The sequence below is a fragment of the Spea bombifrons genome, chromosome 1, assembly GCF_027358695.1.
Source record: "Spea bombifrons isolate aSpeBom1 chromosome 1, aSpeBom1.2.pri, whole genome shotgun sequence".
Lineage (NCBI taxonomy): Eukaryota > Metazoa > Chordata > Amphibia > Anura > Pelobatidae > Spea > Spea bombifrons.
Window position 1 is genome coordinate 15,678,298 of NC_071087.1, and position 144,179 is coordinate 15,822,476.

The window sequence follows — 144,179 nt, forward strand, 5'->3', positions numbered from 1 at the left end:
TGCTTGAGGCAAAGATGGCACAGACAAGATGTTTGGGTGCCACATGTTGATTCTGAGGTTGGGGGGGGGCTTTTCCCCAGGTGCTAATTTGAGCCTTTTAATACTCTTGGTTCCTGGGATTTCACCCCTGTGCATTACCGGCCTTCCTGCCTAGCCCCTGAATATGACGTCCTAAGGGTGCACCGGGTGTAAATTTACTATGGAGGCATTGTCCAGCATATTGTTAGCAGCTGGCTAGGGAGCTCAACAATCTTTCTTTTTATTGGTCCATTGAACAGAGGAGCTATAAGGAAAGAGTGATTGGCTCCCTGTTATGCGACAGAGAGGTTGCCCTCCCTTTACCTGTAACTTCTGACCAGAATACACCACAGGGGAGGGAGGTGAGAGTGTGCCCCATAATGTGTGTGTGCATGGTGTTAGGGGCTGCCGGATAGTGTTGTAAGGGGGGGGGTGGAGAAGCTATTGGATATTCTTGTATGGAGAGAAAGGAAAAAAAACTAAAGAAGAGGGAGACCCAAGGATGATGAAAGAGAAGAAGAAAATAATCATGCCATTTCATAGGCACAAAATCTATATATATATATATATATATATTATATACATAAACATTTGATAATTATACAGACTTATGTTGCTTTTACCCCTCTGTGCCTTTATTTTTCAGTTTGCACGTTTTACTGGAGGTAGTGGTCTTTATAGTAGGGGATGCTTCACAGACTCTTTATCCCTGGATGCGAGCAGGGATCAGAAAAAAAGCACAGTAGCATACATGTACATACATACACAGCCATGTGTCATGTTTTGGTAAGTTAGTAAAAGTGAATAACTGGAGGAATTTCCTCTTAGTAATTACTTAGTGGTGAAATGCTACATAAATACCCTGCAGGTAAACCCAGGATTCAAGTCAGTCAAGTCATTAAAATCTGAACAAAACTCAGTGTTTAAATAAATGATACTCTTTGCTAGCAATTTTGTTTTCTTTATCGAAACATAACAGAAAGCCAGTTCAACACCGACATTGGCCTCCAAGAGAAAGTGGTCATTAAGCAATTTAATGATGCAGATTATATACATGTGATTTAGAAATCAAAGGTTGTGAAAGCTTAGGCCCTTAGTCACTAGAAACGTCTGTCCTATTTTGAACCAGCCGCTGCTTCCACACAATAAAGACATGACACCAAGGGGCCCCAGTCACAGCTTTATCAATCCATTTCATATTGGTCAGGATCTAATGCCAAACCAATAACGACCCCCGACATGCAGATACAACCATTAACCATGCGTTCTCATTCTGAGAGGTGTCATCAACAGCTAGTAGGACTTTACTCTAGTCATTAAGGCAGACCTACCTTCTTCTACAACCAAGGTGCAGCATAACAAGCACAACGAGACAAAGCACAATAACATTACAGGTACACTGGAAGAGTGGTTATTGGAAGCAGGCTGCTCTTCACACTGATGTTCTCCAAAGAGGGTGAATCACATGGTTCCCAAACATCATAACCTCCATTGATGAAATGTTCCAGCATTAACCACCAGACCACCAAATGACATTGAGTGACCAGTAGTCATGACTTCCTTTCCTGATTGGTCCAGTGATCTTATCACCATAACAACCGATAAATTATATGACTGCTGAATGGACCATTTTCATACATTGCTATGGTGCTAAGACCACTTTTAGAACCAAAATAACTTTCTTTACATAATTTGTGTTATACCTGTTCCATAACTATATTGCAGCAATTATGTACATTAAAGAGAATTATACAGAATTATCCAACAAAGGAATAAATACATGGTAAATAACCATGGTAATTGCATGGTTCACGAGGAAGGCACATTCTTCATTTAATAAATTATTTTGCTTCAAACATAATGTGTTTTTTTTTTAAAGTTTTTCTTGAGCTTTGTGGTATTTCTGAACTAAATAAATGTCAAGGTGATGTTCATAGAGCAGAAGTACAAACCGTATAATAGAACAATTATCAAATAAAATAATAGTGAAACATTCCGATGGATGTAGTCATAAGCCGACCAAACAGAAGCCATTGATGCGTTACGCTCACCGATTATTGTCTTTGTACTGTACGCAAAGTAACTCTCTAAATATCCCAAGGCTAAGGAAAAAGTATGAATGAAGCAGTGAAGTTACATTGGGTGTTAAATCTGCAGTTATAACATTGTGACATTCTCCAGGAAAAGGGAAATAAATACAAAGACAAATCTGTATAGCTCAATCTTTCAGAAACCCATGTCTTTGTGTTTTTGATGGTGGAAACTAAAGAGAAAAAAGACGTTCTTACATTGGCATTTATCTATGTGCTTCATAACCAATCCCGTGTATACAAGTAAATATCGCACCGAGGGGTAACCTGCTTTTCAATTACACGCTGGAGAACCTTCTAGAATTTATCTACGAGTTTAAATCTTCTACAGCCACAGTGGCTCTATTGTCACAAAATGTTATCTGATCTGAATTTAAGCTACTTCTTAGTCACTGTATAAACGATATTTCTTCTTTTGGGGGATTTTTTATCTGCATTTATGTCTCTAGAGTTATGATTCGTTTTAGTATCTGCCTAGATTTACATTTACACATATATTTTGGCGCTACCCAAGACTACAAAACTAGTTTAGAACTAAGCTTCTTAGAAGAATTCGTTGAGCTCCTTTAATAGTCATAGTCATATATGTATTTAACTATTGGTGTTTGTCAGGGGACACCTTTTTTCCCGTGGAGAACTGCGCCAACATAGGCACAGAATACATCACTGCTGAGGGTTGGCATCCTGAGCTTAGAACCATCAGCAAATAAATAAAAATAGAACGCACATCATATTATGGGATTGAGTTACCAAAAGGTGTAAAATAATTTCATTTATAAAGCATGATACTTTTTTGGCTCTTTAGTCCCTATCACATGGTGAAATTATACGCACCACAGTGAATCCGGCACCTGATGGATGCCTCGGTCGCACTGTGGGTTGAGTAACCCACCATAACAAACATTCTGATGGAGATGACTATTGAAATGCAAGATAAATGACATTACAAAGTAAGATTCAAACAGGTCTTTTAATATGTTGGTTCCTTATTTTTTATTCTTAACCCAAAGGCATAAATGGCAATTGGATTTTAAGATTACAATGTATAAGAAAACTGTCAGGGAGTGATTTTCATATGCCAAGGATCTCACAACTCCAATAATTGGCAAAAACACTTCCAATATCTTGCCCCGCTATCTAGGAATTAAAAGGTTAATTGTGTCCAATTAATAATATCACAATTGTCAGACATTTTCCATCACTGTACAAAACGTGTTGTTTTTCTAACTTTAAGTGAGTATTTCATGGCCAAATATAGTAATTGTTTGCAGTAAAGGTTGAGTACCTTCATTTTATGTCCTGTCATCAAAACCCCACAGCGTGGGTATAAGTATTGCCCATAAACTATTTGTAGATATAACTCATCACAGACATGTTCTGGGTCATGGGTCACAGGTAACAGCTATAAAGCCGTGGATGGTACATTATATACTTTGCTTCTACTAAGTCTTCGCTGGTCAATGTGCTTTGGCACTTTACTAAAGCCTATTTTGGCTTTATTGTTAATGTACATCCAAAAATAACCATCCACCCATCTAGTCTGCCCACTTTCCCTGCTCTAAAGACTCAGACGTTAATCAGTCCTTGGTCTCATCTTAGATTCAGGAACCATATGTCTATCCCATGCTGATGATACAAGGGGCTCTGCGACCCTAACCCAATGTACACACAACACAAGGCATGGATTTCAGTCCCCCTGCCAGAGGAGCTAAATTGTTTTACGTCACCAGCAGCCATACTGTGTGACAGAGATCGGTACTATATGAGAAATGAAGTGTATTTTCATGGCAGGGAAAATGTTATTAATATATAGGTCATTTTATATACACATATAGAAAAATACACAGATGGACCACACTGGGGGGGGGAGGGGTTGGTTGTTTTGTGGTTAATCATTTGGAATGTATTTGTAGAAGAGCATTTCTTTAGGTCACAGAATAGTATCCCAGATTATATTTTGTATATTGTATTTTGTTTCACCTGATCTTACCTCTATGGGTTAATTCCTTGGGAGGGAAGAAACTGATATCTTTTTCATACGGTGTTCTTATCAGACGCCCTTAACTCAATTATCTAGGTGGGTCAACCATGAGAGGAGGGCAGCCAAGAGGCCTGAGATTTAAGATAGACAGCCCTGTATATGTGAAATAAACTATGTTCTGTAGATTGTAAGCTTGTGAGCCGGGCTTTGTTTACCTTATTTTTCGATTTGTCTCAGTTCTGTCAATTCTAGTTTTATCGTACATTTTATATTTATTGTAAGAAGCGCTGCGGAAATTGTTAATTCTATATAAATAAAAGATACTAATAATAATAACCTCCAGAAATGGTTATCTTTCCACATTACTAATGCAGTACATTGGTGGGGAATTTAAATATCCATGACTGATTAAGGTCTAGGTCTTTACATCAGGGAACACGGGCAGACTAGATGAGCTGGATAGTTCTCATCTGCAGTTAAATTAAAGGTTTTTCAGTGCAGTATAAGCACATCCCAAACAGTGGGGAGATAATTATCTGTAGTAATTATTCAATCTACTACGTAAGAAGTGAATTCATTTACACCAAAATGTTTCTTTTTACATAGGGATTTCCTGATCTTCTTCTCTTTATACCTGATATTCTTCCCTTGGTTGAAGTCAGAGGTAGCACCAAAAAAATAAAAAAATAAATGAAAGCACCTGCAGGTAGTTCCAGACTGATGTGAAGAGCAAATGGAAATATGTAGTTTTATTGATGACCACAATCAGTGTATTTCGGATAGTTGTCATTTAGATTGTACAGTCTTATCTATTTATATGAGTTTTTTTTCTAAAAGCTTCAATGGAAAAGGGGAATTCAGTCGTTGTGACTATGTTGGGCTGGTATATGTATGGGAAAAGTCTTCCAGGATAATTTTACCAATCTGACTCTAGAATTACAGCATAATTTACAAAGGATTAATCACCTGATGAATGCAACAAAAGAAGTATGGGTCAACCCAAAGAAGTGCAGGAACAAAGTGGATATTGGATGCTTACTTCAGTGCTTGAGTGTTAGTCCTATGAGACTAGGCTATGGCAGACCATTGTTCATAATAATTTGGTTCCCCATGATAAGAAATTACACAAGTAAAAGCATAAACCAAAATATTCAATCCTTTAAGCACATTTATTCGATGAAAAAAAAGAAGAAAATACAAATGTTTAGGGGTAGTACACAGTACTGAAAATTTACAGCCAGGAACAAATCCCAACTCAAGACTAAAATGGCCATCATTGTAAATAGTGGAATGTTAGAACATCACACTGGTAACACGTAACCATATTTATCCTTTTTTGAATCAAAATTTAAATAAAGCATTACAAAAGCCAAAAGCATCTTTATATATAACCACATTTTGTAATTTTGCATTTTACAAAATAAAGTTCTTAGCAACTTTTACTCTGCACCATAGAGAGGAAGAAGTTGCACAAGGAGCTCCAGGATGACCCGCAGTACTCCTCGGCTATTCTTTTCTTTTCAGCTGTGTCTTCGTCCTCTAAACATTCTTTCTTGGCTTCAGTCACAGTGCCTGGTTTTGGTGGGTTTACATCTCTCTGACTGTTGCCTTTATCCTCGGGGACAATCATACTGGAGATGATGTAACGCATGTGTGCCTCCTGTGGTCCTTTCTTACAGTCTTTGGATTTCAGAACAGCTTTAGGATCCTGGCAAATGTTCTTCTGCTTTCTTAAAGCTCTAGCAATCTGCTTCCAATAGGATTTTTGATTTTCAGCATATTTAGGGCAAGATGATGGGTTTCCAGCAAATGTGCATGAAAATGTAGATTCTCCTTTAGTGCACTGTACATTTAAATGCACCGTCTCCGTACCGGTTACTGACCAAATGCAGTCTGCTTTTTCTTTGCTCACAAACTTGCCTTGAAGCGAGCCTTTTTGTCCTTTAGATTTGCTGTCCTTATTATCTGGGCTAGTTCTAGCTTGTTTTCCTTCTTTAGCTGCACCTTTCTGTCTTTGTTTTCCAGTTCCATCCTTCTCTCTTTTTCCTTCTGTTTCTTTGTTGCCCTCCACCAAAAGCATTTGGCACAAAAGCAGAGCTACCACGCTCAAGTATGCTACACACTTCAACTTCATCTTCGTTGCTTTTATTTCTGCAACTGGAATAGAACCATGAAAAACATGGACATCAATACATTTCATTGGTGGACAATTTCATGTCAATTATCCAGAATTATAACTCATATATGTAACTTATCCAGAATATCCTTTACTGTGTCTCAAAAAATGCATTAGACATTTAAGAATTAAAAATAAAATTTACAAAAAAATATACTTCTGTTTTATAAATAAATCCAAAATGTAATATTTGGAACTTTGTACAAAATTAGTTGAAAAGGAAGTAAGAACGCCTACCTTGTTACAATGAATTTTATGTATTGGGATTCCCTCTGATCTCTTCCAGTGCAGCGTGTTTAATCACATGTGTTACTACTTGTAAACTAAAGGTATTTATAAAGTGTCGAAGACACACCTATATGTCATCAGAAAAGGTTACGACACAACCTGTTGAATTTTTGGTCCCATGCACGACTCCTCGCCACACCTCCACTGGATGTAGGCCAGCGCTCCAGATCACTTTGTTCACAGCTATAATCAAAGCAGCTATTCAGGGAGAGTATCTGTTGATGTGGTACTTGACAACCTGCATTGTTGTATTTCCTCTTACCTCTATTGTGGCTGTTGTTAGGAATTCCTTCCTTTTTTTGTGTGTTGTTAAGTTCATCCTCGTAACACTTCTCCATAACATAAAACATCCGACATTCAGAATATGCAGAAGAACAGGTTTTGCTAGCATATGGGGTACAGTGGGCATAGGTAACCTTTGTGGAGGGTCACAAAGCCAGAAAATCTCAGTGGTACATGTTAAAAGAGTTTATGTTACAAAAAAAATGTTATGTTAAAAAATTTCTTATTTTTGTGTAATAAGTGCATGTTTGTTCAATGCAATATATATATATATATATATATATATATATATCGGTGTATATTCCGGTGTATATGGAATGCTATATATAGACATTAGCAGTAATGGTATATATAGACATTAGAAGTAATGTTTGTGGGGTTTTTTGTTCATGTTAAAACCTGATGAAGAATTGCCTGCCATTCTTTACTTTTTCCTCCCACTCACAGCTATTAGAATATCCTGTTTCACGAGAAGTATAATTCCTAGAAATAAAAGGAACTATATTACAAAGCATACGTACCACCTCCCATGCACGCAAAGGAGCTATGCTAAATGTTACTAGATTTAACATGTGGGTCCACTCAAAATATGTGGATAAACAACCCATCTTCACCTATTTTATGTCTCAATCCCTAGAGTTAGGATATTGGCTGTTAGATAACACTTAATTTTTGTGTTGCCAGCTATATGTAAATTGTCAAAACCAGCAAGTTTTCATTGGTTGTCATGGTGCCCCTACCTGAAAATAGGCCCAGTCAGTGGCCGGCAGGGCCGTCTTTAACGCAGGGCAAAAGAGGCATCTACCCTTTGAGCCCGCAGCAACTGTGGTGGCCGCGCTGTGCAAGCAATGTCTCTTCAACCGCCAAGGGGATGCAGGAATCCAGTGGAGTCATGCCACGTATGTCACATGACCCTGCTGCGTGTCTGCTTCACCTGGGCGGTAAAACAGAAGTTGCTCGCACAGAATGCAAGGAACACAGAAGGAAGCTGCAGGCCCGTACAGAAGTCTGTGAGCAGCACAGACATCTGCAGTTAAGGTATAGGGGGTGGGGGAGGCTGTATGAATGAGTATGTTACATTCAGTGAATGAATGAGTAAATGAATGAGTATCTTTTAAGGAGTGTGGCTGATCCTGTCCTGGTGTGTGTTTGGGTGTTGATGTAGCAGAGCCTGTCTTATGGTGTGTGTTTTGGTGTCGGTGTGGCAGAGCCTGTCCTGGGGTGTGTGTGTGTCGGTGTGGCAGAGCCTGTCCTGGTGTGTGTGTTTGGGTGTTGGTGTGGCAGAGCCTGTCCTGGTGTGTGTGTGTATGTGTGTTTGGGTGTTTGTGTGGCAGAGCGTGTGCTGGTGTGTGTGTTTGGGTGTTGGTGTGGCAGAACCTGGCCTGATGTGTGTGTGTATGTGTTTGGGCGTCAGTGTGGCAGAGCCTGTCCCGGTTTGTGTGTGTGTGTGTTTGGGTGTCTGTGTGGCAGAGCCTGTCCTGGTGTGTGTATGTTTGGGTATCGGTGTGGCAGATCCTGTACTGGTGTGTGTCTGGGTGTCGGTGTGGCAGAGCCTGTCCTGGTTTGTGCGTGTTTGGGTGTCGTTGTGGCAGAGCCTTTCCTGGGATGTGTGTTTGGGTGTCGGTGTGGCAGAGTCTGTGCTGGGGTGTGTGTTTGGGTGTCGGTGTGGCAGAGCCTGTCCTGGGGTGTGTGTGTTTGGATGTCGGTGTGGCAGAGCCTTTCCTGGGGTGTGTGTTTGGGTGTCGGTGTGACAGAGCCTGTCCTGGGGTGTGTGTTTGGGTGTTGGTGTGGCAGAGCTTGTCCTGGTGTGTGTGTGTTTGGGTGTCGGTGTGGCAGAGCCTGTGCTGGTGTGTGTGAACTATTTAATTTTTACTTATCCAGAGATAAAACACTCTCCTGGATTTGTAGTCACTTCAGCGGACAAAACTTTCTAGGCGCAGAAATCAGTGAGAGGAAAAGTAAAGATTTTGTGTTATTTACTCTGGAAATTTTATTAAATTGTGGCTTTAGGGTCCCGTGTATGAAGACTTTTGTTAGTGTATTGATGTATTCCCAATCCCATCACATACGATTCTATTTTATACTATCTGCCTAGCACTGATATTCTCTTTATCCAGTACACATGGTTGCCAAGGAGTTAATATTCTGTCTATTTGATTTGTCCTATAAGCACTTCCTGTTTGAAATGTGAGGATAGTGTATGGATATCTTCTATCTACTCATACCCAGCAAACAGTCCAAATAGGAAAATAGGGACATCAGCCGGAGCAATATGATGTCATATCTAGGCACTCAGCAGCGCAGAATATGATGACACTGTATAAATCAAGAGATAGTAATATGATACTTACTGGCCCAAGTTTACTTCAGTTTTTACTTTAATGATAATAATTCAATAGTTGGAACTGGATGGTCACTTAGCTCTTGGGGTTTTATAGAATTCTAGGAAATCATCTGAAACATGCACGAGCAGCTGGAAAAATATATGTTCAAACGAATGGGGGCACCTGACCATCACACCTACTGTATATGAACTTGTGGTACATCCCATTCCAAAACTGTGGACATTAATATGGATTTGTCACCCTTTTGAGGCTATAATAGCCCCCGCTTTTCTGGGAAGGTTCTCCACAATACTTTGGAGTTTGGGAATTTGTGCCCATTCCGCCAAAAGAGCGTTTGTGAGATCAGGGACTGATGTTGAGCGAGATGGCCTGCCTTGCAATCAGCATTCCAGTTCATCCTAAATGTGTTCAAAGTCAGTGTTCTGTGGAGGGCACTCAAGTTCCTCCACACCAAATCCTTGCTTTGTGCACAATCATGGTGGAACAAGAGAGGGCCTTCCTAAAAATGCTGCCACAAAGTTGGAAGCATACAACAGCTTTCTAAAATGTATTTTTATGCTGTTAACTTTAACTTTACTTGTCACTGGAACTAAAGGACCCACACCCTGAAAAATAGCCCCCGATACCATTATCCTGCCCCCACAAAACTTTACAGTAGGCACTGTGCATTATGAGTAGGTAGCATTATTCTGGCATTTGCCAAACCAAGATTTGTTCATTAGACGTCCAGGCCATGAAGCCGCGGTCATCACAGCTCTTCCATGGAAACCCATTTGATGAAAGTCCAGACGCAAAGTACTTGTGCTGATGTTGCTTCCAGAGGCAGTTTGAAATTCTGTAGTGAGTGATGACACAGGGAACAGGCCATTCTTACAAGGTGGCTGCTTCAGCACTCGTCAGCCCAGGTCTGTGAGTGTATGTGGTCTACCACTTCATGGTTGACAAGTATTTTTTTTTATATTGAAGCCATTAGGTTCAGTGGCTCCACTGTGAAGAAAAATAAAAAGTGTTCCAGGTGCCAAAGTGCCAAAAGGCCAAGGCGGTCACCAGGTCCCCTTCTTCTTTTCCTGTGAGACCGCACTCCCTGAGGGCCCTTTCCTTCTCTCTCCAGAGGACTATGCAAGGGGAAGGACCACTGGAATCATATTAGAGGGAGGGGGCGTCCCAAAGGCTAACTATTTCCTCCCTCACCAGAAAACTGATACCTTTCTAGGGAACCTGGTTCCACCATGGCATTTTAAGTGTACAATACAAATTCTGGTGCTCAAATACGTTCCTTGTATTAATAAAATAAAAATGTCAATGAAAAACTTTTAAAAAATCACACAAAAAACATTGAAAAATAAAAAGTGCTTGAAGGGTCCAGAGTGATCAGTGCGCTTATCAACATGTTCAAAAAACATAAAAAGTGATATGCTAACGTCACCAAACCAAATACGTGCCCAAATATGTGCTGATCACGTGCCCTGGCTGTACCATAGCTCAGGAGGCTCTGAAAAACCTCAGGGCTCCAAGCTATCCAACCTCAAGGCCAGGTCCAGGACCAAGCTTTTTCTTTCTTACAGGTACTCACTTGATCTTAGCGATGAGCTGTTGTTATTTCTAAACGGTTCCACTTCACAATAATATAATTTACAGTGGACCAGGGCAGAACTAGCAGGGCATAAGTTTCTTGAACTGGTTATGGCAAAGGTGGCATCCTATGACGTGTTTAAAGTCACTGAGCTCTTCAGTATGACCCATTCTGCTGCCAATGTTTATCAATGGAGATGGCTGTCTATGTGCTTGATTTTATACACCTGTTAGCAATGGGTGTTGCTGAAACACCTAAACTCAGGAGCTGTGTCCACTTAGTGTTGGTCATATAGTATAGGTGGATCCAATTGTCACTCTGGCTATCGAAAATTTCCATGAACTAGAGCCCCTTATAGTGAACTCTACAGCCCCATTGTACCAGGCTGAAGAGTTGACTTTGTACCAAGTTCTTCCAGGTGCCATAAAATCAATTTTATTGTAAATTCAAATATCGTACTTCATTTAAATTCAAAGGGCTCTTGCATAGTTGTGACCTCAATATCATATTCTACGCTGTGTGTTTTCTATAATATATCGGCAGTTTATAGCCCACCTGCCGGCGCCATCTGGTGGATTAAATCTTATTGTGAACGCATTACCGAGCTCCGTGAAATGAGTGTTTTTTTATTTATAGATTTAGAAAAAAATGATTGTAAACATGGGAAACTATTATTATTATTTATATCTTAATTGCATATTCTAGTAATGGAAATCTAAAATGTTTTGTTGGAAAATTTGCTTTAGTGCCTGAATTTTCATCTTCAGATGCTGGATGTGATGTGGTACATTTGCAATAATAAAGATGCATCTTCCAGGATGTTGACCTCTTTTAAGGGCCACAATAGATCGCCTTCATCATCTGGGGTCGCACAACCCAAAAGGGGGGCAGCCAAAATGCTGAATCTTCTTGGCCTGGAACCACTGGAGTGGAACCACTGGAGTCTTAAAGGGGAAGCAGGGGCCCAAACAAATGCTCCCCACCCTCCCAACAAAAGCAATTTTTGGGGGTATCTGCCTTCACCGTGGCCATTTTTCTTTTATGTAATAATAAAAATAAAGTGACTACATATAAGGTGTGAAAATAAAAATAAATAAAAATGTGAGGGCAAAAAGACAGAGAAAAGAAGTGAAATGTCACTAGCGTTCCAAAATAAAAAAAGTGCCACATGTCCAGACCCCGGAGTTTGTCTGGGGGCTTCATAGGACCTCAGGCTTCAAGCCTTCCCAGCCTGAAGGCAAGGAGATCAAGTTTTTCCCTCTCTTCCTAAATTAATATGTAACTCTTTAACTCTTTAACTCTTTAAAAAATAGACTGCTGTACTGAAAAGTTAAACCATTTAAACAATGGGCTTTGACTGCAATTATAAGTTTACCGGATAAAGCCACAGCCTACCAACACATCAAAGAAATGCTTATCAGAGTATTTTGTCCCTGTGCGATATGCAGAAAAGTTGAATGACTCCTGTAGTAAAAGCCCTTTTCTGAAATGTTGATAGAAAAGTTTAATCACGTGAGAGTCAAGTCCATGTGAACTCCTGACAAGCTGCCGCTGAGTCAAAAAAAAGCCACTGTAACAAGTAGCACAGTTGGGAGTAGATGTGACTTATATCAACAGGATCAAGTCCATTCTTCCCTTAATAATTATTAATTAAGAATTATAAAAGGACCTGATCCTGCCAATATGCCACATCTACTTCCAACTGTGCTACTTGTTATTGTAGCTTATTTAAAATTTGATATACTACTCAAGTTGGTGTGTTTGGCTATAGACTCTGGCACTAGTGGCTCATTGACAAGCTAGCCTGAGTCACATTTTGCCTCTACGTAGCATTGTATCAAGATAAAGTGACTCCAACGTCGGTATTCTAATTAAAAGTATGGTTACTTACCATCTTACATCTGCCAATTTGGACAAGAACAATACAATAATTTGTGTGTCATTAGCATATCTGGAAACTTTTGGCCTCCGGCTACCCGGAGCCTTCCCTTGCGGGACGCGGCCATAACTGAACATTGACGTCGGTGGGAGTTCCCACTGACGGCGGGGGCGTTCCCGCCGATGTCAGTGGGAAACACCCCCATTTAAAGAAAAATGGGCAGGGAGGGGCATGTCAAGACCCCGCTCTTGTGACCCGAAGGATTCGGGTCTTGACCTGGAGAACCCGAGAAGCAGTGCCAGGTACGGTCATTAGTTACAACAAATTGTGTTTGTTCATTATTGTAACTTAGATGAAGATCATATTTTAAGACTAATTGATAGATGCACTGTATGGACATCCGGCACTGATGATGAGAGGGCCTGACTCGCAGATTAGCACCTATTTTACCAATCCATAGCTAATATGGGATAAAGTTTTTTAAATGTAAGATACAAAATAATTCTAGTTGCTAATCAATTTCACTTTTTTACATTTTTTTTTTATTGTTGTGATAAAATTTGTGAAAGTATATAAAAAAAATTTAAAAAGTAATTATTTATAGCAATGGCTTTTTTAACAATCAGAAAAATAACATAAAAGCAATCACATTACTATATAATTAATGCTAAGAATTTACAATGTACAGAAGCATGTATGTTTTATATATATACTTGAGATTCCACGTTTGCACAGTTGAAGTTCTGCATATTCTGTGTACAGGGATTCTGAAGGAAGCGCTGTTAAGATTTCTAAAATAACAGCCGGAACTGTATTATTTACAAAGACAGCCCCACTGACCAAAAAAGGAACAAAATCATTCCTCACGCATGTGATGTCATCATCGTCTGGAGCTCTCCCTCTGCAAGACAAAATGACATGGAAAAATTGTGAATTTTCAGTTTATTTTCTCACAACTGGCTGGTCTTGTCATAAACTAAAAAGCCAGTAGAAGCTAAACTACCCATTAAAATGTTTCCAGATTCCCCTGATGCGAATCGAAACTGAAATACAACTCTTACGCACATATATTTAAAACCCCATACTATCATAATATTTCTGTTACATGAAAATAAAACCTTTTTTCCTGTTGCCATGGTAGCAAGGACTCATGTGAGGCTTCTTGCTCCAATGCTGAATACCTGTCTTTTTATTATTGTGAACACTGCTGATCGAACTACACAATTCTCTTCAATATAGAGGACGCCATTGTGGTCAATTCTGTACATGAGGCTTCCCACTTTGAAGAAGATGGCTGCCATTCAGTTGACAAGAAAGTGGAAGAGATTGTCAGAAACTACATGACTTAAACCAGTAACCCGGAACATGGAAGATCTTTCACCCACCATGTCGCCAACAGGAGGATCTGGTCCCTGACATTCCAATCTCCCCCATGTTCCCGTCAAGTTTGTATCGGGTTCCTGACAGGGGCCTTAATAAGTTGGGTTGCTCCCAGCCTTCTTTACTAGAACATTGTCTTGGTCTGTGCACATTTGGCACACACTAAAAGGGTTAAAGTAATTTCTGATATATAATCCATCTTTAAGAAGGGTTCTGTTGATATCCCATGGCATACTGACCCCTGAAAATAGAGATATCTAGTCACCCTACTGCTTGTCTTGATTGCAAAATTAACTAAAACCGTAAACAATTTTCTGGATGACTCAATCTGAATAAGTGCACTGACCTCAATGTTTGAAGTGTTGATGTAGCTTTGGGGCTGCCCTAGGCCCAACCTAGGGAAGTGCCCCAGCCGCCTCCCTTCCCATGGTCATTGTCTCAACTATAAGCTTGGAAGGACCCCCTGGACCTGCCGCACTAGTTCTAGGCCATTATACATCACTGCTCATGACTGGAATCCTAGGTAGCCATGTAAGTTCTTAAAAGGTACACCTACTCTGGTCTCTAAATATAAGTATTGCATAAGCAACTTCAGGAGAGAGAGACCCAATGTAGAATGTGGTGGATCAATGGCCCCCAAACTACCAGATTCCTTTCATTGTAAGATGAGAAGTAATTCAAGGTTTAAAAATTGCTACCCATTCTTTAACTTAAACAAAAACATAATGGGTTGAGGTGTGGTACAGGTAGGGGGGGGGACTAAGGTAGGAGCATACTCCAACATCAAGTGGAGCTGATTCAGCCTGATTTATAGATGCAAGCAGTGGAAGTCTCAATTTCCGATTCCAATTAAAAATCAATGTCTGTCTGTGTTTGTGTGCAGCCATGCCTTAGCAGGGGGCCCAGATAAGTGATGTGGCATGATAGCATGAGATGGGTAGCCATCAAACACTTTAGACATATTGGAAGAACAGACAGGAGTATTTTTTTAAATGCCATGAACATGAAGATGTATTTATACATTGGAGCTTTTGAAGGCTGCCCCCCCAGGGCCCCTCTGCTACTAGGAGAGGTTGGAGGGGTAGCCATGCATGGGGTAGGACTAGACCCCAAATATGCAAAGGGGGCAGGGGCCATACACCATGTACCTTACATGCATCTCCAAATAGTCTCTTAACTGCACTCTTCCCTTTGCCCAAAACTTGTGTCTCTTTTCGACCATTCTTCCCACTATGGAATTCCCTGTACTATTCTGTCAGACCATCCCATACTTACTATGACTTGAAACACTCGATAAAAACTCACCTGGTTAGAGATGCTATATGTCCCCCTTATCCCCACAAAAACCCATCAGTGCTCCACACGTTCATGTCCTCAATTGCCTTTTTCTTCTTTGATACCAGTACGCCATAACAAGTAATCTTGTTGGTGGTTTTGTATATTGTGAATTTTATTATTATTGTCACTTAAAAAATACTTTACAAATAATGCTCTCCTACAAAATCGTATTCTCACGTGCCCTTCCAAACCAGAGTTTTTTGTTTCACTTCAAAGAATAATTTCATGCTTTACCAACATTTACGAAAAAAGATGACTGATATTACTTATATCTAGAATTTAGCAAAAATGTTAAAACAATGTAATGTATTTTTTAGGATGTCATTGTTGTGAGGCTTTATGATCCCTTTAAAGCTTTAGCTCCCAGTGTAGCATTGACTGCACAGATTTATATACAGTGAAATGCATTAGGATCCATGACTTTTTAATTAAAATGTTTCCTATAACTGTTAAAACCAATTCTAATCCCCACAAAAGGTGTTGTCCATGGTCAAAAATATGAACATTTGGTAACATCAGCTTTTTGATGATTCCATCTTTGTATAAAAGTATTCAGATTCCCAATGTTTTAAATTTTAATATAATGTTACATTCACTTATTAGAATAAAGTGAACAGCAAACTTTCATGCTTGAAGGATATCCTTCAATAAGCACCTGTGTAAATTAATGTGTTTTTAGACCAATTATGGGGCCCCTGGTGCTAGTGTGTAGTAAGGTGGAGGGTAATACTGGAAGAGTCAAAGGGCCTCAAATACCTGCCCCTATCTGCTGATTGACTGTTTGATGGGGTTGTTTAATGTAATTGAAGGGTCTACCCAGTGTTTCACACCTGTATTTAAAAATAAACACCCCTGTCCGATGACACCCCAACGCTGTGAAATATATGTCCATATATTGCCCGGCAAATTGTACTCTTTATCCAAGCCACACCAAATTAAGGCAATACACCCAGTTTTCTGTAGACACCAAGAAAGTATAATGAAGCAATTTGACACGTTACCTTTAATTCATAAATATTTCCACCATATAGGAGCAGAATTTCTGGAAAAACCATGAGCAGTGTTCCTTAGCAACCTTCATGGCTTTAGGGTTCTCTTCATCTTCTTCTTTGCTCTTTGTAGGTGCGGGTTTCTTGGTGTCAGATGGTTGGCTTGGATCTGCCGGCTTGAACTGGGATTGGGAGGGGGCCCTTGGGCACAAGCTGTTCTTTATCAGTGGAGCTGAACATGGTTTGCTCATCTTCTTCAGATCTTGGCTTAGTTGGTTCCAAAAAGCACTACGATCCTTGTTATAAGCTCTGCAGTAAGAAGGTTTTCCTGTAAACTCACAGGAATATGTGTCGTCTCCACTTTTGCATTCGATTTTTAGCCTGATTTCACCTTGACCACTGGTTTGCATGACGCAAGCTTCCTTGTCTTTGTTCTGAAAGGGTATCTCTTGTTCTGTATCAGGCCCCTGTGCCAACGTGCCAACACAGAAAACCAGAATTGGCAAGGAGATAATAGCAAGCTTCATGTTTGTTGACAATGGTAGAAACAAATCCTCAAAGCTGGAGTAAGAACCTGATCAGTGTGATGCGCTTAGCCCAAGAGATAGAGACAAAGTGGAAGCTCTCTTTAAAAGGGGAAGAGAAATAACAGCTTGTCTGCAGCTGGAATGTGCCTGTAATGTATAGCTTAAAGCAATGTTTAATGACCTAATACGATCGCACGGGACAGCAACAAGACACTTCTTGTTAAAATATGGAAAAACTTAAATAACCGATGGATCTATGGTTCCCATAGATGTAGCCTTAATAGCTCTTGCTGAGCATGTCACCGCATTGAGATATATCAGGGGTCTCCAAACTTTTCAGTACGAGGGCCACATTATAAATTTTTTACATTTTCACAGGCCGACGAAAAATAATACGTTTTATAAATGGATCCATAAAGGGAGGCAGGAACGAAGCAGGGTCACGTAACGTGAGGAGTTATGGTCGCAGCAAGAGTCGACCGGGCACCCTGGAGTGACAAGCTCGGTTGCAATTGTGGAGGGCAGGATGTGGCCCATAGGCCATGGTTTGGAGACTGATATATTTTTGCCATTTGTTTTTCATGCAATTACAAAGGCCCCCCCTTATAACTGTCTCCTTTATCAGTGTGATATATGGCACTACATGTCAAATCTGGTGTTTGACTCTATGCTTTCTAGCAGCCAAGCTGTTCTAACCGGTCTCGAAGTTCCAAGAATAAAGTCGTACATTATTTGCTACGCTCCTGGAGCTGCTCTGTGTTTATAATACAATGAATTACAGAAACAGGGCACAGAGATTCATGAGAAGCTCATAGTGATCTATGCCAAACTAAGAACTCAACTGGGTTCCAACTGAACGGAAGGGAGTAAGCCTTTTATTACAGAACAGCGTTTATACCTCTAGCTTTGATACGGTGGCAGGCATTTTATACTATGGCTTTGCTACCAGAAAATTCTCTGATAAAAGTTATGTAGTAGAGAAGAATGGGAACCCCTAACTAAATCCACCTATTCGGATCACATGGTCGTTATAACCTATACATGAGAAGTTAGTCATTAAAACAAGCATTTGTCCATTTATCTGAACAACATAGAACTAGAATGTTTGAAAGGACAATACCTATGTTTTAAGCTATTACTATAGCTAAGATTGGGTTTTGCTCCTCAAACCAGCCATTTGCTAACCAACGTAAGAACACTGTTGTACCTCAGTCTAGGCCGTTTGGAGAAAAGTTATGGTTTCCACTACCTGATTTCTCTACTCTCTGCTGAGTGGCTGAGCTGGCCCTGCATAATGCACAGTTCAATCAGGGGTTATACGGTTAGTCTCATTAACTTTATCTTTGATGGTTTTTCTTTTAGGTTTCAAACATCTCTATAAGGACTGCTAATATCTAACAAAATGTAGATTTTCATACAAAGTAGTGGATTTTGCCTTGAAAATAAAACACGAGACAAAACTTTAAAAATTAATTTATTGGATCAGGAAATAATTAAATTGACATTAAAACTAGAAACTTCTATTAAGTTTACAAATCCAAATATTTATTTAGAGATCATTGTATTTGTTAAAATTTAACATACAATAAGAGGCCACCTGGGCATCTACTTTTTTTCTTTACAGAATACAATATTTAAAGCTGGGGAAGTTTGTGTGACATAGAAACCTCATAACCTCTAGGTTTGGGGTCCTCAGGTATAGCCAGAAGAATCACTTGGGTCTGCAAATCCAGAATGTGAGTATGCCTGGGATCATGGCCCAGCGCAGCCGACTCATCTATCCCTAATGACAACTCAAATATAGCTCTTTGGGATTCTTAATGTACATTATATGGATAAAAGTATTGGGATACACCTCTTAATTATTGAATTCAGGTGTTTCTGTCAGACTATTGCCACAGGTATATAAAATCAAGCACCTAGCCACGCAGTCTGCATATGCTAGATATTCAACGGTCAACTGTAAGTGGTATTATTGGAAAGTGGAAGCGTTTAGGAACAGCAGATGCAAGACCACGTAAAGTCACAGAGCGGATCACTGAGTGCTGAGGCGCATGGTGTGTAAAAGTTCGCAATGCTCTGCCGATTCCATAGCCAAAGAGTTCCAAACTTTCACACTGGCAAGAATATCATGGCAATAATATAATGCGCGGCGGGAGCTTCATGGAATGGGTTTTCATGGCCGAGCAGCTGTATGCAAGCCTCACATCACCAAGTACAACACCAATTGTGGAATTGAATGGTGTAAAGCACGCCGCCACTGGACTCTTAGCAGTGGAAACGTGTTCTGTGGTGGAGTGAGAAATCTGACTTTTCTGACTGGCAGTCTGATTGGCGAGTCTGGGTTTGGCAGATGCCAGGAGAATATATGGCCAAAACCCGCACTGGATAAATATTACCTGCACCTGACACCATGCCTTGAAGTCAGCAGGCTATATGAAGTGCCGTCGTAAAAATAGAACAAGGGTGAAAGTGGTTAGGCTAACACTTTGGCCACACGCATTAAATACTCTGACACACACGATAACTCTTCATTTTCCGGCATTACATTTCTTCACAACCTGTTAAACAATGGGTTTTATTCAATAAAGTGGAGGTTGTGGTTTTCAACTCAAGGAAAACGCCGGCAAATTCTCTGCAACGAGGGATAGTATAGGATAGGATGGCTCTGCATAATATATTTCAATCAACGAGGGGACTTTCTAGAAATCTCACTGATTTAAAGAAAAATTTCAATAAGTCTATCAAAGTTATTCTCGGATCAGAAGGTCATCAAGGTTGTTCCTTAAAAAAATTAAAATGAAGTCAACTAAATAAAAATGCTAACTCAACACTCAATGAGCTGACCCTGAGACTCTTCACATATTAACCTTTTAATAACCCACATGAAGATTCTATGTAGTGACTAGCCAAATGGCTCTATTAACGGTCCAACAAAGCAATTAGAGAATACCCTACGATGTACTAGATTTCTTGGGTATCCTGAGAAATAAGATTTTACTGAAAGTGGCAGTGGATATGGAGGGGATCTTAAGGTCATCATGATGTTGTATGTCTCCTTGTTATGTGATTAAAGGTCTTTGGAGTTCACTTGTTACCCTTGCTGATCTAGAAACATACAAATCCTGCAGGACACAGACATCAATCCTACAATTTTCAACAAATCTAAAATTCCTTTTAAACTAGGAAAATTGCCCATACTGTATTTTTTTAGCCCATGTTAATTTTTTCTTTCCCCGATTAATATGATGCCTTAAGCAGTTATGTTGCTGGAGAATAATGATTGTTAACTTTCAAACCCATACATCAAATAAAGGGATTAGCTCGGTATTTTTTTATTTTTTTTTATTAAACCATATTTAATATGCTGGCTAGAAATGCAAACTCAAAATGCTTGTAGGAGCTGCTATTTTAAGTAATAATTCTATTTATAGGATGTGTGTAACTAATATCAAAATAAATAGTCAATATAATACAAAAGTTCTTGTTACAAAAACTAGGACTAGTGTAAACACTTGTAACTGACTCCCCCCTTCGTTTTGCTATTCACATTTTTTTTCTTGGCAGTGAAAACTTTCAATATAATTCATTTTATATGTATAAAATTTACTTTATATAGTCAAATCTTTGTAAAATTAACCCAGTGGTCCTTGTGTCCATTGAAGTGAAATGGTCCAACGTGGATGGAATGAGTAAATTCCGTCAAGTATTTATAGATGCTCGGCGCTAATGTTCCAGCTGCCCAACTTGGTCTGCAGAAACTGCACACTAAAGGAGTGTTTTTCATCTGTGAAAAAGAACAGAAAAAAAATCTGACTTTTGGAAACCACATGTTCAATCATTCTATTTAATAAATGTGCATGAGACAAAAGTGGTTTTGCAGCGTTGTTTTCAAGGGCCACATTCAGATATTCCCACCAACGTAAACCAACCAGTCTTTGACGTTGCCTTCTAGTCTACAAACACATTCGTTATACTAAATCTTCACTAATTGTCATCTATCTTTTAGGAGAGAATGTTTCAGTAACAGATGTAGACCAAGTACACCTGTTTATTAGGGACAGACACAATTTTGTGGAGTAGTTATACTGACTGGCTGTTACCTAACTGAAGACTTAGTGAGTCCTCATCTGTAAAAATACGGAGCTATTCCTGAACCCAAAAATAAGTGTACGGAGCAACAATCAGAAAATAAAACTTGCTTGGCCACTGACCATTAGTAGAAAAGCTGACACTTGATATAGCAGAAAAAAACATATCACACAATGAAAAATCAGAGTACTATAATTATATAACATTACATGTATGAGTTACAAATATCCATAATTACATGAACATGAGGACATGCCATTATGGCGGCAACCTTTAAAGGCTAAAAATGCCATCCATGCCTAAAACTAACTTTTGATGTTGATGTTTTCCAAAGACAGTTACTGTATATATATATTAAAATGTCTTACCTTTATCTCCAGTGTCTTCTACCACTGCTCAACAGCACTGCAGTTAAAAGAAAAAAACATATTAGTACTTGCCTTATATTGCCAGGAACTCACAGCATCAGCACAATTACTTAATGTTTTAATCACAATGAAGAACTCTCATTGATGGGTCGCACATTGAGATTGTTAGGGGTTTTGGTAACACCAATGAAGACTGTATATCCCATTATAACATGGGATACATCCGCACAAAAGGGTTACATTTAAGATATCTGATTTTAAGAGTAGGCTACCTAGAGCTCTCCTTCTTCTGGGGCAGTGGCTTTGTGGCAGGGGTGGCTAGCTGTGCCTAGGAGCAGGGCTAGCTCTGGATGTAGCCAAAACCCACTCCGCTGCTTGGATAGATGATTATCTGACCTTTGGGTCATACACAGAGAGCTCCATGATATGCTGACTTATTTCTGCAAAACCATGTTTTTAGTGGTAGTAAGGTAATTTAGCAAATTAAACTCAAATTGAAAAATATAGCACATTTTATATGATTTCTATACATTTTTTAATAATATGAAAATATCAGGGGTTTAAAAACTGAGGATAACAGTTACAAATTGATTGGTTAGTATCATATTGTCCCATGGTTAAAATGATAAAATAAAAGAAGAAAGAGTTAGAAAACATGATTTGGATGGGCCACAGTTATTCTCAACAATCTTTGTGATTAGGAAGTATAAATTCCAAGTGATCAAAGCTGTCTATTCATAAAAATTTGGCTTTTGGTATCAACATCCGGAGAATGTTGTTCTGTGGAATAGGGGAAGTACTTTTTCATATACATTTGTTATTTGATTACTCACTTTTATACACTTACTATATCCTTATATTGATGGTACTGGTACCCTTATCACTTCTCTTTAACACGTTTATTGGTAAAAATGTACACTGCATTTCTATAGTGCCAGCTACAGATTCTGTAGCGCTGTTACCATCAGTGGGATAATTTAAAGTCACACACAATAACAAACTGGAACAAAAGGAGAAGAGGGCCCTGCTCTTGTGAGCTTACAATCTAGTCGGTGGTAGATGGGAAAGTGAAGCAATAGAAGCCTGCTCGGATGGGCATGAGTTGACAGGTTCCAGATGTTCTGTTGAGGTTGTTGGTCATTAAGATGGCTTCATTAGGATGATGGGTGAGAGTGTTAGGAGGAAAGGCTGTACGCTTCTCGAAAAAGGTGGGTTTTCAGAGAGCTTTTGAAAGTCATGTCTGAATGAGTCTGATGGAATGGGGTATATAACGGGTGAAATCCTGAATGCAGGGGTGGGAAGAGGTAATGACGGTAGACAGTAGAGAGATGCAAGTCATGAAAGGAACAAAGAGGGCGGTTAGGGGTGTATTTGGATAGGATGGTGGAGACATAGTGGGGTGCAGAGTTGTTAAGGGCTCTGTAGGGTCAGAAGTTTAAATTTTTTTCTGGATGATATGGGGAGAAAATGGAGTGATTGGCACAGAAAAACAGCAGATGAGGATCAGTGACAGAAAAAGATTCATCTAGCTGCAGTGTTGCGGATGGATTAGAGCGGCGATAGGACAGGGGAGACCAGTTAGTAGGGAGTTGCAATAGTCCAGACGGGATATCACAAGGGAGTGTATTAATATTTTTGTTGTTTCTTTATAAGAAATTGGGTGGATTTAAGGGATGTTTTTCAGATGAAGAGCTGCAGGATTTGGTGATACACCGGATGTGAGGGATGAAGGAGAGACCAGATTCAAGCGTGACACCAAGGCAGCGAACCAGGTCTGTCGGTTGGAAGGTGGAGTTGTCAACCGTGAAAAATATTTCATGAATTGTGGACAGAGCTGATGGCAGGATTACCATAAGATCAGTCTTGGAGTGTTGAGCTTTATGTAATGGGACGTCATCTATGATACAATTTCTGAAAGATAGTCGGTGACTTGAGTTTGAAGAGAGGGTGAAAGGTCAGGAGAGGAAATAGAGATTAGGGCTTCATCTGCGTATTGGTGGCACTCGATGCCAAAGGAGGATATCAGTTGTCCGATGGAAGAGGTGTAGATGGAGAATAGTAGAGGCCCAAGAACTGAGCCCTGAGGGACACCAACAGATAGCGGTAGGAAAGTGGAGCATGTTCCAGTGAATAAGACACTAAAAGTACGATGCCATGATGCCATGAGCATGGAGGGTTTGTAGGAGGAGGGGTGGTCAACTGTGCCAAAGGCTGCAGAGAGGTCCAAGAGAATAAGTATTGAGAAGTGACTTTTGTTTTAGCTGCGAGGAGGTCATTAGTAAGTTTAGTGAGTGCCGTCTCGGTTGAATGCTGTGGATGGAAACTGGATTGTAGAGGGTCAAGCATAGAGTTCGAAGAGAGGAAATAAGTTAATGGTTATAAGTTAGTTAATTGATTGTAAGTTAAAATGTATACTGCAATAAAAAGATACAGTATATATGGATTTCATAAGCAAAATAACTAATAATGGATGAGGTGACAGGAAAAGAAGGTCACAATTACAACTGAATTTAATCTCCAAAAAACATACTAGAACTATATAATTGTGTAGTGACTAAAAATATATGGATATGCCCAGGGCCGGCCAAAGACTTAACGCCGCCTGGGGCGAAGTTTAAAATGCCGCCCCCCCCGCCGACGCCGGGGGGGGGGCGGCATTTTAAACTTCACCGACGCCCCCCCCCGCGGTGCTTACCTTTAAAGAGTCCTGCGGCGAGTCTCCCTGCTCTGCCACGGTGCCGGCTTGTAATGCTGAGCGCCGGAAATTGACGTCACTTCCGGCGCTCTGCATTACAAGCCGGCACCGGGACCGAACAGGGAGACTCGCCGCAGAGGAGAGAGAGAGAGGGGCGCCGAGCGGGTAAGCGAAAACCACTCGGTGCCCCTCTCTCTCTCCTCCGCTTCAAAAAAAAAAAAAAAAGCGCTTGGGGCGGCAAAGTGCCGCCCCTTCTAAAGTGCCGCCTGGGGCAATTGCCCCAGTCTGCCCCATTATAGGGCCGGCCCTGGATATGCCAAACTCAGAGCGACCGTGGACTTTGATTCAGATTGTTGAGAATAAAAATGGATTTGTTACACCATGCGATGTGGGTTAGATGAAGTTACCAGGGGCAGAATTAATGTTTCTAGACATATACCATGAGAAAAGGTTTCTGAGACTATTCATTGACCCCCCAACACATTGCAGACTGTGTCAGTGCATACAATTCGGCTGCACTCATGATTTGTGTACATATTTAACCTGGATGTTTAAGTAAGTCAATGGTATGCGGTTTGATCAAAACATGTAACCAGCTCCTCGCTTTGACTGTCTTGCCCCTGATTACTTAGAACACAGTAAAAAGTATTTTGCGGGAGAGAAAGTGGAGAGAGGATTAAGAGACAATGAACAGTAACTATACCTTCACACTCTCAAACCACTGGGAGAGCTCATCAATCATCTGGTGGCGGGGCTGAGGCGCGAGGGAATCTATTCAGTGTGTCATATGAAGATATGCTATTCATGCAGAAAAGCCACAGCCATGTTAAAAAAACCAAAGGATTTTGACTAAGTCCTTGATGACAAATTCTGGAACTGTATGCGGTTAGTCACTGGCTTTCGTGTACACAGAATGGAATCTACACATTACAGGAAAAGTTACGGGTGCTTACTAAAAAAAAATCTATGTATCGCTGCAAAGTGCATCACTGAATAATGTGATAATGTATTTTACCACTCAATTACTAATTTGATAAATTAGCAAATACAGTTGTACGAAAACATGACCATATGGCACATGATTCAATGACCCATCAACGTTTGCTTAAAATGGAGATTTCACTCTAAAATCATACTTAGAACTTATTAAACGCTCCAAAAAAATATCGGTAACTGCTCAAAAGCACCCACACGTCTTATTTCACATCTAAACTACTGTGCAGTTAAGAAATAAAAGTGCATAAACGACATTAGCACAGACTGCTGCCACAGCAGAAGCTCATTACAGCCAATGTGGTGTTTGTTGAGGTTTCTTTTGATGTCTTTTCACCTGCATTAAGTAAATATTTTCTTGCCGCTAATAAACAACCAAAATTTGCGTGCCAAATATTGGTATCTGAAGCTGGAGCACTTCTGAAGGATGCATCACTGGGTGAATTATGTATGTTCTTTCTCCACTTTTTTGTTTTGTTTTTGAATATGGTTGATATGGCGTTGGGTCATGAATATTTACGACTTAATAATATAGTGTTCTCTATTTAATGACTGGTATGCTGTACCAGTAACTGAGTAATTAAGGTATTTCCATTCCTGGATTCAATTGTTATCTAGGACACAGCCAGGGTATTGAATTGCAAACCCATTTTCAACCACCATTGACACTGATTAAGGTTTAGACAAGTCCTAATGTTATAGGTTCCTTGGTATGTTCTCAGGACTATATCTCTCTAGCTAAAACATGTCACAATGTAACTATTCCTCCACTCTATTTTCCTCCATTCCAATGGTGACTACGGGAGCAAGTTAATGAGAAACTCACACAAATCAATATATACTCTAAATGTTTTTGGTTTTTTTTGCAAAAATACTATATTACAGCATGCAAAAAAGGGGGAAAATCTGATGAAAATATAAAAACACACCATTTGTGAAGAATGTCATGCATTACAACAAAGCATGCATCAAAGGAATCTTTATATATCTTATCAGAAAGGTGAATCATGCGTTATACACAATAGATTACCTTGTTATAACAGGATTGTGAATACCGTACACACACTTACTATGATAACCATTATTACCATTTTCCATACTGTAACAAATCAATGAAACAAAATATATGTATATTAACATGTGATGATCAAAGGTTACAGAATGGTTTCAAATGAGTTTGAAAGAACTATATGGGTATATATATATATATATATATATATATATATATAGTATATACAGCCTAACAGAGTTGGTTTCATGCAATAACAAAACTTAATATTTTATCAAAAATGAAAATTGGTAATACGATGATCTAAAAATCATGCATATCGTTGGAAAACTTGTGTGTCATGATTTTATTACAGTGATGCCAATAAGCACTTATTGACAGTAATCGGAAAAATTGCCAAGATCAAAAAGAGTCTAAAAAAAAATTAGATATAAAAAGTCTTACTTTTTCATGGGGACAGTCTCAATGCTACAAGATACAAAAACAAAAGGGAAATTACTTCGATGTATTAAATGATCACATTTAAATTAGTGTGTGGTTGTTAGGATTGTCCTGTGCTTAATCACATTTAACTCATTGCCTACATCCGAAGTACCCTGGGGACAAAGTGCTCCAGTAGCACCAGTGGGTATTAATTTCCCCCCAGTGTAGATTGTCACAATGAATGGAAACACAGAGAGATGGATTACGATGGAAAAGAAGATACAGCGAGCCTTAAAATAATAACAATGAAAATACTAGAAATGTGTTTACAAGTTCAATGGTAAAAACAGTTATCATAGCGTGAAATGCCATATTCCCGAGACAGAACTACTGCAGGTGAGAAAGGAATAATAGTTAGGAAGTCATCCTGGAACCGTTCATACACAAGCGAGTTTAGACGTTGTGTTATTTTTAGGTTGCATTAAGCATAGTTGTAAACTTAGTTCAGATACTTTTGTGTGGTTAGAAATGTTAATGCGGTCAACGGAAGGCTCTCCAGCTGTGTATGGTGCAACTTTTAATAGTGCAGGGACTATATTTTCTACAACAATACCTTAAAAAATATCTAAAAAAACATGTCAACCGGGGTCAACTTGTCAGGCCTCATGGGGAAGATGTATAATTTATATATATACTCCTTAATCTTCTAGTTTGTGTATTGTCCATACTTTCAGCTTCTCCAAATGTTAGAGAATAGGTGACTTCATAGAGATATACATTTTATTTATTGTATTTTACTTTCACAAGTTGTCAGATAGAGCAAGAGCGTACGCCATGATATGGGGTTTTTTATGGGTACTTACTCATCGTAAACATCTTCTGTGTCCATTCTGCGGTAGAATTTTGCCAACTTTATAGCAAAAATGATGCCAGGGATTAAAAATACCGTTGCGCCTCCTAAGCCAAACCAGAAAGAATTCTATGGGGAGAAAAGAATACAAATCTTTTATAGAGACATTTGTGACACTATAAAAAGATCAAGCCTTTTCTATTCCTTGCCTGTCGGAGCCATTTCTCTTGACTTTAAATACACAGAATTTTTTAACTATTTATTAAATTGGTGTGTAGAACGAGAAGTTGTTTCTTACCACGGAATCTATTACGTAGCTGCATAAAAACACATCTACTGCAGTGTCAACGACGTTGGCGATGGGCTTACATCCCGCCACATCGAAGGCTACCTGTAGAGACAGATGACAGAGAAGAAATAATACTTCACTAATTGCTAATGGCCAAATACCTTAATATGTACATTAGTAAAGTTCCTGTAATGGGAACGCTTTTGATGATCGGAGTCTTCGCGGTATGCAGCTTACTGGTGATGACTGTCAAGGATTTCTGTAAACTGCGTAAGGATCACTCAGTGTGAATGAAATGCGCCTGGGGGTAACCAGTAACATTTTATACATAAAATCAAAGCTGCCGAATGACCCTGTCTTATCTTTTTAGCAGGAAGAATACACTGAGGTTTCTCTTGTTTTCAAGTATGTCCTGGAGAAAAATAGATATCACTATGCCGCTACTAAAATTCAGAAAATATGATGATATATGTAAGAAAGGAGTCGATAAGAAACGTTTTAATTGATTGACTTTTGTGGCTGTGACATGGTTGTCACAGCATTAAATATAAGAGTCCTCCATATCTTTAGTCTCTGCTTGCTTCAATATGCCATTATTATGACTACCTTCCCGCTGTATATGGCTGTGAAATCAGTTAGGAGACGCAAGATAATGTTAGACCAATTCTAAATATCCATTTGAATGCAATCACAAAATAGAATGTGTCATGATTTTATTTGTGTATTTCCTTGAAAATTGTGTATTTTCCATTGCAAAATAAGGATCCTTTCCGTCAGGTTTTCTAAGGAAACTAAACACTGGTTTCACACAACTACACATAGTAATTTCATCAAGCAGCAGATAGTAGAGCTCCTCTGTGTCTCCCAGCGGTCTATACAGTACATGGCACCAATGTGAAGAACCACTTTGTTACCAAATTCTAAAGTTACCCAAACTGTGGCTTGGTTCTTGTTATTACTTTGTATAAGATTAACATTTAAGCTATGTCTTGCATAAAGGGCAGTCCCCTCCCGTTCTACCATCTCTATACTTTATATATAAAATATATATATACCCCTACTACAGTCTATTGCATGCTACAGTCTGTTAGTGTATATAGTCCTTAGAAATATAAGTTCAGTTACTTACAGCTTCCTTCACCCAATGAATGTATTGAAAAAAGTAGTTGATGACGGTGTTCATGAACTTTTTAAACTCCTGAAAGTAAGGGAAATGCCAAAAGTTATAGATACTTACTAAGCGCAAACTTTGTATAAATAGCACTTGGATCTGATGCATTACCTGCTTTATAACGAAGGAAGCGTTATTGTTGATTAGCAACTGCGCATTATCGATAGATGCAATCACATCGAACACCTTTTCCTGGAAGACAAAGCGAACGTAAGTTTCATTAGGAAATATAACGATCACGATTTAAAGCGTGTTATAAGCCATGTATAAACAGTGCCAGGTATAATACCCTGACTATTGTATGATCTAACAACCCCATTGCTCTGTGAGAGTGTAATATATGGACCAATATGGTTGGTGGACTCAAGTACAATTTATAACCCATAAGTGGCACTAATGGGTATCAATCATACCCCTCCCCCCAACTTTAAGATGGCGGCCTGCAGAGTATGTGATACAAGCCTCCCTACTCTTACACAATATATAATAAAACCAATTACAGTCACTCGAAAGCTATCTAATTTAATGCATGACAGGAGTCTTTAGGTTCATCTGCATTAACTGTGGCCGACATACATCTGTATATGTCCAGGATAAATATTTCTTTTATTACAGGTTTTTTTTTTGAAGGTGCACTTTATAGTACTTTATACTTTTTGTTCCATCGTAGTGACTATCTGCATCTCTTCTGCTGTTATATACAAAACCCCTCAAACAATTCATAATGTGTTAACAGTTATATACTAATTCTAAAAAACACATGAAAACTGCAAAATTATATTTTCTACATACCTCAATATCAAATGATGTTGTTTGTAGTAATTTAATACTCTGATTTAATGTGACCTGGAAAATAACATTTAATTTAAAATATGGCAGAAAATACGACTATGAATCGCATTAATAGTATAAATTAGAATTATAAATTCCAGCATTCATTTTTCATTTTACTGAAGATTAAATATACAGCACATTTATCCGTAAGGAAAGGAAATACAATCTTTGAATCTTAAACAATGTACATGGTATTATGAGAAACTTGGTATAGACCTTCACCAGTGGAGATGGAAAGGGGGAGAAAGAAAAAAAAGAGAAAAAAGAAGAAAACTGCTTTAAACACCAACTAGAGCCGTTCCCAATGCGCAATAGAAATTGTACCATGAAATACTTGTGGTGTAAGCGCTAGAAGAAACTAAAATTACAATTACAATAATGTCTAGCAATAAGTACAGTTTTTACTTCATACATAAACATGATATGAGTGTAAGCACACTTTCATTGTTGTAAAAGCCCTGACGCGTTTCACCAAAAAGGCTTCTTCAGGGGTTTATGACAAAAGAAAGCAAGTAATAGCTATAGTGAGGGTCAAAATTGGTACGAAGATTCTACAGTCAAAAGACTCTCTGCTATTACGGAGTCCTCTGCTGTTTTGGCGTCCTTAGGTTTATGCACCAAGGAATCCCCTGATTGGCTGAGATTATTTTGATAACGGGATTCAGCAATACGGTCAACATGAGAAAATAGATGCTGATCTCTAAAGCTATTCTGCTAGTGAGACAGTAAACACTGCTGCTAGTAAAGGACTTAATCTCACTAGAAATACATTATCATGTATTTTTTATAAATATATACGTTTATGTATAAAGTAAAAACTATATGTATATAGATGGGCACTCACATAAACTCATATGTGTAAGTAAAGCTAGATTGTGCACCTCTGATCAAAATCCAAATCTAAAGGGGTTAAAGTATAAAGTAGACCATGCAGAATAAGTAATCAGGTGCAGTCATATCAATCTCAAATGCTATTCATTAAAAGAGTCATAGCACACTCATAAGGTAAATGACAAATGACATCACAAGTAAGGAGGGTGCCGAAGACAAACATTGCTGCTTACCCTAGCTTTAACATATTTCTTGAAGGGCGCGTAAAAAGAGATAAGAAAAAGGACATGGAAAGTCATAATACACAAAGATTCTGTGTCATCCTCATATTGAACGAGCAATCCATTTCAATACAGAGCACACTCTATGACTACCACAGAATTAACTAAAATTGTGTATTTTACAATAGTTTAAACACATATTTACACTACCATTTAATATCTGACATGGTCATTAGAGTAATCTCCTATAACTAACTGTTCTATCGAGTCTAATCGCTGTACAGACTTGTAGATGACATTTAATTTCACCACCACTGAAGGGCCAACCCTGGAGAAGTTCTTCTGCACGAAAGGGCTATGATGGCCCCGCATAATGCATAGTTAAAGCAGTGCACAGTTACATTTAAACTTTAAAACAATATTTAAAAGGAGCATTCTATTGCTTCCTATTCTACCATACTCCCAGACTGTTGCTAGTAGCCAACTTATTTCCCATTGTACAGCGCTATGGAATTTGATGGCGCTATATAAAACAATAAATAATAATAATAATCCATCAAGTTAGGGCCCCAGACTATATCATCCACATGCATGACTGATTACCATTGACTGCTCCAGAGGGACAACTTGTTGAATATGGATCGTCCGTATGCTGTTTGCGTGTCCCTTTAATGCATTTCCTAAGGCTCCTTTTGGCTACGGGGAAATAAAGAATAAGATTTATGTAACATGCAATGTATACACTCAGTATGTGTGGCAATTATAGAAGCACAAGAATAGGTAGACAAGATGCAGACTTCCAGCAGAGTTCTGGATCTCAGACACTCAAAAAGCTTATGTTTTCTGGAGATTGTTCTAAAACCTCAACTAGACCCCAGGATTGTTGTTGACACAAATTCAGCCGTTATGCCCAAAATGCCTCAAAAACAGATCTAGGAGAGTAAACACAGAATTTCATGGCAAAGAATCATTTGGTCCATAAAGTTTGTCATCATTTGTCCTGCTGTAAAGACTCAAATCTTAATCTTTCCTTAGTCTCGTCCAAGATTCATGATAGCCATATGCCTATACCATGCATATTTTAACTATTATATTAAATAATGGCCTACATGTAGGGAATTTGCAATGAGCGGGACTTCAACTGAACTAAAGTAGAAACTAACACGTCATCCATTTTAACCAACACTGCTATGCGATTACAAAATAATACAATAGCCATATAACCATATCAAGGAAAGCCTTTGGGTTTGACCAAGAGTCTCTGTGCGAAGTACTGCTTCCCGAGGTCTCCGGATCACCTTCCTCCCTCTCTGGTAGGGAAGTGACATCTGGCCGTACCCGCTCCCCACCCATTTTACCTCTTACTACTCCCTAATTTAAGGTCATCCGGGGCTAGCCCCCCCAACCCCACCACAAAGCCACTTCCCCAGAGGAATCCAAAAAGAAAAGATATCTAAGAGATTGAATCGGAATTATATGTATGAGTGCCTAGAATATAATTAGACCAAGGAGACCATATGTCATTGTAATCAGCGAGAATTTGATTCAACAAATAAAAATATTTTTCCATATTCGCCTGATCCGTTATTTGATCTATTATCTCTTTCCATGTGGGAGCTTCATCTTTCCTCCAGGCTCTAGCCAAGCATATTTTTATAGATAGTAAGATGTTAGCTGCCAGTAGTTTACGTGCACTACTTGAAGAGGGTAGGGCAAGTGGAAAAGCCAGGTATAAGAATGGACGGAAAGGTTACATTTAAATGTGTATGAGAGAAGCCTGGAAGTTTCCAGCTTGATATTTTCCAATTTGCAATATGCCCACCAAATATGAAATTGAGTCCCCTCCTCATAACCACATCTCCAACATAAGTTGGAGTTTAAATTAGAAAATGTACTTAAACGAGATGGAACTAAATACCATCGGTGTAGCAATTTAAAAAACATCTCCTGAATATTAATTGAATGCACCGCCGTCCTAACTTGTGACCACATGTCAGCCCAGCTTTCCATTGGAAATGAAATCTCACAGTCCCTTTGCCATTTTTCTACAGAAAGAGGTAGTATATCATTTTTTAATGTGTCGAGATAAGATGATATCCTGGAAATTAATTTGTTTTTTTTTGTAATGTTTATTAATGATTAAATCCAATTCTGAGGGTGGGTGGACTATCTGGGAATTCAGAAAACCTCTTAATCTAAAATAAGAAAAAAGTTAATTATCAGGAAGTGTAAATCTAGACTGTAAATCTGAAAAGCTGAGAAGTGAATCGTTCAGTTTTAAATCTCCGAGTGTCAAAATGTTATTTGAGGTCCAATTTGTTAAATCAATGTTCTGCATATAATATTTAAGGACCTTCAAAAGGAGTGAAAACTGTAAATTCCGCATCTGTGCCTTCTAATGTTCTAAACTTATGACTTGTTTTTATTGCATCCAGTATAATTGGATTCATAAAGTTTAATTGTTTTGAAGTAGAGGGACTAAGCCATGAAAGATTGAATAAATCATGCTCATTTGCCTGAATACGTTCACATCGTAACCAACCTAAAGTTTGTATCCTTTTTAATATCCCAATATAACCCATGTGTGAACATTACAGCTTCATGTAGCATTCTGATGTCTGGAAAACCTAAACCCTGACTAATTCTTGATTTTCCCGATTTCCAGACAAAGGAGAGAAACAATTTAGAAAATGTATCTAAAACACAACCTGAAACTCGGAGAGGTATTGTCCTGAAATGATATAAAAATTTGGGGATCAAGTAAGATTTTACCATATTAACTCTACCAAGCCAAGATAGCTCTATTAATTTACATTTTTCTATTTGAGACACAAGATTATTCAACAAAGTTTCATAATTAAGAGAGACTAATTTTTTTAAAATTAAACATTAATCTGATCCCCAGATAGTCCACCGACTCATTCGAACAATCAAAATGATAATACTCAGCAAGGTAAGTCTTTTGTGAATATTGAATCTATCTATCTATGCAGCAAGTCAAATTATTCCTTGAAATGGCTCAGGTATACTTATTTCTGCACTCTGTCTGGATTTATGTGAATGACCACCAGATTTTTCCTGCATAGTCACATAAGGCACCTAGAACACGACCTAGCTAGAATTTCCACCATGATTTTTTGTATTGGCATATACTAGCCGTGGGGGAACTAGGCTTAGGGCAAGACTTTCCCCCTGGGTGGCCGCGTAATTGGCCGGTAAACGAAATCAGAGATCATCGTGTATCCAGCCCAGTTACTTAATTGTCTGCATGTGTGAGAGTATGATCAATATACAATAACTGTCCATGAATTCCAAATCCTGAGGCTAAGACTCATAATGCATTATAAATAAATAAGAATTATTAATATTAACGTATAATAGAAAGAAGCTTACCAACATATCAGCATTTTCTTCCAATTCATTAGCAAATGCCAAAAGATCTACTTTGGTGCTAGTCTTGCTCATCTATAAAAAAAAAAAACAAAACAAAAAAAAAAACATTTCATGTACTTAATGCCTGTGCTACGATTGTAAAAACTATATACAAGTATGTCTCTCTCTCTCTCTATATATATATTATAAATTATGTATGATGCATGGGTTTCACATTAATGGTATATATTTTTCTGGTTAAACACATAGGCCTTATTTTTAACCCTTTTAGCGCATAGTGCTAAACGTGAAGCGATATGCAGAACATTCCCTTGGTTTTTGCAGAAACGGCACCTAATAACCCTTTAGACATAAACTACAGGAATCCTAACTCAGTGATACAATTATTTTACTCTCAGACGAGATGCTCTGGTTTTCTCATTCCACAAATGAGGTAGATCTGTTTCTAAATACGACACAAGCAATGAGGTCATATTTTTCGCAAATTAACCTTTTTAAGTACATTGGTTTACATATCAACTGAAGAAATATAGGCATATCGAGAGATGTAAATCCTTTATCACTTACCTCTGTTAAGAAAGCATCAAAGTCTATTTCATTAATCCCAGTGGCACTGAATTCCTCTAAATTTTGTTTTCCTTTTTTATCCAGCAAGACTATGTTACTCAAATTTAGGTTCACCATATCAATTTTATCAGTTACATCATCAACGTACTGCGAAAAAAACAATAGACGTGCGTCAAATTTTCCATGGTAATAACATAACAGCGTCTTATATTAACCTTTGCGCCAAACTCCAATATCCTAAGCAATATCCATTATATTTGTGCAAGAATACTTGTTGTATAATTTTCATATATGTATGGTTTGCTTAATTGTTTTCTTAAGGGTTAAAAATAAAGTTTATTGTCACTTTAATACACTTTATTTAATACAAAGGGGTCTGACAAGAAGAGAATAGACAGACTAAGACAAACCGATACATTAGGTGGAGAGAGCCCGGCTTGCAAATTCTAGTCTTACCATGCTGATGTTCAAAAATTCATTTAGATTAAATAAATGATCCATCTGAAGTGCAGTAAAAATGCCTTTGTTGTCCTTGCAATCACTACAAAAATAAATGAAACAAACAGTACATGATAAAGTCATATTTAAGGGTCAATTACATTTTGTCCTGTTGCAAGTAAATTGAGCCTTACATCGCCATCTACAGAAAGGGTAACAAGGGTATAGGTGGCACTCTTTCACCTTTGCTATATAGACAATGAGAATTATCTTGCTTTAAAGAGTAAAAATTATCAAATATATATGATAGGACAGTGCTGCACATGTGTATAACAGATAATGAATGCGCTATACAGGCTTTCATACCTATATACTTTTTCAAAGGTGAGGTTAACATCTGCATTCTGATAGAGGACACCAGCCAGGTAGTTTTTCCACTGTGAATTTAACTGATAAGGGGAATCCAATACCTAAAGAATAACACAAAATCTGTGATAAATGTAATTGTGTGTCATATCAATTCCAAAATAATTCAATTTTGTTTCATGTATACAGTACGGTACAGATAAACCGGTTGCCAGTTGGCAATCTTAAAATGTATTGCTATTGACAACGTATCTCCTTCAGACAGAAGTGGGAACTTTCATACTTTTATTGCAGAGAGAAGCTTATTGGATTCGTACATTCGATACGGTGGCTTCCCAAGGACTGAATGAAGTGCGACTGAGTTGTTTTTTTAAATCCGTGTAAAAAATTTATGCTTTGCCTTAATATGGAGAAAAGGTGTATTTTTGCTATAATATAAAAAACAGGTATGTTTTTTAGTGTATTATGTGATGATATTTTGCCTGATATATACATATGTGCTTGTACACTATTACATGATATAAATATTTATTAGCAGATTGACACTTTAAATTTCCCACATATATGTTACCATGGAAATCATTTGCCTGACATCACTTCCTATTTAGATTTGGTTATGCACACACGTGATTAATTAGACTCAGGTGAGAATGCTTAAGATATAGACACATACATACATATACACACATATACACACACTCAACCATGCAAACATTTGGGGTCACTTAGCTGTTTTCATGGAAAATTTCTAGCTGTAACATAATTGAAAACAATCAATTAGTCTTTTAAACTAACGGTCATTGGGACACAGGAGTGATGACGGGCCTCTGTACACCTGTGAAGATATTCCATTAAAAATCAGCTGTTTCCAGCTACAATAGTCATTTATGACGTTAACACCCTCTGCGCTGGATTTCTGATTTATTACATGTTATTTTAACGGACAAAATTTGCTTTTCTTTCATAAACAAGGACAATTCTAAGCGACCCTAAACTTTTGAACAGTAGTTTACATATTAGTTTTGATGCATAATGAATATCTGTTTCTCTTGAAACCCTCGTGTAGGTATTAGTGAACGTCTCACTAGTTTTCTCATCAGCATACCCCAAAAAATTAAATTAATATAGAAATCTGCCATATCTGTATTAGGAAATATACAAATCTGCCATAATACATTAAGTTTAAACGTAATGCTTAAAAAATGCATACTTCCTGTATTTTGTGTTCATGAAAACGACACATTCCAAGTGGGCTGTTTATGCCTCGGGCTTCCTGGGGATAGGGGTGTCACGGATCTCAATCTTCCAGACACGCTAGGGCACGATAAACTATGCAGCGCAGTATGGCCTAAGAGCATCACCAAATAGGATTTTACCCTAAAGGGCTATCTCTGGATGGATTATAGTCATTCAGAATTTTTGTTTTCTGTATTTACAAGAGGTAAACCGTAGGGCAAAAATTTAGCAATTTTAAAAATGTAAGGCTGCTCACCCAGGACTGTGACGAATTAAAACCTTTCGAGTTTTTATATAACATGCAATACAAAGGGCTTTGATATAGCTCTAAAATATTTATCTCCTCCCATGAGTCTGAAGTATGTTAGTAATTTAATATGGACCGTAAATTCTCATCCGGATGAATAGAAGGTAAGTCCAGACAGGCTCTCGATAGGATGACTATCACATTAAAAGCACAACGAATCAAACTATATTAAGTATATGTAATATAATCATAATAAAAGTATGATATATATTCTTATAATTAAACCAGATAGAGTCTATGTAGAATGGTATCAACATTGTCTTGTTTCGCTCATGTGGATAAAGACCCAAGCATTCAGTCCTTGATAGATTTCTTTAACAGTTTCCAATATTATTCTCTCCCTTAGTGATTTTCGGCGATGAAGCCGAATTCCTGATCACTTTTTAAATAAATAAAGATATTGCTTTTCTCTTAATATGTGGCGCTAAACCAGAAGGAACGGTAACCTGAGATATAATAGTAAATGATATAGGCTTAAATCGCCTGCATTCCAGAATGAGCCTTGAGCAATTGTCAACCATGTCTGCTGAATGTTCTTTAGTTTATTTAACCTTCACATCCAGCTCTTATAATGTTTTACGACTACTTTTCAATTGACTGTTTGCGATTTTGCATTATTTCCTGCAAGCCTTGGGCTTACATAGAAAGAATAACAAAAACTCTAGAATAGGAAAACTGGCCAACAGGCCCTATAGTCCTAGTAATGCTTCCTGCTCTGTGATAGTATCTGGTGTATCTCCGACCTTTGTATTACCGAACTGTTCACCCATTGGAATGAGGGCTTCCTGGGTTTCTAATTAGTGTCATTGTAGCTCTTATACCCGTGTAAACCCCAAAAAATTATTTTCCTAGATCCAAACCACATATCTGTCCTACATCTTAAAACTGACACAAATGTGGTTGGATTCATCATGGGCCCAGTATCCCCCTGTTTAAAAAAATTCAAAAACAGTATGCTTCCTTTATACCAAATGGTTGGCTTTGAACTGAATATGCGATAACTGTGTTCAAAAATAAAATGCAACTTTAAGTCACTGCTGGTAATTAATCTATCAGGAGAGGACTGACAAACTTCAGCTAGGAGAGGAAACCCAACACAGTAGTCTTGGATAATGCACATTCAGCAAAAAAAGACTGCCTGGAATACCAAAGAAGCAAAGAAAGAATCCAGTCATTATGCAAATACATATTCTTTAAACATTCTAAAAGTTGCTGCAGAAGCCTAAAACCTTTAAATCGAAGCAGCCTTGGGGTGCATTGCTCCCGTGCCCCGCTGTGCCACCCCAGTAACTTACATTTACTAATGGAAAGCGTTTGGATGTGTTATAAGCTTTTAAATCTTTTATAAGCGCAAGTGATTGAGGATTTTCAGGTGGCTACACACTCACCTTAAACAGCGACCTGTCTTGGAAGGGCTCGCACACCAGCTTTTCTACATTCCCTCCAGCAAGGAAGGTAATGACCACAATCAGCATGAGTATCCAGGAGAAAATGAAGCTAAATCCAACCCCGCTGTAACATAAAAACAATACTTAAACTGTATATATATTATAAAGTCATATTCTGTTGAATCAAGTATTTAAAAACCCCTTTAATGAAATGGAAAAGCAAGTAAACATACAGAAGTATAATCTGGTCTCTGCCCATTGTTCTATCCGTGACCCGCAGATGTACACAATGACCACGTACAACTCAACAAGTGCTGCACATAAGGGAGCTCTCTAATTCAACACAATGGACGGGGCAGATGGCCAGCATAGTCTTTGGATGGATAAAAGCAGTCGAAATTTGTGTGACAGAGATCATACAAATAAAATTTAAGATTTTCCAACTACGAGGAGAGGACCGGCAACCTTCAGCTAGGGGAGGAAGCCCAACAAAATATAGCCTAGGAAAGCAGACGACACGCTGTTATATAGTCTTGGCTAATGCACATTCACCAAAAGAGACTGTTAGGAAAAACAAAGAAAAGGGCCATAAGGAGCATTTTTTGTTACCCTATTTGCTCTGAGGAATAAATCCATCTACATAAGCCATAAATCAAAATCATTAATAAAAATGAAAGACAGAACGGAAAATCAAATAAGGCACTTTAAAGGTACGGCCTCTAAATATGTTATATATTAGATCTAAAGATATTGGGCATGCCAAAACGTGTAAAAGTGGTATGTGAAGAAGGATACCTACGAGCAGACAGACTATCTTACACATATGAGATATTTAACACCATACATGCCAGACGGAATGCTGGGTATTGCTTTTAAAGTGCTGTATAGGTGGAGCCCTGCGGCAATAGAGTCCAATAGAGTCAAACAGGCGCCTCCAATTTAATAGATACTTATTCAACATAACAAAACGCTGGCACTTATATAAAGAAAACATTATTTTATAGACTCCAGGGGACCCTGCCCAAACCATATGAATTTGTTACATCTACTCCTTCGCCCCAGAATTTGGCTCCGGAGGTAAGTTATATCACGTGCCAAGAAATCTACTTGGCCAAACAAACCTCCTGCACAGAAAATAGCTGGGTGGAGAGCAAAGGGGCAAATGCATGTGGTGGATTTACAACGTAAATTTAAAGGGACCTCTCAGCTGTCATATGTGCTGGACGGCCTCCACTATCGCGAGGACATCTAAGGAAAGCGAAGGCATGGAAATCAGCATCTTTTTGCTTCTCAACAAAGTTGATCCCTTAAGGGAGATGTCTGCCGGATACCTCATAATGGGGAATTTCTTTCTCACGCTTTTCAGTGGAGCCACGTTCCATTAATTAGCTGACTGAAGGCCTGAATACCTGCATTTATACAGCCAAAAGGCAAACACAAAAAGAAATACTGTATCAAGATGGCAGCAGGTGATATTCACCATAAAGCTGAGCACCATCTCTCTGAACAAACTACAGCAAGTCCCCCAGAATTTCTGAGCTGAAACAAGGGAAAGTTTTGAGAATTATTAAAATGTGGCAAATACTGTTTATTAATTGGTTTTGGAAGCATTATCTTCTTTCATTATGATGCACAGCGCCCAGTTGGCCATTCGTCAACACATACAAAGTAATGATTGTCTTCTACTGCCTTTAACATAAAATTCGTCAACAACCAAAACTTCTACCACATGGCGAGAACCAATATCAATGTCTTTATATATTAATTGTTCACATGAAACACGGTGACAAGGTTAAAAAAAAAAAAAAAAAAAAGAAAGTCTTAATGGTGGGTTTAGATCTTGATAATCTCAAAACTGAAAAATACTCACGCCATAAGGAAGTTCCCGCCGGTGTTGGAGATACAGCCTCGGGTGGTCGGAGAAGAATGCTGATCGTAGCCGCAGGAACCACAGAGCAAACCCAGGTAGTAGAAGACAACAATGAGGGCCACCATACAGCAGAGGACGAGAGATCCCAACCACCTAAAAAGAGAAATTACACTCACTTACATTAATCAACTAGGCATTTCATACGTATCAATCAATAATCACATGTATCAGTCATAATACAGACTTGTGCAACACCGAAATATACTGTATATCACTTGGGTAATTCGTGAATTAAATGTAACATGATTTTTTGGTGCAGAAATGTTTGTAAATGCAGATTCCCTGGCTAGGATGATTTTATACACCTGTGGCAATGGGTCTGTTTGAAACACCTGAATTCAATAATTAAGAGGTGTGTCCCAATTCTTTTGTTCATATAGTGTATATTATATATATTAAAGGGTTATATTATTGCATTTTCTCTCAATAATGTAGAGATTGTTTAATACACTTAAATGTTTTTAAGGAATCTAGCATTTTTGGGGTTTTTTTTGTACTTATCCTGGTTGGCCTGTAGGGTTACTTCGATTGATTGGTTACTTGTTTTGTGTACACCTTTACAAATCAATTAATCAACATTTAAAGGTCTATAGGGAAGCCGTTCTGACAGATAGATGCCACGTACAGTTTTTAATTATTATGCGCTTGGTTTCAAAAGAACAGCACTTTTGGCCACCCATATACGCTGTGCAATGAAATAAAAAACAAGCTGTCGTACATTAATAAAATATTTTAAAATAACCATAATCTAAAATATCAACACAATAGAAATTCACTGTTATATATATATACGCACACACACTGCACATCCTTTTGGCGATTAGGGGGTTAAAGTCATCAAATGGAGAACTTATTATGATAATTTCTGGATCATCAGCACTTTAGATGACTGCGATGGTAAATAAATATAACTGAACACCTTCAGGTTGAAAATCTTTTCATCAACATTCAGATGTTAAGGATTAATGTATTTTTTCACAAAAGACCCCCAGGGACAGTCGCATCTGTTACCTGGGAAGATCTATTTCTTGGCAAATAGTTTTGTGCACAGAATTTAGAGAGGAAGCAGAAAAGATGTTTTACAAATCTTATATATTTTTTTTCTGTGCATTTTTCCCACCTGCTTAATCGCATTGGAAAAGAAGCCGGACCTTGGAAGCCCAAAATATTTCTAAGACTGCCCCAAGGTGACAAAGATTTCGGGGACCACAGTCTGATGCCATTAATGGGCAGAGGAGATGGCTTGGGCTAGTATGTTGCTCCTAAAAGGGTGTGTATAGAAGATTATTTGCCATTGCCTTTCATGATCGCCCTTGGATTGATTTATGGCATATTAAGCCATGATTGTGTTTCCTGAGGGTCACAAATATCTTAAGAAAGCTAAGCAATGGGATGCTAGATTGGTCCGAGTTAATTAACAATAGATGTGTAGCATCGGTTACTTATTACATTCATTTAACAACGTCCACATCACATAAATTATCTGTGACTCATTATTAATCACTAGGTGGGGAAAGTATAATGCCACTCAGATTGGCTTTATGCCTTTGGTTAAATTGATGTTGAAAACCGCTGTGGTACTCTGCAGAAGTGGCCAAAATCGTGAAAGACAAGAAGTTAGCCTTTAGTAGATACAAAAATACCCAAAGCGAGGAAGATAGACAGATCTATAAAATTAGGCAGAAAGAGGCAAAGAAAGTTATAAAAACTGCCAAATCACAGGCAGAAGAGCGAATTGCCCTATCAGTAAAAAATGGAGATAAAACATTTTTTAGATATATAAATGAGAAAAGGAAAGTTAAACAAGGATTAGTTAGACTAAAAACAAAAGGAATATATGTAGAAGAGGATAAAGGTTTAGCTGACTGTCTCAATGAATATTTCTGTTCAGTTTTTACAGATGAGAATTATGGAATGGGACCTCAGTTGGGAAAAAAGACTGAATCATTTGAAATATGTGAGTTTATCGAGGCGGAGGTTTTACTTCAGTTGTCTAAGGTAAAGACAAATAAGTCGATGGGGCCTGATGGGATACACCCCAAGTTATTAAAAGAGCTTGGGGGTGTACTAGCAAAACCGTTAACTGATATATTTAACGAATCATTGGTAACGGGAGTTGTCCCTGGGGATTGGAAAGTAGCGAATGTTGTGCCTATACACAAAAAAGGCAGTAGGGAGGAGTCGGGCAACTACAGGCCAGTTAGTCTTACATCTGTAGTGGGAAAATTAATGGAAACAATGTTAAAGGAAAGGATTGTTGAACATCTGAAGTCACATGGCTTTCAAGATCAAAAACAACATGGGTTTTCCTCAGGAAGATCTTGCCAAACAAATCTTATTGATTTTTTTGATTGGGTGACTAAAGTAATTGATCAAGGTGGTGCAGTAGACATTGCGTATCTGGATTTCAGTAAGGCCTTTGACTCTGTCCCACATAGACGACTTATAAATAAACTGCAATCTCTGGGTTTAGATCCCAATGTTGTTGAATGGATTAAGGAGTGGCTGAGTGACAGAAAACAGAGGGTTGTAGTCAATGGCGTATATTCAGAACAAGGTCTTGTTACCAGTGGGATACCTCAGGGATCTGTACTTGGACCCATTCTCTTTAATATTTTCATTAGTGATATTGCAGATGGTGTTGATGGAAAGGTATGTTTATTTGCCGACGACACAAAAATTTGCAACAGGGTTGATGTTCCTGGAGGAAGAAGCCAAATGGCAAACGATCTAGGTAAGCTGGAAAAATGGTCAGAGCTGTGGCAATTGGCATTTAACGTGGATAAATGCAAAGTAATGCACCTGGGGCATAAAAACCCAAGGGCAGAGTATAGACTATTTGGTACTGTCCTAACCTCAACGTGTGAGGAAAGGGATTTAGGGGTAATTATTTCTGAGGATTTAAAGGTAGGTAGACAATGCAGTAGAGCAGCAGGTAATGCTAGCAGAATGCTTGGTTGTATAGCGAGAGGTATTAGCAGTAGGAAGAGGGAAGTGCTCATGCCGCTGTACAGAGCACTGGTGAGACCTCACTTGGAGTATTGTGTACAGTACTGGAGACCATATCTCCAGAAGGATATAGATATGTTGGAGAAAGTGCAGAGAAGGGCTACTAAAATGGTTTATGGATTACAAAATAAACCTTACCAGGACAGGTTAAAGGATCTTAACCTATATAGCCTGGAAAAAAGACGGGACAGGGGGGATATGATAGAAACATTTAAATACTTAAAGGGAATCAACAAAGTAAAGGAAGAAAGTTTATTTAAAAGAAGAAATAAAACCGCAACAAGAGGACACAAGCATAAACTAGAGGGGCAAAGGTTTAATGGTAACATCAGAAAATATTACTTTACGGAAAGGGTAGTGGACGCATGGAATAGCCTCCCAGTGGAAGTGGTAGATGTTAATACAGTAAAGTCATTTAAGCAAGCATGGGATAGGCATAATGCCAAGCTAGATATAGGATAAGGGCAAGTACTAAAGGAGAGTACTCAGAGGTTGGGCAGACTGGATGGGCCTTCTGGCTCTTATCTGCCGTCACTTTCTATGTTTCTATGTATTAGCCTCTTCCACTTCTGACGGGAGGCTGCTCCATTAATCTACCAGTAAAAAAACCAAAACACTTGCAATCTATTATACTTGTTAGTCAATAAAGATATCTCGGACCAATCAAATCTGCTCTTTTTTCTTTCTACAACCAACAGGTACAACGGTATAACATGATAAACCAACGAATCCATTATATCCAACCTCTCACCTTAATTTCAGCGATATACATTGAAATGGGCATTTTATACACATACCTGTAGAAATCATATTGTTCGACCACTGGGTAATATTCCCGGATGTACGTCTCACCGCGAGCCAGATACAATGTCAAGTTGGAAATAATATGAAGCACGGGGATCATTTTGGAATAGTTGGAGATATTCGAGCCGATGGAATCCAAAACATTTCTTACATCTAAAATTTTTAAAAAAATGAGATAAATAGGATAAAGCAGAATTTTGTTTTTTTAAATGCGTGTTATTTGATTGGATAAATACACAAATGGGCCATGGAAATGGACGAAATGATTTACAGAGTGAACAGAACCATCACAGCGCACTTCACAATGAAAATAGTTTAATGAGCGGAGATTCAAGCCAGAAATTTCTTTTCATGAAGCACAACTGTGGCAAACATCTGGCACTGAATGGGTGCTTTTCTCACAAGCCATGGGCTGCCGATCTAGGAATTTAAAGTATTTTTTTTTTCTTATTGATGTTTGCCTTTGGGATTAATTTTTACTCTTGTGATGTGAAGCTGGAACTTGAAAGAGTCAAGAAATGTCCTTGATTTTGGAAGAAAAGCAAATGTTTTTGGCTATTAAAATAACATAAAATGGATCGGAAATACAGTGTAGATGTTGTTTATGTTGTAAATGACTATAGCAGGCCCTTTATCACTCCTGTGTATCAATGGCACATTGTGTTCGCTAATCTAAAAACTAAGTTTAAAAGGCTATTTGATCGTTAGAAAACCCTTTTATAATTATGCTTTAGCTAGAAATTGTATTGTTTTCCATGAAATCAGCCAAGTGACCCCAAACTTTTGAATGATAGTGCAGGGCCGTAGGAAGGGTGAGAGCCACTCACCTCGGGCGCAGCTGCGAGAGGACGCACAGCTGTCCAATCAGCAGCTGCACGACTGGTTGGGGAGATCACAATCCCCCTCTAACAGCCCAACATTAGGGAGTGCGAGGTATTTGATGCAGAGCGCTGGGATATCACGTTGTACCTTGCTCTCTGCATCAATAACCGGTGCATTGTGATGAGGGAGCACTAAAGCGGAGGCCTGGAGTGACAGACCTCGTGCTTCAAAAAGTGAATGAAAGGTGGAGGATGGAAGGTGAGAAAGGTACGAGATGGGGAGAAAGGGGTGTAAGGGCAGTGTATGTGTGTATATATGTGTGTGTTTGTAAGCGCGTGTGTTTGTGTGTATGGGCTGGTGTGTATGAGCGGTGTAGGTATTTGTGTGTTTGTAAGATGGTGTGTGTATGTGCATATGTGTGTGTAAAGGTAGGGGTGTATAAGGGCAGTGTATGTGTATATGCGTGTTTATGGGCAGGTGTGTGTAAAGACAGTGTGTATGTGTGTATGTATGTATGTATGTATGTATGTATGTATGTGTACATATATGTATATATATATATATATATATATATATATATATATATATATATATTGAACCTAATTCATTCAGTTTAAAAACATTAAATCTAAGTTGAGCTATCACATCATCATATAATTACTTAACATAAACAAGGACCAGGTCAAAATCGGGAATGCAAGCACCCAAATCTTAATAAAATGAGCCAACTGATGCTTTGTAGAATAAGTTATTGTCGGACACTCAAGTGAAGAAAGTTCTGGCTTGGAAGAAGGGAACATGTTGCCTCCTCTGATCTACAGAGAAGGTCAGAGAAGGTTTCTTCTCTTGAAGCACTTACAAGGAATGGCTGGATTCCAAACCAGTTCCAAATTTATCCAGATATTGAGAAAGAAAACATCTCATTAGTTACATACAATGAAAAACACATTTTATGCATTTTTGAGACTCCCTGCCTTCATTCATTTCAGAAAATTATAGATAAAATAAACTGGGATATACTGCACTGGACCCTGGATTTTGAAGACATGAAATACTCTTTAGGGAAAATATTGATCTGAGCTGTACTTTAACTGAACCTGTTGCATCACAAGAAGGCTATGAGTTAAACAGTGTTTGTCATGGATACTTTATAGTACTTAGGACATAGCAGCGCATGAAGACCCTTTGCCGTATTTTTTTATTGACATTGTTAACAAATTTGAATACAATTTAGCATTTTAAACAGCCATGGAGAGAAGGAAAGAAACAGTCAGATAACTAGATATGTTAAAACAAATTGCAAAGTTCACAGATGACAGTGTTTCATGAAACTCACCTTCCTCAACATTTCGGGTCTGGTTCTGCACCATTTCTGGTGTGTTATTAAATGCTGCATAGCCCTGGACAGATAGAGGAAGAGACAACTGAATTGACGGATGTTGAGTTAATGTCATCATATGACGATGAAACTAGATTTCTTCATTAAATTATTACATTATTAATTATTGCTAACCCCCCACATGTATGATTGAGCCCTGGCGTGAGCTGTGCCACTGGCACACTAACCTATTGCTCAAGAAGGGGCCAAGAAGCTCTGCAGAGCATTTCGCATGAAAATATCAGCCCAACAGAGAATAACATAATAAATCGTCTGTGCTTACTGTACCTTCTGAACAAGGCTGCTAAGGTCAGTTCTGAGAACGTCATTTAATTTTCCAAGATATCGGTTAAGATTTGGTAGCTGCCAAAAGTAGAATACAATAAAAAATGTGTTATTACATATTTAAGCCAATATGCAGAAGAAGTACTGGTAAAACACACATACAGTATGGCATAGACTGGCAGTGCAAAATCATTGTGTATTTCTCACCGCATGGAAGTTTGCGTGGATTTTCAGCTGATCTAGCGAATTCTTTATGTTATTGCATGGTATCATCGCCACGTTGGCTGAGCACGCGGCATCACTTAAGGTGCTGTTCAGCTGCATCCTGGCGTCTGTCAGGTTTGCGTTCAGCTTGTCAGTTGCTTCTTGCAGCACTTCGATGGCCACACTAACGTTTTCCAAAGCTTCCTTGGTCTCTTTAATTGCTGAGGACACAATTATAAGATTGTTATGAACCACACGCAACGTAGGAAGGTAAGAATATCAGCCTTATCCCTTCTACGTCTGCTCAGAACCACATTGCAAGGACAGCTTGTCCTAGTAAACAGTTTTAGGTTGTGTTGGAGGAAGATGACAAATTATCTTGTGGCATTAATTATGCGGTATCAGGGGGCATCTCAGCTGCTGGAAGACACAATTGCTTTCTCTAAGGAGAATAAATCTATGCACTAAGGAGGGAGTCTGACGTTTTACATTTAAACTCCCTGATATAGAGCATTATTCAGGACAAATTGAGAACAAACTAAGGTGAGGTTCTCCTGTAAGGGAAGGTCCAGGAGTTTACTCTTGTTAAACCTTACTGATATCAGAGAGTTGAAATATTCAGGCATCCCGAAAGCACCATTTTTAGTGACTAGAACCAAAAACGCTGGATTAATTATAAGAAATATTTCTAAGTATAATAAATTCCCCTACTGGATCAAAGGATCGACAGATCAAAGGACCAACACAGACATTTCAACTGAAATATACAGTTTATATACAGTGATTTGTGCCCTCATCTGTGTGCTCTCAATTACATTTTACTGTGTTTCTGCTCACTTTAATTCGAAACCATTTGCAGAACAATCAGACATGAACCAGGCGACCAAGGAATTAGCAGGAACAGACCACTAAATGCTATGGTCATAAGACTTTGCTAACTATACAACAAAATTATTTTCATAGCTATATCCTAATTACTCTAAAATAACCTAACAATGATGCAGTAGTTGAGTCTAGACCAAAACCCACAAAAACTGCTACTAAAAAAAAATAACATGAATTTTCATAACACACAGAATCCCCAAAAATAGATTTGAAAGACTACACAAGACCTCAAAAGACAAAGCAAGGCACGAAAAGCAAGTCTGACCCACAGACGTTCCTACCAGCTGAGATGATCGCACCTGAAAATGGCTGAATACCACGTTCCTCTGATAACTGTACATTTTTTTACATTTGTACTTTTTATTAAAGCTTTGGGGATTATTGTAATTTACATAGATTATCAAGGAGTCTACAAAAGCAACAGATGAAACATCCATTACTTTGTTTCCATCATCTCCCAATTATCTTGCTTATAGTATTATTTTATTAGCATTCGAGTTCAGAAGTAATTTGGGCAACCCCTTATAACCTGGTCATGGCAGAAATGCACATCTATGGTAAATAACCTTTAAAACTTGTGAAGTACTTTGGTATCATCCATTCAGATATTGATGAATTAAATTAACAAAACAAAATAAGGTTAGTAGTTTTTGGGTCGCAATGACCTATTTCACTATTGCCATCTTTCTATGTCAGGTTGGAGAATGTTTTATTCTTTTATTTTCATGGTCGTGTTTTCCATTTCTTTTCTTTAATTGAGTTACACTTGTTATGGTTGGTGGAATCTCCCTCTACCAGAGTTGACAGCAAGGCCAGATCTGTGAGAATATATGCCATGTTGTCCTATTGGTATTTACAGGTTGAATGGACTTTCTGGTGGTCCAGCAATCAGTGGGATGCTTGGTGACACCCTTTGTCAGGGTCGCTAAAATGCCTATTACATACCAAAACATATGTTCCCTTTCAGGGGCGTAACTAGAATCCTCAGGGCCCCGGTGCGAGAATCTGTTAAGCACCCCCCCAACCCATCTATCCCTTTCTCACTATCTACCCTCTCCTTTCCTACCCCCTCTTCTCACTATCTCCTCTCTCCCTCTCTACCCCCCCTTCTCACGATCTACCCTCTCCCACCCTACCCCCCCCTCGCGATCTACCCACTCCCTCCCTACCCCCCTTTGTAGGTCACTTACCGTCAACTGCTGTGTTGGGAACGTGAGGCGTGTGTCTGGGGTGCCGGCGCTTCACTGCTGAGCGCCGGCATATGACGTCATATGCCGGCGCTCAGCGTGAAGCGCCGGCACCCGAGACAAACGCCTCACGCTCCCAACACTGCACTCTGGGCAGCGCTGAGGCAGGTGGCGGCGGCGGCGGCAGCGGCGGGGAGCAGAGGATTCCTGGATTTCTGTCAGTCAGGGGGGCCCAAGAGGTGCCAAGCGGTCGTTTTCAGCAACCTCTCGGCACCCCTTGGGCCCCCCTGACTGGCAGAACTCCAGGGCCCGGTCGCAGTCGCGACCCCTGCAACCCCGGTAGTTCCGCCACGGTTCCCTTTACCAGTGGAGGTGTACGTAGCATGACCAGGAGTATATGTCCTTGTATCAGTGTTTAGCTAATACCCCTTCCACCTGAGCTTGATAGGCACTTACACAATAATACAACTATGCTAAGATGGAGATGCACAATATAGACAAACACAACTAGACAGACAAGTGTCTAAGCACTTCACACCACAGGACTATTTAAACTGATTTACCTTTAATAGCCCTTTCCACTTTGACTTCAAGAACAAACAAACAAACAAAAAAAACACGATGACAATGTCACGAATGAGTCGATACAAATCAGGTGTAGCAATGTTTACGGCACAACAACAAACATCAACCAAAAAGATCGGCATGAAAATACATGGAACACAGCATTTTTAATAGGATTATATCACAGAGAAACAGACTCACTGACTGGGCTAGACTCTATCACCTAGACATAAAGTCCTAATCAGTGGAGTTCTAAAATGGTGATGGCCATAGACTCTGGTTCTTAAGTTGGAAGAGTTGAGAAGTTACACACAAATCCTAAAGGTTTGATTCTGTAAATAGGTTAATTCACTAAGGGGAGAGTTTATAAGAAAGTCATGATTTCAGCTTTATCACTTTACCATATATTACGAAGGGCCACCACCAAAAAGGTTCTTCAGTAAGAAGGGCTGAGCTGGCCCTGTATATTGAAGACATCTCAACAATTTAACTATACATTATATAGGGCCAGCCAAGCTTTTCCTGCAGCACAAGCTCATAGGGATTGGCCCTTCATAATTCAGTAAATGTGTATACAACATACCCAGCAAAGTCTCATCAGAACCTGATAATGAAAATAATCACATTAATACCCATATGGATGGATGGATAAAACCTGGCGGCAGTGAAATAAACTATAGTTCCAGGATGGCTATAGGTATAGTGTTTATTTGATGGCTTTCTTTCACCGACAGAAGACGTCAGACAGGTTCAAGCTTTTTCTGATGTCTTCAACACAATTTTTAATATATGGTGCTTTTCAATCTGCTTTGCTGAACGTAAAACTTAGAACTAAACGAGGCATTAGAGACATCATCCGAATACCCAAACCCTTCCCTGAAATAATTATTCTACTGGCCAATTCATATGTTCCAGGGAATGATTACCTGTCATGTGTATGTATAATTTTATTTATAACAACTTAGTTCTTTTTCAAAAGTAATAAATGCTGCCATATGATAGGTAGTCTACAGACCGTTTGATTGGGGTATTATTATTATATATTGTATATATACAATAGGTATGAATGCATTAGGAAAAAAGGTCCCTGCACCGTGGAGCTTACAGTCTCAATAACGGGACATAAAATGGGACTGATATGCACGGATATGCCACAAGAACTTGGAAATCTGTTAAGCTTTTTTGCTTAATTTGGTAGGAGGGCCTTTAATCGGATTTTTATGTATCATCGACTATTATCACACACGTCGAAATGCTGTCCAGACTACCTATTTTAGATGGAAGACTTCGGTCTTTGGACACAACTGGGATGTAGGCCTGTCCACCTTACATTAAACTTCAGATTTTGATGACATTCAACAGGTTGGTCTGCAAAACTTTGCAAATAATTGGATTTCACTTAATAATCGCTGTTAACATTTGTAAGGAGAAAAGATGGAGCTGCTTATCGCATACAGTATGGCATATGAGGTGTGCCAACACTGAGTCTTGTGAACTCTGGTATGTCCAGCAAGCATTGTGGACCTCTAGATAAGAGGCACATGAGAGGAAGAAAGTGGGATTGAGAGATTTGGGTTCTAAAGAGGGACTATCCCTTCTAAAGAGGGACACTTAGCATGTATGCTAGATTGCCCGGTTGTGCCAGGCACTTTTCAACCATGCCAAATAAAAGGATTTTAATGAGATGGTCAGCGCCTAACAATCCGAACAAAAAGCAAAGGTTTTTCAACGTTATGAAAAACTTTGGTGCGTTCTTCTATTTTGTAGATTTTGTAAATTATTTATGCAAATATAACACAGATAAAGAACTACATTCCAGGTTGCTACTCTTTGAAGACTAATAGCCGACATATTTCCGCAGGAATTTCAGAAAAAATGGATAAAATCAGACATTTTTTTGCCAAGAGACATCTTGATCATTGCAGCTCTTTATGTGCTGAATCCCTCTGGCAAAACCCTTATGAAAGACACCTGTCTCTGCAGCATCTGCAGTATTAATCAGCTATGCCGGGGTAACCCTTTCAACGCCATAGGAGGGTGCAAAACGTATTGCCCTCTGACCCTTTAAGTGGCCTAAAGGGACACTCTAGTGCCTGCCTGCAGTTTGATGACATCATACACAAACAGCTGTAAGTATCCTTTGAAAGGCACTGAAGTTGTGCAGACGTTTCTGTACATACAAAACAAGACATCCAACAAGACAGGTGAGCAAAGACAAAGTCACAAAAAGAGACAGAGACACACAAATATAACAAAAAACACAACACACTCACAGGTGGGACACACTGACCGCCAAAAAAGCCCATTCAAAAAATATATGATGATGTTAAAAAGTGCCGATGATTGACTGCCTGACCACTAACCCTTTAACTCACAAAACACAACTGGTTCTTACCATATAAAAAAATCACTATTTCCCAATTAAACTATTGTATATGAGCATTTCTTATGTTCATTCACAGACAGTAGGTTGTTTACTTCTGTCAATAATTCATTCACTTTATACTACACATTCTACAGAACAGGAGAGATATCACAGCTAACACCCCTGCAACATCTCGTTTTTTTGGCACATTAGTGCAGGGTTGTTAAATACAATATTCTGTAGAATAACCACACTTGTGTTATCAAATCTTGCAAACAATATCGGTTGTACCACTGAATGCCCAAATCCCACAAGGAAATAATGCCGTATTAAGTAAAATTCTGTTTCATTCATAACTTCAGAGGTAATGTCTGTAGTCTTGTTGCACTATAACAAGACTTCAAATGTATTTTCAGCTTTGTAACATCTTAGTTGTTTCCAGTAAGTGGACAGTAATGACTATTGGAAGTCAGTGCTTTATAGCCGGCCAACAAACCTGCTATAGGTCACTAGTCAAGACTCAAGCTCCATTCTAAGTGTTACGGAAGTGTAATGTCACTGGGATTTTAATAAAGACAGCACCATTTTAGTATTCAATATAAAAGTCACAAACATATTGATTTTAACCAAAACATGGGGAAAAAAGAGGGACAAAGGCTGTCATTTACCTCCAGCCATATTAAGAACAGCATCAAAAGCCGGCCGCACGTCTTTGCTCAGCTGCTCGTGTACACGTTCACCAAGCAGTGGCGAGATATCTGGAATAGGAAAAAGATCATTATTATTATTGGATCAGGATCTTCCGATCTCCTAATCAGCCCATGGTCGCCATTGGAGTGGCGCAGCTCAGCTGGATATTACACGAAAACTGAGACGAGACATTTGGGAGCTATGAAAAGAGAAGGAAGGACATTAAAATATCAGAGAGGAGGACTGGAGCCCTCACTCCTCCTCAGTGAAAATCATGAAATAGCACATAGGGTGTGGGGGTGTATTATCACGCCATGCTCTCGCTCACCTCTTACGCTCTGCCCAGCGATCAGCAGGGCGTAAACCAAGACCCACTGATTGTAAAAAGGCAGTATCATGGGAGATACCCCATTAGATAGCTAGAGGGAATACATATCTAAATCTTCCCCTTGAATTTATTTGTCATAGATTTAAAAACTAAATACACATTCGGTAAATTATTTTGCTGGTGATGTCTCTTTTAAGCCATCCTCTCTTGGTGATTCTTTGCGTTGCCCACTTACTGTTAAGCTCAGAAAGCGCTTTGTCCTTTGTAACGTTAAACTTGCTCAGTATGTAGTCGATTTGCTAAAATGAAGTGAAAAGTGACAATGTTCATAATATGTTATCGGAACATTGAAACATACATGACCACGATATACTTAGACAAAAAGAAACAAAGCAATACAACATTCTTTAAGAAAACAATATTATGCATTCTTTCTATTCAAGCCGTCTCTTTCCACCTTAAATAAATGTTGCTGTATATTCTGATATTGGGACGGGATTGAGCATTCATATTTTCTTATAAAATTAATATTGGCTCGAATATAGGCCGCACTTTTTTCCCCCACTTTAAGTCTTTAAAGTGGGGGTGCGGCCTATATTCGGGGTCTAGCGCCCGACGCCCGGGACATGCAGTCCCGGGAGCCGGGCAGGCAGCGGGGTTAGGATACAGATCCCCCGCAGCGGTGCAGGGGACCTGCATCCTACTCCCCGTTACGCTCAGACAGCCTCCCCTGCCAGCACTTCCCACGGGGGGGGGGTGCCGGCACGGGAGGTTGTCTAAGCGCATCGTGCGGACCGTCCGCACGATGCGTTTTACCTCTGCCCACCCCCGACTTACCGGAGCAGAATCCCGGGTGTCTTGCGGGGCCGGCGGCGGACATCAACGCAATACGCGTATACAACTTCCGGTGCCGGCACCGGAAGTTGTATACGCGTATTGCGTAGATGTCCGCCGCCGGCACCGCAAGACACCCGGGAGTCTGCTCCGGTAAGTCGGGGGTGGGGGGGCAGAGGAGGACAGTGGCAGCATATCTGGGGGGGGGGAAAGTGGCAGCATATCTCGGGGGGGAGGAGGAGGACAGTGGCAGCATATCTCGGGGGGAGGAGGAGGAGGACAGTGGCAGCATATCTCGGGGGGGGAGGAGGACAGTGGCAGCATATCTTGTGGGGGGGCAGAGTGGCAGCATGTTTTTTTGGTGCTTTTTAAAGAAAAAAACTTTTTCTTTAAAAAAGCACCAAACTTTTAGGGTGCGGCCTATATACGGGGGCGGCCTATATCCGAGCCTATACGGTATATTATAACGAAATATATAGTTTTGCCTTAATTTGAGGTTAAAATATTTGCAACCCTTGACTCAATAGCTCTTCTAGTTTCTGTTTGTGTTCTTCTATGAAGTGCATGTGATAGTGGAACATTAATGGAACTTCATAGAGGGATTCATTAGGCACTATGCACGCTCTCTTTTTTTCCCACTCGCAAGCGGTTCCATTGCTGAGCGCCGTACACTCACATGATACGCACCACCGGCCTGTTCCTAGGAAGTGTTTCATGAGTTCTTGTAAGACCCCCATGTATGCACACAAGGGGCTCCCATTGATTTTAATAGGAGCACTTTCCTGCCAACAAAAGCTCTTGGTTGTTTAGCAGCCATAATTCCTGCACATTGTGGAATAAGGAGGGGGCTTCAGATGGTGAGTGACAGTGAACTGTCCCATTAAGGTTCATGTATATTTTAAACAATTGTGATTTAATCTGCAGTTTCTCATGACTAGTATATTATCAGAAAAGGAAATGAATTAAGAGAAACATCTCCTTTGCCCGTCCTTCTGAACCCAAGCAGATTCAGTATTAGATTAGCAAATGGTCCTATTTTATACAACTTTTTACATGATTAGCAACGGAAATCCTGCAGTTCATTTGGAGCTCTTGAAAAACATACGAAGATTTCTGTATTACAAACTTCTTCCTCTAAAAGCCTCAACTTTAAAACTAACAAACATGATATATCATTTAGTGACATCTACTGGAAATACTGCTAACAGCAACAAACATCAGTCTGAATGGCTTAGGATGCATTAAATATTTAAACGTGATCTACTTAACATTAAAGATTTATTTATTTTATAAATTGTCACCTTGGTTAGGTCTGGCCCATTTATAACACATTTAATTCAAAGACAATCATCTCCAATTATTCATATTCATCCCAGTCACTATATAATATCAAATAAACAGAATACGCCATACCATGGGAGTATCGTTTAACAAGGCTCTTAAGTCTTTAAAGTTGCTGTGTACGAGTTTTCTTGATCCCCGTATCTGGTTGGTAAGATTCTGATTTGCAGCGTAAGCACACAGAACTCCCACACTACAAATAATAAATAACGTCATTAACAGCAGAATACATACAACACAACCTACAGAATAATACATACAAATAAGCCGCAGAATAGGTGCCGTAGAATACAATCATAAAGAATGGGGGATCATCTTAATTCACACATGAACTAAATATTTACATGATGCCCAAAATTAAATTATGCAGCCAGGAGAGATCCCCCCATGTTCCCAACCAGCCCATGAATCTCGCTGTCCCTCCATACAGTGAGACAGTATGGAGGGACAGCCACACTGTGCCCCAAAATACAGACTGTCCTGCTTAAACACAGGCGAGATGGGTGTCCAATGGCATGATACATTTGATTGTTTGATTAAGGGTATTTACAAGTTTAGGAGTAGCCGCATTAATAGCACCCGGTGCCAAGGTGTATATGCATTCTAAGAAAAAATGGAGACCAACCTACTACTCAACTACCTTTTGGTTATCAGCTAGTTAAGAGTTTTTATATTTGAAGAGAGAGCATGAGGGCTTTGAGACATATGCAAAAAATATCCATATAAAAATGTTCCGCTTTACTTTTTTAGCACTGCACTTATCAGAGGGCAGTGTGACACCCATTGTTAGCGCCCAAAACTAGAGAGCCAAGACGATGTCATTTTAATAATTTTTGTAATGATTTTTATTTTGAGAAGTATTTTTTTATAGAATTCTAAAATATAAATTAAAAATAAGAAGAGGACAGTTTATCTTCTTCCATCTCTACCTTCTATATAGAGCAGGGGCGTCCAACATGCGGCCCACGGGAGACCTGGAGGGTCGGCAGCCAGGGCAACCAATCTTACGCGGGCCACACCTCGAGTGCAGGTAAGGGGGTAGGGAGGGTGTTTGAATGAGTATGCGTGATGAGGGAATGAATCTGTGAACGAATGAGTATATGAATGAATGAGTGTGTGTGATAGCATGGATGTGTAAGTGCTGGAACCTAGGCATGATGGGACTGTGCTTGCAATCACACTCCTATCATGCCAAGTCAGCCAGTACATGCTGAAACCTAGCTAGCTGTCCCCCTTGTGTATTGATGCTGCCAGCAGTATGGGGTCTGCACATCACTTACAGCCACCCTGTACCAGCATGTACTGGCTGACTTGGCATGATAGGAGTGTGATTGCTAACATATTGCTAATTTTTTTTTGTTTTTATTATTATTTTATTATTATTTTTAAAGGTGGGGGGGTCATTTTCGGTTTTGGCTAAGTGAACCGTGAATGTTTTGGTGGATCCCTAAAATAAATAGAACTATTTCATTTTTAATTATCCTGAATCCTGAATTTGTAGTCACAAAACTTTCTAGGCCCAGAAATCAGTGAGAGGAAAAGTAAAGGTTTTGTGTTATTTACTTTATTTTAATCTGCATATTTTATCAAAGGCCATATTTTCTCACAGTGAAAAATGAGTGCGGCCCTCGCACGTACACAATTCTGATGAAGTGACCCACTGCAGAAAAAACTTGGACGCCCCTGATATAGAGCATAGTAGCATGTGACGTGTCAGGAGAAGGGCAGGTACATGTCGGTAGTGGAAAAGCTGAGGGAGACACAGAGTCAGAGGTAGACCGGCCAAGAGGGGTGCCAGAGAATTGAGTAAAAATTGCTAAGAGAGGAAAATTAAAAGCTAAGAATGTGTTTTAGGGGTGTCATTGTATTCATCGGCACATATTCTAGTTAAAACAGAAGATAGCAAAGCCGTTTTAAAGTTATTATAGCAGACAAATTGGGGTTTATAGTATGTTTTCTCACTAGAGAAAAATAACGGAAGCGCATGAAAACACTGGCCATATTTATAAAAAGAAGTTCTAGAGAAGGAACGTTGCTTTATATGTTGGCTCCGCTGCATTTAGAACTTTGCCCCAGAATTGCATTTTTATAAAGATGACCTAATATATTAACATCAAAATCTTAATTTCAGCAAATAAAAAAAACCAAGCATTTATTAGCCATGGTAATAAACCAGAAGAGGCTTGCAGTACTTGCCTTATTACCAACGACGAAACAAAAAGGAACGTTGCAAAGCAGCCCCTCTGACAGTCTGCGTTTTTCTTATGCCTCTGGTGCATTTCCCCGCCGCAGTTATCGCAGCAGCGACACATGCAGAAGCAAAGGCCTACCAGGGGCATCAGCACAAAGAACAGCAGCCCCACCGCCGCCGCGATAATGAAGCCAATCTCATACCGGATCGTCTACAATGCAAAGAAAAAAAAAAAAAATCACACCTTTTAAATTCATTTTTAGTCAGAATATTGAATTTGAATGCAAAGCGCCATGGGAAATGTGTTACGTTTCTTTAATTATTAAAAGGTGCAGAATTTAACACTTTCATAATGAAATTCATTCATAGTACTGGTGAATTCCTGAATCATTCCTAGAAATAGTCCTTTAATAATGTAACATTTTTTTTTACAGGAATGCTTAAATATCTTTCGACGTATAAAATTGAAATTGAAAAGGCCTTCTGAAACATGTTTTTTGGGGATTTAACCGTTCACAGGAAAGAATTCTGACACAAGTCTTCTTGCTCTGGGCTCAACTGCTAAGCCCAGAAGATGCCCTCAAGTCACTTAAGTCATAACCAAGGGATAATTTGGGGGCAACTGGAGCTTTCTATGAATATTTGACTTGGTCAGTGTAATATCTATAATAAATACCTACAATATTATTAAGGACATTCAGGTGGGGAGCTACAATATAAGCTGATTAAGAAGCTACAGTAATTAGGGTCCTTCGTTGGTCTAAGAGGTCTTTAAGAGGATCAATGGAAGAGGTCTAAATAACCGTTAAACAAGGCCCTCGAATACTTGAAAAAAGTAAAGCAAGATTTTTAAAATTGATTTATTGTGGTAATTATTGTTCCCCATAACACGTTTGGTTTTAGACCATCACTCATATCTGGTTTTACAGTCAGTTGAGCAAAAAAATGTTTATATAAAAACTATATTTTAGCACACAAAGTTAATTTAGCAAAATCACATAATAATACATATGTAATGTTCACAGAGATCTATTCACACATCTTGGACTAGTTTAAAACCTTGGGTATCAGAAGTTAAAACCATAATAAACAGTAATAACAATCTGATGAAGATAGATTACCTGGAGTGTAAGGACAACATTTTCTGGCTGTGGAAGGCATGTAAATAAAGACGCAGTATGTACAAAGAGTTAATAATAGTAAAAAGAAAGCGACATAGTAACAAAAAGAACGGCAGACAATTGAAAAGATACACAACACAGCTTAAAATATATAAATATATAAACAATCGTATGTTTAGTTTCTGTTCTCAAGCAAGTTAACAAATAAAGTTTGAAAAGTGGTGTTATCACCATAGCAACCAAGCGTGTTACTTATTTGGTGCACTTATCAAACTTATCAAACTTGGTGCACAAATAACTCTCTATAAACTTTATTGTATCAAAGTTTAGGAAAGGGCATTACTTCAGAAACAACAGCAGGAGAGATGAAGACGTACAAGAAGACCAGGAGGAAAGGAAGGATGGGAGAAGAATGAATTGAAACAAGAAAAGGTAGCGTTGGGAAGGGGGGGCATTGCCTTTTGACTGCGTGTCCAGTGCTGCAGAAGACCTCAATCATTTTTATACCACAGTTGATCAACCAAGAGAGATCCTCTGACCGACACAATCGGCCCATGGTCAACACTGCAAAGTTTGACCGTGCTGAATAATCAGGACGGTTGGGAGGTATGGCATCAAGAACTATCACAAAATCCAAAATAACATTGCCATAATATTTTTATTAAAATACCCATGGGGACATGATTTATACTTTCATTCTAATATGTAGTTCCACATACAATGATTTCAAACATCATTAAATACTATTAATTATATGTTAATAATTCTGGCATATGCACTACTACGTCTTAATTCCTTCACAAATGCCACTTTGTACTGTTGGCGTAATTGTTTGTTGTGCTATATTTTCCTTTGCAGAAGTAGAAGCATTTTAAGGCTCACCTTTTGATAATCACTCCGTGTGTCACCGAGCTTCTGCTGGGCAATTTTCTTCACAAGTTCTGAAGAGAAACATAAAATGAAGATTTGAATCACACAACCAGAGTAAAATACATCCTTTCATTGACCGTTATCAGAATGGAGAGTGTTCTAAATCTACATCCTCCAGCGTTTTACATGGACTGCTGATCCGAAGCTTATGCTGGGTGCCGGACGCTATTATTTCAGTGATATTACAGAACCTTTTGGATTGTCTGTAACCAAGTACTCATATCGTGAAGTTTGAGATTTTAGGCAGAGAGGTAGAGGTCACTATGATCCCAACCACAGATTGAAAATATAATCTGTATGCATCTATTCTAATTTACATATATATTTGTACATATCATAACTGGAAACTTCCCAGGGAATGCTACCCAGAGCTCTCGCTCTTCTGGGGGAATGGCATCGTGATAAAGCAGGGGTAGCCATGCAAGGGGTAGGGGCTACCTGAGCTCCTCAGAAAAAGTAGAAAGTAACCAGAGACCCAGGGAAGCAGCTCTTCACCCGGAGACTCCAGGTCCAACCCAGAGCGTTCCCAGTTATGGCACACAAGATCCTGAGTATCCTCGATACAAGGTATTCTACATATCTATACATTTCTTCCCTATACAGATCTACAATAATATCATTTTAGCCATGGGAAAAAAATAAGATGGCCCTTTTATTGGCTAGCTGCGCTACCTTGGAGTACAATCATCTAATGCTATTTATGTTTCTTTGTCAGGAATCTTATTTTTCTTTATAAGACCTTAGGAGACCTAGAGATAATTTCTAAGTAGGCTGAATACCTGCCACTCTAATCCAGTTAGCCAATTATGGTATATGGTATGGTAATATGGTAATATAATTGTTCCTTCTAATCTCACTTGAGAAATAATAGAGTTTATTTGCACTATGCATTGGCATATATTAAGAAATTGATAAAGCATGTCCCTTTGGTCAGGGAACGTAACACTAATCAATCAGATACCTACCCCAACAGTTCCAAAAAGTTCACTTTTTCATTTTTTATGTGTTGGGCTAACCATATCGGCGATATAAATAATAATAGTTATCAATAGTTAGGAAGTCTACCTACTGCAAAAAAATGACAACTGCTACTTTATGCGTTTAAAGGGGATCTGTCACTAACTTTTAGCACAACCAAATTGATCTACCGACACTAGCAATAGCATATGCATTTTATCTGTAAATCTGTATATTTCATTTGGAGATATTTAGTTTAAAGGTCCCCTTTGTGGAGATCCGTCTCTCATTGTGACACAGACAGCGTTATCTAATAGATTACCTGTCCTGAAGTTCTCTCCCTTCTCCTCACCCAACCCTTCCAAAGGCTGTCTGAACTAATCAACTACAATCAGCAACTTAACATGATATATATATATATATATATATATATATATATATATATATAATATAATATATTATTAAAAATAAATAATCATGCAGATCCTGACAAGGTGGAAAAGGTTCTGACACGATGTATCTTTGTCTCATTCTTTAACATCACAAGAACCTGGCATTTTTACAGGGGTTTACGTCTTATGCTCACAATAACAATGACACCTTACAGTAACACACGCTAACATTCTACACTCATGTACACACATGCTAATACCATACACTAACACACATACACTATATGCTGACATACACACTCATGCTAATGACATACTGCAACATGCACCCTTTTTACCGTGTACCTGTAAGAAAGCCTGGGGTGCCGGATTCATAGTGGTAACCCTGGACAGTTTTTACCCCGTGACCTGGCGCCCTTGAGCCCTGATATATACACTCACTCCTACATCCTCATCCATACAGTAAATCCATGCACAGACAGGACTTGTAGTTTCTGGAGGCCACACAATCCTCTTAGCAGCTCTGTTCTGCAGGTCACTCAGATGATTAGAATAGTAAAAGTCTCAAAATCATACCATTATATTCTCCGTGCAGGTAATGTCCTTTCTAGTTCTCATTAGCAGTCAGTTTACCTGCCCTATACATTTGAATATACCAATCTGACCATAAGGTTCTAGCAGAATGTCAGGGTTAATTTCCCATTTTACCACGTTGTCCTTCTTATCTTGGGAAGTATGCAAGGCATGACCAGCGGGATATAGCAATGTAGTGGGACCACTACACACAAAACCATGTATACAAAAAATGTATTATAGGAATCAAAACCTCAGCACAAAACAAATACAAACCAGATTATGTGGCTGTAAACCAGCAGAAACATACCTAGTTTCCCAGGTGTGCACAAGACACTAGCAGGACACCAGAGCGAAAGAAAGGGGAAACTATTAAGGAACACGAGTAAATGGTGTTTGGTTATGGGAAGATGGGAAGATGGAGTTAGGATATATATTTAGGGATTTTGGAAGGGGCAGGTTAAGAGTGGGTTAACCAAAGAAAGAGAACACATCGAGGAAAGAAATAAAAGGAACCCCTTGGACAACAAATCCCTGGCTCCTTTTTGGCCAATATGCATCCCTGGGGAAAGCTATGTGTTTTTTTAAGTAATTTCCCTATACACATCAGACAGAAGTATATAATTCATGTCAAACAGATATTTTATTCATAAAGCCAGGTAAAACACTTAAACTGTGTAAAACCCCAAGGCATATCCTTACCAGATGGTGTCCTGGAAACCTGCTGATACCCTTAACTGCCAGCTTGACACACAGAATATTGTTATCTTCACACCGGCTGCCCTTGAAACTTTATTTTACATAGGTTTAAAGAAGGTAAAAGGGTTTCAGATTCATGCCCGTGTTTTCTTCAACACTATTGAATGGTAGAGTCTCATCGAGCTCTTGGACACATTTCACATTGCCTTGAGAACTGAGCACTTGGCTTAGTTTATGCCAAAGATTGTTAATGAGTGCTATCTGATTGCGCAATCATTTGAAATTATACTATTTGAGGGTTATCTTTACCTTCAAGGGATCAGATCTGGGAGACCATATCTATTTTTTTATTCTATACCAACAAAACATTGGGCCAAATGTTTAAGAGAATGTGTGTCCTTTGCCGAGCCATTGGTTGTGAGATCTACTGGATAAAGGGGACAATGCTGTCCAACGTGCAATTCAGAGAAGGATTATTATTGATACTTCTACGAACATAAGCTTGGTTCCACTAGACAATGTATATGAGTAAAGTTATTCTTGGAGCCCTGGGGTGTATAAAGGCAAACAGTGTTTGTGACAAGGCTTGTGGAAGTCATCAATTGAAATATCCACCAGCCTGCTGTGTGTCCTCTGCTATGCAGTGAATTATTTTATAATAATAATTATAAATGATTATTTTCAGTATAGGTGTTCTGAGCTAGATGTTGAGAAATTAGCTTTTCACGTATCTCACTTAATTCCCTATATATCCCACCCCTAAACGTTAAATATTTTGGTTAGCATATCTGTGCGTAGGTCTGGCTGATCAATTTGAAATTTACTTTGCCAGGGTAAACAAAAATAGAAAAGAAAATAAAACTGACTTTTTCACGACGAAAAAATACCATAAAATTCTGGATATTGGTTCATGATAGGTTATAAACTATTTGAATTGTTTTGTAACATCTCATAGGTGTCAATTTAGAGACAACATAAAAACAGCTCCATTATGGAAGTGGTTCAAGAGCACATCACCCTTAAAGGGACAGCACTTTCTAAAAATGAAAAGATCTAAGGTTACATTTAAATAGTACGTGGTCCGAGGCAGTGCATGTATTTCATTATAACTGTTGACACTAAAAAGTGTCTTTCCTGTAAGTATTCACTCAGCCATGAAGGACTATTTGCCCTCAGTGTATTACATATTGTAATGTATGCACAGTTTAGAAATTCTGTGAGCATAATAAAAGGAAACTTTAAAACCTCAGAGTGCTTTGTGTGTATTTTGCATTTGGATTCCATTGATCGGTTTAAAAATGAGTGTTTATTTAACACAAATGAATAACATTCACAAAATGAATGAATTCTGCTTAAAAGCAACTGGATAGGTACAATTGGGTCAACATGTGCATGTCTTCTTATCATCTGATACAATGTGGCTCAGTTGTCTATTTTTATGTATAAATATATAAAGTGTCGCGACACTTTATATATTCATTTATTTATTTTTTGGGTATAGGGGGTATACCTTTAGTGCTCGCAGCATCCACTTATTTTTTTGAGTAGTATTTACATTTTTTTGGAGCTATATATACTTGTATACTTTAGCGCTTGATCACTATATAAATTATCTGTAGTCTATTTTTATGTAACTAATGCAAAAATACAAACTGTATCCACTTTTTTCACCATATTGTTTAAAAGTATTTAAAAATTGTTTAAATGGTACAAACAAATCATGGAATAAACAAAAGGGTCATATGCAAAGAATACATGTATATAACAATGTACTAATGGCACACACCAGTATCCCAGGGTACCCCTTGAACAATAAATGCTAATGAAAATAGTACTCTGATGTGCATTAATTCAACCTAATATATACATACACTATATGGACAACTGACCATTACACCAACAAGGACTTTTATGTCACATTCTAAATAAATAGACATGAAGATGTAATTGGTCCCCCCTTTGCAGCTATAACAGCTTCCACTCTACTGGGAAGGCTTTCCACAAGATTTCTTGTGGGATTTATTGCCCATTCATCCGGTAGAGCAGTTGTGAGGTCAGGCATTGATATTGGATGAGAAGGCCTGGCTCATAGTCTCCATTTCAGTTCATCCCAAGGTCAGGGCTCTGTGCAGGCCAGGAAAGTTCTTCCACACCAGACTCATCCAACTATGTCTTTATGCAGCTTGCTTGTGCACTGGGCCACAGTCATGCTGGAACAGAAAAGGGCCTTCCTCAAAATGTTCACACAAAGTTGGAAGCATAGCATTGCCTAAAATGTCTTTGTATGCTGTAGCATCAACATTTCTCTTTACTGAAACTAAGGGACCGAGCCCAAACCATGAAAAACAGCCCCAGACCATTATCCTTTCTCCACCAAAGTTTGCAGAAGGCATTATACATTCCATTAGGTAAGCTTGTGAGCAGGGCTCTCTCCACCTAATGTATCGGTTTGTCTTAGTCCGTCAATTCTTGTCTTGTGAAACCCCTTAAATATATGTATTGTATTAATCGCTGCATAAATTGCTGGTGCTATATAAATAAAAGATAATAATAATAATTAGGTAGCATTCTTCAGACATCTGCTAAATCAGGATTTGTCCATCAGACTTCCAGATGATGAAACTTGATTGATCACTCCAGAGAACATGTTTCCAATGCTCCAGAGTCCAGCGGCATTGTGCTTTACACCACTCTAGCCGACACTTGGTATAGCACACAGTGATCTTCGGCTTGTGTACAGCTGCTCAGCCATGGAAACTCATTTAATGAAGCTCCTGACACACAGTGCTTGTGCTGATATTGCTTACAGAGGCAGTTTGGAAGTTTGTAGTGAGAGATGCCACAGAGGACAGGACGTTTTTACGCACTACACTCTTCAGCACTTGGCAGCCCCACTCCGTGAGTGTGTGTTGTCTAACAGTTTGTGTCTGAGCTGTTGCTACTACTAGACATTTCCACTTCACAATAGTAGGAATTACAGTGGACTGGGGCAGATATAGCAGGGCAGAAATTTCACAAACCGACTTGTGGCAAAGGTTACATCCTATGACATGTTTGGAGTCACTGAGCTCTTCAGTAAGACCAATTCTACTGCCAATGTTTGTCTATGGAGATGGCGGTCTTTGTGTTTGATTTTATACCCTTGTTAGCAATGGGTGTGGCTGAAACAAAATTCAGTAATTAGGAGGGGTGTCCCAATACACTCACACTCTCTCTCTCTCATATATATATATATATATATATATATATATATATATATATATATATATCTTACCTCAGGGAGAAGCTGCTACGTCAGAGCTGCAGCTCCCTCCTCCTCCATGGTCCAACGTCATGCCAATGATTGCCCAATTAGTAGCAGGGAAGCAATCAACGGGAGCGCTTTCCGTGCAAGCAAACAAGCCAGTGCTGAAGTTGGCTAGCAGTAAATATTGCATGTGCCAAAAAAAATAAATGAAGGGTGGGGTAAGGGACAAATGCATTTGGGGGACCTGCAGAATCCCCTCTATAATTTACGAGGGGTATAATTTAAAGGGACCTTTAAAGCCATTTAGGACTAGTTATGATTCATCCTACATTCAATAATTTAGTACAGATCAGTTAATCTTAACATGATTCATTTTCCTGCTCAGTGCACACACTGTTATACTGGCTGATTATTGCTGAACCATGCCGTATATTACATGTTTTACTCGTTTAATGATTCCCTGAGTGTCTAATAGAGCTGACAGAGCTATTTTGTTTTAAATCGGCTGGGAGGAGTTATAGACAGTTAATCTCCCAAACAGGGAGTCTATAAATCCGGTGAACCTTGATTATCCATTGAAATTCCCCGTCGTCAGACGGACTAATTATGTGTGCCTGGGGAACATATTTTGTCTGTTGCTTTGTCTGGTGTAATCCTAAATGTAGAGAGAACGGATTTGCAGCGATTACAGTTTTCCGTAATAAAACAGACAACTGTTGCAACATTTTAAAGACTAATATCATAATGTTTAATACCCGGTTAAAACTCTTTCTTAACTACAATAATTGTGTATGAAGAAATAACCCATTTTAAAAAACTAAAAAGAACAAAAAGTGACACATTTGTTATAAAGTGGTAAATAAGTAGTGTAAGCACCATGAAAGCCAAAGGAATGCCTCTGCTGACTGCTAGATTTTCATTCTGGGTCCAAATTGTGCGTTATTCATAAACGAGCAGTCCGGTCCACTTTTGCATGGACTACAATGCATTTTACTGCACGCAAGCTGAAGCTTCTGTAGTTACTGGAATTAGAAAATGAGACATCTGTCTCATTTAAAGGGATGCCCAAGCCATCGTATTCACTTTAATGTATAGGGTAGTTGAGTGATTAATGATTCATCAGAATCCACCCATATGCGTTATATGCCACTTCCCCACTCCCAGCTCTTTGGCTTGGAGGAGATACATTGGAACAAACACACCTCCTGATTACCAGTGACTTTGTGTCATATACTCAATGGCTCAAGTGAGATCTCCAAGTGTTGTAATGAGATCAACTGTGCGCATGCACAGAAACTGCTCCCACTGATTTCTGGCAGTCAAAACTGGCATGAAACAGGAACAGTGGAGAGCACCCTGGAGCTGCAGCTTCTTGCAAAGGTATTTGTTTTTGTTATTTTTGCTGCTAAATGATGAGTGTTAAGAGTACTTTAATATGCATTCTTCATTGGTGGGGCTTAGTAGCAGTCTCAGTGAAGCTGCAGCCATTTGCATGTATGCTAGCAAAACACCACTGTTCAGATAACATACATGTGACTGTCTGCTCGGACTCCCGTTGATTTCAATGGAAGGATAGCTCCCTTTCACTATAACGGGAAGTCAGTTGTGTATGTGCAGTTAAATGCACCGGAGTCTATGAAAAACAGACTCTAATATGCATGATTTAACATGAAAATAAGACTTAAGTGCTCCTTTAACATCCAAAGTCATGGTGACAACATCTCCAAAAAAACAAACAAACATTATTTTAATGAAATCCTGGAATAAAACAATATGTATAAGCAAATAGTGCACACTGACACGATCTTGAGGGTGTAGGGAAGGGACATTGTATTAAAACAGGAGTATGGCCAGTGTGATAGAAAGGACACCTCAAGCAAGAAGTACATGTAGTTACCCCAGGTGTAGCAATTCATCACTCCAAATACTTTGTGAGCCACACACCATCAACAGATACCCTGAATATTTATTATTATTATTATTATTATTATTATCATAACTGGATATACAATTCTGGTGTGCTAAGGGAGAAAAGCTAATACAGTATGTCCCCTATTAGGTTTTAAAATTGCTTTATAGACAGACAGGAAGAAACTGTGCAGAGCGTAAGCTAAAATTGTCAATTATAGAGACAAAGGTACGAGTATTTGGCGCACAGACAGAAATGGTAGGTCTACCATAAACATCCCCACTTAATAGACAACAATTTGGGACTTTGTTAGACTTTTATTAATGGTAGTGAATCAGTTACTTCTTTGATCTGGTTGTTCTTTACTTCTGTATGGTTCAGTTGCTTTGCAAGGTCATTGAAAGGCTTTTGTATTAATGGCATGATATTCGTTATTTTTCCACTTTGGGGATCTAATTCTGTCCCTGGGGCTGATAAAGCATCAATGTGGAACCACAATGAGAAAATAAAAACAGAAACTAAAACATGCAAGCATGAGATATATTGTTTTCTATTTAGCACAATAATTTATGTATAGTTGTGTGAACAAGAAAGTACACTCTCTTTGAATTCTTTGATTTTACATATCAGGACGTAACAGCAATCATCTCTTCCTTAGCACGTCTAAAAATTAGGTAAATACAACCTCAGATGAATAGTAACACATGACATATTACACCGCCTCATGATGTAACAAAAATAAAGCCAAAATGGAGAAGCATTGAAGACAGTTGCCAATCTTCCCAGGAGTGGGTGACCCAGCAAATTTACTCCGAGGTCAGAGGTCATGCTCGGAGAAATTGCAAAAAGAACCAAGAGGTACAATCTCAGACTCTACAGGCTTCAGTCAGCATCTTAAATGTTTTAAGTTCATTACAGTACAGAAAAAGAAGGGTTGCCAGGAGAAAGCATCTTCTCTCTAAAAAGAACATGGCAGCAAGGCTTAGTTTAGCAAAGTTGCATTTGAACAAACCACAATACTTCTGGAACAATGTCCTTTGGACTGACAAGACCAAAGTGGAGAAGTTTGTCCATCATGCACAACAACACGTGTGGTGAGAACCAAACAGCAGATTAGCACAAACACCTCATACCAACTGTCAAGCATGGTGCTGGAGGGGTTATGATGTGGGCTTGTTTTGCAGTCACAGGACTGGGAACCTTGCAATCATCGAGTCGACCATGAACATGCTAAAGCTAAAGCTTGGCTAAAATTGGGTCATGCAATAGGACAATGATCACAAGCAGGGGTGGAATGAGTCTATCCAGGGCCCCGGGCAACAAAAGGTCATGGGCCCCCTGAGTTCAAGTCCCCCTTCCTTAACCACAACATGACCATACCCTTCTTGGTTAAGCAAGTCCCTTGTGGTTACGCCTACTTGTATCTATTTTTTAGTACTTGTAGTAATAATAATAATAAAATAACTTATAAACAGTGTAAACAATTTAAAATTTTGCTTTTCACTCATCTTTCACACAAATTATTATTAAATATATATTAAATAACATTGACAGCAACTGAAAAATACAAGTAATTCTAATCATAAATATAACTATAAAAATATAAAAGTACCGTATTTGCTCGATTATAAGACGACCCCGATTATAAGACGACCCCCCAAAATCAAAATATTAATTTAGGAAAAAAACAAAAAGCCTGAATATAAGACGACCCTATAGGAAAAAAGTTTTACCAGTAAATATTAATTCATGTAAATTATTTTTTCATGTTTAATAAAAGCTATGATTGAGAAAAATATATTTTTTAAATTTCCTTTTATTTGCCAACCTGCCTCGCCCCAGTTATGCCACTCTGCCCCCAGAAATGCTTTATACCCCCCTATTTGCGACTCTGCCCCATGATATGCCTTATACCCCTATATGCCACTCTGGCATATAGGGGGTTAAAAGGCATATCATGGGGCTGAGTGGCATATAGGGGGTTAAAATGCATTTCTGGAGGTATATAGGCATATCATGGGGCTGAGTGGCATATAGGGGGTTAAAATGCATTTCTGGAGGTCCAGAAATGCATTTTAACCTCCTATATGCCACTCAGCCCCATGATATGCCTTTTGACCCAGCATGTACTGGCTGCCTTGGCTTGATAGGAGTGTGATTGCTGTTAGCAGTTTGATATAGATATATATATATATATATATCTTTATCAAACTGCTAACAGCAATCACACTCCTATCAAGCCAAGGCAGCCAGTACATGCTGGAACCTGGGGATGATAGTAGTGGGATTACAGCCTCCCTATGCCATGCTACAACCCCCACCCCCCTTACACATCCATGCTATCACACACAAACACATTTAAATACTCATTCATTCCATTAATCACACATACTTCACACATTAAACACACATTAATCACACATACTTACCCAAAAACCCTCCCCCACCCCCTTACCTGAACTGCAGATCTCTCACTCGAAGACTTCTGCAGGGGACCGGCTGTACCAGCAACTTCTCTGGCCCCGCCCCCAGAGGAGGGAGGGGGAGATAGAGCTCTGTGAGGACGCTGCAAGCTTCCTGTCCTCCTGCTTCTAACAGAAGAGACGCTGCTCGCGACCGGTAAGCAGCATGGCCCCAGCAGACATTTTTTGGGGGGTCTGAGAAGACGACCCCGATTATAAGACGAGGGGTATTTTTCAGAGCATTTGCTCTGGAAAAAACCTCGTCTTATAATCGAGCAAATACGGTATATCTATTTACTATGACATAACTGCCATCACCATATATCGAGCCAGATATTAATGCTGTACCGCCGCCAATGTCTGCTAAGGAACAGATGATTGTTATTATGTCCTTATATGTAAAACCATAGAATTCAAAGACTGTGTACTTTCTTTTTCACACGACTGTATGTAGAAAAATACTGTCCTGCTTAAAGTCCGGTTAAGATTTCCCTGAACGCCCGTTAATTTAAATAGGAGCACGTTCCTGACACTCATTGGCTGCTTCAATCAACGTCAACAATCTTTGGACATAACCCATTACCAGGCCACCGATAAAGCAAGAGTGAGAGCATGTCTTTTCCAATACATAATGAATTATATGAAAATGTATACCTTTTGCGTTTTAAATCAGTGTTTCTTAGAATGATGCTCACGGGGGGGGCAGCATGGGCTATAGTGGGCCCTGACTGTTGTGTGGAGGAGGGGTAGGCTTTTTTGGCGGGAATTTCAGGGGTGGAGTTGGGGAAAGATTATATAAGTGGCTGCTTTCCCGGGCTCAGGAACCATTCTTGTGGTTAGCTTACCTGGATGCGTGGCCCACCCTCCCTCCCTTTTTCTTTTGTTCGTTTGTTTGTGTCGTTTTGTCACAGTCTGTGGGGCGGCAGCTTGCCAGGTATCCAGGGGGTTAATGTGGTGGTAAGTGAATGGTTGGTAACATCTGGTGGGAGGTTCTTGGCTGTCAGTGCTGGGAACCTCAGGTCAGGGTGGGGGCATCTGGGTATGTCCCTTCCTTAAGTGGTATTTGGTTATGGTACCTGGATTACTTGGCAAGCTTGGTGTGTTCATTGTGTTTATTGTATATATTTACATATTTGTGTTTTGAGTCATTGTCCTTGTTAATGCACCTATGTTTATTGTTTCAGGTTTTGGCGTGACAATGACTCTAATAAATAAAATTGGCTGTGGCCTTTTCTTATCCATATTCTATGGTGTGTGTGGTGTCATTATTGGGGTTAATGGGGAGTTTAGCCCAGCCTGGAAAATCGAAGCTACAACAGTCAATGTTTTATAATTTATGCAGAAAAAAATCACGCCGTCTACACTTAACCGAGATTCTAAACGGCATTTCATAACACATTAAACACAGAGGGTTTCAACACCTGAAACGTCAAACCATTTCACCATGATAGACAAACAAACGGGGCCAATTTTCCACTGTGACGTTTTTTTTGGATTAAACAGACATTATTTTCTATTTAATCCTAAAAAATAGCCTAAAAATTCCCAACACATGGTGGCTCTTGAATAACAACACCCTGGCTGATTGCTGAGTATACAAAGAAGGTTGACCGGACATAACCTGATTAGATCAGGGCTTCCACAGCCTATTAATAGGGAGCTTAACTTCAAACCGGCTGTTGTGCTTGATGCAGGCTAAAGATTTATACAACCAGATTGCACATATCTTCCTTAGCTGTTCAACAAAATTAATAACAGTAATAAATAATAATAATCATAACAAAATATGATGATTCATCATGATGACTCACATTGCTTGGTTTTAATATTTTATTGCATAATTACTATTTCAAAACAAACAATCTCATTGTCAACTATGATGCACACTATATATATATATATATATATATATATATATATATATATATATATATATATATATATACACACACACACACATACATACACCGGTGTGTCGGTGTGTCGGTGTGTGTATATATATGTATATGTATATGTGTATATATATATATATATATATATATATATATATATATATATATATATATATATATACACACATATACATATACATATATATACACACACACACACACACACCGACACACCGGTGTATGTATGTATGTGTGTGTATATATATATATATATATATAAATAAACACTATAGAAAAATTAGTGTAAAGGGTAGTATTGAAATATCACTTAATTTACATGTAAAGGTTGTTGCTTTTTAAAATTCTATATAAAAATACATTAGAAATATGTTGGCTAAAGATTTCTTTTAAAATGTTTCTATGGATATGCCCCTGATTATGGCACTGAGTTGGTCGCAGCTATCATTAACGCTATTTATAATTATTATTAATTATATGCTTTGAACACATAAAAATTTGGAGCAATGTACTCTGTTTTATTTCAGCGCTAGCAATAAGTATTAATTCTACAACCTCAGCTACAAGATTTAAAACAATTACTGAAACACAACATTTTCACATTTCACATGATTAAAGAAAAAAGTATAAGCGTGTATAAGTTATTTACTTATTTGAAAGTCTGTTCATTTTAAATACAAATTTTAGCTCCTAAATCGGCCCATTTGTTTTTATAAAAAATGTAATTTTAAAATAAATTCATAATAATCATAAATAGAGATCAAATATGTTGTTTTTTGTTTATGGGGGAGCTTTTGCAGGTGGGGGATCTGTCACGACACAATATCTGATCCCTGAATCAAAGCAGGGATCGGACTGATTTTAAGTGCATAGTAGCAAGCTGATCCGAGTACAGATCAGCTGCCGGCATGCAGACACTTTTTTTTTTCATTGTTGTCTTGAAAACCATGCGCTTCGTAAAGCAGGGAACAGAGATTTAAGATTATGTCTACGAAAAGACGCCGACTGGTCATGGACTGATCAGTAATAGAAAAATCTCACAAGAGTGGGATTGCAGCTATGTGCCATTAGCGTGCTATATGACTGAACAACCAGTATCACCAGTTATACGGATCTTATGAACATGGCTAAACAATAATGTTAACTTCTCCAAGTAACCATTATTACTTCCGCAACATTTATATATACCTTGGATGGTAATCAAAGTCAACCAACGTGGAGGCACGCCAATAGCTGATACATTTCTTCTAAACTAATGTTAAGCGTAGCATTTCTTGGAGCACCAAACAAAACATTGCTTTAGCGGTAAAGCATTAGAAGGAAATGTAATCAGAGTTTATGACCGATTCTAATGAACACCCATAAATAAACACCCATCTTTCTGTTTGCTTCATAACCTTACATGAGCCAAACAGCAACCCCTCATCAGCTCATTAAAAGTGGCCGGGCAAATAAAAAGGGGACCTCTCTATATTGGGATGTGGTACAGGAGAGGAGACAAGACATTGTCTTCTACACAAAGAAGAAGTTGGACCTCTTATTGGAAGACAATATGATCCAATTAAACCGCCCCCCCAAAAAAACACATTCTGTACCAAACAATGAGTGCATGTGGTCTAGAATATAAAGAATCTAGAAAGCCTAAATTGGATTTAAGGAACTAGAATGGACTAAGGTCGACCTTAGAGTGCAGAGATCTTACTGGTGAAATCTACGCTATATGTTATATGCACATTAATATTCCGTAGGGTAGAAGATTTATCTTTTATAGCAAACTAGATAAACCAATATCTTGCCAGCCCAGGACCCGGGGCGCAAATTCTGCTGAATGCTTCGATTCATTTGCAAGACGACGTACATAATAACAGACGAGAGATAGAGATAGAGATAGAGATAGATGCATCACGATTGTCATTGCTTTGAGGGATGAATGCACACGCTATAGTTTAGGGCTCACATGGATGAACTGGCATGTAATAGTCCATCATTCTGTGCACAATCATCTAAATGCTACATCTGGCAGGTAGCGAGCCGTGCGCTCTCTTGTGCCCAGCCAGAAACAAAAAGGTTTTGGAAATAAACTATTATTTCAAGGCTCCCATGATTCACATGTTTAGGGAATTAACACTTGTTGAATTACTACGGTGGTTAAACAGAAATGACTATTATGTATTCCAGAGACTTCGGACACGCCATTAACATGCTTACCGTGTTATTAAACACAGCGGTGGAGCAATTTTATATGTCCACGGCTAGATGTAGAGATATAACTCGGATAAACATTCTCAAATAATAGTGAATTTGTCAGCGGCACACGTCAAGTGATAGAATTAGTAATTCAGTCAGCAGATGTGGTTATCCTACCATAAAAGTAAAACCAGTAATAGATATGTGATACCTGCTTAACCCCTTAAGGACAATGGGCGATCCCTAAACCCATTGAAAACAATGCATTTTGAGCCCGTACATGTACGGGCTTTGTCATTAAGGGGTTAAAGATAAAAAAATTATTGTGCTTCCATTTAGATGTAATGTAAGGAAGTTTTACTTTACTGAGAGGGTAGTAGACGTGTGGAACAGCCTTCCATTAGAGGTGGTAGAGGCTGATTTAGTCAGACCTGGGAACTTCTGAGCTCCGGCTACCCGGAGCCTTCCATTGCAGTACGCGGCCAGGACGGTCCCGTGACGCTGCTGGGCGGTCCCCGTGATGTTGTGGGTGTTCCCGATGACGTCGTTGGGCGTTACTGTGAAAATCCCAGGGAAACACTCCCATCTAAAGGGGAAATGGGTGGGGAGTGGGAGGTGTCAAGACCCCGCTCCCGCGACCCGGAGGATTCGGGTGAACCCGGAGAGATCCCAGCTATGGATATAGTCAGGGGATTTAAACATGCATGAGATAGGGCTTTGGGTTAAAACACAGCGCAGTCCCACTAATTTAGCTCCTGGTAAGCGATATAGCCATGAAAAATTAGACAGGACTCACCAACTTGGGGTACTTTGACGTAGTGGTGGGCTACATGGTATATGGCCCCATAGTGTGACGGAATCCCCGTAGTGTGACGGACAGGCATAACGCTATTCTATCTAAGACGAGCCCAAGGACTGATTAAAGGCAGAGTCTCTAAATCAGGAAACTAGATGGCCCAAATGGCTCTTATCTCCCGTCAAACTCCATGTTTCTACATTAAACGCACTCGGCATTATATTCACATAGATTTCAGACCTCGTGAATACAGAGGAGTTCTTTCCAACCCAAACATGATTTTTTTTATTGCTATTCTTATTTGAGAGAAAGTTTCAAACAAGCTACTGATCTGCAGTTAATATCCTGCTGACAAGTAAATATGGGATTAATATTTTTTTTACAGAGATTGCCTGATGCTCGGTTTCCATGGGAACTGAAACGATTCCAGAGCCACATTGATTGTGATGAAGCTGTAAGGCGAACAGAAGCTCAGGCTTGTCCCCTCGACAAAATAACCTAGTGGGTAATATATAGAACAGATTCCAGGGCCGCTATAACTAATATTATTATGATTATTAATAATAATAATAATATCAATGTACCTACATTGCTTAACCATTTCAGTGCTGGGGGGGATCCCCCTTAGCTAACCCATTGTTTCAGCTCTAGTCAGTTCTAGTTTGGTCAGACCCTTTGTATTTTAATAAGTGCTGCGTATTTTATTGTATTTATATAATAATAATAATAAATAAATATACGCTGTGAGTTTTGCATTCTATTAGAGGAGATCACATTTTCAGCAGTTGTGAGTATTTCAGGGCAGGACTGAGGCGATTTAGTGCAAACAGCCAAGTCAAACTAGTGTAAAACGCCAGCTGTTGGCATGTAAAATTTTGAGGGCCCGTGGACTAGGTTGCTGGTGATAATGGTGGGGTGTTCACCTACGACAGCTCCCTTCCCCCTTTGGTTGACCCTCCGGGACCTCACTGACTACCATGCACTGGATGCCTAGGTTCGAGGAGGTCCTGTGACGGTATTCAGGTACCGAGAGGCAGAGAGTACAGTAAGCGTAGCCGGGTGAAACGCGTTAACAGCCAAGACATCAGAGCCGGGGGGGAAATAATTTAGTCTGGCAACGTAACAAAGCCAAAGTCACACACCAGGAATCAAAACACCAAAAGTAGTTTCAGCAAGGGTGGCTCCTTAATTGGGAGCCAAGTAGTCAAAGTGTAAATATAAAGGATCTCTGTGTCACCAAGAGACACGAGGACCCAACAGGGCCAATTGTAGTCGAAAATAAAGCAGCATTTTGCAGTTTTTCAGGAACACATGGCTTGCATATGGGGTGCAGGAAGCCATTTGCGGCATCCATATGTACGCTATTATGTCGCAAACTATGTTGTGTGAGACGCAACAGACCTTCAGGGCGCTTCCAGGTCGCCAGGGATAGCTTCATAGGTAAGTACTCATGTGAAACAGTAAGGTAAGATATATATATATAGGCACTGCTTTTTTGCACCTTCTATGCTGTGCATTTGCACAGATGTTTTAGCACCCTGTGGAGTTATAGTATCAGGGTTCATTCCCAGATACACAGTTCCATTTGTGTAATGATAAGGATACCTGGGAACTTCTGAGCTCTAGCTACCCGGAGCCTTTCCTTGCAGGACGCGCCCAGGACTGCCCACTGACGTCGGTGGGCGTCACCCCCATTTAAAGGGAAAATGGGAGGGGTGTGTCAAGACCCCGCTCCCACGACCCGGAGGATTCGGGTCTTGATCCGGAGAAGAGCTGCTTCACTCGGAGCTCTCCAGGTCAAACCCGGAAAAGTTCCCAAGTATGATTACATGGTTTTGTTAGTTTGACCGTAAGTGACCTTTACCTGTATCAAACACCATCAGGGTGTATACACACACACATACACCATATTTGCTCTAATATAAGACAAATTTTTTCAGAGCAAAGTCCGCTGCTGCCCAACACTTCCGCCGGGGCTTCTATGACAGAGCGCCAGCGTGACATGACCTTCTGGTTCTCCATCATAGAAGCCCAGGCAGAAGTGCCGAGTAGCAGCAGAGGTTGTCTACGCACATCGCACAGATGTACACCAACTGTCCCCACTAGACACCAGGGTGTCTGGAGCATGGAGGGCAAGTCAGGGGGCCAGAGTGGCATTTAGGGGGTATAAGGCATATATTAGAGTCAGAGTGGCAAGCTGGGGGGGAACATGTGCATAACTGGGGGGCAAGTTGGAAAATAAAAGGAAATAAAAACAAGAAATGCATTTTTCCTCAAAGTTTTTATTAAATTTAAAAAAAAAATAGTTTACATGTGAATTAATATTTACTAGTAAAGCTTTTTTCCTATAGGGTAGTCTTATATTCAGGCTTTTTCTTTTTTTCCTAAATATTCACATTTGGGGGGGTTGTCTTATATTTGAGCAAATATGGTATAATTACTTACATACTTGACCTCTTATTAAGAAAGAATAATACTGGACTGACTAATGGGAGCTTCCTTTTAAGCAAGAGGGAGACAAAGTACTTTTGAGAGACAAGGTGTGGGTTAGACAGAAATGAAAAGCTGTAATTGTGTAAATAACGCATGTAAATGTATACTGGTAAGTACTAATAACAGCAAGTGGCCCCTGGGGCAAAGATCTGACATATATGGCCACTTGGATCACAAATCCATCCAAAAATATCCTTGATAGTAATTCATACATCAAAGGATGAGCAAAAAAAATACATTAAAAGAAATCATGATGCGTAATGTGTCACGGAACGAGGAATTTAAAAAATATATATAAATTAGAGAACTGTTATTACAAATGTAATGGGACAGACATATGGTGGCAAAAGGATTAAATGGATTACCTAATTAAATCTAATGACTCAAATCTCCAATCCACACATCCAGGCTGTCTTACTGCAGAGCCGAGAATTGTCATTTTTACATCTGGTGTAGTTGCAAACAGAAAATCCAGAATCGCATTTAACGCATTTACATATCATCCACTATAACAAGCTACGAACACAAATTAAAAAATGCACCAGAACAACAATTATAGAAAATTGTCAATTTGTAAACCTTTTACTGTCCAGAGGCTCAAATAACCTCATTGTTTATCTTGGTTTTTTTTAATTGGCTTCTTTAAAATACCTAAAAAGGTTGAAAGAAAAATTCTATACCTAAACGAGTAATTGTTTAAATCAATTAGATGGGAGGGACAGTCCATTAACAGCTAGAAGAGCCATAAGAATGGATTCTCTCCAAAAATCTCCTCTCAAGAAACCAAATCAATGCAAGGGGTATAACCCCAACCCCAGCAAAACATAAGAACTAATCCAACCTTCCTGAGATGACATGAGAAGCAACGGGTCAACACTCTAGACCGATCAATACAAATGGAACGACACATTATACCGGTCAGGAAGCATAGAGATATCGTTCAAATGTCTGCTCTTGCTCAGTTGAATCCCAGTAATTATCATTAACTTACACGAACCAACTGGTTTTTGTTAAATTGAATCCATCAAATAATTTCTCCTGGCCTCGAAAAAATATGTTGACCTACTTGTGGCATAATTGTCAATGTGAACTTCAACAAAACTTCTAATTATCTGCCAAATTAATTCCACTGCATTGAACTTTTCCCCCCAAGACACTCATCTTTTCATGAATGAGATCATGCTCAATTCGACAAATTGAATTTTGTACTAGATTTTGTCTTTACAAGAAATAAAAAAACTATAATTGTATATATACACACAGACACACACACACACACACTAAATACAGCTTTGATACCAATAAGCAAAATACTGTATTCAATAATGATGTAATCTTTGTCAAAATTGAAGTTCTGTTTATTGTTGCGAGTGCCAAAATTAAATGGGTACTCAACTAGCGATATAAAACAGACTATATATATTTAGTTACATCATGCCACCGTTGTGAAAGGACAAGTTGAAACTATTTTCGACGCAATTAAAATAAGGGATCACATCCAGATTGCCAACACTTTAATATATATAATGATAATAGTTTAGGTTTCACAGATTTCACCGATTATTTGGAAAATTATTGTGTAATATGTATATTTATGTATCGAAAGTTTAAAGGTAAGATATAAAGTATACTCCAACTAAAAAGTGTAACTACCGCAAACCGTTACGCCTAAAATAAGTTTTATTACAGGGGGGTTCTTACCTTGAGGGAATCTGTTAGGCTGTACTACGTACAGGAATCCTTGGACTATCTGGAATAATAACCCGATAGCTCCCGGTTCATGGTATGCCACTGTATCGTAGCTTCCAGTTGGTACAAATCCAAAATCCAAGGGTTCTGCAGCGCTATTGAAGGGAACTGGTTGCTCAGACACTGTACTTCCACAAAGTAGCAAGGACAGAAGGTACAGTTTGATAGCCATGTGTCTGCTGTGTCTAGAACATGAGTTCCTGGCTAGTTAGGAGATCCTTTGAGGCAAGCGAGATCTGTGCTTCACTTGTCGTTGGTGACGTGAAGAGGAAAGCAGCAGATGCCTCCAGCTCAGTGGCTGATCTCCTGAATGGATGCTCTCTCTCTTAGGTAGGGTGGGACTTAACTGGTTCTTAAACAGAGATCTGTGAAAAACAAGGAAGGCAGAGTGATTCTTATCCGATATAAGGAAACCGTTTTAAACATATTTGCAAAAGAAAATAATAATAATAATTCATGCCTGATCAGAATACATCATCTGCTTATTAAACCAAGTCCTGCGTCTGGCTACACATGGGTACTTCCCAGCTATCTTTCCTAAGGCTCTGCCGCATGTAACTTAATGTGGAAACTTGAAAGGGCAGAGCCAGATAGAGAGAGGACAATGTCAGAAAAGAATGTGTAAGAATTTGAAAGGGACAATAATGTGCAGCCACTGTCCTAGGGCACCTGGAGGGGGGGGCAAGAGGGGGCGCTTGCCACCGCCCCCCCCTGGAAATTTTAAGAAGCCCACTGGAGCAGCAGCAGGGGAGGGAGAAACAGTAGGTTGTTTAGATTGAGTTAATAAGACATAGAGGCAGAAAAAAACATGTTAGTCAGCACCCCTCTGCTGTCACAATGGTTTAGTCTGCTCTCTTCCTCTAGCTGGTCTCCTCCCCAGTCCCTGCCTGGGCAGAGACGCCGTTTGCAGGCAGCAGACACGAGGTAGTTTTATTTCAAACATGTATTGCAGCTAGGGAAACTACCAAGTGTCATATTTTGATTCCAAGCCTTTATGGCCCTTTTTTACTCCCCTCTTTTTGTGAAATACCTCAGAATGCTGAACTACACAACATTAACTATTCTTAACTGCAACTCCTATAATGTTGAGCCAGCAATAGTAGGAACAGAAGCTGGTAACTGTAGATTGGGCTTTTTTTTTGGGGGGAGACTATGATTAGTCTTCAGTACAAACAGTAACTTTGGTTAAATGCATCTGCAATAATATTTAGCCGGCATATTGCTGCCTGGACATCATGGGAATTGTAGTTATATATATATATATATATATATATATATATATATATATATATATATATATATATATATATATATATATATATATATATATATATATATATATATATATATATATATATATATATATATATATATATATATATGGCCCACTTTACCCACTAGCTGCAGCTCCCATGGCATACAGTCAGCCATCACTGGCTGGGCACCATAGGAATTGTAGACTGGGGTCGTTGTGGCTAATCTTTACCACCCCAGCTATTGTAAAGTCCTCATGCTGTGCAGGTACATGCTGGACTGTAGCTACTACTACCATGGTCATATCATTTTACCTATTAATGTAAGTAACTTTTGCCTCTAACCAGGAAACCCCTTACCTGAGCCAACAACGGTAGGCAATGGGGATAAGGTACGGAGGTATACCCGAGGACTACGGTATACACACTATATGCATTATATTGGGCAAACACAGGTCAGCGGTCCAGCATGAGGAGCCGAGATGCTCCTTCAATATTAAGCCTTTAAAGACATTTCACTGCATGAACTATGCGTTAAGCAGCCTGCTCTTCTGGCTCTTCCCCTTAATACATTCCCATTACATTAATTAGATGATTAAATGTTCCATCTTACACTTTGGTGAACAAACCCAAATGTATCTACTGAGCCAACAGCCACGTCGGCACCGTTTAGCCGCGCCACGTTCTGTGTATACAGATATTCAGTGCTTTTCACCTTGAAAGTCTTACATCTTTCATTTATGAGCCTGTTGGCTTTCAGTTTATCATTGCACTCCAGCTGAATTCCTTTACTTAACAGAATGCTTTACAGTTCAGTTTCACCCGCAACGAACGATCATTCTAAAAAATGAAATGCTATTTTACGATGCGCGCTCAACCGGCTAAAACTAAATTGCTCGGAACAAATAATTCTCAGGAATAATGATCTACCTAGACGTGGAGCTCAACATAATTCGTGAATTTGTAATGGGGGGGTTGAGTTTATACATTGCTATAGATTTTTTTGATGGTTCCTGGCCTCACCCCAGTTGTCTATTAGGCGGTATTATTCAGTTCCACCATTATATACCTTTCAAATCTTTTTTATGGCTCAACAATTACAAGTTGCGCACCCACCATTGCCTCTTTTAGATTTGTTTTGAACAACGGACTTGTTAAGAGAGGGTGGGTGACCAGCCGGTTACTTGATTGTAAATCTAAAGGGAAATGTCCCGATAAACAGATATCCTATATGTCCGTCCAGAACCAAAGACCAGCCCTGATTCTGGAATACCGTAGTCAAGTATAACCCATGGAAAACCGTACAGGTTACTACCTTTTCTTTAAGGTGTGGTAGATTATGGTACGTTAAGTTGCGTTGGCACTGGTTGTAACCAAGAGATTCTCCAGTCGATGGAGTCATGGAAATGCGAACACAGCTCTGAAATTCCCAGGATCGTGTCCCCCGCGGAGATTTATTCACTTAACTGTGACTGGAAAGCGAGATGAAAAATCCATCTCACCGACCATATATTGTGAAGGAATCAAAATCAGGTCCGTTCCGCTGCCCTAGAATCTCCATGGAGTCTCACCCAAACCAAACGCAAACAGGAAGCTGGAGACCTCCACGGGAGCCGAGAAAGAATCCGCGTCCACAATATACGTTAATTACTCGTAGATAACTGCTGCTAATTACTAAAGACTACTAGTTACCAGACATTATCGTCATGAGGGACACACTTGAACGGTCGGGCAGCAATGCCCCTGCGCCCATTTCCACTTCCGGGAGTGAGGGCTGGGACCGTCGAGCCTAGCCCAGGCCCCACAAGCCTTGGTTATAGCTTTTGCAGTTGGTAACCTTCAAGAAACTTCACGGATTAAAAAGCTACCTGAGGTCGGTCCTTCATAATAGAGTTTATTTACCAAAGGGAGAATTGGCAGGAAAGTTTGAAGTGGTTTCAACCACGGTGACCGCATCAACCATGTTTTCCAGGACACATATAATAGCCCAAAGAAAATGCTGCCCTGCAGTACGGGGGATGTATAGACTCATGGAAGGGAACTAATTAGATATACATCCCCCGTACTGCAGGGCAGTGTTTTATCTGGGCTGGTCAGCAATATGTAAAGCTATATATGTCCTGGAAAACATGGCCGACGCGGTCACCCTAGTTCCAACAACCTGTATTCACAATTCATTGGGAAGGGCTAATCTTGCTCTGCATAATATATAATTTAACGGGTCAGGAGACTGAAGACATGTCACCTGCTATAACTACGCAATGCATTATACAGGGCCGTCCAGGTTCCTTACGCGGCAGGACACAGGAGCTCACCGAAGTCACACATCTTTCCTGCAAGCTCTCCTTCCAGCTCCTGCTTTAGTGAATAAACCCCAGTGCAAAATGGGAGCGGGAATTAAGGATTGTGCGTGCATCCGCGTGCATCCCACTCCAGGACACATACATCTCCACATCATAAAATAATTATTTCATTCTATACATTTGCAAGATAATTATTATACTCTATAGGTGAAATGTTTTCGCCTTTAAATCTTATATGATGATACGTGGAGCGATCGGGTGAAATGATTCCGTCTGATTACCACGGCTCCTGGGGAACGGCTCCAGCCAGGTGTTCAAATTATTGACCAATATGAGCGAATCTAATCTGGTGCTAACATTAACAACTCATAAAGTCTACAAACTCAGATTTATCGGAGAATATACCGCAAGAACTGGGATTTTCAGTAAACCGTGAGCGTTTTCTTTTTTAAATTGTCCTATTCCAGCTCTAATAAGTCACTTTTTTCCTCCTTTTTAACCCTTTGTACTCTGCGGACTATACAAGTTACTGGCGGTGAGCAAAGCCGCGCATGGCTACCTGTCGGCAAACAAAGGTTAAACAAGGGCTCAAAGAACAAACGGGCCATTGATTCGGAGCTTCCAGCGCAGGGCTGGACCCGGGTCAGAAGACACGGAGTAATATTCTCAATTACATATCTGCCTCGGCGGCAGCCCACCGTTAAAGCTCCCTCGGTATGTGGATTAGGATCCATGAATGGGCAGCAGCCGCTGGCTTTTAAACCCAATTAGTGGATGTAATCACTGGGCATGAATCAATGTTAACCAAATGTGCTTCTGATCCTAACAAGGTTAACCCGTGTATGTCCACAAGAAGACCCCTATTACTCTCGGCCAGCCAGGGTGGAGGATAATCATCATGATTCCCCTTTAGTAAGTGTAGGGCATTCATCCAAACTGACCTGCTGGGACACACTTAGTAGACATGGGTCTGGGATCATCAACAAAATTGCAGCCTCTACTAGCCCATCTGTTATAGACTGAAACTCCCATTAGCCTTAGCCCCAAGCTGCAGACCCCCTGCACACATGATCACCATCACTGACCTCAATTGATCGAAAGCAGAAACATGCAGTGAGAATAAGGCTCAGGAATCGGATTACCTGTAGATCCAGACACTGCACGCACTGGGATGGGAAGGCAGGGATGCAGGCTGCAGCAGCCAGTGTTTGCAGTGATTGCCCTCAATGGGATGATCCCTGCAGCTCCGCTACTGCTCTGGGAGCTCGTGTGCCGGCTGCCTGCTTGTCTCCTGCAGCATCCTCGCTCCTGCAGCCCAATGACTGTCCTGCTCACAGGAGGAGCACACCCGCTATGAATTATTCATCATCCGGGGTTCCGCAGCTCGCAGTGATAGGAGGGCATTGCCATCCGTCCCACTCTGTTATGCATGAACATGTTCAGGGAGCAGTCAGGCTGGATTTAAATCAACCCCCAGAGAGAGGTGGCTTTGGCAGCAGACAGAGGAGAACTTCAAGGGCATAGAGTGAGCCTGTAAAGTTTGGCCAACCTGTTTTATTTGGTGGGGGGTATATTGGACCCAAAAGAGATCTGGGTACAAAATGCATTTTAGGGGGGAGGACAAAAAAACCCTGTTACTTTTAAATCTATTATATATCTATTATTGAATCTATTATATATCTATTATTAAATCTATTATATATCTATTATTAAATCTATTATATATCTATTATTAAATCTATTATATATCTATTATTGAATCTATTATATATATACTATTAGACATACTATTACCCAAAGGGGGGGCATTGTAGGGAGAATTGTATTTGGGGATATCATGCCGCAGAATCGCTTCATATGCGGTTCCAGGAGTTCATCTAAGTTCCTTAGTGTCCTTATTTCTTTAAATAAAAAACATACACTTGGAGGGAAGATAAAGGGGTACACTTGCCCCCCACCGGGTGATTTGCCCACAGCCGCAGTGGTCCACTATGTGACGCTAGAGATAGTGGGGCAATCTAGAATATTAAAAATAACAGGGATGGGGGTGAAATGAGCAGCTAATAATCTTCTTTTACTTTAAGTATTCAATATAGTCATTATTATTCTTTATTGTTTTATATAGCGCCATCATATTCCGTAGCGCTGTACAATGGGATCTAATAGTATGATATACTCGATTATGATAAATACTCCCCGCACTCCTATATCCAGTGTTATATTATCTATAGTAACCCCCACTTTTATCTGCAGGTTTTAAATCCAGCTTGGCATTCTGGACTAGAGTGATGGGATTTAGAATGCAGCAACACGGAGAAAACAATAGATTTCTTGTGGCAAATACATGGGGAGAAAAAAAGAGAGAAAGTAAATGGCTTTGTAGATGCCGATAGGCGATTGAGAGAGCCGAGAGAGCCGTTTGGGCTTACTTGGCCGCAGTGTGAGATGTGAGCGGATGTCACCGGTGCAGAAGATTAGCTTTGAAGTGTATTTTCCAACCTGTGTTGTTCATAATAGGAAGAGGATATTACAGAAGGAGAGCTCGGCTGGTACATCAAAGAAGGGGATTACCCGGGGAGGAACGGCTGGTTCACCGGCAGCAGAAAGCGAGGGGTCCGCGTTATACATGGAGGCTGGTTAGTGGTAAAGAATGGCCGCGACATCAATAATGTGAAAGGCGGGTGTGCTAAAAATAAAAAAAGCTACATCATTGATGGGGGTTGCAGCGACGAGCAGTTAAATTAATGATGGTTAAACATCTGCGGAGAATGGTTAATATTAAATCAGCAGCCTGCCTTATCCATTATTTAATAAATCAAAGGCGCAGGTCGGTGATAATAAGGAACACACATCGGAACTGCGACTCAAGGCAAACTCAACGGGGGGTTTCATTTCTGGTGTCTTTCAAAAAATAGCATTTCTTTTCATACGCATTCGTAATGGAAAAGGCCGTATTTTGGACGGTACGCCCCACTTTTTGCCTATACTTTCCCCAGATAGGGAAGTGTGCGTAGATGTAATGTAAGGAAGTTTTACTTTTTTGAAAGGGTGGTAGATACATGGAACAGCCTCCCATCAGAAGTGGTAGAGGCTAATACAGTAATGCATGGGATAGGTATAAAGCTATCTTGAATCTAAGACAGGATCGAGTACAGATTACATCAGATGAGCAGAACGGTTGTTTATCTGTCGTCAAATTCTATGTTTCTATTGCTGAATTATACAGCGTGTGCCAAATATATTTCATCCCAACACGTTTGGTGACACCACATTGTGACCTTGCTTCTCCTCTGCTACAGAAGCGTGAAAGGAGATGTTGTACACTAACCTGGTCCCCAGGCTTTAATAGGTTAATAAGGCCCTACATTAAATCCTAGCGTGTAGGAACTATGAGCTCCGATGTAGCCGGAGGGTAATCAATTGGAACTTCCATAGATAAGGTGGAGAACAAGTACATTGTATTGAGTTATCTGCGAGCCGAAGTCCTCATAACTTCTACATCAATAACTAAACGAGTTATATTCTAAAAAAGAATCGAAAAAGAATAAAACAATTTTATTAGTCTTTCAAAACTATAAAGTAGGTTGTCCCCTATAACGTTCTATATATAATGCTATATATACTGGATGTGTAGTTCTCCATGAGTAACCGGGATGGATCTCTTATCCTATATTGACATATTGACTGTTTTATAGGAATTGTCTATTGTAGGGAATTTTTAAACATGTTACAGGGCCTGTTCTGTCGGCATTTCTGATTAATGGATAGACAGCAGACTGATTAACTTTCTGGATCTTTTATTGGAATTAGCAGAAAAAAAGACAGCTTTGTCACAAGAAAGATGCTGAGGTGGCAAAAAAAATCTAGAAACACCATATGGTCGAAAGGAATTTGCCTGATCAGTCACAGTCCCACGGAATTTCCTCCCCTGAAGATCTGATCCGATAGTGGGTCTCAACAACCTTCAGGGATTCTTGTTATCTGACAACCAAGATGGCCTCGGAGGGCCTTTAATAGCCACTCCCGGAGATCACTGGAACGGACTTCTCTAAATGTTTTATAACACCAAAAAGATTTTAAAACGGGAAGTTGGTTTCTCATCTAAAAAGTAGAAGATTCTTGGACCAGATCATACGCTGACAATCAACTCCTTCTTCACCCTGTGGCTCCCACCTCATAATGCAATGCTGAAGAAGTTGTTGGGACAGGTACTTTGTGGTCATGATAGTCCCATGTTGTCCACAAAAGAAAATTATTCCTTTTTCTGGAGCAGCCATCAAGAAGATTGTCCATATAAGCAAGATATTCAATATCTTCTACTGAAACCCACCATGCTTCTGATGTTTTTTTTTATTAGATGCAATTATTTATAAACTATCATCCAAAAGAAGTCTTTATATCTGAGCTCTGACTATTAGTCATTGTCACAGTACAGATTTAATCCTCCGTACCGTCCACTAATACCCTGGAGAGGCAGAACACAGCGGGGACAACCATGAATGACCACACAGCCCACCCAGCTCTATCAATGGGACTTTTTATCTGCACCTGAGATACTTTAGTTATCTGATTTCCCAAACAAAGCCCTTAGTAATAGCGGAAACACGAGTAATCCTGGGCGTGCTTTACCCGGCCATTTTAATGTCTTGGTTGCAGTGCTAGAAACATTGATCTGAACGCTCATATGATGCCTCCAGCCTTATCTATGCCAAGCACATGTCCATAGATCATCATCATCCTCGTAGATTTCATGGGTTATTACATTTGGGCCGTTAGAAAGCTGTGTAAAGATAAATTAGGATTACTAATCAGTGATCCCGTCCATTAGCCATCTCTCTTTACTTTCTACACAGCGGCCATCATACTACGTTAATGCCGGATATGAAATGTTACTCTGTCTTGCCACCGTATCATAGTATTGGAAATATCACTTTGCTAACAAAGAACATCCTTATAAATCGGTGAAGTCCTTATTGCTCTACATAGCGCCTTCAAACTCTTTAGTGTGATGGTTCCATCGAGGGTGGTAAATATTTTCGGTGAATTTAAAAATGAAGCCAAATATATGTAGAAATTAAGGTTAATAGAGTCATGATGACAAAAAAAGTCAACTAATCATAAAATAACAATCCAACAGATTTAAAGGGTAAAAAACGTAAGGGTGATACTTCTTCTCTTACTGGAGTTGTTCCTTTTTAAAACATTTAACAAAAATAAAAAGGATACATTATAAAAGTGTGTGTTATATGTAACCATCCACTTATGTGCAAACCCCATTCATTTTTACCTTTTGGGCTTGCGTTGTGCTATATAATAACTTTATACTGTGGTTTCTCCTCTTTTATCATATAGCATGAAGTTAAAGGGAATAAAAAATATTATTATTATTATTAGTATTATTATCTTTTATTTATATAGCACCAACAATCTATGCAGCACTTAATACAATACATAAATTCAAGGGGTATGACAAGACAAGAATTGACAGACTAAGACAAACCGATACATTTGCTGGAGAGGGCCCTGCTCGCAAGCTTACAATCTTGAGGGAAATGGGGTGACAAACATAAGGCACAGAGAAAGGGTGAGAGGTAGTGTGGTGTTTGTATCAATGACAAGGAAGTTCTAGCAGCTAAGATGGCGCGGCTTCTCTGAAGAAGTGAGTCTTGAGATGTTTCTTGAATGTCGGGAGGGAGGGTGAATGCTGAAGGTTCGGTGGAAGTAGATTCCAGAGATATGGGGCAGCCCGAGTGAAATCTTGTAGATGGGAAAAGGAAGAGGTGATGAGTGAGGAGGAGAGCCTTAGCCCATGGGAAGAACGTAGGGATCGAGTAGGAGAGTATTTGTTAATGAGGTCAGAAATGTATAGAGGAGCAGTGTTATGGAGGGCCTTATATGTCAGTACCAGTAATTAACATAATTACTTTTAATGGGGAATAAGGGGAATACATAAAGCCCCTCATGCTCTTTCTGTGTAATACCCTTCTGCCCAGGCGTTACACTGCCCCTCCTAGTGAATAAGTTTAGTAATGTATTTATACAGTTTTGAATATGGGTCATATGGTACAATGCTAATGATTTTAATGGGTATTTTGTTTCATACATTTTCATATCTTTGAGAAGGGGGTAGATAAATGAAACAGCGAGGGAATTTAGACATGCTTGGGATAGGCATTGGCTTGAATCTAAGACAAGACCGATTACGGTTTGAGTCTTTACAAAGACAGACTAGAGGAGCCGAATGGTTCTTATCTGCTGTTAAATTGTACGTTTCTTTGGCTCTATGAATATTAAAAGTCATGCCAAGAACCAAGCTTATTGTTGTCTGTATTGAAATATACATACAAAGGATCCAATTGTAGCAAATTATCGCACAGTCCACCACCACATGCAGCGCGTTAGTACAATGTCATGTTCTGTATTGGAACCATCTTTTATCCCATTATCTGGCAACGGCAACATTTCACTAAACTCTAAACTGATATTTTACATAAATAGATGGCCAAATGTCAGCAGGGCTTTCTGCATTTCTATTCTGTATTTTCTGGCTGCCCGCTTTATAATTTCTCCATCAATAATCGTTTATTCCAGTATGTTGTTGAAAATAAAGTGAACAATAACATCACATGAAAGGTAAACAACAACTTTTTGTTCAAAGTAGTTTATTTCAAGGGATGTTTAACCATTTTTGAAAGAAACATTGTGGGAAATGCTGTTATAATATTATAGTATTTTATATTATAGTGGAGCTCGTCTGCCATCTCAATATAGTGATCAATATGGAGAAATCTCCTGGTTTGCTATTTATATTTATTACTAGAATCTGATATGTGAGGATCATTGGGGGTTAAAACATAAGTTTATTGGCTTTTTGGAGCAGGATACCTGGAAGGGGGGAAAAGGAGAGATAAAGACAAAGATACAGTGGAAAGATAATGAGCTGGAGAGAAAAAAAATGGGAGCGAAAGAAGGGAAGATAATGAGAGATAGAGAGAAAAGGGAGAAAAAGTGATTATGGGGAGATAGTGAGAAAGATGGGGGAAAAGGCGGGACAATATTGACAAAGAGGAGAGATAATGAAAAAGAGGAGAGATAAAGTTGAGAGAGGTAGATATAAAGATGAGGACAGATAGAGAAGGAAGAGAGATTAAGGGAAAAGAGAGAGATGAGATGAGAAAAGGGGGCGATAATGAGATAAGGAGAGATAAAAAGAAAGATAAGTGATGGGATGAATAGAAAAGGGTAAAGCGAAATAAAGTGAAATAAATAAAGAGAGATAAAGTGAAATGGGAGGGATGAGATAATGATAAAGGGGCGATCAAAGAAAAGGGGGAGACATAAAAGAAAGAGGAGGTAAAGAGGTGGCGCGATATAGGGTAAGAGGAAGAGAGATAAAGAGAAATCGTGGGGAGATAGAGACAAAAAAGATATAAAGAGGAGGAGGAGAAATAAGGTATAAAGAAAGAGAAGAGGTGTGGAGAAAAGTGAGAGATAAACAGAAAGAAAAGAAAGAGAAATTAGAAACGTTTCACTTGCAACAAGTAGGGGAAGCTTATTGTTACCCCGCTAGTTCTAACTGCCCTCTGACAGAGGTGCAATAACAGGCCAAAAATAATTGTACCCAAACACAAAAATGAGTTATATATATATATTATAGGCACTGCTTTTTGCACCTTTCCTTCTATGCTGTCCATTTGCACAGATGTTTTAGCACCCCGCGGAGTTATAGTATCAGGGTTGATTCCCACATACAGTTCCATTTGTGTAATGATATGGTTTTGTTAGTTTGACCGTAAGTGACCTTTGCCTGTATCAAGCACCATCAGGGTGTAATTTACCGCTATAAACCTACAGCTGCAATTTACCATCATATCTTCCTTTCTTGGAAATGCGTTTCTTTGCTAAACAGCAGGGAACAAAAAAATAAAACCTAAAAGAGAACAAAGAAGGTCAAGCAAACTTTTAAGCTTGATTTGTTGACGATAATTTCGGTTTATCTGTTTTACATTAAGCAAGTGCCATTAATGATTTCCAGAAGTGAAAACAAACTGATAAACACAGGTTACCAGCTTCAAGTACATAGATTTTGAATATTAGACCAAAGCTCCTATTAACATTATGCTGTATATTTTCTGCTTTTTTTGTTGAAATTTAATATTCGATTTCTAGATATGCAAAATGTATTCAGGTTATTTCTCTTGATTATTGTAAATTCATATAGAAGTCCATTTTACATTCTTTAATTATCGGGAGCGCTACTGAGCATGTGCAGTAAGACATGGTAAAACATGGTTTCTTTAACCTGTTCTCACAAGAGAATGTCCCACGATAGGTGCAAGGACCAGTGCAAACGGTACGGAACAATGTCAAAATTTGATGCCAGTATGGAAGGCTGCCTCGGAAACGAGACGAGTCTGCGGAGATCCAACTGGTGGGAGGCAGAGTCATATAGTTGCTGTGATAACCATTCACAGAACTCCCATCAATGTTATATGTTTTTTGGTGGCACAGGCAGGCGGTTTGGGAGCAAAAATGGCACAGGCGGTCTAGGGACACAGATAAGCAGATGGCACAGGGAGGCTTTTTGGTGCACCAATAAGCCGTTAGGGGGCAAAGGTGATACATGTTGCTTGATAAAGTTGGGGGCCTTGAGGCAATTTTCACACTGGGGCCCTGTTATGACCCAGATGAGAGTTTCTCTGTGAAGTAAAGATGCACAGCTTATTCTGCTCATTTCTCTATACATAGACATATATTTGTTACTAGGGCTGTAAGGTTAGGGTAGCAAAAAAAAAGTGCTTCTCCTGGATCTGGAAAATAAATAATACACAATATTTACACAACTGCAGACCACCAACCATCATGACAAAGAGGGAGCTCTTCAGACAATCCTAAAATCCCTTTAGCCATAATTTACCCATACCACCACCCTCCCCAGTCCTGTTACCCTCAGCCACCTCCTTCTCCTCCTTTATGGCTTATCTTGCTAGATTTAAAGCTCGCGAGCAAGACTTCTTTTACCTTGCGTTTGACAGAGTGAATCTTTGTAAACAAACTATAAACAAATGAACACAGTTTTATTGAAACATAATCACATTTTGTTAACCAGACAGAAATGGATCGTTTTTCTTCTGTGGTATGCAAGCTTACAGAATCCCACGGGAATGAGTACTTATCACCTCTCTTCACAATGATATCATGCGCGCGTAAGAAGAAAATGAACGGGATAACTGAGGTTTTATTCTTACCATGTCATCACACACCATCACTGGCACCTACAAACACAACAGTCCTCCAAATCAGGCTTTAGCAATCTCTCCAAAATGATTATCTCTATGTAACTGAATCATTTATCCATTATGCGCTTAAGGTCACTGAACAGGAAACGCTTGCTTTGGGAACACAAAGGTGCTTTATGGCTGTCACAATGAGACTTTGAAAGAAGACTTAGGTTTACTGATATTTTATTTCCTGCGGACTTTGGTTTAGCAAATCTTCTCCTTTGTTAGTTTTGGCCCATGTGCAGCCGGATGGTAGTGAAAATTATGCTGTAGAAACATGCAGTCACCAGGTGACACGATGACGATCCTCTGTTACCCCTAGCAGTAAACGTTTTCTGTCTCATTCACAATAGGCGTAGGTGCAGGACAGTCAACGTATCTTCACCAAGACAATGATGGAACCGAGAGGTCTACCCTTACACAGGTCGACTTATACATATGAAGCAGTGCTGGGTACTTCCAACTGCTGGTATCGTTGTAGGATGAACCTCAAAAACTTACGTTAATGGAGAATCTGAGGGAAAAATGCCAGAAAATGAACCACGACCCATGCCCCTACTTTTCCAGGAAGGGAACAGTAATGTTTAACAGAAACACTTTAATATCATGCTCTAATTTACCAGCAACACAATGTGTAAAAAGATAAGCAGTGCAGACCATGAAACGGCAGGTGAGGTGCATGAGTTGGGATAAATTCCTTCTGAAACCCCACGTTAATGCACAGTATTAGAGAGAACGTGTGCTACGATACGCACAGTATTATCGAGAATACTCGAAGATCTGAATATCAAGCCAGCAGAAAGTCTTCGTGTCACCAGCACAAGGTCTTCATCAGGGTATAAAAGTAGCAAAGGCCAAATTCTGCATTTGAGTCTTTGGAAGTGTTGGTCCGATGGCAGGTTTGAAAGCTTTGGGGTAAAATAACGAGAATAACGTAATTATAAATGCTGTGGGCTGTTTCAGTACTTCTGTGAAAAAGAAGAACTATTCACGGTGATTATGAAATATTACAAAAATTTATTTTGCTTAGTTTTACAAGGATGTCTTATAAAACCTTTTACACAATATTAAGTCCAAAAGAATCAAACACTTATTTGGGTTTTGTTTTTTTGGGGTTCTCAGGAGGGAGCAGATCACCAATATTTTCTACCTGCAGAAGAATAGAATAAATTTCTTTACGTTTGTGTATTCAATATTATTTTGCTGCGGGAATTTTTTTTCTTCATCTTTTAACATAAATTAGAGAGTTCCTCAAAGACTCAACATCTTAGTTTTGAATCAACCGTCTCATCCAGAGCCCTAAATCCTACTTTTAACTTGCAATATATGGGCAAAAGCTTAGCGCATTCTTTAACAAATATATACAGAAGGACATTATGGATGTAGCAAACTGCTTAAGGGTTAAAGTCCTAGAAAAAGATCAGATACGTACTTTCGTCCTCTCAACTTTATTTAAGCAACCAAGCCAACATTGCAACCAACTTAACACAACCAAAAAAATATATAAAATCCTTACAAAACATTTAAGAATGAAAAATGTGCACCAAATTAAAAAAAGGTCTGAATCATGGGCCATACGTTCCATCGGCAGAACACGTGTGATATTTAGGCATAGAAGTAAGTGTGTTTGGGATCGAGGTGATAACGCAGTATGGTTTTATGCAGTAAACAATGCTTAAAACTGTTCCTTTCCCTTAAAAACTTATTTTAAAGGTAAATTAGAAATATACACAGACATGTGTTCAACATTCATTCTACTTCTCCTAATTTAAAAGGGCGGTTTAATAAGGGGGAAAAAATAGGCGTTTTGCCTACTATGATGCATTAAAACACTAAATGCAGCTTTATAAACATTCCCAGATATTATTCTTTAATGTAAAATTCTGGCTCATCGATGTGTTTTTTATTTTCAAGAAGTGTTAAATAGTCTTGTGGCACAAAAATAGTTTACCGACAATAGACACAGGACGAGAAGTATTAAAGGGACAGTTTCCTGCACCAAACAGGAATGCCTATTAAAGTACTCAGTGGAACTGCAGTATAAAACCAGCTCTACTCTTCATAATATCCACCAATCACTGGCAGTAAAGTACTCTTTTGGAAGTCACATGCTTGGGTTTCATTTGAGAGTCATGGTCTGAGCTAGCCAGAGACGAGTGCCCTGTGAACAGAGATGGTGACCAAATGTATAGAGAGAATCAGAGATTCTGGATGCATAGAAGGATTTAACTTGTTCACATAAAAAATTAGTCGCAGTCCGAGGTTTTCCGTATTCAATACACCACCAGGAGAGTCAAGTTACGTTAGTCAAAGTAAGCATTTCTTGCCATAACATCACTGGCTTGGAGTTGCAGCTAAACTGCTTGTTTGGTGCAAGTACGCCATATACAGCCATGCTGTAATAGGACAACCCCATCCAACCTACTACATGGGGGTTCTAAAGGGTCTGCTTAGAATGCAATTAATGAGCTACAGGCAAAAACGAGGTGTACCCGTGGACAAGAGCAGACGGCAAACTCTACTCCAAACATTTGTTCACTGCCCGTTAAGCGGATGAGCCATTATATAAAAAATGGAGATTGAATGCGATAAGTAGCACAGATCTTCCAAAAGTAATAGTGCAAATTAGGTAAAAATGAGCACCTCTATACCAGGTTTAATAAAGCATAACCCAAGTGCAGTCATATGTGAATAACACAAGATACGAAGATCTGGATAGGATGACTAAGCACAGGCCGTCATATTGTGACCCCAGCTGGATGCTGTTAAGGGGTTCATCAAAACACAAATAAGTACTATGGCACAATGAGAAAGTTGTTCGGAATCAGTCTGTGGTTTGCTCGTCACTCTATGTTTAACGTCTTGCTTCCATATTAACATCACACATTTTAGCCATCGCGTTCCATGTAGGACATCTCCAGCTATCTTTGCCTTGAGTGTGATGGTTTATTTCAAGAACACAGGCAACCTCGGAGACCAATACTTCCGTGGGCCACAGCCAACAGAAAACGGCTCACCCTCAAGTATACCGCAGCTCACAGCTGGGGTGTCATAACATCAGCATGAGGCTCAATCATCATCTCAACCTTTGTGATATTTTTCTAAAAGATGCCTTCTAGCTGTGGTCGAGATAGTAAAATGTATGACACGTTAAGTCAAACAACATCAGAACCTGCATGGATCCACGACGATTCTCCATGGTGTAAGTTTCTGCGGATTAGTAAAGCGCATCAATAAATATCAATTCTGCTTTCATAGCCGATTGGTGGAGGGGCCTAAAGATTTCTTTGCATGCAATTACGGTAATTTAAATATATTTCATGTTGAAGCCTCCTTTAATAAAGTAGATCAGTTTCCATAATTATGAGAATGGACCGGTCACATGTCTATGCCATCAGAGTAATATTGGTAGAACAGAGGTCAGATAAAACCACATTACTGCACAACACCCGTGCTGCTCCCATCATGTGTTACCCCGAGCTGAAGGGACATTCTTAAAGAATGCATTGTTCTGCTGGTACCTTCATTTTGTATTGACCCTGTATTTTTTCAATGGAAAAAAAAAAACAAAAAAAAAAACACTAAAACTGAATATTCAAGTCTTGCTTCTGTGGTTTAAAAGGCAAAAATTCCCATGGAGATGATGTAACAAAGTGTAGAAAGCCGACTCTTTGTTCACGTGTTATTTTAAGGCTAACAGAGACTGTCCACACATTAGAAGTAAAATTCTGTAAAATTCCTCTTCCTAAAGTGCCCTTCCTTCTTTGTAAATCATCCAGGATAAAAGAAAAAATTAACTTCGGCATTCACCTGCAAAGTCTCTCCCCCGTTGAAGGATTCGCTCCAACTCATCCTCGCTAGCACGCTCAAAAAGCTTTCGGTAGAAGCCTGCCATTCTCCACTATTTTAGAATACGTTACGACTGCTGGAACGCAACACCGGGACTATTTTATCTGTCGAGGGACGTTTACGGTGTAGAAATAACTTAAAATGGGAAAATAAATATCCGAGGGTCAATCTCAGCAATCACTCTGTGGCACCACAAAGCATCCCGAAAACGCATCAGTCTATTCTGTTTCCGCAGATGGTGAACCTGTCTATGTCAAGCAGATCCTTGTTGGCAGATCTGTGTTTGAGTTCGGAATTCTCTTGCGTAATTTCTTTCTCGTCACCATCGGGTGTAGTCAGGAACTGATCAGAGCTGCTTTCCACAAGGAGCGGTGTTGTACTTGCTTGGCGCATCGGTTGACTGGTGACGGAAGCACTAGCCGTTTCATCTGTAGGGATCCCTACAAAAACCAAAATCATATTATCAAAAAATGGGGCCTGAGCAGTAAAAACCTTAAGCTTTCTATACATATTCACAGCATGAGGTCCTAATTATATTGTTGAGTTTAATATAGAGAAAATGGACATAGCCGTACTGGTCCAAGAGAATTTAATATAAGTTGATACAACTTTTGGGGGCCAACACAAAAGATGTGGAGTCGCATAAGCTTTACGAACATTGGCTAAAGACTCCATTTGTTAAGGTCTGAGGGCATTTTGAAACACCTGTACCTTGTTTAGTTTTGGATTTGCTTTTGGCTTTTTTGGGTGTCTTCCCAGGCATGCTTGTAAAAGGCTGCTGGAACAACTTCTCTTCCATTTTTGCTTCCTTGACATACTGACACGATTTCCCAAGCAAAACAATGCTGTTAAGGACTTTTAAAGTTATAAGCCTGCATAAAGAGAACAGAGTATGAATCATAATGGTTTTTAAAAAAAAAATGGATGTGTCAACCCAAAACAGGTGTGTGGCAATATATAGAATAGCGAATGAATGCTCGAAGCTCTGTCAACGGATTTTCCAAATGTGTATTTAACCTAGCTGAAAGTATTGTATAAAAAATTAATAACATTGACCCTTCTAATCAAACTATAAGAGGGAAAAAAGGTACAAATTAACTAAAGGTCTGAGTGATACTAACAAGGGACGTAACAGTAACTGAATGAAGCATATGATAGTGAGGCTAATGAATAACATTTTAATTCTAGAGCTAGCTTGAAAATTCTCCGTCCAATATGAAAATCAATCTGTAGTTACTCTACACTCACCACTCAAGTAGATAGAGCTCCATCTATCTAAATAAATAAAATGCTGGACACACATCTCACCGCATTAAATGCTGGCTTTGAAATGATTCGAAAGAAAAGAGTATTATTCTTCTCTCTTCCATCTTGACCTTCCGGTGGACGTCTGCACAACGACAATGCCTCCGTTGGAAGCTCCACCATTGTTGCGGACGTCCACCGGAGGCCGTGTCTGCGGAGATGCGGGCACAGAAGGAAGACAAGAAGTTGAAGAAGATGCTAGTGAAGAAGCGGACCTGCGAGCCACGGAAGTGGTTGGTGGAGACATTCAGACCATGAAAGAGAAATCGAATGAGAACGTGAAAGAGTGGTAGTGCCCAAGAAATTCAAACCAAAATTTGGATCTTTTTGCTGCCTTTTCGTTCGTTTTGCCTCGTTTTAGGAAATTCTTATGAACTCTAAGAACTGTCATTAAATTAATGCAAAAGCCTAATAGAAAACAAATTGAGAATCTTTGTGTTCATCTGCTTTGACTCATTGTGTAAGAGCAGAAAAGACTGTAAAGCTACATAGTGATATTATGTTATACATTAACAAACTGTCACAAGGAACATGTCGCTGAATTACACCAGCCGGCTGGCCTTTTAGTTGTGCCGAGCTAATCCCAGCAGATTAATATTCTTGGCTCTCCCAGCCCGAGTCAGAGATACACTAATCCTGTCTGCAAAGATTATACCTAAACCGCGTCGCTGCTCACGCCTAAACAAAGCGTTTCCTTGTCCTGCAATTAGCTGCGTATCGAGTTGAAAATTAAATTCTACGACTAATCAATATTATTTTAGGAGACAATGGGCAAGCGATGGCAATCACTGCCCTGAAATCCCTGTTTCAAAAAGCAGTTTAACTGTCCCAAGCAAACTATTTGTAAATATAAAAGATATCAAAATCACTCAGTTGTTAAAAAATATCTGACGTCTATTTTCAGGTGCTGAGCTGCTTCTGCCTCAATTCTTTCCCAGCACATAAAGTACATCATCATCAAGATGGGTCAATAATAATAATAATAAAAATATATTATATATATATATATACACACATACCGTATTTATCGGTGTATAACACGCACTTTTTTAAACTAAAATATGAAGTTGAAACCCTACCTGCGTGTTATACACCGATAAATCCTAGAGCTGCACAATCTTCCCCTGCACAGCTCTCTCGCGCGCCCTCTCTGATGCCGGGAGCCGGGTGATGACGTCACTCCGGCCCCGGCATCAGCACAAAAAGTAAAATGCTGGAAGATAAAGAGGACCCATACCAGATCTCCCAAACGTTAGGCAGTAATATATAAATTTAATGTGTGTGTGTGTGTGTGTCTGAGTGTGTTTGTGTGTGTGTCTAAGTGTGTGTGTGTGTGTGTCTCAGTGTGTGTGTGTCTCAGTGTGTCTTACTGTGTGTGTGTCTGAGTGTGTGTGGTTTCCCAGATAGCAGTGATTCTGATGAAGTTGTTTTTGTGCTTTTTCTTTATTCCTTTTATTACATTATAATAAATGTTATAATGTTATAAACATTATTCCAACATTAAGTTCATAGCTTCCAAGTTTAAACTTATTTTTTCTTACTCAAATTTCCTTGTTAAAATGGGGGTGCGTGTTATACACCAGTGCGTGTTATACGCCGATAAATACGGTATATATATATACATATATATATATACATACACACACAATAGTTTATGGTAGACATTTCCATATTTCCCATATATAGTCCAATATTTTAGAAATTCCAAAGAAGAAAACAGCTGTTTTTTACTTTATGCATTAAGGGTGGATATTCGGTATTTATTTTGAATTAGGCTCCTAGTACCCATGGCGACCTTGTGCCCGGGTTGAGGATTGTTTTAAAATAAATCTAGGTGTCTCTGGTAGAAGCCACTTTTTCAATGTTGGAACGTCAAAGTAACAAGATGCATTTGCCGAGATGCACAATTTTTCTAGCCGTACCTATGGTCAAAATAAAATAAAACAACGCATTGTTTTTTTTGTGGTTTTTTTTTTTTTTTTAATAGGGAGTAGAACTCTTCCCAGCTTTAGTAGCACAGCATGCAAGCAAATAGAGAATAAATGTGGAATAGTGAAAGCGGCCCAAACAATCCAAAGTAATCTTTATTCTTCTGTTAAAATCTAAAGCTGTGTGGCTTTCATAAACCCTGCTGAGTTAAGCCGACACAGACATTTTCCTCCAAGGGAGAAAAAAGGGGGATAAAGTAAACAATCTAAACTGGTATTTCTATTTTCAGTCCACAGACAATAAGAACTCCAGATTGCACGTCACACGCAAGAACCATCCTAACGCACGTGTGGCGCAAAAGCTTACACAAACAGGGCGAGCGGCACAATTCACATCCGCCATGAGCTACGGACATCTCAAAAGGTAGATATACTAAACGTGAATATTTGCAGAGCATGATCTATGGAGGTAACCGGACTGTAAACGAATTCTCAACCTCAATATAGGCCGGTATTTATACAACGACGACAATGTATTCCAAAACAGATTATGAAGATGGTACTTTATTTTTTATCTATATTGAAGGCATAAGACCTCAGTGCAGTGATAAAAACCCAAAAGATTAACCTTAACCGGTACATTTCATGGCAAATGGCCCCTCTGCCTTCCTCTTCGCTGACTCGCAAATTGAACGCTGGAGTATTGCGACTGATCTTCTGAAAAACTTACCCAAAATAGAAGAGGACAACGCATGTGTAGGCCAACACTCCCTGTACCCTTATCGAGCTGGTCACCACCCTGATGAGCTGGTACAGAGGGAAACAGCGTTAGTGAAAACATCCATGAAATGAAGCACACGCAACCTGCTCTCAGTGACTTCAAACTTCTCAAAATGCTGGTAAATAATCCTCAAAACATCATAAAACATTGAAGGGGTGAGGTAAGAACTCAGGTGGTTAGACCACTACTCTGCACAACAGATTCACTTCATGCACTACACGCCTAGGGCCTTAACCCTTATTTATACATACATTATATATACCGTACTTGCTCGAGAAGACAAGATTTTTTTCAGCGCAAACGCTCCGAAAAATACTCCTCGCCCTATAATCGAGGTCGTCTTCTTATCAGACCTCAAATGAGGTCTGACTGTGAGACTAAGATCCAGATCCCCCGCAGCACTGAAGGAGACCTGGATCCTCCTGTCTGGTAACCTCAGCTGCTGCCAGCACTTACATCGGGCGCCTATCACCTAGCGTCAGCGAAAGTGCCGGCAGGAGCGGAGGTTGTCTACGTGCATCGCGCATACCTTCCCTGGCTGCCAGAGAGGAGAATTCCCTGCAGTGCTGCAGGGAATACTCCTCTCTGCCAACGGCGAACTTTCGCTCGATGAACGCAGACAACCCCCGCTACTACTGGCACTGCCCTTTAACCCCCTATATGCCACTCTGCCTCCAGAAATGCCTTATGCCCATAGGGGGGTATTAGGCATATCAGGGAGGCAAAGTGGCAAACAAAAAAAATATTTTTCTCAATCATAGCTTTTATTAAATATGAAAACATTGTTTACATGAATGAATATTTACTAGTAAAACTTTACTAGTAACATACATACACATTATGTAAGCCTATCTAAAACCTTGAAAGAAGAAAAACAAAAAACCCACTAATCAAACTAAGTCAGAACGCAGAAGGTGAAAGACACACATATCTGAACATCTCTTAACATATAATCTATTTACATACAGACATTTTTAATATTTAAACATCTACTTTGCCTATGGGTACTGCTCTCTACTGTGATCTAATGACATCTACTGCAGCAGACTGTACAGCCATGTGGCTGTGGTGGCCATGTAAAAAGCCTCTGTGACTAAGTATACCAACAATGTGATGTACGGTAGTACATTTTGTTCTCTGCTCACATCTATTATCGTAAAGATAATGCTGCACTCAGAGAAGACATCATTACACGCTCTAAAATAAGTAAACAAATATTTGCAAAAAAACACATACAATGAAGAAGCTTTTAAAGTTCCTATGGCAACAGCTTATCAATGCCCACGTTTGCGTCACATGACGTGAATTGCACAAGGCAAAAATAAGAATATCTGGCTTGATAAAACGAGTATGAATGATGTTTCCACTGCTGTATTTAATTATTCAGCATAGTAGGTAGAACAGCACTTTTAACCCCCCCCCCTTAAGGACCAGGCTGTGTTGTACCTTTTGTACCATTGGGACCGAGGCTATTTTAACACTTTTGTGGTGTTCGTGTTTAGATGTAATTTTCTCCTCACTCATTTAGTGAACCCACAGAAATTATATGTTGTTTTTTTCAGGACAAGAAGGGCTTTCTTCAGATACCATTGTTTTGATCATATTATCTAATTTCCCATAAAAAAATAAAAAAAATATGAAAAATGTAAAAAAACCCCCACATTTTCTGACTTTTACCCCAAAAATCTTTTACTCATCCAAAAACCTAATGAAAAAACCTACTAAATATATTCTACTATTTGTCCTGAGTTTAGAAATACCCAATGTTTTAATGTTTTTTTGCTTTTTACTGCACGTTATGGAGCATTAAGTACAGGTAGCGTTTTGCTGTTTCAAAACCATTTTTTCCAAATCTGGTAATTCTTCCCCCCCATGTGCCATTTCGGGTATCTTTTGAAAACTAGACACCCCAAGGTATTTCAAATGCTAGAATTTTAACTCTTTCCATGCACTAATTCTACCACCAGTCTTCGTCAAACTTTGTGGTAGTAATTTATTTTGTGTTTTTTATCGCTAAAATTGCTATTCAGGTATGGATTTACAGCTCCTGGTATACAACACTTTCAAACAACACCCCAATATGTGTTCAGCAACATCTCCCGAGTACAGTCATACCCCCCATGCGTGGGTCAAACGCCACATTTAGGAAGTGCACATTTTTTAACTTGGAACTTTTACATCTGGTCATTCTGCCCCCATGTCCTAGTAGGACCATCTTTGAAGCCGGATAATTCAGTGTACCCCATCATACCATATATTTTTGAAAACTAGACACCCCAAGGTATTTCAAATGCTAGTATTTTAACCCTTTCCATGCATGAGATTCTACCACCAGCCTTTGCCACACTTTGTGGTAGTATTTTTTTTTTTTTTTATTTTTTTTTTTTTTACACAAATTGTACTTTGGGTATAAATGTATAGCTCCAGGTATACGTCACTATCAAACAACACCCTAATATGTGTTCAACAACATCTCTCGAGTACAGTGATACCACCCATGCATGGGTTTGACTGCTGTTTGGGGTTCAAAGGCCGCATTTTGGAAGTGCGCTTTTTTTCCCCTATTTTGGTCAGTCTGTGCCTATGCCCTATCTTTGAGCCCGGCCACTACAATTTACCCCATCAAACCATTCATTTTTTTTTAAATTAGACACCCCTTGGGTATTTGAAATGCTTTTATTTACATTTTTCCATGTCAGGATTTTTGGGAAGATACAGTGCTAATTTTAGCACTTGCTCATAATAAACTTTATTTTATTCTTTTTGGACTTTTTTTTTTTACATTTTGCTGGAACTGGATAGTTCCTCTGATGCATAATAATTTTTAACCCCTTAAGGACAATAGGCAGTCACTAAACCCATTGAAAAGAATGCATTTTGAGCCCGTACATGTACAGGCTTTGTCATTAAGGGGTTAAATATGTAACCATGTTTTTTTTTTCCTTTTTTTTCCCTCCTAAACGCTTTTAAAACGGGGTCAATGTATGGCGGATGTTGACGCACCGGGGAGGGGCCAGACATGGCCCATGATGCCGATCTCGGTGTTGCTGAATGCCTCGACATCGAGGCATTACAGCAACACCGTTTAAGCTTAGAAAGTGATCGTTGATCACTTTCTAAGCTTGTTTAAGTCTCATGACGTGTCAGGCACGTCATAGGTAGTTAAGTGACCGTTATGCATGACGTGCCTGACCCGGCAATGGACGTTAAGGGGTTAACCAGTCGCAAACCTGGGAACGATCCTAGGAATAATAATCTATATCTAATAGATTAGTGCAAAATAAAATGTTTTTCCAAGTCAGAAGAGCAAAGAAAGCCGTGGCAGCTGCAGCGTCCGATATAATAACACGACTTTCTACGCCAATAGAAACAGCAGATAAGGACCTCTTGACTCAGCTAGTCTGCCCATTTTGCTGTTGTAGAGACTTGGACCTTAATCAGTCCTTGGGCTGGTCTCCGGGATAGCTTTATGCCTATCCCATGCATGTCTAAATTCCCTCACTGTATCCACCACTTCTATTTCTGCTGGGAGGCCGTTTAACTTATCTACCGTCCTCTCTATAAAGAGAAACGAGCTGCTCTTGTACCCTGGATCGACTGGGTTCTAAAAGGAAACTGCCCCTGCAAACAGTCAAAGGTGGGCATCATTACCAACGATCACCCGATTACCCAAACGGGCCAGCTGGCAGAAATAAAAGTGGAACACTGTCTTCTAATATTTCATCTGCTCCCCACACTGTCCTTTGCATTGTATTTTCTTTTCCTCACGTCTGATGGATACCGGCTTTATCATGGTCTCAGGTCGTAACTCGACTTACCAGCACAGCTAACGGGAGAGGAATAAATCCCATTCTCCTGGACACAGAGTCACTGTAGTCGGTGTAAGCCTAATCAGCGAGAAAAAAAAACCAAAAAACAATATTTGACCTGCTGTCGCCAGTCAGAAACCATCAGCATTTACCTCAAGTCAAATTAAAAATGCAAAATTTTTCTCATTTATAAACCGGATTCATTCCCTAAGTTGCCGCGTGGGGCATCATTACATCGTTACACATTCACTTTGCAAGCTTACATTTTTCTGGCGACTGCTTACAAGTTCAAAGGCGAGGCTGGCTCTGTATTCACTATACACCTGCAAGAAAGACAGAAGGATATAGAAGGAATAGATTCTACAGTCACCGGGACCCACATTACGGACAGATAAACCACGGCAGCCTGCCGATCACACGCGGAAACCGCTATACATGTGAAAAACACGGGAGAGAAGGGGGCATTTCATCACATCATCTCAGAAATGACCTCCATCGGCTGTGGGGAAACGCAGGTGTATTTGAATTCAGATTAAAGAAAGCCTGGATTAGAAGAACCAAGTAGTTTGTTAAATTTAGGTAAAAATAGAGTTAGCAAAAATTTTGTATATATGTATATAATGTACACACATTTGTATACACACACTTATCTGACCAATATAATGACAGACATGGGTATAATGTGTGATTCTGGTGCAAAGTCTGAGCAGCGGAGTTATCCTGCGATCCTTCCCATTGGTTTCTATGGCGATAAGACACTACGTAAACTTTGCACCAGATTCACTTTTTATACATAAAGATAGGTGTGCGCTCGTATGTTATTCGGCTATCTCTGGCAACGGTTCATTATTTGACAAATACACACGAGGCTTTTTGGTGATTAGCAGACCGCTCCACTCCTCAAACACGCCGCACCGGTGGGGTCTGATAAGAAAATCGTTCGGTTATTAGGTAGGTTGTCGAGGGCCTTGAGGAGCCAAACTATGCGTGTGTCGTCCTAATCACACGAGAACACGGGAACCTGCCCTATACAGACATGTAAGGTGTGTGGAAAGCTTTAGGAGGAGTTGAGAAGATGGAGAGGTCTTCGTATACGCCAAGGTCCCACCATCCTATACTGACAAATCCGTATTTGACCAAGTAAAAGGATATCATTTATTGCAACCGCATGGAAAACAAAACAAGTAACAAGCTTTAGAGCAAACATAACTGAAAATGACACTGCATGATAACATTGCCTGTAACATGTATACCACAGAGCCGTCTCGCTAACCCCACCAACAACCTCTGTTGGCAGCAAGATGCAGCAGCGCGAACCTACACATTGTTACTACGCTGCGCTCCTTACGATCTTTGTGAAATCAAGAGGTAGAGTTGGAGTACAAAACCTGCCTTTTTTCTTTATATAATAAAGCTTGTTTCATACAAACACCAGTTAATATACAGAGAAGCCGAGGAGCTTTAGTGAATACACTTTCACGTGCATCACCACATGTCGTCTTCTGTAATGGGCAAACACACACATATTTAAGATTTACCAGTGTGTGTATTTCCAGGTCATGGCGCTCTCTTTTCTGCCATGTTTGGTTTAAAACAATTGCTTTTTTTCTACGAATAATAATTAATAATTAAATGAGACTGTAAAGGGAGCTCCTTTCCTAAAGCCTACGCGGTAACCCAATGATAAGGTCTGCACGGCTGCTGTTCTCATTGTACCCCCCTTTAAGTAAATCTGCAAGTTTCATATGAACACATCCTTACAAAATATACAATAACCATGCCACGTACAGCCTTAAAAAGAACCCGTATACGTACGTCGGCAGTGATGTCATTAAATTTGGTTATGAAGGCGTGTTTTACGACATCAACAGCAATCTCAGACGCGATCACCATGCACACATCGGGAAACAGCACCCACAGGTGATCTGAAGGCAACAAAAAGAGTATATATAACGTTTAGAAATGTCTTAGCTAGCAGCCTGTTACTCGATAACAAACGACACACTGCATATAGTGAACTCGGAATTATTATTTATTCGTTTTTAAAGTTCGCTAGTCATTAAAAATGTTATAGAGGGGCACTTTCTAGGACAGGGATGTCCAACTTGCGGCCCTCCAGCTGCTGCAGGACTACATCTCCCATAATGCTCTTTCAGCTAAAGGGCTGGCTGAGGAGTACGGGAGATGTAGTCCTGCAGCAGCTGGAGGGCCGCAGGTTGGACGCCCCTGTTCTAGGATGTAAAACTCAATCCAGACAATGGCCTTCGGTAACTGTGTTACCTCTTGGGTATGTCTATAGCTATATGTTTGCTATGAATAGCTATAGGTTAATACTGCAGCTGAAGTTTACAGATCCCAGATCCGCTGTGGATGATTTAGTCAGTATGTCTATAAGCAGCTAACGGGTCAAACAATGAAATAATCACCTGGGTTCCAGGAGAACTGCTCCATATTTCGCAGACACACAATCAGCAGGAGAACGTAATTGGTAAATCGCTCTTTTATATCTGGAAGAAAAAGAAGCTGCTGTCCCCATCACTCATACTAACGACTGTCACATTAAACATGGCGGCCCACGGCTTTCTCACACATATACAGTTGTAGCATTAAATAAAGCTCTACAAATGGCATACGTCACAAGATATATTCAAAAGCGGTTAAAGGGGAAGCCCTATGGAAAAAATATTTTCTCCTTGAGTGCCGTATTCAGTATTGTAGGTTTTTATCTCATTTTCCCCCAACAAACTTCCTTTATCTGTAGACCTGGAGACTGACATTGGATATTGTAAGCGGCTTTCCCTGCTTATGCCACACCGAGCTTATCCTTAATGGAAACGCTAACAAAGTCAGTTGCTCCATAGACTTCCATGACTCAAAGTGTCTAGCTTGGTGATTAAGACTGAGCAATGCTATTCTTTACAACAGGCAGTATGATAAGGAGTCTGATGAATTAGACTAAGGTAACAGGGATAAAGCGCATGCAAAAAAATCAGCATATTAGCGGTGGGATACCGTCAGTTTGCTATCTTAGCATAAGATAAACAGCCCCCACGTCCTCCATTATATAATAAACCTGGGGGGGTTTAGCAGTACGCAATGCGCGACTCCTTATTGCTTTGGATATCTAGCCGGTCACTGGGTTATGAAAACAAGATCTCTAATGGAAAGGCAATTCTAAACGTGTACTAAATACAAACAGAAACCAGCTGAAAACGCACTGTTTTACACAAAATTGGAGAAAAACCCACAATTTTCACTTAATGCTGCCAAGGCGTACCTACACATATTTAACGTTTGTTCCAAACTGTACATTTAAATGAACGTTGCCATTAAAAAAATTCCTGAGATAGCTGTAGGTAATAAATATCTAGCTTTTCATTTATATTTATTGGTCCCATATCCAAGAAACAAAAAAAAAACAAAAACATTCCCGGTAAATATAAACAGCTGGCAGTATCCCTTTTATAAGATATATGTTTATTTTTTGTATCATACAGGATCATTTAAAAATGAATATTTATATATTTTTCTCTGGCTTTTCAGTACATTGCACTTTTTTTTGTATGTTATTTGCGTGTATTTCTGAGCCATGGAAGTCATTTGAAGAAGCGGCACCGATACGTACCACTGTTTGACATCTGGAAGAGATTGTTTTTCTCAAACTTCTTGAAAACACTTCCTTTTATTTCAACAAACTGTTAATAAAAAAAATGAAAAATACCTTGAAATAAAAATCTGTGCACAAAAAACACTTCATTTAAAATAAAAAGAAATAGGGGGGTTAAGCCCTGATTATTATTTAATATAATTATACTTTTATATAGCGCCAAAAATGTCCACAACCCTTCTTACAATACATACAGTCAAAACTAGAACTGACGCTCTAAGATACAATAAGTTATAGAGGTCCAGCATGCAAGCTTCCAGCCCAGAGGGCTACTAAGGGATCGCCAGGTCTTTGCCGTACGCTTCCCTGACGTACTTTTACTGAGCACTTACGTTGTTGGACATCATGATGGTGAGCAGCGACTTGTTGTGAGAGTTAAATGCCACATTGAGAGTTGTCGCTTGCACTAGTATAAGGATGGCGTGAAGAACTGCAGACAGAAGAATTAAGGAACAGTGTCCTGTAAACACAAGATCCCACCCCGCGGACATGCAAACTGTGCTTTATCCGCAAGCATAACAGCATATGCATTAACCCATGCCAGTCCTTTAGAGCCCACACAAGTTATATGGTGTGGGGTCATAGCCCCTCAGATTTAGGCAAGAGGTTTTCCTTAATGTAATGGCAGCTCAGATTTTAAGAATTCCTGAGAGGTTCAAATCCCAAAGAGGAGCGTGCCTGCACCAAATAGAGCGAGGCCGAACACTTTCATACCCCCTTCCAGAATGCTCAGCTATGTATTCGCGTGGCCAAGAAAATGGCACTTCATCCAGACCTCAAAGATACAAAACGGAACCCATGCCGGTTATTCATGCTGCGTTTCCCACAAATTAAAAGGATACACACATACAATACAGCCATGAAGAAATGAGGAATAACACCAATGTGGGCTCGCTTCCTCTCCTTGGGTTCGGTTGCCGTCCAGTAGAGGGCATCCAAAATGTCTTGTCCAAAAGATGAAAAGAGACGGTCTGCTACCTAAATGGGGAAAAAAGGGCTTAATGTTTATCTTTGCACAGAAATGATAAATGTAACTTTAATATTAGTACTTAAGGAAAAAACGAACATTATTCTGTATTGTATATTAATAAAATGTATCATATAATTGCATATGGAGCAAAAGCCTCAAAGTCTAAATATTAACTTCAATCTCTCTATACTATTAGCAGCTTTAATGTAAACTCAACAAGACAAAACCTCATGGGAGGAGATGCCATGTATAAGGGGTTAGAAATGACCACCTCAGAAAGTAGTGCTGGCTTCCCACAGAAAGCAGTTGGTAACCTCTACATTACAGGCTACTTTCTCAAAATTATTGGCCATTGTTAAGAAGAAGCAAAAAAATTTTAATAGCGTTAAAGAACCTAACTTTAGTTATCTCTGGGGTTTATTCAGTAGACAGAAACAAATAATTAATCCAAGTGTAAACATGCTGTATAGAGGGTTTTTTTTAATTAGTGGAAGAACACAAAATGGAGGTGAAAGTTGGACGGCAAGCACTTACCTCCAGCATATTGTAAATTATATAAAGCTTTATGACAGATTGGCCTCGTATCAGGTGGTACATCATAGAGTAGTCGACATAGTGCATCATGAAATAGCAGATGACCATGATGACGCCCTTCAAAACGTCACATACTTGCGCAGGCTGCAACAGACGCCCATTGCTGCAAACAAAAGATTTGGAAAATGTTTCTCCGGACGTCAAAAACAGACATCAGACGCAACTTCAAAGGGTTTAAGAAGCAAAGGAATTAAACACTTATTACGAGGAACAAATACCAGGTATTGCTTCAACAAAAATATAAACACGTGACATCTACATTTGGCACCATTGCTGTCAGTGGATACCAGAAGTAACAAAAGTAAGTCTGACAGCATATGTACCTTGGGGGGGGGGGGCAAATTAACTTATACGCAATTTCGCCAAAACGCACGGCCTGACCTGGAAGGCTCTTTGCGGTTGCATGGCGTTGCCATGAATCCAGTGCATCCTTTGCCACCCTACCAATGCTCCAAGAGTTAAAGTCAGCATCCTCCAGGAACATCAGAGCGCTTCTTAATTACTTCTGACATTTTTTAGCTACTCGGATTTGTAGTCAAGGGATCCTCGGGGTGAAAAAGTCTGCTCTGCGTAGGCCCTTCTTGGCTTAATCTTTTTTGAGGAATTGCATTCTAGCCACCAGGCAACATAACATGAAGCCATTTCTGTCGTGTCATAATAATAACACTCTCTCTCTAGCAGGCTGGGGTATATTTAGTGAGCGGATATAATTACAAAGCATAATGGTAAATAACATGCGATTTAATAAGAGTACGGGTACCAAGCTAGAAACTTTAAAGCTATGTAACGCAATCTCGACATGCAAATAGTCAATACAAATGTTAATGTTTTATAAGAGTATTTTTTTCCTTTCATCAACCCTTTCGCAACCAATGATGTACACGGTACATCGAGAAAAGACGTCCTTAGAGTACCAATGACGTACCAGGCACATCATCGGTACAAAGGGAAAAATAAAAGGGAGCCATGTTGATCGCCAGGTACAGCAGACAATCACACGCCTAGATACTGTTCTCTGTCCCTCTCCTTCACACTGTGTTAGTTAAATTAGTTGGGGTTAAAAAAATATATATATGTGTATTTGGTGGTTTTAAAATCAGGGAAAGTTCATGAATATGTTTGGTGTTTTTTTACAATTATACTAGGCGTGGTTAATTTATATACCCGTGAAACTAGTATAAGATTCCATGTTGGTGTAATGGCAAAGTGTCCTAATACTTTTGTGCATACAGTGTGTGATTAGATAGTTTGCGTGGGTTAGCTAAATGAGAGAACGAAATAACAGCTGCAGGAAAAGACAACGGTCCTATAGAGTAAAAAAGAGGAGTAAGGCTAGGTTTCCACTTAGGTTTTTGTCCTGCGTTTTTTTCTTGATGAAAAACGCCAGGAAAAACGCCAAGAAAACTGCCACTGCATTTACCTGCGTTTTTGCGTTTTTTCTGGAGTTTTTTCTGGCGTTTTAGCCTTCCTGTGGAAATTGCTTTTTTTGACCTTAGGCAGTTTTTCCAGCCTTTACAAGTTAGAAGTTTCACCCAGCTAAAATGGATTAGGATAAATGGCAAGTATCTGCCCTCTCCTGATGTCATTTACTTGGTAGACCCTTTTGTCTCTTTTCTGTGGTTTGTAAGGCATGCTTTATTTCGAATGTCTGCTGCTCTAGGAAGATTGGCCCCAAATGATGGTGCAAATTGTTTGCTGTTGCTTTTGGCACGCAGGATCCAGTTAATGCGTCGGGTATGTTTGTTTGTAATGGTATGTTTGTTCCAAATGGTGTAAAATTCAATATGAACTTTGTTTTGTGTGAAACTGTTTGTTTCCAGCCTATTTCTCGTAGGACACACAGATACTGGGTCCATCCTCTGCATTGTAACTGTGGATAAAAACGCCATAAAAAACCCACATGGCTTTTTCATAGCGTTTTTTCTCTCCCATAGACTTCTATTGGAGACAAACGCCAAGATTTCCTTGCAAAAAAACGCCAGAGTGTCAACATGCTGCGATTTTGAAAAACTGCCACAGAGCCCAAAAAAGCAGAAAAACGCCAAAGAGGACTGAAAAAAACGCCAAACAGAAAAACGCCAAGTGGATATGGCATTGTGCGATTTCCTATTGAAGAACAGCTAACATCTGGCCGCAGCGTTTTTTCACTAAAAAAACGCCGTGTGGCTGCATTGGCGTTTTTATGGGCGTTTTTAGCACAAAAAAACGCGTGGAAACCTAGCCTAAGGCTGCCACGTTTGCTTTAGCATATATCAATCAATTGGTACAGATAGCAAGAAGCGTCTCTTCGTAGTGATCTGTATAGTTAATAAACTGAACCATTGGCCTCAGTAAATAAACACAAGGTGCCTGAGGGTTTTTGAGTGCAGTGCAATGCCTGCATTCCACCTGGAGGATATCAAACATTGCATGATGGCAAATCAGTATAATTTAGTAAACCAAAATAACAGACGTTAACCAAAAATTGATTGGTTAATCTGCTCTGCTTTTAGTCTCTTGTGAAATCAGTCGACGGTGAAACCAAAATGCTACAGTTTGCATTTTCTGGTGGCTGTTGTATTAAAACATATACAAATAAAAAAACAAATACGAATAAATAATATCATAGAGAAATAAGCGCTGCGTAGCTTGTTGGCGCTATATAAATAAAAGATAATAATAATAAATAGTATAAAAGGTCTATTGAAAGGTAAGCAGAGACACCTAGTGGCACTGATCGGTAATGCAAACATATGTTTAGTGCCGACTATAGCTGTGATAACCTATGAGGCATAGCACATCATGCCGGTGCATTTATTAAATCGTTTAGGCATTTATCCTCTGGTATTACGCATAAGACTATTGGCTCCATTACTGAGGTCAGAGGGTTTTCATTTCCTCTTTTAGCTCTGCCGGTGAGAGTCATCCGTGTGCTTGTACTGTATTTATTATTTAGGAGGCACACAAAAAGGTCAGAAGGTGTCACAACGAAAACAATTACAAAATTATATATTATATATATATATATATATATATATATATATATACACACACACACACACACACACACACACACACACACACATATAAAATAAGAATCAAGGTACGCAAGTACATTAAAGATTATGTAACTCTGTCCCACCCATGGCTTAATTATAGCCATTCATACAACGGGTAAGATTACATATTGCCTGCCTAACTATACGTTTTTCATTGTTCTAGATTATATATCGCATACATGTATATTGGTGCATAGAAATACTAGACTGATCTTAAAAGAAAGGCCTCTGCGCATATACATTAGCTGTTGAATAGTTGTCGGAGCTAAAGCTTCCCAGTTCTTAACAGGAAGGAAGCAGACATGTTACTTAAATAAGTGTTTCCATGTTACGGGCTAATCATTTGGGGGGCATAGTCTGCTAAATTAAGAGCACAAGGTCATGAGTGCCGGCACACTGCTTGATACTCCTGTGTAACTGACTGGTGCTGAAGGAACAGCTCCGTAAAGTGACTAACAGCTTGAGTCCTGCTGGGTATATGATGGAACGTGATCGGTAAATCCAGCAGAATGATAAATAACCAATTTCAACTTACCTTAACCCACAACAAGGCAGAGTAGCGAACCTAACCACAGCCAGGAGAACCCTCAGGGGGAGTAGCGTGAAGACATACAAAAACGCATCCAAGCACAGGAAGAACCCAAAAAGCATCAACTGGAACAGAACACAAAAACTGCATTAACTATATTAAATAGCTATATCATCATCATGAGCCCATGAGTTTCATATCTTATATGTATAGGTTTAGATCAGTTGTTAAAATATACAGTCGCGTGAAAAAAACATATACGCTCTTTGAATTCTATGGTTTTACACATCAGGACATAATCATCTGTTCCGTAGCAGGTCTAAAAACCAGGTGAACAACAACAAAGCAAAATCAGCGGTTCGGATTTTTTCCCCAATAGGGACACAGTTCACATTAGAGCAGATATAACAAACACACTACAACGCATGCAGTGCCAAGATCATCTACATAACGAAGCAAACATCTTGGCAGATGACAAAGGCACAAAAACACTGCAGCGCTCGCCAGGCGTTGAGAACGCACAAAAGGTTAGCCGCTTATTTCCGTGTTTGACATTATGTACTTGCTGCAGACTTTGGCAGGAATACAGCTATCTGAAATTACAGTTCAAATGTCACGGCCTCTTACTGGACACTAATTTGCCAACACCGGGTGAAATAAATCAGCTGCTACTGGGATTTAAGCCTGCAATAGCCAGTTCCTCCGCATTCAAATATTTAGGACTTTTTTAATGAAATTGAAATCTGAAGCAACAGGAATCGTAAAATATCCATATTTTTGCTATAAAACCCGAAGCACTGCTTTCCAGTCAGCTGCTGGCGAGCCAATTTTTATCTATTTTAAAAGTGCTCCCAAGAGCAGAAATAAAATAGCATCACTAATTCAAAATAAGGGCTAGAATCGAAAAGGAGACACTATGAGAGAGACACATTCTCTTCTGATGAGCTGTCCGTTCTATGCTGGTAGACAGGGGGCCGGCGGGCCGTCTTACCGACAGGGGGCCGGCGGGCCGTCTTACCGACAGGGGGCCGGCGGGCCGTCTTACCGACAGGGGGCCGGCGGGCCGTCTTACCGACAGGGGGCCGGCGGGCCGTCTTACCGACAGGGGGCCGGCGGGCCGTCTTACCGACAAGCATATTTTTACCACCTTTACATTTTTTGTGTTTCAATACGTGAAATTATTACCATAACTAACGTTATTTTAAATACTATAAAGAGAACGCACATCGATTTGAAAGTGAACTCTGCGCAAAACGAGGCACGGGCTTAATGCCAAGCATTGTTCCTTGCGGTGTGATTACAGAGTAATAAATGCTGGACTATGGTCAGAATTAAACGGTCACCTTCCTGCAATGTCTGTTAATTCTGTGCAGCATGTTAATCGGATCCCCTGACGAGAGTGCAAATAAATGGATCATATGTTGCTTTTCCTCTAAAATGGTTTCAATACATAGGAATATAGAGTAAGACGAGGGAGCTGGAACTTTCACCCCCCCCCCTGCAGATATCCCAGGTTAGTGAACACTCTCATAGGTTTGGCCTGCATTTATATTTTATAGCGAACAATAAAAGGCAGAAGACATGAGTGATCATGTTCCTGGGGCAGCAGGAGCGGTTTATGAAGCTTGGCTTCGCCATACAGAACGACAATATAGGAATGATATGCAATTACACGCAGCCTACAAAATGAATGGAAAGACAGAAAAATATCCTGCAGCGTGTGGACAGCTTGGATTAAAAAAATAAATAAATAAAAAGGAGAAATTAAATTAACAAAATATAGTTTAAGCGTTTATTCAAAGCACTATAATGATAATACACATGATGGGAAGGCTGGCGAGATGTGCCCTCAGCGACTCGACAGAGCTTCATTTATAAGCTTTGGGGACCAAAAGCGCGCTGATAAATATTTCACCGTTTATGTTCTTAAAATCATACTGTCCTAATAATTGGCACAATACACATTTCTGTTTAAAATCCGCCACATCATACGTCTTTTTAGTATAGGGTACTAGACTGCGCCTAACAGATGGAAATGCATCACGCAATAAGAGTGGATTCATTTATCTCAACATACAACATGTGATGACAGGCTCTGTGATCAGAAGACTTTCCATCAATAGAAGTTTTCAGCTAAACAGACAAAACAAAAAAGAGGGAATTCACATGCCGACTAATCACAGTACCGCCCAGAGATGCCGAGGGTTGTAGATTTCAGTGACGTTGACGTGCAGACTGGTCCCCGGTGTCAATTTTCACTGGGTAGAATGTGTTTTCCAACAACAGGATGTGATTAGAAATAAAACTTACAATCTGAGAAATATAGTGTTACAACACGGCCCAGCAGAGTTACTGGCGGCAATGACGTATTATAACACTGGGTATATAACACTATTACACCTGGGGCGGTCGAGCGTGTGAGGGACTGCTCACTCGGCTAATATGTATCCGAAGCACTGCAGGGAATTATGTATGTGGATATACCGATAATACACACCTTTTCCAGCTCTCTGGGTATCCGCAAGCAGGTGTACACACGCTCTCTTCTCTCTTTGTATTTGGCTTCATTGTGTTCAAGAAAATAACCTCTCGTCAGCTCGGCGCTGATGAACCTCAACAAGGAAAGATCTGAAGGACATAAACATAATCCGCATCGTTATTTCCAATACATTACAGAGAAAAAACACATTGAGGGACAGACCATTAAAGGAACCAAATGCCTACTAAATGAAGAAACCGGTGCAAGGAAATGTATCACGTGAGCCGTGGTGCTTTTATTTAATGTTCTTCTTCTAGGATATTCCGAGTCGTTCCAGCTCTGGCGTCACAGCTGTCCCCACCCCAGAGCATTTTATACAAACGTTCCTTTATTTCCAATGATCCCACCACAAAAAACGCACTGGAATCCTACAGCCCAAACTGGAAACAGAATAGGCTTCCTGGGCTACGTTAACACAGTTTCGGCAGACTCTGCATTAACCGCGAGCTTCAGAGATCTAGTTCATCCACAACTATCTTAGAACAGGAGAGCAAATAAAAACATGGCTGCCGCAGTAATAAAGCATATGGTTGCCGAGCGCCATCTTATATTTTATTTCCTCTATGGCATAGAGGGATCTGTTGTGTCCCTAAGCGCCCTTTCTAGCGGGAAGTGTATTTGGCCAAACACATCCTCTAAATTTCCATGAGATTTCTAGTCGGTCCAACGAGACACCCCCCACATTCACGCACACAAAGTGCTCCCCTAGATTTATTTCAGCAGGAGCGCTTCGGTACCAGCGCCTGACAGAAAGGCTAAACAATCCGAGCCTGACCCTTTAAATATATATATTACATACACACACACACACACACACACACACACTTTACCACAGTATCAGCTCACCAGAAGTAATTTCTCCCCCCTAGGTTTGACTTACTGTATGACATTCTTTCTGTAGGACTCTTAATAATAAAAAAACCCAGAAAGACGTTAATTCAATTAATAATTCAATAAATCAATGTGATCCCACGTGGGGTTAGAAAACCCAGTCTAAGAAATTGCTTTCCGCTTCTGGCAGAGCGCTGGGATGACAAGTTTAATATGACTAATTCACTACTGGAAGAGGACAATCCTTCTAGGTCATAGATGAAGGACAACGACTGTCTACATGCAGACATTCACTTATTCAAAGAGTTCATTAGCAGTCCAGACAGATCACTGCAGAGATTAAAGCAAAAAAACACTTGTTTCATGGAATAGATGCTTTTGTACAATACAGTTTCAAAACAAGCGGTGACAACGATCCGGGTGACGCTGGAAAGAACGAGTGACAGCAGAACGTAAAATCAGCACTGGGCTGACCATGAACACGCGGTCAGGATGGGGTGACGTCTTTCTGACCATCTCCGCGTCGTTCAGAGGAGTAACAAAACACTGTAGGCTTTTCACATTGTGTGTTTTTTTTTTTTTGTTTTTTTTACATATTGGCTGAACGGCACACATCTTTACAAGTGTCACGTTAATGCTTTAATGAAGCACGTATGGCACCGGCCCAGTGTTGACTTTGTGATTCCAATTCAGATGTATCAATTTCACATACTGCCAACACTTGCAGAGAAAGGTAAACACTCATAAACACGATACACTATAAGAGAGAAGCCATTACTGCACCCTACACTTGCAGAGTAGAAGTAATAAAGCAAATCAGCGCACCACAAAATTAACGTAGGACCCAGAAATATACTCAGAAGAGACACAATATTTCCATGGATCACAGCTCACTTGGTTGGTTCTGGTTACCCGGTTCTGGTAACTTATGGCAATGAAGCATCAGGGTGAATTTTATTTGGACACCAATATTTTTTTTCTCAAGAAAATTCGAGCCACAAGAACATGAAGCAAGAGGTTGTAGCCACAGTGCTGATATACCGGCCACGGCTGGAGCCGAAGTGCCACACGCTCTACAAAAGTTAATTAGCTGGCATGATGACGAGGATGTTAAACGAGAAATTTATTAAAGCAGGAGGACGTTTAACTGTAGCTACATCTCACCATTATTTAAATTCACATTATTATTATTAGGGCCAAAAGTAAATGCACCCAGTAAACCTTTTAACGTCAAAACAAATAATACAGGTAAGCAGCCATATTTACGTATGGAACAAGTTCAATACCTTTTCTTGTTACTCCTTCCTATAAGCATCATCTGGTCCAATATACCAGCCCATTACGAACTTAAATTCATACAGAAACGTCCAGCCAAGATTCACTTTATTACGATGGCAGCCAACAGGCTCCGCTCCCTCTCCTAAACCTTCTGTGACTCTCAGCTGGTTACAAGGATCCTTTTTCACAGTGGGTCATTAGTGACCAATACCTACTTCAGCTTGTTACACGGATTACTATCACAGTAAAAGCCAAGCGGTAACTTTGGAAAGTAAAGGAAATTTTTCACTTATATGGGGGTTAAGTAACTATGTATAATCGGGGTAGGTAGAGTTATGTCTCTAGAACCTATGATGTACATGTAGGATATATATTACCTTCGATTAGCGACCTAAATAATGATTTTGTTTCTTTCCAAGTAAAATTGATTTCAATGTTATTTACAGACATAATTCCTTGACTGTCAGACCAATGCGTGCTAAACTTCTTTGTTATCAAATGTGAAAGTGCGATAAAGTATCATACAGCAACAATCCAGAACACAGATCTTTTGTTCCGACAGAGAAATAAAGTGTCATTTTGTATTTAAGGCGTATTTCCGTGGCAACAAGGTTACTCGCTTACTCAATGACGCTATTCTTTTACTAGCTAAACATAGTACAACGCTGTGGAATATGATGGCGCTATATAAATATTAGAATAACAGACAATAATACATGTGCACAGATCAGCCCTATGCCTCTTTATTGATAGAAAGAAAATGTTGATAAAATGAAGCATTGTCAGTAAGACTCAGGTGCCGTGTGAGCAGCTGTCAGGTGTGTGACGGCAGCCCTTCCCTGCAGTGACACCCCGGCCCCGGTTACTAACGCACAGGGGGCAGACATAAGACCCCCCTAAGAAGTAAAGTGATCCCCTATCCACCAAGCCCTTAATATTGGCGGCCCTGCTAGGGTTAACACCAGCTGTCACTCGGACACAGCTACTCACCTGACAGAGTCCGCTTCTTCCTTTCTAGCCGACTCCCATCACTCTCGTAAAAACCAAGCGTCTCCGCGGGCCTAGACGCTGCCGACTTCCTCCCCCCATCCTCCTCCTTGTCTTCCCCGCTCAAAGCCCCCGTCGCGTCCGCCATCCCCAGCCACGGCGGCTGCCAGCACCGACAGAGTCTCACCAAACAATACACGTCATCACCCTGCGACGCGAGACAGCCCTGCTTCCACTGTTTACTTTAAACGGGTGACATTAGAGTGATGACTGCGCTTAGAATAAGGGCGGGGCTTGCGAAGCGCGTCAGCCATCTTGGATGAGGGCATAGTATTTGCAACTCTGGCGTATTTGAAGCTGTAATTTTATTTTAATACCAAAATGCACAAACGCGAGTTGTTTAAGTACCGGTATAAATCCCTTCCCCCCCGTAGAGAGGAGCAGGAACCGGCAGGGCTGACGGCACTGCTGGGGTTTCTGCACGCCCGGTACTTTTCCACATGTTGCTGAGCAGCACAGCTCTGCAATGAGCGCGAAATCCGCAGCATGCAGGTGATGCGAACCTGTGAGGTGGGGAGAGCATCGTATAAATGAATACACCGAGATTATACGAGGGCCCGAAAATAAATCAGAAATATTCATGACAAAAAAAAACGTTTTATATTTTTTTATGAAAATGCTTTAACCCTTTAGTGGCGGAGCTCTGCTGCATTTTCTGTGCCTTGAAGACCACTTTTGTCTTATGTTTCTTTAAGTGTGATTTTATTCCTTACACAAATCATATATTGTAATTATATAAAAATTGGGAACATTAAGGAAAAACACTATTTTTTCACAGTTTCGTATTTTTCACAGTTTTTTTTTGGTATTTGTCCTGATTTTGGAAACGCCTCATTTGCCTAGCATTTTTTATTTATTTTGGTAGGTATGAAGGTAAATATGAATGACGCGCATCACGAATCCCAAACGTTTTTTAAAAAAATTGATATGCTGGGATTTGCAAAATGCTTAACAGAAGTATAGTATATAGACATAGTTACTGTGACGGAACTCTCCATCACTGGAGAGACCTGACTGCTAGTCTCCTCCCTGGCGACTATGGGCCCTGACTTTGTAAAGACTTCTGTGGCTACCCCCAGCCGTATTTCATCCCATCACTTGCTGATGTTGTATAAGTCAGTGTTCACCCCAGTTCAACCGCTACAGACATTTACCCCTGCCAAACCCTGGAACTGGTTTCGGACAGTAATAGATAGTGGAGGTTGGGACCCTATTTTACTGTTAATCCCTTTACTGCCCTGTTGTCTCTGGGAGGCAGATTAAGGTGGCGGTTTGTATCCCAATATTTTGTTTTATGTTAATGTGTGATTTGCTGGCTATATCCAGCCCTGTGTGTCTAACATAAAGTATTCTTCGTTTTGGTTTATAGCCTAGACTGAGTCTCGGCTAGCGACTGGGAAACTGGGGAAAGTGTGTGTTGTTTCAGGCTAAGGGAGCACAAGTCAGTGGAGGCTTGGTTCGCATCCTATCATAGTACCACACTTGAAATCACTAAGCTCTTCGGAAAGACTCTCACAAATGTTTTATACTTTTTAGTAGACTTTAGTCTGCTAGACTTTTTAGCAGACTTTTATACAGGCAGAGGCTTAAGCCTGGACAGCACCAACAGCTGCCCCTCCATGTCGCATACTCCTTCCGAGCGTCTTGTAAGAACGCATGAAGCCAGATGGAAATGAACTATGGAAGGTGTGCCTACTTTGTCAGTTGAGCCAAATTGGCAGTTGAGCAGTGGTTCTATAGGAAGCCCCTGGCAGGTGGTCTGCCATCCTACGCCTAGGGGGGCTAGGCCACAATACACAACTGCATACAGGAGTGACTAACTAACTTTTTGAAGTTTACGTTTAAAATAACAATAGCAACTTTTCTGTCTATACAATATGCAAAAGCTGTAGCAGTGTTACAAATACCGTTATATTTAGTTTTATAGTATGCATATAAATAAATACATTGCTGCTTTCTGTGTTAGAAGGCAATGTTTAGCCAACTTTTTTATTGAGTGTGCTGGTGTATATATGCAACATGTTATATTGTGAATTGATATAACATTTTATAATGTTAATAATTGAAAAAGATAATTTAGTGATATATTTCTAAGTTGTTCCGAGACCTCCAGCAGCAGTTTTAAGTAAGGGAACTTACTATATGTGCCCACTAGATGTCACTACAACCTCGCTGCTGATCAATTGGACATCACTGTATAGCTTCTCATGCTTCTACTTTGTTTCAAGTGTTTAGCATGAGTATAATAAAATAAGTGTTTATAAAGAAAGGAAACAGTTATCATGCCATCAGAATTCCACATGATACGCCACTTCTTCACTGTCACAGCATAGATATTAGATTTTCTTAAAACCTACCATTTAAAATAGCCTACAAGGTGCTCAAAGTTTTGCTAATGCTTAGGTTTTAGAGGTTTTTATCATTAGGTAGGGCAAACTATTATTAATTAAAGATTATTCACTGTGAAAAACAGCCAAACTAGAGCCCTAGACACTCAACAGTCAGACATTCCATACAATAGCAACAGATGCAATATCTTATAAAATTATATTGTATTATATATCATTATCTATATCCTGTTTTACACTTGAAGATGCTATTGTGACTTTATTCAAATATGTGCCAAGTCAATACACACAATTCTCTGTGGATTCGCCCATCAAAAATAACACATTGCTATCATTCGAGACTTAAGCGAAGTGAAGTTTTAAATGTATCAAAGCAAATGTTCTGCATAGTAAGACCAGAAAAAAATATTGAATTCACAACCTGTAGAGGCAGCGTGATTGGACATGGTACACAATGTAAATGAAAGTGCCGGATGTCTTTTTGTTAAGGAATGAAACGAATCACCAGAGTTATAACAATTAATATAAGTGCCATCCTCTTGAACCTAGGCCCGGACAGGCCACCTTACACACCAGGTAAATGTCTGGTGGCCGTTGCTTGATATAGCTCTATGCTCACCTGAACTGCTGCTCCAGGACCACATTTACTACGTATGCTGTGCTGCATGGTTCAACAACAAAGTAGCACACAGCCTCTCATATGCAGACATTGGCTGCAATTATGTAATTGGCGGCCACCGGCCTTAAAGTACCAGGGCTACCTCGCAGCCCCAGTCCAGCCCAATGAAAGTAATTTGGGAGTTGAGAGATTTTTTTCAAGCAAATTGTATTTAATAGAGTTTTTGCTTTCTTTTACACCAAGCGCAGCAGTGTGGTTGTTTGAACTTGATGGATTTACAGCTCTTGTTCAACTTTAGTTTAGTTAGTTACCGTGTTGTTCTCACAAAAACTCTGAATTGCACAGTGTTTCAAAATGTTCTTTCTGAAAAACGTTTAACCCCTTAAGGACAATGGGCGGTCCCTAAACCCATTGAAAACAATGCATTTTAAGCCCGTACATGTACGGGCTTTGTCATTAAGGGGTTAAAAATGAAAATTGTATCTGATGTGTTTCAAAGGGGATAAAATCCTATCCTTCAAAAAAGAACTTACAACCATTTTTAAGTCTTCAGTGTTTCTAAAGCTAGGCATATACAACCATCGGGAAATGCAATTACTCCACTTACTAATACGCCTCCATAATTGAACACCTTTTAGATATTGAAAAGAACTTGTTCCTTCGGCTTCATTCACAGTTTGATACCCAGTCAAAGACCTTTTTCCCTTTTCAAATGTAAAAATCCTTTTTTCTTCCGCTCAGAATATAATTTAAAAGCAATGATTGTATATTTGCAGTCACTGGTTCATACTAAATGTACATTTTTTGTTTCCTACATATGAGATTTCTTTCATATATTATCCATACCTTTCAATGTCACAGACTGAATAGTTAATCTGGTTAAAGTGCAGTAATTCTCGGATAAAGGAAATATCCAGAAGGTTTTGGAGAGATTCTAATTGGTTTTAATTAACATTAGACCTCACCAATTTGGATTGGATTTTAGGACATATACAAAATGAATTCATAATTTGACTACTTGACATTTGCAAACTATCATATTTTTAGTTAATAAATTGGACTGTTAACAAAACACCGTAAATTAACTTAATAACTATAATTAAGGAACTTTTCCTTACCTTCTTAAGTTGTGTAGAAATACAAGCCATCTGTTTCATCTAAACTTTATGAGTGGTGTGTTGCAGAGTTAAATTCAGGTTAAAATGCTTTAAAAAAAAGCCCTTTTTTAATACCATAAAAAACAGATGTGTAATATTTAGGTAATGTGAAAATAAAGTTGTTTATTAACGAGTACATTAATAGCATATGATAAGAGTAAAATGCTTTATGAAAAAAGAAATTCACACTGTGTGAATATACGTGACATACTTTCTAGGGCTTCTTGCAAACACTCTATTAAGGGGTTTTTAGTATAGTATTGCTTGTGGCACGTAAGGTCATTCATGTCAAACTATGCTATATGGCCTAATTATTAAATGTAGGTGTTTCAGCCACATGCATTGTTAACAAGTGTATAACATCAAGCACACAGGCAGCAATCTCCATAGATAAACATTTGCAGTAGAAGAACAGTGACTTGTGGCACTCCGTTATAGGATTCTACCTTTTCCACAAGTCAGATTGTAAAATTCCTGCCCCAGTCCACTGTAAGTGCTATCAATGTGAAGTTAGAGTGTCTAGAAGTAACAACATCTCAGCCACAAAGTATTAGACCACGTACACTCACAGAGCGAGGCTGCTGAGTGCTGAAGCGCGTAAAAATCACCTGTCCTCTGTAGCATCATTCACTATGCCAGGAGAGCGCTACCTTCCAGAATACAAGGTTCAAAGTTTGGTGGAGGAGGGGGCTGTTTTTCAGCACGTGGGATAGGCCCCTTAGTTCCAGTGAAGAGTAATGTTAATGCTACAGCATACAAACACTTTGTAACTTTTTGGGGAAAATCATTTCCTGTTCCAGTATGACTGTGTCCCAGTGCACAAAGCAAGGTCCATTAAAAACATGGTTTAATGAGTTTGGTGTGGAGGAATTTGTGTGACCCGCACAGATCCCTGACCCCAACCCCATCAAACACCTTGTTTTGGCTAAATGGGCACACATTACAACAGACACACTCTAAAGAGTTGAGGCTTTTATAGCCTCAAAGGGAGACCCAAAGCCATATAAATACTGATGGTTTTGGAATGAGATGTCCAACAAGCTCATATAGGTGTGATGGTCAAGGGTCCACTTTTGGTCATATAGTGTATTTTCAAACTTTTTCGAATAATATTATTCAAACAATGGTTTATTTGCAGTTTGTACAGCCCCTAAGGTGGTGGAACAATCTCTGATTATACAATATTTCTGTCTCCTCCAGCAATAGTTTGCCTCTCCCGGTCTGTTTTCCTCACAGACTTTAATTGAAATAATCTCTTCTTCTCCTGTTTAAACATTATCTTTAATTCTACCCCCCCCCACACACCAGTCCCATTTCTCCCATTGTAGTTTTTCTCCCTTCCCGCATGAGCCTGTGTTAAATAGATCTGTGCTGTAGGAGGCATAGAACTCCAGCTCCCAGTTGATCCAAGTTAACAACGCAGTAGGAAATTTAATTTGTTAGAAGAAGTGGCTTAATTGTCAAACACAGTAACACATGGGGCATAGCTGCTAGTTTGCAGGTATGGGTTCCAGCAAACATCCAATTTCTTGCTGTCAGATTCTGTGTGCAGTCTCTGTATCAATAGTTTAATATTGTCTGTAGACTTGTGTGATATCACACACGCTTGAGTGTTTTAGTGTGAGGAACATAAAATGTTGGTAAATGTTATAGGGTGATTTTGTAAAGAACAATTCTGGTACAGAAGTGGCCTTATCACCATAGCAACCAACGGAATAGACAAAGTAACATGAACGTTCCATTGGTTGCTACGCCAACAATATCATATTTTAAGGTGAGCAGGGGAATTACACTTTACCAAAGAAAACCCCAAACAATATCGAGTCAGAGTATCTGATTATCATTGATGTTGCTTGTTTCCAAAAGGATCTGGGGCTAAAACACAAAAGGAGCTGTGACATTGTTCTGCTCTGTGAGCGGTGCGCTAGAATGCTTTTTGTGTGATTCCTTTGTGTATACAGTGGGGCAAAAAAAAAAAGTATTTAGTCAGCCACCAATTGTGCAAGTTCTCTAACTTAAAAAGATGAGAGAGGCCTGTAATTTTCACCATAGGTACACGTCAACTATGAGAGACAGAATGGGGGGAAAGAATACAGGAAATCACATTGTAGGATTTCTAATGAATTCATTGGTAAATTCCTCGGTAAAATAAGTATTTGGTCACCTACAAAGAAGCAAGATATCTGGTTCTCACAGACCTGTAACATCCTCTTTAAGAGTCTGCTCTTTCCTCCACTCGTTACCTGTATTAATGGCACCTGTTTGAACTTGTTATCGGTATAAAAGACATCTGTCCACAACCTCTAACACTCACACTCCAACCCCCACTATGGCCAAGACCAAAGAGCTGTCGAAGGACACCAAAAACAAAATTGTAGACCTGCACCAGGCTGGGAAGACTGAATCTGCAATAGGCAAGCAGCTTGGTGTGAAGAAATCAACTGTGGGAGCAATTATTCGAAAATGGAAGACATACAGGACCACTGATAATCTCCCTCGATCTGGGGCTCCACGCAAGATCTCACCCCGTGGTGTCAAAATGATCACAAAAACAGTGAGCAAAAATCCCAGAACCACACGGGGGGACCTAGTGAATGACCTGCAGAGAGCTGGGACCAAAGTAACAAAGGCTACAATCAGTAACACACTACGCCGCCAGGGACTCAAATCATGCAGTGCCAGACGTGTCCCCCTGCTTAAGCCAGTACATGTCCGGGCCCGTCTGAAGTTTGCTAGAGAGCATTTGGATGATCCAGAAGAGGATTGGGCGAATGTCATATGGTCAGATGAAACCAAGGTAGAACTTTTTGGTAGAAACTCAACTCGTCGTGTTTGGAGGAGAAAGAATGCTGAGTTGCATCCAAAGAACACCATACCTACGGTGATGCATGGGGGTGGAAACATCATGCTTTGGAGCTGTTTTTCTGCAAAGGGACCAGGACGACTGATCCGTGTAAAGGAAAGAATGAATGGGGCCATGTATCGTGATATTTTGAGTGAAAACCTCCTTCCATCAGCAAGGGCATTGAAGATGAAACATGGCTGGGTCTTTGAGCATGACAATGATCCCAAACACACCGCCCGGCAACGAAGGAGTGGCTTCGTAAGAAGCATTTCAAGGTCCTGGAGTGGCCTAGCCAGTCTCCAGATCTCAACCTCATAGAAAACCTTTGGAGGGAGTTGAAAGTCCGTGTTGCCCAGCGACAGCCCCAAAACATCACTGCTCTAGAGGAGATCTGCATGGAGGAATGGTCCAAAATACCACCAACAGTGTGTGAAAACCTTGTGAAGACTTACAGAAAACGTTTGACCTCTGTCATTGCCAACAAAGGGTATATAACAAAGTATTGATATGAACGTTTGTTATTGACCAAATACTTATTTTCCACCATAATTTGCAAATAAATTCTTTAAAAATCAGACAATGTGATTTATGGACTTTGTTGTCGCATTCTGTCTCTCATAGTTGAAATGTACCTATGGTGAAAATTACAGGCCTCTCTCATCTTTGTAAGTGGGAGAACTTGCACAATTGGTGGCTGACTAAATACTTTTTTGCCCCACTGTATATGCATGCGATAGTACATACTATTTAGAAAATATTGTATTAATATTTTGCATTTAAGAATGAAGCTAGCTATAATAAAAGCCAAAGAAATATCATCTAAGCCCTTTAGCCAGCTGCTTTTCAAGTTACTTGTTGCTTCCTTATATCAGAGTGGTGTCACTTTGTGCTGCCACTATTATGGGCAACCTGCAGTAGTACCCTGGTGTCCTGCGCAATTACGCCCTCCTCACAGGTTGTTATCCTTAGTTCCCCACTAAGCTTCAGTCTAACACTCCCTCACTTTAACACCATATACAAACACAGTCTCTCTCCATCTCATCATCTCCCTTTCACCTTCTCTTCCCATATCTCAGATGCCAGTAACACATGGCTAACCCTTCTGTCACAAACGCTGACATACACTCATGCTAACACTATATACTAATACTCACGCACAAGCTAACACCAAATTCTAACACACACACACTCATACTAACACTATACCCTAACATACAGTTACCATATGATACAGACACTCACACTAACATATGCATAGACAAACATCATATATATATACACACACAGTAACACCACTTACTCACTCACATGCTAGCACTGTACACTAACATACATGCAGATACACTTACTCTAACTCCATACATATACCATCCCTCTAACACCATTCAATCATACATACATACACATATATACTTTCACTCACTGATTCACCTCCTCCTCTCCCTTTTCCCTTTCCCCTCTCACAGCTCTCCTTCCCTCCCCACTCTTCTTTTACCTTGTGCAGAGCCTGGTTTTCAGTGCTAGCTCTTCTCTACTTAAGGTTAGTAATAAGGACTCCAAAGGCTGAAGTAACTTCAATCTCAGGTGTCTGGAGCTGCCCGGAAAGCGGCTAAAGGAGACTGAAGCGGCAGCCCCAGAGACTATGGGCTAAAGAGTCCCCAATCAGGGTTACCACCAAAGCACTGGGGCTTCAGCCCCTTAGTCCACCCCTAGTGAAGCCCCTGCTGATAATTATATGCCAACAATCAGTCATCCTCTATTCCATTGTATACTACAAATATTAAACACGTTGATCTAATTAGTTTAGATATTCAAATAAAAAACACTATTGAAGTTCCAAAATAGTGTAAGTGTCTCAGTGTAAAATAATGAGGAATCACACTCTGGTTTGCACAATTTATTGGCACACCAATTGGCAAAGCATACATGAATACATTTGCTCATAACACATTGATTTATACTGTGTGCTCAAAAATGACTGTATGAAAATGAAAGAAAATTCAGACCTATAAAGTTCCACATAAATACACAGCAATAATAATAAAAAATGCAAGAGGGATTTACAAAATATTTATACAAGAAATATACTATGAAAGATAACAACAAAGCCAACCAAGATACGATAAAAACACAAGTCTGGATTTTAATAAACGTTCCACAAAATCATTGTTTACATGGCTTCGAGATACCAGAAAGGAAAAACAATTTGTAAAAGAATTAAGGTGTATATTCTGGCATGGAAAATTTTCAGTCTCCCCTTGTTTTTTTGTGTGCAATAATACAATTTATTATTCACCTTTGAAAAAAATAATGTATATTGCAAACAAACAAAAAAAAATCCAACAAAACAATATAAAAAAATTTCAACAGCAGTAATCATACAAAGGTATAAATGAAGTTGATGATACATTTGTTAAAGCACAAATGATTTTAGTATTACAAAAAGTCCCACACTTACAATCTGTTGTAAGTTAATACTGTCTCAAGCATTGTCTGTGAGTTCGTAGCAATAGAACAGAATCACTAATTACAGAATTGTTTAGAATGATAAGAAAATTGGGTTCTTTGCTGGTTGTGATACTATACAAATATGTATCTGAAAGAGCAAGTAAATATCCCACCAGGAAAACAAAACATCGGTCCTTTTATAGTTTGCTTTGTTCACTTAAAACATATTAAAAAGAACCATGTATGTAAAATAAGAATGGAATATTTTATTATAATTTTAAATTGAAAACAAGATGGGATCTAGATCGGCAATTCACAATTGGAGCGGAACCAAATATCACTTGAAAATGATATCATTAGTTTATCAGCTACAAAATGTTTTTTTTGCTTTCGTCTTTTTGCTGTATTTTATATGAATATTAAGCAGATAAACCTTATGAAGCACCTGTCGCAAGCATTCGGCTAACCTTCATTCAGCAGGGTTTAGCAGATAAATATAAATATTGTTTTATTTTGTTTTCATGGTTACATTGGGCAACAGGTCGAGTACAACATAGGGGCAAGTGGATACTGGTACAACGGGGTAGTTTGAGGGTTTGAAAAAGTTGTCAACAGGTATAATTATGTCTTTACTTAGGTTACACATCTATACCAGATAATATACCATAATATACTAGGCCCAAGTATTAAACAATCCATAACAACAGCATCCATTGTAAATGCCCAATGCATTTCATTGTACTCCTCCAGTGCATCCCCAATGAGGCCGTGATAATACCCAGTGAAAAAAGCATAGGGTTATTTCTTTCCATGGTCCTGAGTTCCTTGGGTTTTTACTACTAAAATATTAAGGGTGCCTAAGGGCATAGATAAAATAATTTGTAGGGATTTTATGATTTACTTCAGAAAGATTAGTGTGTAACTTCCAATTATTCTGAACTCAGGGACCAGGGTGTACATTCTTGTGTATTATTTTATTCTGTATATATATATATATATATATATATATATATATATATATATATATAGTTATGATTTAAAGGGTAATGAGATTAATGTATTAATTAATATTAATGTATATTACTGTATTAATTCATGACTCATGTATGAAGACTTGATGTCCTGAAAAGAAGACACAAAGAATTGCTGAATTAGTAAGCTCAATTGAGTGAAAAAAGGCATTAAGGTAAAAGTTCTATTAAGCTAATAGCTGAATGCTTATCGAATCTCCTTTACACATTAAAGGACACCGTGCTGCCCCAAACAGCCTCACCAATGATGAATGCATTTTAAGGTACTTACTGAGGTATCCCTCTATCCATTTGCAGACAAGTAAAGCTAAGCTATAAGGTGACACCCAGCTACGATGTGCAATAAAGAGCATGATAGCTGGAGTTTAATTTAACAATACTGGACCGCATCTGTTCATATCTTATATGCCTTTGTTATCCAAAGTATCACAAACAACAAAGAAATCAATTCAAACCAAAGACGGTACTTCAGGTCATTGCACAAGTAAAATATTTGAGCTGTTACGAAATAGGCGTCTTTGCAAAAAGTTCTTGGTTGTAATTATACATTTTCAGTAAGGAAAACAATGCAATGAATTGTATTTGTAACTTGCTGATCACAACAGAGAGTTCTTGAATGGTGACTTAAACTATTGTGATGCTTGTTGTGTTGGGTTGTCCGGTTTCGTATCTGGATTAGGTGGAGGTTTGTTGTTCCATGGACTATTGTTTCCCAAAGCAGGTGAATTGTTGAAATCTTCTTCATCATCCATACCATTAGCTGCATCATACTGAGTGTTTTCTAGTCTAGTGATAAGCCTTTCATCTTCATCTCCAAATTCTCCACCCATCAAAGTCGGTTCTCCTACCACCATCACATCCTGTGAACAGCACAGACCATTATTATGTGGGTACCTTGAGGAAAGACAAAAAAACTATCGATGACTGAATGTGGGAGTCAAAAGTGATATTATACTGACTAATATGTTCATTTCTTACACATTAAGTGTGTGGAACAAGATAATGCCTTCCTGGTCTGAATGTGGGTCCAGGTACATATGGCTGTGTTTATGATGACTTATATGTATAGAGTGTGCAGAAGATGCTTTATTATCAACTACCGGTATTTTCAGAAATAAAAATGAACATCTATGTTTCCTACTGTCACTTCTCATGAAGCCACTTTTATTCCTACTTCTCCCATGGGTCTCCCTTTTGAGTGGCTTTGGATATTCAAAACCATGTATATGTTTGTTCCTTGTAGAATGTCAGATAGTAACTACCTACTACCAAGTTACCTACTTATAATTTTAGGAGCTTAATTGCTAGACAGTGGGGTTTATTCACTAAAGTGAGAGTTGCCATTAGTTGGATTCAACTCTCTCAATTCACTTTTTATTATAAATGGCCGTTCATAGCAAATTTCTCCATCAAGGAATGCCGACTTGGTCCTGTATAATGATGTATACAGTAATTAAATGGGCTAGGAGATTTTAGACATCTCACAGATTTAACTGTACATTATATAGGGCAGCCAAGATCTTCCTTCAGCAGAAGCTCACTGGGATTGGGACTTCATAATGTATAGCAAAGTCAAGGATCTGAAACACAACTATCCTGAAAACTAGCCTATCAATGCTCCTTAATGAATAGCCATAACCTACTTTTAATTTTGGTGTTTGTGTCCCTGAATGCTAGACAATAAACCTATACTTTCCTCCAACTGTTTATTATATTGGGTCAAGTTCTTGACAAAGTAATGCAACACCATCATTCATGCCGCTCACGCAGTTTTCCCTCCTCCACCCTCACCCCCCTACAAGACCCTGCAGACGAGCCTCGGTTACAGGTGGGTCTGGGTGCCATACACCTGCCTTAGCATACCCCTGATAATTACATTCTTAACACCTCCATTGAAGCTTGTTTTCACTTTTTTATGTAAAATAAGTAACATCTTTACCCATGTCTATCCCTACCAGAAGTCCCTACTAAAAATCCAACCGGTAAGAGCAGAAAAATTAGCTGAAAATATAGTGAACATTTTTATCCTAAATATATTTTAGGACATTAATAAAACAGTAAAATATATGCTGTACTGTATAATGAAACAAAAATGATAATTCAATATTTAGTATAAATACAATGAATAATTAATGCTATCAATAGACCACTGAGTTTGACAACAGTTAGATTTCATTCACTCACTACACCTTGCATTATGTTCAGGCTGACTGATATTCCCTCTTCATTAACCAATGTTAAACCTGACCTACTGCTCCTTGAGTTTAGTCATTCATTAATGTAGGGATTTTGATGAGGATGATAATTTTCACACTTATTTGTCAATTTCAGAACTAATTAAGTAATTAGCAAACAAAAACATGTGTGATTACAAGGATGTCCCCACTTTACCATCTGTCGTTTCCAGGGAACTGTCACTATACGGAGTGGATAATGTTATACCATTGCTTTCAACACTGGGACCTCTGCACCATCTGCTGTGTAATGCTGATCAGAGCTGATCACAGCTTATGCACATATTCTACAAGAAACTGCAGCGTGACTTATGACCTAAGCGTGGTTTTCTTGACATGATGAGCCACAAAGTTCAATCTCTGGTAGACGACAGGAGTTTCTACATTATTTACTGATTTTAGCCTGGTGGGACCAAGGTTAGACAACAAAGCTAGAATTTTTTTATTATTATTTTTTTTTTTAAATCAGGTGTGTTACAAACTTCGTTAAGGGGAACTGTCAATATCACAGCATTTAGCATAAATAAATTACAACAATATATTGTGCGATAAATGTTTTTTTTAATTAGTGTATTAATTTAGAGTTTTTCTGTTTAAAGGCATACAACCATATAACTTTATATTTAGTGTTTAAGTCCTCTCTCATTGTATCATTCTCATTCAATATTAGAAGGAAACACCAGAATCTTATTTAAATTGTATGGGGAAAAGATGGGAGATACTTATATAGTGCAGTATGGATTTGTAATTAGAAACAGTATTTTAATGACAGACCAGTCAGTATTCCATGATGACTCCACTCCAGTTCTAAGAATAATATTTTGTAAAACATATACTTTCTACAGTATGTTTTTTTTTCAGCTGTAATTAGAGGGAATCATCATGGAATATTGACTGGTTTGGTATAACAGGCCCTTGGCTCTGCCTCGGCCCATTACTTACCAAACCGTTCCGTATTCCACGATAATTCCGTCTGACTCGTGTCTTATCTCCTAAGTATTTTTTTGTAGTGGTGCACTGCAAATAAAGTAGGATTTGTTTAGAAAAAAAAAATATTTACATCTTTAGACAATAGTCAAATGCTATTAAACATGGATACAACAGAAAGCACAAGTTTAATGGACAACTTTATAATAAATAAAATATATGGAAATACAATCCTCCAATATGTCCTGGAAAGGGTTAAAGTCTATAATACTCTATAATGCTTGAATTGGGAAGAGAGAGATCTGACAGCTGGAAGGCCAGTATTGGACTAAACATAATAAAATCCTCAAACTTCATAGGTTATATGATAGTAAGCTCAGTTTTAGCCTCATTGCAACATGCATCTCATTTAAGTAATTTTAGATGTGTAGTTGTACTTTGGCTTTAGTCACCTGTGTTTGGAATCTACCCCGTTTCATAAAATGACCTCATAGCATCCCAGTTTATGACCTTAACACCTGCGTCTTCTCTATTTATGAAATGATAAGGAAAGTAAAATGAAAAATCTGGTTTTCTGACAATGCCGTCAGTCTTTCAGTGTACAAGATTTTTTGACCTACATGCCGTATACCCAACAACTGTACATGCAGGGCTGTGACCCAGTATTTGTTCCTTGTATAACATGTACCAGGAAGTGGTGTTAAATGTGGAGAGCCAGAGAACATGGGAAGCTGATTATGAAGTTCAGGAGTGGTGGGGTTGGATGCTCCACCTTTTCAACCAGGAATGTTGGGAGGTATGCATCATGTTTGTATGACACATTATTTACATACGCAGTATTGGTACAAAGGAATAGCAAAGTCTGGAGACAATTGCTATAAAAAGAAGAGCTAACATGACTTTAAACTAATCCTTTGTGTTCAAAATAGTTAAGACACAGTAGCTGGTTAGTCAACTTTAGCATTAAGACAGGTAGATTAGGATACTAATTATAAGGAAGAGATTCAAATGAGTTTGGACCTCAAAGATACCCTGGAAAGCAGTAACTTAGCTTACCGCCTCCCAAACCTATGTGAGTATGGAATTTTATCCACATAAACCCACCAATTTCCTACCGTTAATCTTTATTATCTCAGATCGTTTGGCCACTAGACAGTAGTTGGGGACAGAGTTGGGTGCGGGGGACAAGTACAGGAGTTGTGATGAGCCAAGCGTCCTAGTGTCTGGCAAGGAAGCTCATAAATATCTTTTATAATGTAAGTCAACAAAGAGATTTGGGTCAGTGTATCAGAGGTCCAACTACTATTTTAAGATTATCATTTTAAAGCTAATACAACAAAAGTACCAGCATATATGTCACATAAACCGTCACTGAAAATATGATTCCTATGGGTAGGAGCTCCTGATCAAACCACAGTTCTTTTTTGCCACGATGCCTGTTCTATCTGCTTCTGAAATATTCTGTCAAGGAATTGGCTCTTTTTGCCTGTCTGTATGTTGAATGTTGAGTACGCCAAATGAAACCAAGCTGGGGCACTAAACTTTTCGTTGCTTTACAGAACTAATGCCTAGAATCTTAGGTGCTGTAGCATTAAAACAGCAAAAAAAAATCAACCCTCCAATTCGTACAGAAATACACATCCCATTTCATGATATCATTACATTGGTTAGTTTTATAAATATGGTGTGCCGCTTTGACCTTCATATAATCCTCAGGGAAACAAAATAACATTTCTTATGATAGCTTTGTCTTCCTGTTGGAGATCTGTAATGAAAACTTGTAAAAGGTACTTACTGGAACTTGACTTGACAGGTTGAGACTTGCCGGTGGTATTTTCCTCTTACTGTACACACTATTTGTGTTATTTCCAGCACTGCTGTTTGATGTGCTGCTGGTTGAATTTTTCCTTTTCCTTCTTTTTGTGGTCGTCTGTCTGGTGGGTTCTGCTGTTATAAGCAAACAAACAATATAATTCATTAGAAGTTACCTGCAGTTCATCGTGTTGCCTAACCTGAGTGTCAGAAATGCACTAAGTACCCTACGGCACAGTAATAAGCTGATGAGGACATGCGTAAGCTGACCTGCTAAGTGGACAAAGGTGCCAGATATGACATGTCCTCTGCTCACATTAACCACATGGGTGGCATAAAGCCAGAGAGAACGAGCTCCGCTTTCTCTTATTTACATAATTGATCAGGAGTCAGCAAGAATTCAAGATTAGAAACACACAGCTGCGCTCACAGGACTTTGGCTATAGCTATGGGCTTATAGCAGACCTAATGCCACCTCCAGGGCCGGCCTTAGGGGTGTGCGACCTGTGCGGCCGCACAGGGCGCCATGGCAAAAGGGGCGCCGCCCGGGACTTAAATTAAAACATTGTTTCTTTTTTTTGTAACTTTATTTAACATCCTCCATGTTAAATAAAGAAAAAAAAACTTTATTTAACATGGAGGATGTTAAATAAAGTTAAACAAACGGTGTTTTCATTTAAGTCCCGGGCAGGGGCGGCGAGCGGTTGCTGAAAACTTCACGAGCAACCGCTCGGCGCCCCTGCCCAGGACTCCGTCGCGGTGCTCCGAAGACGGACGCCTCCCGCTCCCACCGCAGGATTCCGGCAACAAGGTAAGTAAGGATAGGGAGAGGGGGTAGACAGTGATAAGGGGCAGAGGGGGGGGAAGGCAGTGAGAAGGGGCAGAGGGGGGGAAGGCAGTGAGAAGGGGCAGAGGTGGTAGATAGTGAGAAGGGGCAGAGGGGGGAGATTTTTTTCCTTTCTTTTTTTTGGGATGGGGGGGAGCCAGAGGAGTAGTTCGCACAGGGCGCCTCATATACCAAAGTAATCTAACACATCTGAGGTTAACCAACATATCTGCAGTTTATCAATTGTGTTCTATATAAAAACATAGATGTAAAGGGTCAAAGCTAAATATATACATTAGTAATGTATAAAGTGAGGTTTATTAGTTAATAACATAAAAGTTAAAGAAAATTTTGAGAGGTTACTTGCAATCAGGGGTTGCTAAAGCATGCAAGGTTAACACGACATACTTTACCTAGGTATTTTTCACCAGTACAATTAGCAGCACTTATATGAATGGTTAAAGTGTCCTCTCACATTATATGCCAGCACAAATCCATACCTGGTGGGGCAACCATCCTTTGCCATTTCTGAAACAGGCACGTCTTCAGGCAATCCCGCGGACTTAGGTTATATGTTTTATGTCTTGACATTAATTCTTGCATTGGCTCCAGAATTACACACAACTAAGAAAAAAACAAAACAAAAGCATTAAAATATCAACTCAAAAATGAATGTTATAATACATGTACTATTCATTTTGCATAGACATGTAATTAATGTCCAGGATTAAACCAAAAAAACCCTGTGGTGTGTGTGTACAAGCCCCATAATTAAGTGTTATGTCGAAGAATCCTTTGCTTGTTACATCCTTATCATGCTGTGTTACTACTGGAATGACATCTAAATCTAAATATGTTGAACCTTATTACAATTTCACATGTTCTCATACATTAACAACAGCTTACATTAATAATTAATATTAAACACCAATAAGAAAAAGAAAGCACACCCTCTTTGAATTCTATGGTTTTACATATCAGGACATAATAACAATCATCTGCTCCTTAGCAGGTCTAAAAATTAGGTAAATACAACCTCAGATGACCAGCAATACATGACATATTATACTGTGTCATGATTTATTAAACAAAAATAAAGCCAAAATGGAGAAGCCAGGTGTGAAAAACTAAATAGCTAGCTAACCAACTAGCAGCAACACAAAGCTTAAACATACGTCAAAATATTTTCTAAACCCTTTGTTGTCATTGCAATAAAGAGATTAATGCAAAAGCAGTCCATTCACCTTTGTCCATTCAACCTTCATGTGAAAGCCAATTTTTCTAAAGGTCAATCATTTAGTAGTGTAAACTAAGTTAAACATATATTTTTTCTGGCTGTACTTTAAAAAATGTGTCATTACTGGAAATAGCTAATGCCATTTTAGCCCAAGAAAAACCTGAGCCTTTAGTTGAAAGTAATACTTTTTATTGGGCCACCAAAGAAAAAAGGTGTAAAGTTACATACGTTTTCAGGACCTCAAACGTCCCTTCTACAGATGTTCTAAAGGTCCAGAAAGCTTGTGTAACTCTATATCTTTTACTATGTTGGATAAAGGCATCAACATCAGCAAATTAAGGGGGTCTTGGCTCTGTAGAGGTATAAAGCCACTGGGGCGTGCCAGATGAACACGGGTCTGAACCAATACTCTTGTTCCAGTTGTTTACCTTCAGCACACTCCGAGCCCATGCAAGCTTGCCATATAGTGATAATCAAATACAAAATGTGGAGAAATATCTCACATTCCCCCCAAAATACATAAAGTGGTGGGCTAGAACAACATCTTTATGGGAAATTGTGAAATACAAATCATATGCTCCACTTAATCAGCATGGCAAGTTCTAAAGTATATTAAAAACACAGAATTTCAAGGGCAGATAAGAACCACTTGACTTCGTCTTAGATTCACGACAGCCATATGCCTATCAAATGAATAAAAAAATAGCTCATTATGTTACTATTATTTTTTCCTACATTTTGTATGTTTCGCTTTAAAACAAAAAAAAATATTATACCTCACGAAATAACATTCACATTCTACCAAAAAAGAAGAAATTAATGCACGTGCACTTGATGTCAATTACAAGGTCATTGAGTTATAAGAGAAGAACGTGCCCAACTCACATCACAAACAACAAACATGCATAAAAGCAAAAGACTAATGGAAAAAATTTGTGCATAGATAAATTCAAGTAGAAAACTCTCTCGACTTTCCAGACCTCTTTAACAATAAAATTCTGCATAAATGGCTCGTATTTTGCATGTACAGATTTTTGTTGTATTTTCGTACAATTTGATTTGAAGAAGCACAGTCATTATCATTGAACCAGCATTGTTAAAAAAGCTTCTTCCACAAGCTTGTTATTTTGTTTGGGGATCCGTGATGCAGGCAATAATTTATTTAAACGATTTAATTTGTTTGAGCTGTACAATGATTCAAAGGGAGAGTGCATGCACTTTATATGGGCCGAATCCCAAACAAAATTATTTGTACAATTATTGTACAATTATATAGATGCTGTCAAAAAATCTTTCTAGATGTCTAAATGTGATGGCTTCATAAAAACATAACACAGTCTTATCTTCTGAGCTCCAGCTACCCGGAGCCTTCCCTTGCGGGATGCGGCCAGGGCCGGTGGGCAGTCCCGCTAACGTGAGTGGGCGTTCCCGATGACATCGGAAACATTCCCGCTGATGTCAGTTGGACGAGAAGCCGGGCGTGTCAAGACCCCGCTGCTGCGGCCTGGAGGATTCTGGTGTCAACTCGGAGAACTGGTGCTTCACCAGAAGTTCTCAGGGTGAAACCAGGAGAGTTCCCAGGTATGCATATGAGTGAACCCTTAAAGATGAAGTCTCACATGTGGAATAAATTAGAATTAAATACAGCTCATGTTATTACCATGTTCATTTATAATAAAGAAGAGACCAAGGACTGATTGTGCTCTTTACTTCAAGAAAAAATGGGCAAACTGAATGGCCCGAATAGGTTCTTAACTTCTATAGAGGAATCATGGCGGGGCTATACGTATGATGGGGCTTTGGGGGCATATGAATGACAATGGGGTTAGTACTGATGAGGGGTCGTTAAGGAAAGTTTTGATTTATTCTTATTTTAAAGACCGTTGGTGGGGTGGAGATGGTTGGAGTGGCATAGTCTTGATGAAGTGGCATGAGGATGATGGTGGCAATGTTGGTGATCAGGGAACATGTGGCTTGTGGCATAGACTCAATTTTCACATAAATAACTAGCACAACAAGTGTGCAGTGTGTTATAATTAGGGTTATGTTTAATCTATACTTGCTTATTATGTCGGAGAAAATTTTAATTAATTGTCTACTATTTCCTCAACTCCTCAGCTAGAAGGAGATGCTGGGGCCCTACAATAGTTAGAAAATCAAAAGATTTAAATCTGGTAATGCAGTGTAATGATGCAACAGAAATAGCCAGTAGGATGCTTGGGTGTATGGAAGCATCATTAATTTGTCCACTAGGGACCCCATTAAATGGCTACCAGGAGCAATGGAATGGTGTATTAGGTCATTAAAAATACCATATGCAGTTGTGGACACCATGGCTTCAGAAAATATGTAAATAATTTATCAAAAAAGAAGGTAGACTAGTTAGTGACCTTCTTAAGAAAACATACCCGGGGAAAACCCTTAAAAAGGGAGAATGACATGATAGAAACCTTCAAACATCAATAGATTAAATAATAACCATGAAGGAAGCAACTTTAATAACTGAGTCTAACTCAATAACCAGAGGGCATAGGTATTTAATTGATGAAGAAGTGAAATGCGAGGTTTAAACTGGTGCCCAAAATACCCAAAGCATAATGAGATGAGCCAGAACATTTACAAATATCTCTAAAACCACGGTATAAAGGTCCGCTGAACAAGGGGCAGATCTCAGCGTAATCGATTAATGCCAAGTTTGTCATATGTCCAATTTAAATGGATAGCATATTAAACCTGTATGTGATGGAGGTCATTGGTGTCTATTTGGCTAATTCTGCTGGTGTCTCTTTTTGATGGTGAAGGTAATGGAGCCATAATGTCTATAGTAAAAACAAATTAAACCCACGTAGCCTTCCACTTGAATTATTTCTGGCTAAGAATGTTTCCCTCACCATACTACTGACGCTCATAAAAATGCACAATGATAGAATGCATGGACAAATGAATAGATATTTGAGGAAAAGTGTAACCTTATATGTATAAATAATAACCTTTATTAATGAAGTTATGAGTTTTTTTTCCCATGTCTGTATTAGAATGGATTGTTTCAAAATATTTGAAATGCTTTACCAATACGTATGTCATTTTGTAAGTGAAATCTGCACACGACAATATATTACAGATTGCAATCCTGAACAACTGTCATTTTTAAAGGCGCCGTTCCACCCACCCTGCTTAATTTAACACTTTTGTAACTAAATGCAGCATTTGAAACACCATTCCAAGTGCTGTGGAATGTTCAAATCATCCCCAGAAAGGAATTACATAAACTGCTATCAACAGGTCAGAAAGTCACATATAGTCATACTTGGGAAGTTTCTGGCTCTGGCTACCCCTTGCGTGTAGGGGGTCCCACTAATGTCGAAGTGTGGTCTTGGCGAAGTGGCGGGGGGCACTGATGACTTCACTGAGTGGTCCAGCTGTGGGCGATCTGCTGACATTTTGGTTTTTACTTGTGCTAGTTGGCTATTTTATTCTATGCATTTAATAACATAATGAGAAGAATTTTCCCAGATACTAAACAGAATCAATTAACATGAGTGATATGTTTTGAGCATAATGTGTATTAACGGACTGCTGAACACCGTTAGAAGTACAGTGTCAATGTTTAATTTTAAGACAGGTACATAATAATATTCTGCCTGTGTCATAGATGCTGTGAGTACACTAAACTCTGATGACTGTGTGCTAGAACGATGTAGCACTTCTAGAGCTTTCAGATAGGTGTGAACTCACTGGGAAGATTATATTGATTTACAGCGCCAAGCCTCATATCGATCTCCAGTAACATGACAGTCAGCCATATATCACCATTGTACCAGTGCCAGCTTATTATTAACATTGGATCTCATTACCGGCGTGAGTAGACAGTGAATAATGGCACAGTACTGCGCTAAGACCAAGCCCATTACATAATGTTCCATCTGTATGAAAGCTACTATGATTATCATACCGTCAGATATATAGGGGATTTTAAAAATATACAATATTTTGAGTGAGTGCTAATATTTTCTAATTGTTCTTAGAATGCATGAATGTCCACTGCAGGCAAGTATACTTACCTAACACTGCAGGTGCCTGGGTGCTTTGAGGATGTGCATCTTCAGTTAGACCCCCCCACACACACATAATGCTATCTGGCAGCCTCTTTACCCCAGCCCTCAACATTCCCCCTAACTTCACAACACTACCTAGCAGCTTACCCCACAAATCTATCTGGTAGTCCACCACAACAGTATCTGGTAGCCCCTTCCACCTGCAACACTATGTGAAAGCCCTCCACACTATCCTCCATCACTGCATACAACACTATGTGACATACAACACCATCTGGCAGCCCCACTCCTCGTCACATCAGGCAAGTCCTTGGTATGATTTTTCATGATCAATTTTTAAGTTCCTCCAAGCATGAATAATAATTACCATGGTGACAGGGTTTCTATACGTACTGATTAAGGTCTGAGCCTTTACATCAGGAAAAATGGGCAGACTAGTTGGGCTGAATGGTTGTTATCTGCCATCAAATTCTGTTTCTGTGTTCCTATAGAGGTGATCTGGAGTGGAGTTTTTGTAGTTCCAAGAAAACCCAGCATGAACAGCAATAGCGATGGCTGTAGCTCATTGTATCCTGTGTGTAATTGTAACTTTTCTGAGATTGTTGTGCACAGGATGAAGCATAGAGAGACCATGGGACCAAGTAAGTGACATAATGACATAGCTGCCTGACACAATTTTATATATAAAAAAACAACAACAGGATGCAATTTGGCTGCTAAGGTCAGAAAGGGCATATTAGAGATGAAATACATGAATGGTGTAATCAGAGTGGAAATAATAATGCAGCTTATTAGATAAAGGTCCAAAAAGTGCTTCAAAAAATCATGTTAGTCTTACATTATGTAAGATTTATGAAAGCTGCTCTTGCCAAGAAGATTATCTATGTAGTGTTCATATCATGTACAAAAACACATCCAAAATAAATAATATTCTACAAGAATAAGTATTTCTTGCTCTAGAATTGAGCTTTCCTTAGCAGATCCTGTAGCATCACCCTGGCTGCTCAGTGAACCGTTTGTGGATCTCCCGAGCATAGAAGCTTTATCCATTTCATGTGTATGCATCTAACAGAACCATCAGCCTGCAGACATTTACTATTATCTGCCCTAGCCGGCGTCTATGTCGAACAACAAGAGCTGTATGATATTCTTTTACAAGTGTTCTTCCCAAATGGAGCTCTATCATGTTTCATTTATGAATAACACAGGGATGAAAAGGTACATATATTGGGAAACAGCACAGGGCACCAGTTATAGGTTGGCATGTGCCATTCAAATCCTTTAAGTACACACACAGGAGCTTCCTAGGCTAGCCCACTTAGAGCACTCCCATTCTTGCTCCATATTGGAGCTTGGAGGGCCAAGCCATGGACATAGGATGTGGCTAGTCCATATTACAATGTGAAGTAAGTGGGAATGGGTTGAACCAGGTAGGGCATGCTGCCACTTACTCACTCGCCCCTCTGCCGAGTAAAGAGCCCACTAATCACCTGTGTGGGCAAGGAAACAGGTCGCTAAGTCAGTGGGGATGCCGTCATGAGATTGTTTCTTCCTTTGCATTAGCAAATAAATTCATGGCGGAGGGCAGCACTGGAAACACGATTCATCTAGGATGGTAGAGACTTTAGGAGTGACACTGGGGCAAACCTGGAGAGCTCCCTGGTATGCAGATGCTTCATACTCCTAAAGTCAGCAGGACTGCTGTGGTTCAGATAATGAACAGCTAAAGCTTTAGGGAGCTGCTACGGAACCCCTAGGGGATTTTTATTCTTTGGAGCTTTTATTCGACCAGAATACAGTCTATTGTGATTTCCACAGCTTTCAATAGGTTTTTATTTACAAACTTGCCGAGTTTTTAGTGCTTATATAGCATTCATGCAAGTTACCCACTATTGGTAAATGGACTATTTATTATGTATCCGTTGCCTTGGTGTACAAGTTAGGCTATAATCTTTTTTTATTAATACACCGACAACATCTTTTTTATTAATACTGACAAAAAAAACAGTACATAAAATAGGAAAACCAGTACATAAATAAAGCAAAATAATTTCAATGTTGTATATACCTCTGCACAACCAACACAACGCCAGTAAAATATTTGCAATGGCTAAGCTGATTTTTCATCTGCCGGCAGTAGATGGCAGAATGGAGACACCAAAGGTTTCGGTGGCTACTGCAATAATCCCAAATAAACTATTCTTCTGTGTAAAATGGTGTTATTTGAAATTTAAAAAAAAACACTGTTTTCAAGTGCTGGAATTAATTATACCAGATAGGACAATCTTGGTTAACAAATACTGCCATGAAAAAAAAATAAGGAGACAAAAAATGACAAATTCTGTAGGGTTTGTGACATTGTCTTTCAATTAAGGTAGTCTTAAGACGCAGGTCTCACACCCCAGTTACTACTGTTCATAAACTATAGGATTTGAAATACATAAATATAAAAATACAGCAAAATATACTCAAAATACAGCATTTACGTCAAATAATAACTAACATACAAATAATTAAGAAGGGATTGGTGACTGAGTTGGCTAATATTGAGAGCTGTGGATGCATATAAATGATTAGAATATATGCATACCTGGAAACTCTCTGGTTTTAACTTGGAGAACTCCGGGTGAAGCACTGCTTCTCCTGTTCTCCGGGTCAACACATGAGTCCTCCGGGTTGAGGGAGCGGGGTCTTGACGCGCCACGCTCCCCGGCCATTTCTCTGTTTCTAAGTATGATGAGAAACTAAACACGGTACATTCTTTGTAAAGGATATTTGACTAAATGTCCCATAAGCCACAATGACTTCCACAAGCATGGTCACTGGTGTCCAGGTACAGACACTTTATCTACCCCTGCAACTTCTATTTCATTTTTGTATTCTGAATTCTAAAGGCGGTTAGGTGGGTAGGAACAGTCATGCTGATCGCGGGAATAGGGAGTTTAGAAACATTTGTCTGCAGAAGGTGGGTTTTTAACACACCACGAATTAACTGTAAAATACATGACTGCAGTTCGCTTCGCTTCTTCTTTAGTAGAAACCAAAAATTACTTAATTAGGAAATTAATTAATCCTCTAGTTCTGCAATATTTTGACACACATCTCAGCTTCATTAATGCTAAATGATCCCGTTTAAACCAAGAATCCTCAAAACAATTACACTGACAAGCAAAACACACACGTTGTATATCGTTTTAATGAATGAATCTGGTTATGCTAAAATCTGTGGCAATGTCTCGTATAAAAAAAAGTGTCCATTAGTCCTACTTTCCCTCTACTGCTACCAACGTCACAATAACATGAACTCATATGTAGTGTTACCATGCACGGAAATCATCAGATCTAATGCCGTGTATGCTTAAATCCTGGCTCACTAGCTTTGCATGTTGTGTTATATATTTTGGAAACAGGCATGCAAACAATTACAATAGATGTATGTATGTGTATATGTGTAAATGATCACAATGTTCTTATGTTCTGCTATCTTCACTAGACTCCACGTCCTGTTTTATCAGCTTCTTCACAAATTGTTTGCATTTAATTCCTTTGCAATACAGTATTTTATACAAATAAATGTATTGTTGGCGGAGAGCATCATGTTGAGGAAATTAAAGACACTCTTCCATCTGTTAAATACTTAAGTATTAAGCGTTAGATGCATCATTTACAGTGCTAATGAATGCCCTTCCCAAAAATAACCGTGTACAAAATTGCAGAATTCATCATTTTTTGCCAGGAACACTCTATTGCCACATGACAACCAGGTATAGATTGTTGCCATGGAAACAGCTTCTTAAACATTTCTGTGCTCTACACAGTAGTGCTACACTGATATGTCCATGGAGTAGTTAATGCAATCAGGTATATTTTACCCCTACTTTTTGCTGTACTTTACCTATTGTTTTTGTACAATAATAAATTGTAAGATTGAAAAAAATGTAAGATCCCATATACTCCTATGTCTTGTCTACTGATGTCTCCTCTGTTAATTGTTCTGGCAGTACAGAACACGTGGAGTCTCAGGAGACTCCTTTAGGAGAACTTTAGTAAATGTGGCCTTTATTCCATAGGGTGAGGAATACGGCAGGCTACAGGTTATTTAGGACAAAAAGGATAACTAAAAAGTAAGCATGTGGTGCGATGCTGATTTGTTTTGTCTCACCAAAAACTGTTTGAAGTCCATCCTCTTCATTGGGTGAAAAGAAAGGCTGTAAACCACCTCAACCATCCTAAATACACATTATCATCTTATTTCAAAGCACATTTAAAAGGAATAATGGTAATGAGATGAGATTTCTACCTTTTTTTTTAAATAAAGTTTTTTATAAAAGCAGACCCTGCATGTATTTAGCTGCAAAATATGATTCTTTTATAAGCCGGGATAAGTGTCCTTGACATAACAGTGAGAAACACGATGGCACTAGAATTCCATAAATAAAAATAAATTGAAGTTTAAAGTGAGAAACAGGTGAGCTACCAATACATAAAACATTTTAACTTCGCTGTGCGTTATGAAAACCCAGTATTGTAGACTTTGTGGGTGGTGGGGATCAAGGGCTGGCTGCGGAGATCCTCGGATCTCACCTGACCAGCCCAGGAAGCTGTAAAATAAATGGAGGTCTGTGGTCCTTCAGCACAACATAGTAGGAGTTGTCTGCCACACAAGTGACAGCATAGATTGATATGGCACCTTCATGTAATGCAATGTAGAAAAAAAGGTACTATGAATTTTTTATTAGCTTGTATATAATTAAATCTGTCTCTTCTTCTAAAGAGGAGCTTCGTAAGTGTTAGGGCCATTAAAAAGCTGGAACCATCGTGAATGAGAAATCAATGAGAAATCAGAAGCATTACAGCGTTGGAAGAAATGATCCACACACGATTGTTCCAGAGGCTAACGCTGCTTCAAGTGGCGCTTAAAAATAAACTGTTTTTACATTTATTTTATTCGTGTTAACGTTGCCAAAGCATTTGATTCCCTTGCCTGAGCAGAGCCAAACACACTGTTATTCTACATGATACCATCTCATTTATCAATGTACGGAATTCTTCGAGATGA

The 144,179-nt window shown here is 39.3% G+C and overlaps 5 protein-coding genes across 9 annotated transcripts in view; all 5 read right to left on the reverse strand.

Annotated features, from left to right (window-relative positions):
• Window positions 1-5,244: 5,244 nt before the first annotated feature.
• Window positions 5,245-6,597, reverse strand: FGFBP1 (fibroblast growth factor binding protein 1). The gene is made up of 2 exons (XM_053458307.1): window positions 6,503-6,597; window positions 5,245-6,246 (listed from the first exon to the last, which is right to left on the reverse strand). Exon 2 carries the CDS (start codon window positions 6,221-6,223, stop codon window positions 5,519-5,521), a length of 705 nt encoding a protein of 234 aa, XP_053314282.1. The 5' UTR covers window positions 6,224-6,246; window positions 6,503-6,597; the 3' UTR covers window positions 5,245-5,518.
• A 6,575-nt stretch (window positions 6,598-13,172) lies between these two features.
• On the reverse strand, window positions 13,173-17,012 carry FGFBP2 (fibroblast growth factor binding protein 2). The gene is made up of 2 exons (XM_053458310.1): window positions 16,352-17,012; window positions 13,173-13,533 (listed from the first exon to the last, which is right to left on the reverse strand). Exon 1 carries the CDS (start codon window positions 16,864-16,866, stop codon window positions 16,354-16,356), a length of 513 nt encoding a protein of 170 aa, XP_053314285.1. The 5' UTR covers window positions 16,867-17,012; the 3' UTR covers window positions 13,173-13,533; window positions 16,352-16,353.
• A 3,184-nt stretch (window positions 17,013-20,196) lies between these two features.
• PROM1 (prominin 1) lies at window positions 20,197-78,868 on the reverse strand. 4 transcript variants are annotated; one of them, XM_053458295.1, is made up of 26 exons: window positions 78,532-78,868; window positions 59,158-59,216; window positions 58,276-58,302; window positions 57,160-57,365; window positions 55,036-55,156; window positions 53,024-53,087; window positions 52,439-52,528; window positions 46,773-46,990; window positions 46,569-46,643; window positions 46,239-46,302; window positions 44,074-44,233; window positions 40,208-40,360; window positions 38,338-38,461; window positions 35,407-35,510; window positions 35,059-35,143; window positions 34,603-34,749; window positions 34,036-34,107; window positions 31,246-31,338; window positions 30,655-30,672; window positions 29,549-29,602; window positions 28,868-28,948; window positions 28,715-28,783; window positions 27,595-27,687; window positions 27,310-27,425; window positions 21,327-21,363; window positions 20,197-20,653 (listed from the first exon to the last, which is right to left on the reverse strand). In XM_053458295.1, exons 1-25 carry the CDS (start codon window positions 78,749-78,751, stop codon window positions 21,345-21,347), a joined length of 2,532 nt encoding a protein of 843 aa, XP_053314270.1. In that variant the 5' UTR covers window positions 78,752-78,868; the 3' UTR covers window positions 20,197-20,653; window positions 21,327-21,344. The 4 variants fall into 4 exon arrangements, with proteins under 4 accessions (XP_053314270.1, XP_053314272.1, XP_053314271.1 ...); XM_053458297.1 differs by lacking the exon at window positions 58,276-58,302; XM_053458296.1 differs by lacking the exon at window positions 30,655-30,672.
• A 16,247-nt stretch (window positions 78,869-95,115) lies between these two features.
• On the reverse strand, window positions 95,116-117,714 carry TAPT1 (transmembrane anterior posterior transformation 1). The gene is made up of 14 exons (XM_053458300.1): window positions 117,525-117,714; window positions 114,384-114,514; window positions 111,893-112,011; window positions 108,260-108,422; window positions 107,598-107,733; window positions 107,088-107,185; window positions 106,714-106,783; window positions 105,515-105,595; window positions 104,904-105,013; window positions 103,352-103,411; window positions 103,098-103,166; window positions 99,229-99,305; window positions 95,977-96,137; window positions 95,116-95,705 (listed from the first exon to the last, which is right to left on the reverse strand). The coding sequence occupies exons 1-14, from the start codon at window positions 117,667-117,669 to the stop codon at window positions 95,479-95,481; spliced, it is 1,647 nt and encodes a 548-aa protein (XP_053314275.1). The 5' UTR covers window positions 117,670-117,714; the 3' UTR covers window positions 95,116-95,478.
• Window positions 117,715-128,072: 10,358 nt separating this feature from the next.
• Window positions 128,073-144,179, reverse strand: part of LDB2 (LIM domain binding 2) — a 119,200-nt gene continuing 103,093 nt past the window's right edge. Inside the window, exons 6-9 of one of the 2 annotated variants that reach the window (XM_053458301.1) lie at window positions 134,329-134,452; window positions 132,986-133,137; window positions 131,206-131,280; window positions 128,073-128,889 (exon numbers count right to left, since the gene is read on the reverse strand). In XM_053458301.1, coding sequence (XP_053314276.1) covers window positions 128,659-128,889; window positions 131,206-131,280; window positions 132,986-133,137; window positions 134,329-134,452 — 582 coding nt within the window. In that variant the 3' untranslated portion in view covers window positions 128,073-128,658. The remainder of the gene's footprint in view (window positions 128,890-131,205; window positions 131,281-132,985; window positions 133,138-134,328; window positions 134,453-144,179) is intronic. The other variant, XM_053458302.1, reaches the window with a different exon arrangement.

Excerpts from the sequence above, each read along its gene's own strand:
- FGFBP1 (XM_053458307.1), bottom strand. The coding sequence starts at position 6,223 with ATGAAGTTGAAGTGTGTAGCATACTTGAGCGTGGTAGCTCTGCTTTTG.
- FGFBP2 (XM_053458310.1), bottom strand. The coding sequence starts at position 16,866 with ATGAAGCTTGCTATTATCTCCTTGCCAATTCTGGTTTTCTGTGTTGGC.
- PROM1 (XM_053458295.1), bottom strand. The coding sequence starts at position 78,751 with ATGGCTATCAAACTGTACCTTCTGTCCTTGCTACTTTGTGGAAGTACA. Across the intron at positions 31,339-34,035 it reads AAGAAAATGCTGATATGTTG|CCAAAAGGAGCCTTAGGAAA; the intron begins GTAAGCTTCTTT and ends ATTTCCCCGTAG. Across the intron at positions 28,949-29,548 it reads CAACATCATTTGATATTGAG|GAAAAGGTGTTCGATGTGAT; the intron begins GTATGTAGAAAA and ends TTTGTCTTCCAG.
- TAPT1 (XM_053458300.1), bottom strand. The coding sequence starts at position 117,669 with ATGGCGGACGCGACGGGGGCTTTGAGCGGGGAAGACAAGGAGGAGGAT. Across the intron at positions 108,423-111,892 it reads CTGCCTTGTTGTGGGTTAAG|CAATGGGCGTCTGTTGCAGC; the intron begins GTAAGTTGAAAT and ends TTTTGTTTGCAG. Across the intron at positions 106,784-107,087 it reads CCATCATGATGTCCAACAAC|TTTGTTGAAATAAAAGGAAG; the intron begins GTAAGTGCTCAG and ends TTTTATTAACAG.